The sequence below is a fragment of the Mytilus californianus genome, unplaced genomic scaffold (assembly GCF_021869535.1).
Source record: "Mytilus californianus isolate M0D057914Y unplaced genomic scaffold, xbMytCali1.0.p SCAF_6, whole genome shotgun sequence".
NCBI classification, from domain to species: domain Eukaryota; kingdom Metazoa; phylum Mollusca; class Bivalvia; order Mytilida; family Mytilidae; genus Mytilus; species Mytilus californianus.
Genome location: NW_026262712.1, coordinates 53931495 through 54075673, shown reverse-complemented (window position 1 = coordinate 54075673; position 144179 = coordinate 53931495). Strand labels below are relative to the sequence as shown.

Below are 144179 nucleotides of genomic sequence, written 5' to 3'. Positions count from 1 at the left end.
CCCTGTTTTTGAATCATATTTTTCTCGTTTTTAAAAAAAATGTGTTAAATTTCTCACTAAAAGATGGCCAACTTTAAGTTTAATAGTTTAATAACTGTTTTCTTCAATAATATGTTGTCGTCAGCATTCCAATGACCTTGGATGATATGTGCATCGAAAATATTATTATTAATATATTAAACTTGTTAAATAAGCGTCTTTTTTTGGGTCAGTTGCAGAACTATACATTTAATTCTCTTGACATTGTGAAAACAACATCAGCTCACACAGAAGTCGTTCATTTGTTGAGAGTCTGACAAGAATCAATGAAACAACCAACTTCACAAAAAACCATTCAATTTATAAATCAACATCCCACACTATTTATTACAATAAATAGTGAATCCTTTCTTTCTTTTATAATAAATAATGGGCGTCTCTTAAAGCTAACACCAAACATCTTTCGGAGACGAGTGTTTAATATCAACATACAGACCAAACAGCATACCTGGGGCCAGTTTCACAAAGCTGTCTTAGGACTAAGACATGTCTTATGTTACGACATAGTCCAAAGTGGTCGTAACTTAGGACATCTCTTAAAGTTGGTCATAAAGTTATGACTACACGAGAGTCGTCTTATGATGGTATTAGAATAGTCATAAGTTTTTTATGGCATCCAAAAGAGTTTGAAGCTCTGATTCTGTGAAATTGGGACTCCTTTTCCTGCTCATATCTAAATCATTATAGGTTGACGGATTATCAAAATTATTTATCAACAATGAGCATTCGATGTATTTGTAGCAAGAATGCACGATTATCTTATCCTTTAACCTTATTATAACCGATACAGTGTCAAATTGAATTCAACTCATTTGTACAAAAAAAAATGTCATCAGTTTATTAGTTTTTTTCTCAATTTTGTATTTGAATTTTTATATGTATATTGGTTTATTATTAATAGATTATTTATATAAATTACACTTATTTTTATAATAATTTTTGCAAATAATCTAATTATTGAATAATAATCAATACGTTTAGTAATTTGTGGGAAAAACATACTACATCTGCATGATTTTTCCATAAATCCATGTTAATATTTAAAAATTTAAAGAACTTGCGACAGGTTTAGGATATCTTTGCTAAGATCATCATCAGCTTCGAGGCGAGGTCTGAGATATGTCCTAAGATAGTCATAAGCAGATCATAAGACATGTTCTAAGATATATCTTATGACAAGTCTTAGGATAGCTTCGTGAAACCGGCCCCAGTATATTGCCTATTCGGACAGGAGTATTAACAGTTGAACATAATGTTTGTACCTTTCGAACTATTTCAATTTATATTCGTTTCTAGTTCGTAATGTATTTGTGACACTATTTATAACACACGATTATACAACGATTACAACAATTCAATGGATACCAAACAGACAGAAACCAAGTTGAAATTAAACCCCAAAAAATGGAACTCTTTGTTAGAAAAGGTAAAAAAGGCCAAGTTGGTAGTTTTGAATTGTTTACATCTGTTTCTATGGGCTTTAAAAGTTTAATGATGTGCCTAATTTAAGATTGTATGTATATTATGTATGTGATTTTACTTAAACTATGGTATGGAGCTTCGAGATATTTGTTAACTTTTAAATTATAAACAAATTTTCACAAAACAGTTGATTGTGGTAGGTGCAAATACATGTGGTAGGTACGGAAAGTGATTTTTTTTTAAATCAACTGATCTAAGAAAACTTTACCTCATTTTAAAGGCATTGTGAAGACATTTTCAAAACAGTTTCACTTTTATCAATACACATAATAACAACGAGGAAATAGCAAATTTTCAAAATGGTAATTTTTTATTATTCTAGAAAATCTGTTTCCTCTCTTTAAAAAATAATAAAATAAATTTTTTTAATCATTTGGGTTATAGTTTTGTTTATATTGCTTCTTTTACATCTTGTTAGTCAATTCAATCCTCTATGAGAAGACAGAAAAGAGAAGCATAAAGCATGAAAATGTCAACCACTCTCATGAAATTCTATCGTCCAAAGTCACATAACATGACGATACCTTTATATATTGTACCAAATTCCTTTCTTCAGAACATCAGTTGGTATATTGAAAATGTAAAGTAAAACTTTATAAACATTTGAATGTAAAGAAACAAAATATAAATATGAATATTACTCTTTATATACAAATGTTGATGTTTGTGTATGTGTACCATGAGAGACGAGAAAAGTTTTGAAGTATGTCATCTGGCTTTGTATAGTCATGATAGTTTTAGAATGTTCCTTTTCATTAACATTCTATTTAATGAAATATTCTTATTCTTATATAGCATGTTTATTGAATGCCTATAAATAAAAATAAACAACAACCTTCCAACAACTATACTACAGGTCTAAAATACCTGTTAGCACTGAAAAACAATTCAGGGTTTGGTTTAGACAAGTTTCACTGTATCAAGCACTAGTTGTTAGTATGACTTGCAGCTTCCCAGATATAATATAATTATTATTTCAGGATATATATTAAATTGCATGGTGTTCGCTAGTGTTTTTTTTTTCTCGACATGAAATTACTTCAATACTGATCATTACAGAATGTGGTAAGCTTCAAGGTAAAACTTGATTAGTTCATGTATTCCTATACATGATCATGCTGAAATCATATTAAAAAATTGCACTTCCGGTGCAACTACATGCAAAATGAATCTTGAACAGAACATGGTCTGAGACCTACCATCTCCGGTATTATCTCAAGTTTTTTGGTTCGATAATCCTCTAACAGTCTGTATGTGTAGATAGCTGTAGTGTCCGTTACGTTCCCTTATTTAATTATACCATTGTATTTAGAACATATATGTGGGGAAAATTTCAACAACTCAGTTAATGTGATCACACACACACACAAAAATATGTATACAAAAAATAATATCTTTAGAGTTTACTGTTAAATACAATCTGAAAAATAGGGTCATATTAATATTATTTTGGAAAGTGGCAGTCAGGGAAAAGGGGGAGGGGAATCCTCTTATATCAATATGGGATGGAAGACAGGGGTGAATTGATGACAAGGGAATGAATTGCCATGTTGCTTTTTTTCTAAAACCTTAACTGTGAATAGCAGACGAAGTGAACTGCCGCTACTGCATGGATTCCTATGTATGTTTTTAGTTAAACATGTTGAAAATACATATATTGATTGTTGTTAAACCACATTATTCAGTATCCTTACTATCTCGTGTGCAATGGCAAGTGGTTAAACTATCTTTAAATCGCAATAAACTGGTTGTATAATGCAAAAAAAAAACCACGCTGATTTCCAATCAAAACTAAACCAAAAGTTGTCCATGCAAGGGAAATAACTCTGTATACACAAAAAGGAGGGTTATTTATAAAAAAATAATTTTGATATGAACACAGCTATCTAGATTTATTTATTGGACCTAATAATTTAATTTATATATTAAACTTAATAAAAAAAGTACATTTTATGGCTGTATAATGTTCCCTTGTATTTTTTTGAAACGAATGTAACTTTCAAACCCTTGTTTGTACCTCAAATATTTCATCGTATTCACTAAATATATAATATACAGAATCATGAATATTCATATAATATCTATTAAAAGCAATCAGAACCTTCCGAGACCTAACAAGTTAAAAGAAGGCCGTAATCGGAGGTCACACAAAGATTTTATTTTTACACACATCTGGGAACAATTATTTAGGGTAATTTGGAGTTATCTCCCATTGGTTTGCCATACCTACATGTGGATCTTTTTTGTGCATAAGCATAAATTCTGCCGAAAAAATTCCAAAGAAAGATAAAAGCATTAATTAACATCTCTGCCTCCGGCGACAATTTTTTGGTAAAAAATGCCCCAAATGGGCAATAATTTCATCAAAAAAGGGAAAGTCGAGTACACCCTTTTATGTTTAGGCGTGTTTGAGTTGACTATTATGTTTGAAAACATATAAAAAAAATATTTCATACATCATCTCGCTTCAGATTCTATTATTTTTATATGTTTAGGCTCTATGGGCCTGTTTATCGAAACTGTCCTAGGATTTGTCCTGAGACCTATCTTAGGAATAAATTAGGATAAAGTTAGGACAGACTTATGGCACGTCTCAGCATGCACATCGAAGCTATCTTAGGACTATACTAGCTAGGATGTCCTAACCACTGTCCTAAGTGTTAGCGTAAAGGAAAATATGATATTTAAAATGAAAGATATATAAAAATGCATCGAATTTCGCCAGTAGTAAACATTTTAAGATTAAAAATTAGAATTATCATTAGTATTATTATTAAGATAACAAAAATATTTAGCTAATAATTGTACATTCAAACTTTATAAAACAAAAACAAAAAACACAAAAAATGTAAATACGGTTTAAACTGTATGTGTCTAGGTTAGTCTATGAAAAGGTATATACTATGAAATTTAGAGTGAAGGGCTTGTCCCGAGCTCTTAATTTCATAGTATATACCTTTTCATAGACTATCCAATTTAGCACATATTTACAACTCGAGTAATGTTTTAATTGGTCTATTGAAAGTTTATTTTGGCTGACTACTTGTATCACAGATGTTTGTAAACCGGAGCTCATTAACGAAGTTTTGTAAATCTACTCATTAGTATCATTGTAAAATATTTGATTTCAAAGGGCCCTTGACTCCAGAATGAAAAGATGGTAGCTGCTGGTGTAAGTATGTTTATTGATATAAAACGGTGTTTTACTATACATGTACTTCTTTACATGGTAAGATGACAAAATAAATTGACCAAAAGCAGGCAATAATTAGATTGCAGTGGAAGCTTTACATGTCTTGAAAACATTTTTTAATTTCACAGTAAAACTAAAGCTAAAATAAATTCGGAACATATAGATAGTATGTAGTGACGGATCCAGGAGGGGGGTCCGGGGCCGGGGGTTGGAACCCCCCCCCTTTTTTATCCTTGGTTGAACCCAACCCCCCCCCCTTATCCTGGGTTGTAACCCCCATTTTAAAAATGGTTGGACCCGCCCCTGGTATGTCCGCATAGAGTAGTCTAGCGGATAGTCATTAAAAAGCAACTACCAATAGATCAAAGATACTAAGGTTTATGTTTTTTTTTTTTTTATTTCAAAGTAAAAACTAAAAGATTTATCAGAACATGTATAGATATATAGATATATATATATATATATCCATTTTGTTAGATCTGGTGATCAATTTATTTGGCAATCACCATTGGCAGTCAGCAGGGTTTAAAAACATCAGCGACACTTTTCACAAAAAACCTTACGATTAAAATTGATCGTAAGTTATACTGAAATGTGTATTACTTACGAGTATTTTTACTCTTAAGATTTTTTGTGAAAAGGACCTCTGTTGTTCGACCTGTTAGTCAAATGCGTTTTGTTAAAATAGACTTTTTCACTTTTTTTGGTCTTTTGGAAATTGTTGTTTGTGCTGTATTTAGACCCCTCTACCAAGCAATTTGTTTTACATGCACACGTATAAAAATTGAGGTTTTTATCCAACGCAATCATTGGTTTGAACGTTGTTTTCAATTTAGACTTTTATATATATATATATATACAGTCCGCCAAAAGTTAAGCACCACCTATTTTTATTGCATCGATTTTTTTTTCATTTTAAAACAATCAGTTAATCCTCGAAAAAGAGAACACATTCAAGTAGCAATTTTGCTAACATATACCATAAACAAACCATAACTTAAGTTTGATCACTTATGCAGGTTCTATGCATTTAAATTTTGTGTTCATAGAAATAGTGCAAATTACACAAATCAGAAACGGAATTTAAGTTTCACTGTGATTTTATTTTTTTACAACAATAAATCAGTCAATATCATTAAAATTCTCTACAAATAATCTTTGGTATGTTTGGCAAATTTAATGTCAATATTTGAGTCAATAGGATGTTTAACCACCTCTCTTCCTGTACAGTTCCATAACACGGCGTCTCATACTCTGTACAAGCCTTCTGAACTTTAGTTGAGGAAATCTATTCCATTCATCAACAATTGCCACTCTTAAATCGCCAAGATTTTGCAAAGGTGGATCTCTGCGATTGAGATTTCTGCCAATGGCATCCCAGACATGTTCGATAGGATTCATGTCTGGAGACATGGAAGGCCAAAAGATAGTGTCAACGGCTTCTTGCTCTTTGTACTCGGTTACAATCCTTGCCCTGTGTGTTCCAGCGTTGTCGTCAATGTACAAGGGTCTTGACGCAAGTGGGTGATTATCAAAATGAGGGACTACAATGTTTCTAAGCACCAAATCTGTGTGTCTGTCCGTTCATGTTACCCTGCAGAATATGACTACCCAGCTTACAACGGTATGAGAAGCAACCCCATACTGTAACACCGCCAGCACTGAATGCAGTCGTTGGGCAAATGTTGTTTTGGTCATAGGCAGTTATATTTTCCCGCCAAACTCGTATTCTGCCGTCTACTGGTCGTAACAGAAACCGACTTTCATCTGACCAATGAATTTTTCTTGCTTCTCATGTTACAGCGTCCATGATCATTAGCCCATTGAAACCTGATTATAAGGTGCCTGGCTGTTACGGCGTTCTCTTAGGTTGCCTCTATGAAGTCGACGGACCAATGTTCGAACATTAACACGACCACCTGGAGGCCAGTGGTGTCTTAAGCAGCGGGGCAGGAGTAAATGGGTTGGCTTTAGCACGACGAATAAGCAGACTGTCATCACGACGGGTAGTTATTGGGGGTCTTCCGGACCTTGGTCTATCATTTACAGTTCCTGTGTCAACATGACGTTGTAAAAGTTTGACAATGACGGTGTGATTAACATTGAAATGGTTACCTATGCTCCTAGTGCACCTACCGGCATTTGACATGCCAATTGCTTGCCAACATACGCCTTGCCATATTACACAATGACTTGATGAAGGTCAAATTTCACCTGTACGCGGTACAGTAGGAAGATGATTTAAAGGTATCGAAACAGTGTATTTGTAAAAGTGCAGATGACCTTTAATAAAAAGTTACTTGACGGGTTTATCGGAGTTTAATCTTTTTGGTCGCAATGAATTTTCTTAGTGTATGTTAAAGGCAATTCATAACACCAAACATAAATAATTTTTTCGCAATTGTTCAAAAAATATTGCCAGTTATATTTAGGTGGTGCTTAACTTTTGACGGACTGTATATATAGGTGGCACATTCTTTTCAGACATTATCACGGTTTTTCAATGCATGATATCGTTCTGAACATGCATGAAATATTTGCCACTGGACATTTAGCAACCAATAATCAATCAATCAATCAATTCATGACGAAATAGATCAAGTTGCCTTAATTTCCCTTTACTAGGTTTCATAGTACACAATTTTTTGTGTACAAAGCAATTGCATGGATGATAAATTATCACAATTTTAAGATGGCGTTTTACTCTAATCAAGGTATAAAGAACCATATGTGTTACACTTTATCTAAACGAGAGAAACTTGCAATCGTCAAAAACATTTTTTAGATCCAAAGATTTTAATAGCAGGATATTCAAAAATCAACGTGAAAACTAATTACAAACTATTTGATTTAATTTGGAGCACAGCATTTTATTTCAAAATAGCCAGTGGCAGTTTTCATGTTTTAATATCTTGATTACGATACAATGAAATCTTACCCTTGTGGTCCTTCATGCGTAGTTACTTAGTACACGGAAAAAGTATGTACTATGAAAATTAGAAGGCAAATTCAACCATTTGATTGGATGAGAAGTTGTAAGTATGTGCTTAATAAGAAATGAACAACATATTTTTAAATCGTGAGAACTTAATATATATGTTTGAGTGAGTTTAATTCGAAGTGTCACGGTTTTATACTTTACATACTCCAAAGGCAAATCTCGTGCATCTTTCATGTAAATTCGGAGTTCATAGATTATTTAATTAAGGATCACAGCTCCTTTTTCTGAAACTTAATTTTTTTTAAACTTTTTTAAAAGTAAATATTCTTTCATATTTTAACCTTTTTATTCATTTATGAAATGTGATTTATTTATAAATTATGTGTACTGCTAACTAGATAAACATATATATATAGGCGGTGGTCTTTTTTAGTGTATATTTGCTATAAAAGAATATATCCTAAAGTTAGGACTATCCTAAGACCATCTATTAGCTAGAAGATACATTTGTCTTTTAAAATATAACTAGCATATAAGGATCGTAATGATGCTATGTGGATAAATTTATCGGTTTTCAAGAGCTAAATTGGCAGCGCGTCATCACTACTTTGGCATCCATTTTTACGATTACAAAAATTAGGTCCACTTGGTGTAATGTGGAGATAATTTTGACGAAGTAGAATCCTGACTGCAAAAATCAGTTTAATTCATTATTTTCGATGAAAACGTTTAAATAATTCAATCACTACTAAATCAATTTATTTTTGTATTTTTTTATTTTTCATGATGAAACATGTGAAACTACATATTACATTAATAGACACAACTTATAAAAATCAAGTAACACTTGTAAGATTGATGAAGTCATAATGATGTAATAAGATATATTACAATATGATTGTTAGTTAAATTATTTAGTTAATTAAATGCTGCTTCTAACAGTTGCCACTTCTGATCTTTTTTTTTACTTTTTGTGCAGGGGTTAAGAAACATACAGAGTATTTTTCTATATTTATCCAATACTTTGAATATTCTATCCCATATTTTGTGGGCAATATGTTCTTACATCTATATTTGTATATGTAGTAATTAAATAGCAGCATCATATTATTTATTGTTATACTGTTCACAAAATCCTCAGACACACCTAAAATGATTTCTTTTGCGCTAAAAGGCAAGAAAATGTCATTATTTCTAATCCAGTCTAATATGGAAAGCCAGAAATGTTATACAACAATACATTCCCATGTAAATTTTTTTTTCTCTGATTTCTGAACAAAAAGTACATAGTTCAGTTTCTTTTAATTTACTTTTCAATAAAAATGAATAACATGGTAGAGTCCTATGAACACTCTTAAAATGGAAATTTTGTAAAAACGAATTTCTGGTAATAATAAAAGGCAAGAGTAAATAGTATTCCTATCTTCAATCTGCATATTTAAATCTTTTTCCAATTTATTACCAGAAGATAAAGTTAACACTTTATCATCTTCCAAAAATAATTTATAGAAAACATTACAGGATTTTGGTTCCTTTTTAACTTTATCTATCAATTTATTTTCAATATTGTCCAATTGAGAACTACCTTCCATCATACTTATCCATCTATTTGGAATTGCACTTACCAGGATATCATGCCAAAAGGGATTGAATGTCTTAGCTATTAAAGTAATCCATCTTGACTTAATTGTAAAATTTTGTCTCCCCCAAACTTAGCAGCAAAAAACACTACTAAATCAAATACAAAATAAAAATAACAATTACATTTTCGATTTATCCCTAATTAATTTTAAATGAAACATACTAATGCGAACAAAATGGGTACGAGTTGGCAAAGTTACGAGTTGTCGTATATCCATAACAGCGACCTCTTGCGGAATATAATGGAACTATTTCGTTTATGTTTTTGTAACTTCTTGATTTGTTACTTGCAGTTTTTCTTGAGAAACGGAACTTCTCATTGGCTGTCAGCGGAAACAATTACATTGACACATTTTCCAAACACGTGGCTCAACCAAGAATTTAAATTTCACATATAGAGAGTTTTAATATTTCGATTGAAAAACAAATATTCGTCCTATACAAACCTGGATATTCCATTTTACAAATTAAGATATTTATAATTTCTAAGTTACGATTTAGAATGTAGAAATTTAATTGATCAAAAAAGAAATATCATTTCACAAATTAAAAAATGTAGAATTTCATGTAACGAACGAAAAAAGTCATTTACAAATTAATAATTGCATTTACACATTAAAAAGTTACATTTCAAAAATCAAGAATTTTAGAAATTCATGTGACGGATGGAAATAAATACATATTACAAATTAAGAAATTTAATTTTACAAATTAAGAAATTGTATTTTAGCAAATTAAGAAATGTATAATTATGGAGGATATTCCCTTCCATTTTATCGTGACATCATAAACATCAATAAATTTAGAAAGAATTAAAATAAAAAACAACAATTTAGTAGTGTGATAAAACATATCAAGTCTCAAAAATGGAAAAAAAAATATGGAAAAAGAGAAAAATATTACTTCAAACGGCAAAAATATATATTTTTTCTTTTGCATTGCAATCTTATCAATTCCTTGTCTACTATATTGTCTTGAGGTTTAAATATGGACTGGTTATGTTCTTACATTAATAGTTAAAAGTTATAAACCCATCGTTCAAATGCATATAGTAAACATGACATTTTGCACTATTTCTTAAAATATTCCGTTTAATTTTAATTAAACATATTTTGGGGTCCAATATTTTCTAAAAAAGAGTGATCAGTCTATTCTCAAAGATTTTTTACTTACATTTTAGACATTTGGGGTGTTACAATTATGGCTTAACTTTTATATTCTTCAGAAAGGTAAACCTTTGGTTTTTTTCAATATTTATACCTACTTCAAATATTTTCTCCGGACAGTTTTTAAATATGATGATTGTCAACTGGAATTCTGTTATATTTAGGACATTTACTTAAACAATATTTTGATCGTATTTCTATTTGTACGTTGACAAAAAAAAGTCACTGAACCATAACTTCAATCTACTATATAAGCTCCAGTTTTCGGCATAATAAACTAGGCTTGAATTTACAACTTAAAGGTAAGTCAGCTCTCACAGAAATTGTTCGTTTGTTAAGGGTCATCATGATCAATAGAACAACCAAATTCACAGAAAGGCATTAAATTCATAAATCAACAATTTCTTCTTATTAAAATGTAACAATTATATGGAATAGATAAAATCCTTTTAAATCAACCTAAAAGCTTCAAGTATGGCCTTCATTGGCGTAACGATTGTTTTCATGTTTTTATCTCTTATATCGATGTAACTAGCTATTGCCATGCCAATGCATCCTGTAGGATTTGGCTGGTTGTCTGCCCTCATAAATGTTTTGTCGTCAACTATATAAATGCATGTACCAGAATCGCCGTTTTCGAATGGGAAATTTTCCATCAGCAATTGATTATAAAAACGAACACACTGTCTATCGTGTTTTATCATTTCGTCAAGCTTTGGAACAATTGTAGTTTGGAAATGAACGTCAGTAGCTACATGTAACGGCTTCGGGTTACTTTCTATGACCTTTTTTATTTGTTGTGCTAGATCCTCCCAATATGGGGTCACACCGTGCTCAAGGCCATCTACGAATTTTTGTTTATCCTCATCATAATCTTCATATTTTATAATTCTTTCGAAATATCCACTTTTGGCTCCGACAAGCCTTGCTTTCATTTCTCCTTTTTCAATTTTATGAGATTTATAGTTGTCATTTAAATACGGTGAAGTCATACCTGAAAAAAATATTAAATTAACTATTTTATTTTTATATCAATTATTTTTTCAAATTTTATTTACCAATTTACTTACTACATATTCCATTATTTACTAATTATATTTTGATATATCTACAAGGTAACAATTTTAATCACAAAATGTCACCATTACTTCAGTTTTAGAAAATGTAGGTTATTTCAAATGAAGTTTTTATTTCTATCATACTCCAACATAAAATTCAAAACATCAAGTATACTCCAGTTGTAAAAATAAAAAAAAAAGATGGTTAACTTTTCGCATTACGGTAAGGAGAAAATCTTTTCTTAGACACATCAAGTAAATATTTAACATAAAATATGGTTGATGTGTTAAGGTGGATGGCCATTTGCTTGCATATATACTTTAACTTTGTTGTGTACATTAAAAGTCAAATCACAAAAATACTGAACTCCAAGGAAAGTTCAAAACGGAAAGTCCCTAATCAAATGGAAAAATCAAAAGCTCAATCACATCAAACGAATGGATAACAAGTGTCATATTCCTGACTTGGTACAGGCATTTTCTTATGTAGGAAATGGTGGATTGAACCTGGTTTTATAGCTACCTAAACCTCTCACTTGTATGACAGTCGCATCAAGTTCCATTATATTGACAACGATGCGCATTAAACGTTACTTAAGCATTTTAAGATCGACCATTTTGACTTTTTGATGTTAAGATAATATTCAAATTTATTTTGTTCATTGAGTAAAAAAGCTAACATTTATCAAGTGTGCTTGCTTGCTCCGCTGTTTTCTAATTTTTCTAAAATTTTACTTAATATTAAATGACCAGCGCAAACGCCAGATGTAACAAAATGGAGCTTAATTATTAATTTAATACCAAACAGAAAACAATAAACTTGCGGAAAAGATGGTGTACCGCAAACATGAGGTGCAAAAATAATTACACCATATCCGGATTTCGACAATTAATGCCTCTTCAGTGATGTTAGGAATCGAAACGGTATTTGAAAGGCCATATAATTTACCTCAATGTAGGAAGGAATCTTGAATGAAATAAAGATATATATAGATATAGATATACAGTCTCAATGTTTTTACAATTATATTGATAGAAAAATACGGATAAAATAAAAAGAAATCGTATTTACAGATATTCAATGTTAGTCCCTGTTCAGAATACGATCAGTTGTTTGTGTGTTAATATCGTGTACCAGTAATCTTGTTCTTCATCAAATTAATAAAAAAATTGGCAAGTTGATATTTTTAAAAGCGTATATGGTTATAAGAGACCAATCTCCGTAATTTGAACTATAGTTCTTGCAGTTTTCCTAAAAATCCGGTAAATTCATTCTTTTAGTATTATAAAAACTACAACTACAAATGTATTACTTGGTGTTTTCCATTGACAGGAGCTGATGTAGTATATAATTAGAATTTAAATATTTAGTGCTGAATGTTTTTGTTTATACAATTATCGATAGTACAAGAAAAACTTCACGGAATTCAACCAAAGTTGACAAGACGAAAAAGTCCGCATATAATTTGCCGAATGCAATTAACTTAAGTTGAATGGATGTCTTTTAACTGCGGAAAGATTATAACATAGTAGTTTTTGTCAGATTATAACATAGTTGGGGGGGGGGCGTATTATAGCTGTTTGCTGTAAAATTACTGTTATACTGAAATGGTTTCGAAATATCAACGTTATAGAAAGCTCAAGGGTGTTTTCAAGTTTTTCAAACATTTGATATTTTTGTTCTCAGGAAAAAAAACTTTTTTGTGGAGAAACATGATTTTTTGGCAATAGGGGTTAATAAAATTTACCTCTAAATGGAGTAACAGTGAATCCAGCTCAAATTAAATTTTGAATGATTTGACGGATTCATAGTTGAAAAAAGTTGAAATTGGAAAAAAATATCTTTATTTAATCACAAAATATTTATTTACAAAACAGTGATTACCAGCGAAAAAATTTTAAAAGAGTTAATGTTGCTGAGTCTTCAGCAAGTTACATAAGCAGTTGTACATCTACTCACTTTTATTGGGTAGTAGACTAATGATGAGTTGGGTCATAATTTCATCGACCATTACGTGTATCGTGTAGAGTTAACCTGTGAATTGTACCCTTCACAGGAGTTTGATGAATCCACTATATTTAATAGTATGTTCAATGATTTATCTATTTGTTAACAAAATTGTGAAATTCACAGTTTGCGGATGACGGTTGTTTATGGCAATCAGGTTCGAGCATTAAGTTTTTACCAAAACTATACAATAAGTCTTGATAATAAATACAAATGGTGCTCTTCGTGGGGTTTTAAAATGTATCCAAGTAAAACCGAAGCTATGATATTTACTAGAAAGACAAATGTAAATACAACTTAAAAACATGACAATCATGTATTGGAAATAATTAAAGAAATAAAAGTTATTCAAATCTTACAACCTTAGTCTATGAAAGAAATAATTGTATGAAGTTACTTACGGGAACATGATGAATTGGATAAATACTTGATTAAAAAGTTGTGAAATTTATAATTTAGCTTCTTTTACAATGAAAAGATGTTAAGATAACGTTCAAACTATCATGCATTACGTAAATGTACCGAATGAATGAGATCTTTTTCTTTCCTTATATGAAATGGGTGTCCATAATGACATAGGAAGATCGGCTAAACGTGCGATTTACCATATTTTCATTTTTGGTTTTTACCCAAAAATTGTTAGATCAAAACTTATTTTCAATGTAGATTATAGTCGTAAGTTGAACAGTATTAAAGGATTTTTGTTTTTATCCCCATTAATTATTTTCATAATGTTTCTGTATGTATTTATTTTTTACATTTATCATTAAGGAGTATAATGTATATGGAAATTATATATATATTAGCTTAATCTTCCTAAAAACAATAAATTTACTGCCATATAACCAGCAAGCCCAACTACTGTTTGATAAACGTTAGTAGGGATTTTCAAATGATTGAGAACCGTGAAAAAACCAGCTCAAGCTCTCATGAGCTTGTTTGATAAATATATTGCAGTTTGACTTATTTTTCGTTATCCCGATATACATGTATACATTAAAAACTATCAGAGATATACTAGTTTTGATAGTTGAATTAAGAACGTAAATAAAGACTTTCATCCTAAACTGGAAAAATATAAAAAAAAAATAAGATAATGCGACCGTATTTGTCACTTTTTAAAAGACATCCCCTTCCAGATCCAAAGCTGTTACAAGTAACGGTAACAAAGTAATACCTATGTAAAATCTGATTCAATAACTAAGACAGTGAACTTGCAGAATTGAATCTAAAAGAAGAAAAACATAACAAAAAATATAAGATAGTTGCCCAAATGTTTCGGCAAGTCTATATTAAATAAAAACAACAGTAGTATATCGCTGTTCGAAAGTCATAGATCGATTGAAAGAAAACTAATCCGGGTTACAAACTAAAACCGAGGGAAACACATCAACTATAAGAGGAAAACAACGAAACAACAGAAACACTGAAGTGCAACAAAAACAAACGACAATGCAACACACACAGAAACGAACTATAAGATAACAACTGCCATTTTCCTGATTTGGTACAAGACATTGTAAGAAAAAATGGTGGGTGGAACCTGGTTTTGTGGAGCCAAACCTCGCACTTTTATGGCAATGTTAAATATAACACTAAAATGACAACATGACATGACAGGAATACAGTACAAATAAATTCAAGAACATTCAGGACAGAGAAATACACAAATAAACAATACAATAGTACATTTCGACATGCTAACCACAGAATAAAAACGAACACGTAAAACAACCTTAGACAGAACACAAAAACAGCACAACAGAACCACGAACTGTCTGTCACACGACTGAATAAACGCCACAAAAGTGACGTCACAGGTAAATTTTCAAAAATTTGATACAATTCAAGATTAGGTTTGTATTATGTTATTTGATGTATTTTATAATAATTACCAGAATATTAATATAGAATTGTGTTAGTAAATAAATAATGAATTGTATTATCTAGCTATGTCGGTATTTCTTCTAAATCAAACTGTAAAACAAATAAATCGTGAACATATAGTTGCTTTAGACTAAAATCTTATAAATGAACTGGGTGATTAATTATCTTTACTTTTATTTTAACATACGAATAGAAAATAAAACAATTATAATTACAACGACAAACGATAGGACATTTAACAATATCCTATCAGAATTACAAATACAACATCATAACTAAGTACATGAATGTTGGATAAACAAATACCGTGACACGTCTTATAGCAATGCAAATTCACACTCAGCAAAACAGTCATATTCGGGAATATGTCATGTTCGGTACTTTAAAGACCAGACGACTTGAATGGTAAACCACAATCTAAGACGTGGTAAAAATGTCCTTAGTTAGTTTAGACACAGACACATCGTATGGATCAACCCATTCGTGATGGTGTCCATAAAATTTACGGAGTGTCATTTTTAATCTTTCCTCCTCATCACATTGTTGAAGCAGTTTCTGCGTAAGGAGCACACTCCTGTATATGAAGTCCGTATAGTGTGAACATGCACGAGCATAACGTATCAACTGAGATATGTAAACACCATACGATCGGACAGAGGGTATGTTACTGCTTAGAAATGGGAAATTGATAATTGGGAAGTTGAAATCGTCCCGTTTGTCATAGATTTTAGTGTGAAGTTAATACATAAACTCCGACAGATTGTTGACAAGCCAATGAGAATCGTGAATGAATTCAATATATCTAAAGAAAATCATACTTAAAAGTAACTTTCTTTGGCCTATATAAACCTTTTATCAAAAAAAAATCACTTAAACTAATCTCATTTACGTTCACACTGATAAAAAGTCATTTTATGGTACATAAAAGTAATTTTGTTAGGAAATTATTCTTACCAAGAGTAATATGAAACTGTACATTTTCATGGGGTTGTCTGTGAGTTATGTAAAAGAGGGACGAAAGCTACCAGAGAGACAGTCAAACTCACAGATCGAAAACAAACTGACAACGCCATGGCCAAAAATAAAAAGACAAACAGACAAATAATAGTACAGATGACACAACATAGCAAACTAAAGACTAAGCAACACGAACCCCACCAAAAACTGGGGTGATCTCAGGTGCTCCGGAAGGGTACGCAGATCCTTCTCCACATGTGACACCCGCCGTGTTGCTTATGTTATTACAAATCCGGTAAATAGTCTAATTCGGTAGGTCACATTTGTGAAAAGGGAAGGGTATTGAAGTTACGACGTAAGGAACATATCCGATTTCATCTGTGAAACGGTTACTCCATAACGGTCAACCAACTCGTGATGGCGTCCGTAAAATTTACGAAGGGATGATTTCAACTTCACCATTTGGAACTCTTGGTTTAATAGCTTCCTTGTGAGCAGCAATCCTCTATCAAGGAAATCTTGATAGGAAATACAACCCCGGGAATATCGTATTAACTGGGAGATATATACTCCGTATGCAGGCGCTGCTGGAATGTTGCTACATAGAAATGGGAAGCTGAAATCATCTCTTTTGTCGTAAAGTTTTGTTTTCAACCGACCCTCATTATCAATTTCTAGATGTAAATTAAGATATGAGGCAGACTTAACTGAATCTGTAGTATCCTTTATCTCTAGTTCGATGGGATAGATTCGTTCAACATAGTCACCAAATTTTGTATTATTTAGTGAGAGAACATCATCTATATAGCGGAACGTAAAGTTAAAGGATATTGCTAACTGCTTATCTTTCTTCCTAAGAAGTTCCTGTATGAAGTCGGCCTCATGATGATAAAGAAACAAGTCGGCAAGAAGAGGGGCACAATTGGTTTCCATTGGAATTCCGACAGTCTGTTGAAAAACACGTCCTCCAAACGTAACAAATACGTTGTCAATAAAAAAAATCAAGCATCTTGATAATGTCAGTTTCAGAGGTTTTTGTTTGAATCATGTATGTTTTTGGTTACAGGCATTTAAGGTCAGAATGGTCATCTCATGTTTCTTTAACTTAATTGCCAACACTGATGAAATATTTTGTATAAATCAATCAATCCTTTTTATAATACTTAGTTTGTTCACCTATTGTTAAGCTGTTTAGCCTGTGTTAATCAATAGAACGATTTTCGTTAGATATCGACCACTCATCTTCGTGGAAAAAGCCGTTTTTGTATTACATTAAGTAAAAATTCAAATCATTTTTTTTTTCAATAACATACTGAAACTCCATGTTGCCCCTGGCCCTTCTTTTTAAAAGGGGCACCAGGTGTCAAATTCATGTTCACCGATTTTACTCAAATTCTCATATCTGATTTATTACAATGTAAAAACATGTATCCAAATTATTAAAAGTTTAAAATAAACAATTTATAAGGCATGGGCTCGAGCATATGAAGCTTCGTTTCGTGTGTATTTGAGTCTAGATGCCATCTATTAAACTATCGAGTTGACCTCCGAAGACCTCCGATGGTCATATAAGCGATATAAACAGAAATATGGATATAAATGGAACGTGAACTCGTGCAATTGAATTTTCTAGGTCTGTTTACTTTCATATTATAGATAAAAAATATATGTTAATCATCGTATTTACCTTTGTTTCACTTTAAATGTTGACATTCTTTTCTTTTAAATAACTCAACACGCACGATTCATGCGTTATCCATCTCTAGGTAAGGGATTAAGTTGAATACGGATTCAATGAGGTCTAATTATTCATTTGCAAGTGAATAATTCATCATCAATATTCCTTAGCTTATTTTGACAAAATTGGACCATACTGGTCGCTTACAGCGAATTATCATTTCACTTTCATTAAAGATTGAACCAAAAAAAAATCAGACTTTTTTATTTTTCATATATCTCGTAGCTAGTTCTCTTTAATGGAATCAAACGATTTTTAACACTTCCCTTTTGAAACAAATATAAATGTTTTCATTAAAAAAAAATGAATTTAAAGTTTTCTTTAAAATCATTAAAAAAACATACTGTGAAAGTACTTTTATTCGTGGGTATCAATTTTCGTAGATTGAGCAAAAGTAACATGTTCGTGGGTTCTTAAATTCGTGGATTTTAGTTTTCTGAGAATAAAATTTGGGTGAAAATTTGAACCCATCAGAAACGAAGTTTCTTGAAAATAATCATATGGTGTTCATTTTCACTTACATGTTCGTTTTTAATTTCTGATAACATAATCATCAAATTTTTAATAAAATACCCCGTAATGCTTTCAGAAATAAGCTGATTCATTTCTGAATACAAATTGTCTCATTGAAGAAAACTACAAAGTAAATATTTCGATTGTTGTACACGTGTAATCTGAAGTGGTGACACCAATTAACCCGACATCGAATGATTAAGAGATTAATGATCATCAAAGGTGTTAATTGGGCCATAAACATGTCATTTAAAGAAAAAAAATTGCATAAAAATGCTACAAATGTACTTTGAATAAAATTGAGAATGGAAATAAGGAATGTGTCAAAGAGACAACAACCAGACCAAACAGCAGAAATCAACCGACGGCCACCAATGAGTCTTCAACACAGCACAAAATCCCGCACCCGGAGGCGGGCTTCAGCTGGCCCCTAAACAAAATGAATGAATATAATTGAAATAAAAAAAGCAAGCCCAATATGCAACAATTATTAGTTTTTTCCGGAAGAGAATTATGAGGAGATAAAATTAACACTTCATCATCATACATCTTAACAAGAAGTCTGACATTCATTTTTCAAAGCTAAATTTTCGTGAGATTTGAAAGGGTAAAAGTCGTACAACTTTGGTTATTTAAAGATTAAAATCCTGTCTGAAGTTGTACATGCTACTCTTTTGCTACGCCACTGCATATAGTTCATAGTGCGTTTGCTGATATTCGATGTTTTCTCTAGAAAATATGCCCATATCCATGTAGTCGAACCTACAGGGGATTCCATTCCACGAAAACCACGAAAATTGGTACCCCACGAATAAAAGTACTTTCACAGTATTTGAAAAATTATTAGAAAAATTAATTGGTTTTAGCCTACAGAAAAAATTTTATTAAATTCCATGTTATGTATATGTACAGGTAATTATGACCGATATACAGATAAAAACAATCTAATTTGAAACCAGTGTTCATTACATAAACTAATTGTAAACAGGTTTACAGGACACGACGTTTGGTGTGAACACGACCTTATTGATATAGGTTATAGTTTTATTGTTCATGTCCGATCATTGCGTCTGGTAATTTTGGGAATACACATCAAATTGGTTATTAATAGTTAAAGTATTACTAAAAAATAAAAGCATAAAAATATACCTAGAAACTCAACTGGCTTTCGTGAATGATTCTCGTCTTTTCCAATTATTTGTACAATTTCTTTTTGGTCAACCGAAGATGTTTTTCTATCAAGAACCACAAGAGCTGCATCAATGCTGGTTTTTTCTTTCTGGTCATACTCAAACAAATCATCTACCACATGTCCACAAACAAAGCCATCTGCCATGCCATTAAGATAACAACTAACATGAACTTCTTCCTTATGTTTGTTTCGTTTGCTTCCAGATAAAAGCACCTTTCTATCATATACAACATGAGAACATGTTATAAATGCATCTTGTCCTCGATGTTGGACAAATCCCCCTAATGTTCCCCATGATGTCTTATTTTTTGGTCCAACTGGACACCCAACATACATTTTATGCACAAAAGTCACATTTCCTTGCCTAACTGTGGTATTCTTACTACATACATCGATGGGCAAATGTTCTTCACCTATAGGAATAATACCCTTAGCCTGGCAACAAAGCTGAACGCAGCACGGTTGAACTAATAATATATAAACTAATGTCAACTTTGTGTGCTTCAAAAAAAGCTCTTGTGCCTTTTCACCTGAAATGGTTGGCATTTTTTCAAAAGTTATTTCTTCAGTAAAACTATCACTGTTCTTATTTGTCTTCGCTATTGTAGGATAGAACGCGCTTTGTTTGACTGGAATGCCAAAGTATTCTCTCGGAAGATCTTCTAAATACTCGTCAGCATCAACAACTATTACTAGTTCTGTTGAACAAATAGCTGAACTGCCTTTTTTATTGCATCTACAAAAGAAGCCAGGCCAAATGTCTTTTACTCGACCGAAAAATTGCGAGATATTAGTCTGCTTGATTATTCGTCTTAAAACACACCAACCGAAAGCTTTGGACAATTTGTGCAACTGATATTGCATTGCCTTTTTGAGTAGGTAAAGTACACGAGACAAATGTAAATGTCTAGCTATGATAAAACGATACCATAGTTCATGATGGTCACACATGATTTTATCAGTGGGTGCTGACCTGTTACAATCCTTTTCCTGATACATTTTTTCAAATACTAATTGGCATGACTTCGAACACTTCGGGCTTTCGTCCAATGTAGAATGACCTATATATTTATTAAAAAGAAAAAAGATATTTCTATTGAAAAATTAATCTGTATAACATTAATGAAAGATGATGCATGTATTTGCATGGTATACGTCATTGTAACAAGTAAAAGCAGATATATGTATAGTAACCGTTATCAAAACAAGTTTCAAACGACACAATAACCAAAGAAATGCCGATATAGATTTAACAATATGCACATGTTTAGCTATGCAATATGACAAACCAAAAATCCCCCTGGGAAGAGGTCATTTTGAAACAATAACAGAGACTATCTTTCATAAAGATCTGTCATCGTTATGATTAAAATAGTAAATCAAGATCATGCTTTTTTCAAAAACTGTTTTTCATCCTTTTCCAAGAGTGTTTGTCAGACTTATCTCAGACTTACACTTATTCCAATTGAAATGTGCTGATCGATTATTTAGTCTGGGAGAACACGATGTATTTATAAGTTATAATTGCGTTTAGCTAGCGATCAGTAATTGCGATTTGTCTAAGATCGATACTTTGTGTCCTTTGACGTATTTGTGGGAAAACCCTGACATTGTAAATGTTACCATCGTGAAACACGGACATTTTAAAACACTGAATTGTAAGTTAACTACAAGGAAATGTGCGTCTTTTACGCTAAAAGCCATGAGTTTGACTGTCCCTCTGGTATCTTTTGTTCCTCTTTTATGCTAAAAATAATGTATACTATTCAAAGAATAAGAATACAATTATTATACTCGCGAAATATCAGTAAATCGGTTTGATCTCATGACATATCACTCGAAATTACCTGATATACTTTTAAAAAAACACCGAATCATTCGAAGAAAAGACGATCAAACCCGGACACTATACCTACCGTGGAGCTATTACACTGATGTCCGATGTTAAAGAAGGGAGATAATTATCTCTTTTAATTCTGAGAAAGAATTATAAATTTATATTTTCATTTAAGCTTGGTATGATTCATATTATCATAATTACGATCAATACGAATTTTTACAAACAAGTTCTTTGTCAGGTTTTCTATTTATACTACCGTGCAGGCCATAATCTTGCCGGCGAAATTGCGATTTAAGCCGCCAAAGAACTTTGAATATCGCTGTAAACTTGCTGATAAGTTGCAGTTATCCTGTCATCGTCAATCATAATTCTGAGTGAAGACCGTATATTTATCTTTTAATTAAAGCACAACTTTATCAGTCTTCAATACAGTAAATATTAGTCAGATGAAATAAAATATATGCATGTAGGTCTGTGTAACACTTATCAATTCAAATCTTTTTAAATTTTTCATATTTTTGGTCAAAGTTTTAAATTTTACCAATAATTCAAAAAATTTTAAATTATAAACTTCGTTTTAAAATTTAATAGTTTTAGATATTTATGCAAATTTCAATAAAACTAAGTTCCACGAGGGGCTGCAATAATGATACATTTTTCAGGTGCAGATCCAGGAATTGCCTAGTCAGCCAACGTTTGGACTGATGCTTGTAAAAAGTATATGTATTTATCAAATATGTAGCTCCATTAGGAGTTGGCGGGCCCCCTTTTCCCTAAATCTACCTCCGTTTTAAATAGCAAATAAAAGGAAACATTCAAACTTCCAAAAAACGGAATGATTAAAACTGTGCATTCAGTTTAGTACTATTAAAATTTGCTTAAATATCTAAACTATTAGAAACATTCTAAGAATTGAATCGGCTTAGCTTCTTTAATTATATTCCACATATTTATGACTACAGGCACTATTGTAAAATAGATATATCAACAACAGTGAAATCTGTGTGCTTTTGATCTACGTTTTATGAAATTTGGGATTATGTAAAATCAATCGATACACTATATTCATCCGTTTCAACAAATCAAAGATACATCGCTATCAGTAAGATACCACTAGCAACAATAAATAAGATCTATTTGACTAAATATTACCTTGACATTTTTCGGGATTAATCATTTCTTCGGCTGACTTGGCATCATCTTCAAAAGCATAACGAAAATATAAAACAACTTCAAGTTACAATAGAAAGAATTAAAATAACACCTGATATATTTTAATGATAAAATGAAAGTTAAAGCACAAAAACAAAATTCTTCTATTTCTATGGCGAGGATGGAAATTTGTTTACTTATCGTGTTATTTTTGTGGTTCTCTTGAAAATGGAAGTGTCTGTGTTTTGTACTGAACTTACTGTTTTATACACGAAATTATAGTGGTTTAAATGCAATATTTTTAAAAAAGGTGTTAAAATGCAGTGGTAAAATGTTGAAAAAACAAAATTTAATAAAACGTGTTAATTGACTGGATAATGATGATTGATTGTAAATTAAATCCATTTTCCACAGAGAATATCTAATACTTTTTTCTTTATCCGTTCTTTGTACTAAGCCGAACCGCTTAATTTTACAAATGTGCGATTTAACCAGGCAACAGTCCACAGGAAGACACATTATTCTGGTGATGGACTGACAAATCGGTCCTTTCTCTTCTAAATTTCGCGTGCTGATTGGAGAATCAATTACAAGGCCTTTAATTTGACTCGGCTTGGGATCGAACCCACGATAAATTGACTTGATATCTAAGTATATTTGTTTGATATCAAAAAGTTAGTTGGTCAAGGCTAATAATATCAAAACTTGACACCTGTAAGAAGGATTTAGGCAAGTTTTGTCTTTACTTAATATTTAATATCTATCGTCTGAATAATATTTTAACTGAAAGCAAATTAACATAAACATAAAATTACAAGAAAACCTAACGAATGTTCTCTATCTTAAGATACCTTCAAACTTCCTTTTGGTTCCCCGCCTTTCTTGACTAATGACTAAAATTGAGAAACAGATGGAAGTAAATGATTATAAAATGTATGAATATAACTAAAGTCGGACAAGTTATTTTGATGATTGTCTAACAATTTCGATAGGCAATTGGTTAAAAGAGCAAAAATGAAGCATTCCACACTAATTTTTTATTTGTGTTTTAAAGCTATTTCAAAGTATAACACCATTACTATAAAAATACAAAATTAAGCAGCATCGGTCCAATCCTTGAATACTTTCAAATTAATTTAATTTGAAAGCTGACATGGCCACAACACAACGACAAAAACATCTAGAATGACATGTCCATCAGATATATAATGAATCTTAATGTCTAAATTTGTAAATAGAACGACATAACAAAAAATAATAACTTTGAGTTAGTAAACAGAATTCCTGAAATTTTATTTCCAAATTTGGAACTCGATACCCGTTCCTGATAAAGGTAAACCTAGAAAAGAGCTCCGTACGCATGCAATTTGTATATTTATATAATGTGTAGTTGTTTTCATTTTTCTAGTTACAAATGCAGTCATAAGTAGTCACATTTAATGGATGAATCTTTATAAAATGAATTTGGTTCGTCGGTTTATAATTTTATACCGAAAAGATGCAATTTATGGTAATGGAATTGATCTCGATAAATAATGAGGCACATCTGACATAATTACTAAAACCCTAATTATGTTTGTGACTATTTATGACCTATAAATAAAAGCAATAATAGTATATCGCTGTTCAATAGTCATAAATTGATTTAACTGAAACAAATCCGGGTCACAAACCAAAACCGAGGGAAACTCATTAACTACCAGAGGAAAACAACGGAACAACAGAAACATTGAACTGTTACAAAAGCAGACGCCAACATACATTGAAACGGACTATTTGATAATAACTATATTCCTGGCTTGGTACAGAACTTTTCAAGAGAAAATCGTGGGTTAAACCTGGTTTTATGGCGATCCAATCTCCCGCTTATATGGCAATGTTAAAATTACCGCTAAAATGACATCATTACGTGACTAAGGTACACAGTCTCAAATACAAACAATATTTATAATATTTAAAATCGGCTTTGGGTGGAACCCAAGATAAATTGACTTGGTATCTAAGTATATGTGCATGATAGTAAAAATTAGTTGGTCAAGGCCAATAATATTCAAACTTAACATCTGTAAGAATTATTAAGGTAATTTTTGTCTTTATTTAATCTTGACTACCTCAATACTATTTTCATTAAAAGTAACTCAAGGATAGCTTCTTTATTATATTCCACATATTTATGACTACAGGCACTATTGTAAAATAGATATATCAAAAACAGTGAAATCTGTGTGCTTTTGATCTACGTTTTATGAAATTTGGGATTATGTAAAATCAATCGATACACTATATTCATCCGTTTCAACAAATCAAAGATACATCGCTATCAGTAAGATACTACTAGCAACAATAAATAAGATCTATTTGACTAAATATTACCTTGACATTTTTCGGGATTAATCATTTCTTCGGCTGACTTGGCATCATCTTCAAAATCATAACGAAAATATAAAACAACTTCAAGTTACAATAGACAGAATTAAAATAACACCTGATATATTTTAAATGATAAAATGAGAGTTAAAGCACAAAAACAAAATTCTTCTATTTCTATGGCGAGGATGGAAATTTGTTTACTTATCGTGTTATTTTTGTGGTTCTCTTGAAAATGGAAGTGTCTGTGTTTTTTTACTGAACTTACTGTTTTATACACGAAATTATAGTGGTTTAAATGCAATATTTTGAAAAAAGGTGTTAAAATGCAGTGGTAAAATGTTGAAAAAACAATCTTTAATAAAACGTTTAAATTGACTGGATAATGATGATTGATTGTAAATTAAATCCATTTTCCACAGAGAATATCTAATACTTTTTTCTTTATCCGTTCTTTGTACTTAGCCGAACCGCTTAATTTTACAAATGTGCGATTTAGCCAGGCAACAGTCCACAGGTAGACACATTATTCTGACGCTGGACTGACAAATCGGTCCTTTCTCTTCTAAATTTCGCGTGCTGATCGGAGAATCAATTACAAGGCCTTTAATTTGACTCAGCTTGGGATCGAACCCACGATAAATTGACTTGATATCTAAGTATATTTGTTTGATATCAAAAAGTTAGTTGGTCAAGGCTAATAATATCAAAACTTGACACCTGTAAGAAAGATTTAGGCAAGTTTTGTCTTTACTTAATATTTAATATCTATCGTCTGAATAATATTTTAATTGAAAGCAAATTAACATAAACATAAAATTACAAGAAAACTTAACGAATGTTCTCTATCTTAAGATACCTTCAAACTTCCTTTTGGTTCCCCGCCTGTCTTGACTAATGACTAAAAATGAGAAACAGATGGTAGTAAATAATGTATAAATTGTCTGAAGCAAGTTATCTGTTGGTCTAGAATATCGATAGACAATTGGTCAAAAGAGCAATAATGAAGCATTCTACACTACTTTTTTTTTTATTTTTTGCTATTTCGATGCAAACCATCATCAATATGAGAATGCAAATTAAGCAGCATAGTTCTTTGAATACTTTCAACAGCAAAAAAAGTGATGATCCACATTAATGAGGAAATTGGATTAATTTGAAAGCTATATTAGCCACAACACAGTAATCAGTGTCCATTAGATATATAACGAATCTTAATGTTTAAAATTATAAATAGAAAGACATAACAAAAAATGTAACTAAGAGTAAGTGCGCAGAATCCCTGAAATATGATAACCAAAGGTGGAACTCAATAACTTTTAGTTACAAATGCCATCACAAGAAGTCACATTTAACTGATGTCTAAAGCATTATTATTTTATAAAAAATAAATCTTTATAAAAAGAACTTTATTCGATTGGTCGGATTATAATTTTATACCGAAAAGATGCAATTTATGGTAAAGGAATCGATCTTGGTCAATTATCAGATACATCTTACATAATTACTAAACCCTAAGTATGATTATGACAATTCATGGTCTATGATTGCCTTGTATTGTGTTTAAAAGAGAGGATAAATATTAATGCAGTAACATCGATTCAACAACCACGGTGATAGTCATAAAAAATAAATAAATAAATTTTGGACAGGTTGCATGGTAACTGACAACATTTTTCATAGTGTTCCCCCTTTAAATTTCTAACCTTCAAGTTTTTAAATTGTATTAATGATTTTCCATCAAGACTTATTTTTATATATCTTTTTTTTAGCGGCCGCCATGATTTTCTGACATGAGAAACTATTGGCGTTTCGAAAATTCATATTTTAAGACAACCTTACTAATATCTTATTTAATTTGATTTCTTTACTACAAAATAATTATAATCATTTAGTCATCATGCTCTATTTGTAACAATAGCGGTTGTGTTGTGAAGTCGACGGGCACATCTGAAAAAAGCTTGGCAATGTTTTGGGAAAATAAGCTAATTGGTGTCAGAGGAGAACTTGTTGGCAACAACTGACAATGACTAACGGATTGTTATGCATATTGTCACATATCTGTATGATTGTATCAATCTGGTTCCATGTTTTGACAATATTTCACAAATGTAATCACAAAGCAAGGAGAAGGGTCTTTTAATTATATGTTAAACATCCAAATGTTGAGTCTGTCATCACAATCGTGTACTTGTTTTAATATATTTTCCCAAATAAAAAAGTCTGATTGAAACTTGGTTTTGTTTAGGTGAAAGCTTCGTTATAATTTTTGTCATTAATTGACCTTTGTGTTACAAATATATTTCCAAATATTTTCCTTATTTTTATCTGCCTCCTTCTGCTATAGTTTTCGGCGAATATAGATAAAAACAAAATAAATGTCTTAGGTCAATCAATGTCAAAGAAGACAAATTTGTGAATACAATAAATGTCTTCTAAGATGAATAGTAAAGAATAAATTGCGTAATTGTGTATGATTTTGGAGTTATGTGAAAGTATCATATACAAGGTACTCTGAATACTTCCAAAAATAGTGTGTTTTTACCTATACCGGATTTCTAGAAAAATGAAAAGAACATATTTCCAATTTCATATATCTGAAGAGATTGAATGTCTTGAGAATGCGTTGTTTTTTTTTCTCTGAGTTGCAAATCCCAATACTACATGGATATGAAAAGGTTTATTATAGATATGCTGATTTGTTTTGGAATTTGCCATGGTCGTGTACAATTTTGTTACATGAATATATGCAACACCATCTTCGCTAGCCTAGGGTTACAATCATTCCAATAGTTTCAATTCAAGAAAAATGTATAGCTGCTTACATCGCGAAATTATTTGTATGCGTGCTTTAGGCCTTTACCAAGTCAGGAATATGACAGTTGTTATACATTCGTTTGATGTGTTTTGAGCTTTTGATTTTGCCATTTGCTTAGGGACTTTTCGTTGAGAATTTTCTAGGAGTTCGTTTTTTTTTTTTTTTTTTTTTACTTTTGAGAAAATTGACTCAGAACTAAACTGCACTTAATATTACCTTCATTTCTGGAGTAAATAACTTCTTCAAATGATGTAGAATCGTCTCGATAAACTGAATGAAAATGTTGTTTTATATTAAGAAAAATGTAAAAAGTATAATTTAGATTACAAAATCAAGTCATCAAAAAGAATGCAAACTGGACCCTGTTTGATAACAATATTTGCAAGTATTTTGATAAATGTCGTTTCATTCCAGAACAAAGAAACGAACTTACTTAAACGACATTTTTTATCGAAAAACTATCTGAAAAGCAATTTATGTCATTCCATCTTCTTGTTTGTTAACATTTTGTTGAATAAGATTTTTTCCGGAAATGTCGTTTTTCTTTCTAGATTAAAGAAAACCTTACTTTAACGGCAATTATTTGATATTCATCTAAACAGAAATGTATGTTCTGCCAATTCCTTGTCTTTACATTTTGTTAATTAAAACTTTGTTTCGAAAGAAAGTTCGTTTTTGTTTAAAAAAAAACATAATTCAATACAAATGAATGCATTATTACTTAACACTGGTACGTGTTCCTTAGAAATTAGTTTTATAACTAACATTGGTTTAATATTACCTTTATTTTTTCTGGAGTAAATAACTTCTTCAGATGGTGAAGAATAGTCTAGATAAACTGTATAAAAATACTGTTTTATATTAGAATAACTGAATTATGACCAAAAAGAGTTAAAACTGGATATTGTAAGATAACGATTTGTACAAGTAAAATATTATATAGAGATTATAATGCCGTTGCTGTCCAGATTAATGAATAAACATGCTTCAACGAGTTTTTATCGAAATATTATTTTAAAACAATTCATTTCCTCTATGCTCCCTTTACAACAAATTGTACAGTTAAATTGTAATATAGGTCATTTTCAAAATCCGTCAATTTTCTTGTCCGGTTGACCTGTGAGGAAAATAAGGCTTTATCATTATTGTAATATTGTCCTGATGATGCAACGTAATTTCCACTACTATCAAAAGAAAAATATGGAATAGGTACAAAGATTGTCTTGGAAATTGTGTTCAAAGCATTAGAATTACCCCAAACTACATGTAACCATTTCCCAAAAAAAAAATATCGTACCAAAATAGACATCTTTTTAATTACACATATCTTACAAATTTTCTGTTTTAAGATAGAAAATACAGTGTAGAATGATATTATAAAGGCATAAAATAGAAGCTGGCTATGGTATCAGATTAATTTTAATTCCTAAAGTGTTCTGGATATTTGGCAACTACATAACGAAAACGTTTTTGCTTGCTATAAAATAACTTCTGACACCTCTTTTTTAACTAGAGAGGGCCATACATTGTAGCACTAACTCTACATATCATTATGATAGTGAAAGCGTAAAAAGGTAACTCTGTAAATGGTATCAGCAATTTTTGGAATTTTAGTTAGTAAAGGTAGTCCCTTATATTTTGTCCACTTGGTAATGGGGTTGTTCTTAAATGACAATAGAAATTTTTTCCATATCTATATTATTATAATGAATTGTCTGTGTTTTATTCAAAAGCTCGGTGTATGTGATGTCGAAATATCACTAGTAATAACAAATGCCCCAAAGTGTGGATACGTCTCTTACTACTATACATAATGATCAACTACTTAACAATTGACCTAATTGTGTTATGTAGTGGACATTTTTGTTATGAGGTTGACAATTTTGTTATGTAGATGACAAAAAGGAAAGGTCAAAATCGGTCGTTGAACACTGTAATAACCGAATTATTAAAAAACGTAAATTCAACTTAAAATAAGCAAAAGGTCATCATTTATTGGTACCATCATTAAGATATCAACATCATTGCTACCAGTTTGTATTTGACAAATTCCGTAATTTCTGTAATTTGCTTTCAAAATGATCTTTCCAGTTGCATTAAGATTCCATATTTAAGATTTTGTTCATTTAATTCATAGTTCTTTAGATTGAATTAGATTGATAAAAATATTTTCTCAATTTCTATGTAAAATATTGACATACTTTTTTTAAAACGACCCATATCACGCTTAAAATTGAAATAGAAATACTAGATGAAAAGCAATGTGTGTTGTCAAAGTTCCTTGTTTTAGTATTTTGTTGAGAAAAATTCCATTTTCAGAAAAATTTGCCCAGATTAAACACACAATGAAAGACGTCAAAGAACTGAAAATTTTCAAATTTTACTATTACCTATCATGGACCAATATAAAAAAAACTCTTAATACACGGTAAGATTCAGCATATTATAGACCCGTAAGAAATCATGACTTTAAGTTAAACCTCATTGAAATTGGTCAAGAAATAAGAAGTTTATACAAAATTCTAGAAAAGTATTAAACCCTTTTTGGTAAACGAATATTATCTTGAAACAAGATGTCGTCTGACGATGATGACGACGCAGATAATGTCATAACACTATACGACGGCAAAAAATTGTGGTGGTATAAAAACGCTTTATCTTTGAATGTTGTTTATTTGGTATAAATTTGTTATCTGTTATTGTATGTAATCAGTAAATTAAAACCATAATTAATGTTATTGTGGTACACATATGCAAATTCACGAAACTACAATCTGTCGATACCTGTATTTTGGCATTGCACAAGGTTATATCTTTCTCTAACTGCTAAAGCGGCTGTACACTAAATCCATTGTATGTTGATTGTTTAATGATTGATATTTCAGTCTTAGATACATTATATGTTATTGGCATTGAACTAGCTGTCAGTAACTGATATGTACTTTGTATATTCTTTTGTTGTTATTCTCCTCAGTATCGATCTGATAATTTAAGCCCTTCGGCGGTTATCGTTTTTGGCTGTATATCATATTTCTCGTTTGAAATGTTTAGCATTTGTCATTTCGGGGCCTTAAGCTTGTAAAGCTTACTCTTGGGTTTGGATTTTGTTCATTGTTGAAGGTCGTAAGGTGATCTTAAACTTCTACTTCATTAGGTCTCTAGTGGAGAGTTGTCTCATTAGCAATATTACCGCTATTCGGTTTGTTGACAACGTATTCTTGTCTAATCGAGAGCATCTTCGAAGATCTAACCTTATCACAGAAATATCAGAAAACCATAGTAATATTTGAGTTGTACAAAACCCATCAACAATAACAACTGTTGAAAAACTCAAAGAAGAATGATATGATTATCCCTGTTTGTGTCTATAGCTTTTAACGATAAACGATGGACTTTCACATGGATTACAAATAAAAACCAGTAAAAATCACATTTCAATGACAGGTATATACACAAATGGTGTAATAGTTAAAATAACAAAATGTCATCACCGGTGATTTTGCAGCAAACGTCATCGTAGATTTGCAGTCATCGGTCATCAAACCAGTACATGCTTTTGATATACCAGATCAATTTCGTCTGTACAGATCGTATCAATTCTGGATTTCGTATAAAATGTTTATTGTGAAATTTACAGCAGTGTATGATATCCAATGATTTGACTTTTAGAGACATTTTGTGTAAACTAAAGTTTGTTCTAAGATTTATTTAGATATGTGTGCAAATGTTTTGATATTTGTATCTGTGTTATTATATTCAAGTTAATTTATTGTTAGTATTAGTGTATAAAGTTTGTCGGAATACTTGAAAGAACGTTAATGAAAACACGTTATATGGTACCATGTTTTTTTCATTAGAAACAAAATTGATAGAAAAACAATCATTCTTTTATAAAATAAACCCTTCTACAGTCACTCACTGTAGTATTCAAATTGAGAATGGAAATGGTGAATGTGTCAGTGAGATAACAACCAGACCAAAGCGGAAAACAGCCGATGGTCAACAATGGGTCTTCAACACAGCGTGAAAATTCCGCACCCGGAGGCGTGCCTCTGCTGGCCCCTTAACAAAAATGTGTACTACTGCAGTGAAAATTTGACGTCACTATAAACTCCAAAACATATAAATGAACTAAAATTTTTAAAAAATACAAGCTTAACAGAGGCCAGAGGCTCCTGACTGCAAATGCGACGGAGTTAAACATGTATTGTGATATATAAGTATTTTTTAAGTTTTTTAAAAATGCCGTTAAGTTAGAGAAAAATCAGTGGTAATGAATTCATGAATGTGGTTTCGTTATGTCGATCGGATGTCCACGCAACATATCAATATCAGGATCAAGATCAAGGGACGATTATCTTGGAATTAAGACGTCGACATGTGCAAAAATGTGGTTAGTTTACTCCCCAAGGATCAAAATCCGCCTATACAACAACATATTCCAAATTAAGTACATTCCAACATCAGCAAAAAATAATTGAGACTATCCAAGTACTGCATTCGTGCTAATTTTAATAACTTTGTTATCTATATTGTATTTGATAAAATATTACGGTGTGTATTTGAAGAACAAAGATATACAGATCCAAACGATCACGTAGCACTGCTGCATTTGAACCTCATTGTTCTATCCACATTTGTTCCAGTTAAATTTTGCCAAACCTTATTTTTTATCTAAATTATGTCAAGAATCATTAGCCAAACTATATTTATTCAGTTTGCGAAGCTTAACAAATGATATTAATGTTCAGTGTCTATCTGTTTCACCTTTTGCTTTAAGTATTTTGAGGAGGAATCATACGTTTACCTTTATTTAATGATTCAATTGTCTTTGTTATTACTATATCATCCTTACAATAATATGTATACAACATATATTCTTCAAAATACTTAATCAGTTTGAATCCCGGTTAAACACCAGTAACTTTTTAATATTAGAAACAGTTATCTTCTATATCCAATGTCCATCCCCTTAGACAACATATAAAGAAATAATGCACAAAGGAAATAAACGGATGAATAATACTAAATGCATTTAATTACATACCTTTTTGTCTTACAGATTCTGCTAAGAATTTGTATTTTTTCTGTAGATTTCGGTCAATTATCAAATGCATGTCATACATGTCACAGGATATCTTTAATTTGTAGAACCACTCTGAAATTAAAGTTTCAATTCAGTCAAGACAATTAATTCACAATCTAAAATATAAATGTTTATGTAAAATTTGAAGTCCTTTCGTACATTAGAAGGTTTTGATTCACAATTTGACATAACCGTGTTGTTTAGGGCATCAATATACTATGATTTGATAAGATAGATGAGACAATTACCCTGTTGAAGACCCGATGTTACTTTAGGTGTTTAAGCAATTCCGTCAGTTTTTGTTTGTAACTTTGGTTTGTCTTTTTAATAGTTTTATGAGATTTGAACTTGTGTAACTGTTGCATAATTTTATGTACATTTTTTATTGATACTTTCTGTTTTTAAAGCAAAAGGTTGTGAAATTTTCTGTATAAATATTACTATTAATAGTTTCGTTATCCCACAATTTCTCTTTTAATCAGTTTTGTAAATTTGCTGTACATCTTTTCTCAGTAATCCAAACACTGTTTTGATTAGTGTACATTCATTTATTTAGTGTACATATACTACACCTATTTGCAACTAAGATTTCTCATCTACAAACATGTCTTGCATGTGGTACAGAATGTTATCAATAACGACCTCGAGTCTAGACCTTTTGATTGCATATTTGCAAGGTTTCAATCCATGTGCAATCCTGCTGGCCATGGTATATGTCATTTGTCATCAAAACTTCCAAAAACAAAAAAATGTGCTACACAAGGGTTATACTGTTGCTCTCTATAATGAATCGAATTATTTGGGATAAACTTGATATCTAGACTACATCGTTAGCAAAACGTAATAAACAGCAAGAGTTTATCTAAGTTCTTGGCCTTTACTTTGTAAAATATAAACTAGACTTACAAATTATGTATACCATATAGACATCTTATATATATGTACACATCGACCAGCACTGAATAAATGCATCAGTGAAGAGATCGAACTATTTCGAATACTTTTTTAAATTACGGGGAAATCTCTTCCAATATTTTGCACTGGAAGTAATGGAATAAAATGCATTATGCGTTCAGTACAGATTAAGCAAAGGGAATGCTTAATAATAAACAAAAATCAGTTTAGACTATCAGCGCTCATCCAACAATGTGTATCCGAAGCAACCCTGTCGCAACGTAATTCAGCGATCGGGTTCGAACATCTTTACTGTTATTTCATTCAACAAGGATTCTTATCTTACGTGTATTATTTCTACACGTTCCGTACGTCGTTCTTAACTCTAGAACTTATTTACAATGTAACCTAATAGAATTTTAGAAACATTATCAGGAAACTCACCAAAACTAACTTTTGATTAGTACTTATATCAAGATGGCGTGTATATCGTATTAAACTTGAACATGTATTTATGATATACATTATTTCATGTTAAGCAATCAATCAGGCTGAGTGCTTCTAATTATGATTTTTTTTATCAATCGTTTCTGGTCAAATGGATGCTATTAAACAATAACTTCTTAATGATATAGTTCATACGTTGACCTTTAAAAATTTATAGACGCTATATGATATATGTACATGTAACATATGACCATGCATGGGCTATACAAATTTTAATAGAATCCGGGTTTGCGTTTATATCAATCATTGTTCATGTTGCATGTATGTTAACTTTGTGGTGTTACTATGTACAGTGATTCGATGTCATTTCTGATCTTAATTACCATGCACTTTATTGCGTTTGTCTGCTTTTCGTTTTTAAACGATTGCTGATAAAATACCTATAGAGTATTGGAGCTCGACAAATTTTGAAAAATTAGAATTTAAATCATATTGTTTATTGTGTAATGTATTTTTATCTCTGAAGTACACGGCTTTTGACAGTTAATTTACTAAGTTATCAACATTTGACTATACTTGCCATTTATGATGGCGTCTTATTTTATGAAATTGTCAAACATATATTTGTATATCTTTTTCTTCTGTAATATCTTCTTTGCTTGAAAGAAGGAAAGGAACTGAATTTGATCGACATTTCTTCATAGATTTGGAACTGAAATATTGCATTTTTTTTATTTCTAGGAGGAAAATTTTACAGTTTTGTATTCTACATTTTAATTACTTTTGTTATAAAGATGCAATTATACAAATAAAACATGAATGAATTATAAATGGGTGTTAGGATCTGTAACATTGAAAATCAAAAATTTAAAACAAAAATTATTGTAGAACACGTGTTCTGCATATTCTGCACTATTTTTTGTGCATTGTCACAGCTTAAAAATAATCAAATATATTAGGTTCAATGTATAAGAAGCTATGATACTACATATAAATAGAATTTCACTTTCGATATGAATTGGATAAATAGATTTTTTCCAAATATAAATTTCAGTTAACATACACTAATTTAAATTATCTGCAAACCATAATTTGGCGAACCGCAAATCTAGCAGAAAAACAGACCACAGTTACAAGAATCCTATCAAAATCTACGACAATAGGATGTACATTTATTAATTTCAAAATACAATGTTGTACAGGAAATAATGTGACATCTGCAAATGAATGTTAACAATATCTTTTATTACATGACTATAAAAAATCTCTATCTCATTGGTTAAAAATGTAGGGAATCTTTTTTAATAAACGTTATATTCACCGCGGGAAAAGTCCCGAAAAGTTAATATAAGATTTGGGACAGCTGTAATTAGTTTTTTCCTCTGCAACGTCAATAAGGTAGGCTTATTGCGTAATGGATATTCTCGTTTTTCTTAATGTTTATTTAATGTTATTTTTTTTTAAATCTTATTGAATATTTCAACTTCTAAAGGTTAAGCAACTGCCAAAGCAGATAATGTATCAAGTATGACAGGAGCAGTTAAATATCTTGAGCAAATACTAGCAATACTGAAAATGAATAAAAAAAGTTATATAATAAAACAATTGTTGACTTTTAATATCACTTGATACTATCAGATTATTACATGGCATTTTTCATATCAGATGTATTATCAGCCCATGGTTCCATATCAGCCCAAGAGCCGAACATGATTTATCAACCGCATCAAAAGTCCATTATTGTATGATATCGACATATTTTCTAAACTGTGTCTTACATTTAAATTGGGATTAGATATAATAACATATAGAGGATTAAAACAAAATTTAAATATTACACTTGTTGACAAATTGAATGTAGATCTATTGACTTTAAACTAAGTGATTGCGTCGTACATAATGATTATTATTATATGACTAAAATATTTGTCTTTTCTCATTGATTAAAAGCAGACAAATCTTCTTTAATTTGATAAAACCTTATATTCAACGCGGGAAAAATCATGAGAGGTTGATATAAGATTTGAAAAAGCTAACGTGTACCTGAATATAGATATTCCAAAGCAACGTTAATGAGGAAGGTTTATGACGTCATGCACATCCTCGTTTTTCTCTTTTTCTTCTTGTTTTCGGTGAAATTTTTTTCTCTTGTTTTCGATGTATTTTTTAGTAAACTTTATTGAACATTTCAACTTTAAAAAGTGAGCAATTGCAAAAGTAGATTTGAGATATATTTTGTATAAAAACAAGGAGCAGTTTTAAAAGAATCTTGAGCAAATACTTGAAAATTGGAGAAGGATAAAAAGTCATATAATAAAACAATTGTTGACTTTTGATATCAGTTGATACAATGATTTATCAACCAAGGCATAAATCAGTGTATCAACCTCATCGAAAGTCAATAATTATATAATATTTTGAGTAGTAGAAAAACAATATAGATATAAAAATAAGGAGAAGTAGTATGATTGCCAATGAGACAACTATTCACTAAAGTTCAAATGAAGTGGATGTAAGCAATTATAGGCAACTCTGCGGCCTTCAACAATGAGAAAAACCCATACCATATAGTCGGCTATAAAAGGTCCCCATATGAAAAATATGAAAACATACAGTTGAGAAAACTAACGGCTAATTAATAATATTTAGAGTATGTTTCCTATAAATCAGCACGGATAATTGTATACATTTAATTTAGATGCAATACACTTCAGTGTTTGTGTATCTTTTGCAGTTGCATAACCAATATAAATTTGGGTTCTAGACACTCATATGTTGTTTTATAGATTATTTATTCTCTTTATTGTAGTTAATTAAATTTTCCATGATATCTGACTATTCTATATACTAGGATTGGTGTCTAAGCTATAACAGTTGGTTAAATATCGTCTATACATAGATACCGATTCAAAAATTGATCTCGTCCTGTGTTGGAGGCAGTAACAGAAGTTATCGTTTCAATTGGCATCTCTTCACTGGCTTGTAACTGAAACTGAAAGAAATGTATTTTGACGTCCTTTTCAAAATTCATAACTTCTCATACACTTATAATAAAAAAATACTTTCTCATACTAATAGCAGGCAATGAAAGAGAATTGTATTTTGCAAACTATTTAATGAAAATAAAACAAGAACTCAACATCTCCCACACTTGGCCTTTACCATGTTTACATCCCTCTTTCTACTTGTGAAATTCACTGCTTAAATAATAATCCAAACATACTTTTGGCATAAGTATAGAAATAGTAAAGATCAAATAGCAGTTCAAATTCAATCATTTGTAAAGTATGTACCTTCAATGGAAAAATTTTGTTTTTCATCTACCGTCAAACTATAATTAATGGCACCAGGCATCTAAATACACACTAAATTAACAGTAAAAAGTGTATGTAAATTTATCCAAGTGTACCCTGTTTTTAACTATTCATGTAATAAATAACCATTACCTCTGATATAACAAATCAAAACATTTGTTAATCGAAAGTAATCTGACTACTTTAACAATATAAACATAGAGTTAAGTTTGAAGTTAATTGCGCAAGGCAGTCTTGACTTTGTTTGTGACATTTATATATCTGACAAACAAAGTCTAATACTTCTGGAATGACAAGTCGTGATATTTCTCAATCATAAGGGAACTTCTGTAAAGAAGAGGCGAAAGGCATATTCAAACTGATGGCAGGGATAAAACGAAAAATAACCAACAGACAGACAGCAGCAAAACAAACAAATCAAAGAAAACTAATGGCTACATAAGTTGCAACAATAAACGCATGACAACTATTTCATTTATATGAAGTTACCTATCAATTTAATTATGTAATAGTCACAGCTTGAAATATATAGCACCAATGGATTTTTTCCAGAATCGAAAAATGTTCACTTTCGGTGAGTGCCTCCGTCTCTGAAAGAGAGAAAAATCAAATAAAATGAAATGTTAATGCGTACAATACGCGTTTTTGGTATATTCCTCATCAGAAAGACTGACATAAAAAACATCCTTGGTACTATACTTTCTATCAACCTGCTGCTAGTAATAAATCACTTTTATTAACAATGCTGAGGTCTTTCTACTCCAGTCATATTTGACACATTTGTTTTGAGATTTTGTGTACAATGCTCTTCAACTTCGTAATTAATTTCACCTTCCAATTATTTTAAGTCACGCACCACTATTGCATGTATGTAGACGACTTGATGGGGTTATTAGTCTGATATATTTTATGATTTTCACAACAATTGTTTATATAACACTGATGTTATACGTTTTTTTTTCCAAAGGGCATCACCAGACAAGTAGTCAGTGACGAAATGTTATACGTTTGATATGGTTATGTCTGTAAGTTCAATGTTAATAGACATCAGAATCATTAAAAAAAACTGTATAAAAGTTTTTTCAACGTAAAGCATTAACATTATCCATCTGTACACATTTTTTGAATTGTTGGCTGAATGGCTCTTCAGTTTTTAATTAATGTGACTATTAACTGCTTTGATGCGATTGCTACTGATCAGTCATCTTTAGACGAAACGTATGTCTGGTATATAAACTTTTAAGTGTTATCTTCTTTGAGATAACAGTCGTAGGTTTCATTGTATATCTTATTCATTACTTTTTTTTTTAATCATTTTTAGATAATATGGTACAACTAGAAAAAGCAAGGCGATATATTTGAATGAACTCATCATAGAAATTTCATCGATGAAGGAAAGTAATACGTGGCTTGGTTTTATGACACTAGGAACATCGGTAAACTACTGATGGATCTTATTTACCACTGAGATAGTTCTAAAAGAAAAAACTTTTGCAAATATGTTTTAATTCACTTTTCAACAAATTAGAGATTACAAGTTTTTGCTGTTTTACATTTTTTAAATTAAATGAGAAGTAGAAAATGTTAAAGAAAAAATTCTACAATATTTGACAGTTTAAATTCGTTATTGCTACCAGAAAGTAAATGTCAGTTTAAACTTTTAAAGTTGCTGATTCCGAAGATAGCGATTACTTTCCAATGTTCTAGCGGATGGTGAAGATTGTTTGTACAAGATTTCTTTCTCGTTAAACCTCTTAAGTTTCAAAACGTTTTGGCTTTCAGAGACGATTATTGAAAAAAAATCATCCAACCAAATTCAATAATCATCACTGAAACAAATGCTTTCATTTGATCGGAAAAAGTTTTTATTTGGGGTTGGTAGATATTAAGGATTTTCTAGATACATTTTACATACCAAGATTAGTTCATATTGACTAGTTGGTGTCAGCGAGATGATGCACGAGTAAAATTTCTGATAACAGACGGACGAAAGACACAGATTATTAGCAATGGCTATTATGGACCCTTGAACCAAATGATATAAACTAGGAAAGGTTATCTGGTGTCGTATTGTGTACCCGATATCAGTCATTTGGGGCTTCATGTAGGGGTACCTCTTTTTAAATAATTGATTACGTTCATGCATATGAATAACTGATACATGTATTTTGTACACATGTGATATAAAAGTTGTATGCATTGCCTCAAACACATACAATAACAGATGTTAATGCACCTGACAATGCATATACAAAAATATACAATATTGGACAGACATAGCATACATACATTTTTCCAATCCTATACGTTACTTTTTTTTTATTTTATGTAAAATGTCAATTGCAACCTAAAGGTTTATACGTGTAGGCCCGTAAATTAAGCATGACTGAGACCCATTAGAATAAGATGTTCAAATTTTTTTAAATAGTTATCATCTTAAAAATTCCTTTAAAAATATCCAGTTTTTATCATTTTTTCATAGAAATTTTGAATATCGAACCGGCAGTTAGTGGCCGATTTAATATTGAATATCGAATAACGAATAACGAACAGGCCGCTAACGTAACATAGATCTTTATATAAAATGACTTAGCCCATCCCCTTTTACTGACAAGTTAGCTGATTGACTCAAACGCAGTCAGAAAAATACCTAGACTGATTAATATTATGTTTTGTTTAACTTACTTCATACAGCTTATTACTCTTCATAGATGAAGGTGTATGGATCGTCCTTGTTGTACAAAAACATGAGTAACTTTTCAAAAACCAATGTACATACTATTTTTGTAACTTAACACTTGTATAAGCCACGTGGAATTAGCTTGATAAAATGAACATACATGTGACTAAAGGAAAGCGATTAAAAATCTCCCCATATCATGAAGTCTGCCATGTCGGAACTTTTGAAATATTTTTATATTTTTGAAATCTTAAATATGAAAGAAAAATATATCTTAGACTTTGTTGTGTCGTGTCTATTTTTAGAAACAGCCTCATTAGCATAAATGTCTGAAAATCACTAAAATGCTAGTGAAAATGTGTATAGTTTCAACTCAATAAATTCTGATTTTTAACAGTGTTACTAGCCGTTTAAACTTATATTTGCTAAAAATAACCTGGCTAGACAAAAAAAATCATGTCAGGAAAGATTTGTCTCGAACAATTATTCGGTGGCGTGGTATGAAAAAAGATCTGTAGGCCACAATTAATTTTGAAGGAAGTTTGAGTCCATCAATCTCCTAAAATGGCACTTTTTTCATGAAATAAGCATCGGTGAATTGACCAATGGATATTGTCAAAAATATCAAAAATCCAATTTTGGTAAATTTTTGCAAGATGTTAAAATTTGCATCTAACTTTCCTATATTTTGATAAATTTCTGAATTATTCAAATTCTAATTAAAACCCATTTACCCATAGCTATGAATTAACTTAAGTTATGCCTTAATTACATAAAATTACTGCATGACACATTTTACATACATAGTGTCATTGTTTTTATGTATTATCGCCAAAAAATCTCTGGAATAGAAAAAAAACAAGTCACAGGTGCTCTATGAGTAATCTCCCCTCATTTACACTCTTCGATGTGAAAACATAATGTTACCATAAGTTGTCTGACTTGGAAAGTGAGAACAAGAAATGTGACGTCCATATTTACTGGTATTTCTTGTGGAAAATAACCAAATTATGAAAATGACACTCACAATACCTATTTATTTCACAGTGATAAGAACACACATATTCATTTGATTGAACTGCAGTGTCTGGAAAGAAGTCAAAGTGAACCCATACAAGTCATACCGCACTGGATTTTTAAAAATTGATTCTAGATTGATTCAGTTTAACATATGCCAGCAGCACAGAGACTATTTTTGGAATATATTGGAGAGGAATCTGAAGTGAACTGAAATGTTGCTACCTAGAACATCCAGCTTCAAGCAAGGCAACAGAAGACAGAGGTGCCTCTCCGGGAGTCTGCAAGGCCTACAGGCTAGTTGGAGACAAGAGAGGTCATCAACATAGAAACAGGTAAGAATACACCCTCTCTCCATACACATACACGTAGATAGATTCATGAGGACCATTTGATTTTTTAAGGGAATAGGGGGGATGTGGATTTCCTTGTACGATTTTTGGATAAAATATTAAAATTGTAATGTGTTTCTGGTAATTTTTTCATTTTTGCCATAGGATGATTTAAATTAGATATTTTCATGTAAGGGGAAATTAGCTAAAATCTGAGGGAAAGAAATTCTCTATTTTCTAAACCATCTGCAACAAATAGTTTATTTTTAACAAAATTATGGTAAAAAATTTCTTCAAAACATTTTCCTAAAAGACTTTAAGAAAAAGACTGGTATTTTTCAAGGGTGTGTATTTTTCAGAAAGTGAAATTCATTTACTCTATCAAACGAGCCTTCACACCTAACATTTCGATGTAATTGCATTACAGAATGATTTAGAAAAAGCAATAAAGTCCTGCATAATTGACCAGTAAATGTTTTCACTCTTTTCTATTACGGTTCCTATTTCTTGACAATATTTCTGCATATTAAAGAAATCCCACACCTTTATATTTCTTGACAAGTATTCACTGTTCTGACTAGTTTTTCTAATTAATACAATCATTTTATATGCATATGAAAATGTATTTTGAGAACCCTTTCCCGTAAAATAAAATTGCCACAATTTGGTCACACATTCATTGAGTGTTTAATTTAGTTATTTACAAAAACAAAAACCTCAGAATATCATAGTTTGTAATATAAAAGTATGGGTTCAAAAAAACATCTTTGAAATCAATTGCCCCCTCAGACAACATTTCACCGTTGGCTTATATTCATGTTTCTCCTTTGAGTCAATATATTCTCTTTAAATACGTTTTTATAATTTTAATGGGGGCAAATTGCATTGTTCATATTAGTACTAATATAATCCATATAGAGATATATTTGTATTTTACATTTTTCTATTTTTTTAATTTTCAATATATAGGTTTTAATTTTTCCCCTCATTGTTTCTTTGTGCGAGTTTTATACTACATATATATCGTGTGTACGAAGTATCTAGGACCAGTCTCGCATCACAATGATCTGTAAAAATCTACTTATTTCAAGAGTTCTATGATCATGGTGATTTTGATTTCATTTTCAACACAATATGAGGGTGTGGATCAGGGTTTCCAGAATGAAGAATATTGGGCAAAAAATATAAAGAATAGAGAAAAATGGCCCCAAAAATTAAAGAATAGAGAATAAAGAGGTGCTAACATATAAAGAATAGAGAATAATAGTCAACAAGTATAAATGAATACAAAAAATAAGGACACCCTACCCCCTCCCCCTCCCCAATCCAGACCCTCCAATATTAACTAAGATTTGTTACCCTCTTTCTCCTACTTTGTGCCAACATTTTAGAAACATCAACTGATAAAGGGAGAAAACTTTTATCCGGGTAGGATTTCATACCCATCAATGAAAGTATTCATTGCTTTGGTGGACCAAATTCTTGATGATTTTTGTCTTTGATCATTTTCAGGTCCAGGTCAGTACTGTGACATTGGCTAAATGAAATTTACCAGCATACGTATGTGTTATGGGTTATCAAATATCTGTTTATATTTGTATGAATCATCACATAAAATTGTAACAAACTGTCATTGGAAGCATGGAGATCTTCTCGAAAGCAGTAACATGTCAAACAGTACTTTATTATAGAATCGTCAAACAAAAATAACAATACTTGAGCAGATCCATGATTCATGTTTCCTACATCCTCCTCTGTTTAGGAATGTTTGCCAGTTTTCCAACCCATAAATATAATAGAAGCAAAAACCACACTTAAAAAAAGTAGACAACTTAAAAATACGCACAGGGCATGAACACATATTTCAGAAATTTCTGTGACAGTGGTAGGTAAACAAATACTGATTAATTTTGACATTTTTTCGAAGAAATGACATACCAAAATAAAGCAGAAACTAAAATTGCTGGCTTTACAGACTAAAAGACTGTGGAATCTGACCCTCATAATGTAATTTGACAATCAATAAACATGGTTGATACAAATGAATTGCCTAAGAATTATTAAAATTTAAGTTTTCAATACAAACTCCATAAAACTCTAATGAGAGAAGATACACAGGAACATTGTACTCAGGGTAAGCTTGTTGTGCTCCACTAGTAGTCACCCTTGTATTGTTCTAAAAAGGCAGTGTCAGTAAAATTATAGTCTGTTTGAGATGACAATATGTCTCCGGTCATTTTTGAGAGAGAAAAACGTTGTATGGAGCTAGAACACTATTCTTTTAGTATTTTGTCAATATTTGCCTTCGTTATGCGTAATCAATTCCATGTATTATGATAATATTGTTATGGTTTTTTTTTGTAGGTACAAATACCATTTATCAAGATGAAATCTTTCATACCACGTTCTGCTATTTACTCTTATAAGCAAAGACAGATTAGATGGAGGATATAATGAAACAGCATAAACTAAATATTTTCCAATAGCAAATGTAGTAGCCAACACTGTTGATAATTCAGATGATGAACTATTATTTGCTTATCCTGAGTGAATTTGCATAAAGGTTTCAACAAATACCTCACTTCTTAGAATATCATATATGCATAGACAAGCATGTATATGCCAACAAAGAAAACGTTTATTACAAAGTGAAAAATCTCTGGGCTGAGACATGTGCACAAAGGTTTTGCTACGATCAGTTTTGACAACTAATTTGAATACTGCAGATGGATGGTCTTTTACGGTTTCTTTTAGCCATTGAAACGTTTTAGCAGTAGGGTTAAGGAATTTTTAAATAATATATACATTTAAAACATTGTTGTGACATCATTCTATTGTTGTACCCGTTCTTTATTTCAGTGATTGGACTATAATTTACCTGTAAGAAACCATTATGTTACTTTTAACTGTCCAATATTTTTAAGAATAACCCTCCTCTTTCTTAAAAATATTGGACAGCTGAAGGTAGCATAATTGATTCTAACAGGTAAATGAAAGATCAAAAACTGAAAAAAAATCAATTCCCACATTTTTTTTCTTCATGTGAAAAAAATACAACAGAAAGAACAAATGACAATTACACAAAACATTTTATTAAAGTCACTTTCCAATACAATAACTTTGTCACTCAACAAGACGGTTTCTTGAGAAAAAAAATACTGTCAAATCAATTTTAACACTGCCATTTTTCTCATGTTTTGAGTTGTCTCCTTTAGCACCAATTTGGTTGATAATACTCGTTGTAAGTTTTGTTTTTGTTGCTTTTCGGTATTTCTTTTTGCAAAAGATTTATCATCGTCCGTCTTTGGATATAAAAATCGACCTTTGGTGTTGCTCTCATTCTTCTAAACATCAACTTCAGCTACAATTAAAATGAAAAAAATCGAATAATGCTTCTAATGCTTGATATATCATGTCGCAATACAAGGACCACAAGTAATATAATTGCATTATCATAATCAAGAGAAAATCGTTCATCTGAAGTAAATGTTTTACCAAGTGTTGATGTGCAAGCCACACATTGTTCCTTGGACAAAATAGCTAATCAAGAATTTGATTAACAACCTAAACCTCCCCCTGTGTACAAAGTGCAAATCGAGAACTTGCTTCATGAACAAGGGGACTACAATAGTTTTTTTATGATTTTCAGGTGTCGGCGTTGATTTACATTTTTTTTTTAATGTGATATCATTGCCTGTATAGAAATATATTGAAAAACTTCGCTAATCAACGACGATGAATATGGGAAGCTGAACAAAGGAACACGTTAACGCCGATTAAACAAATCAATCATGTGTCCGATTCGCACGTTGTTCGTAGTGATCGGGTTTTTTTTAAACCGATGTACTCTCTTGAAATTGAATAAACGTAGGTGCTAGATTTAATCATATGTTTTTGTTAAATAAGTTTTAGACAGTTTGTGATTGTGTTAAATAAATTTGAGCATAAAACCCTTTCCTGCATTGAATTGATTGAAAGAGGGGGATTAATAAAAGTAGTTTACTATATATAACATCAAAATACGGGTTACATTTGTTTCTTTCCAATGTACTTTCCAAACAGTTTCAGACACTTCACTTTAGTTTAGATCTCAGAGGAAAAAATTAATTGAAAGCAATAATTATACATTAAGCACAGAAACAAAGATATGTACACCTGCAATGCTTTGTTTTCAAAGAAAACAAAGAAAGCATCATTTGCAAAGGGAAATCGAGAGACAAAATTATGTTCCGGTAACATGAAAAAAACCACAAGGGACACTAAATAAAAGGGAACAAAAAGCGACACGACCTTGCAGAAAAAACAGAAAAAGGGGGATATTCAGGTGGTACCGTTTGGGTTAACATTAACCGTCTCTTGCAAGACAACCACCGAGTCGAGATAAATTTTGGTGAACGAGGAAGGAAAGATGGGGCCTGCGTCATACTGTCATACGGGAAAATTGTGAATATATATTTTTTTCATGTATAGTTAGGGAATAGGTCTGATCGATTTACTGATCTCCGGACATTTCATGGCGATGAATTTAGATATTATAACTATATTAATTCATTTTTACATTAAAAGATATAATATTTGGATCCAAATTCTCTTAAAATTCATTGAAGTAATATAAGATGGGAAAATTCCGATGAACAACAAAAGAATTTAAATTGATTCCAACGTTGTTATCTCTTCATTTGTGCTCATTCATTATATTTTATAGTGTTATATTTGAAATAAAATCGACTGCGGTGCACTTGATATGGTTGAACCCTTTTCATCAACGTGAGCCTGTCTTCACATGTTTTTTTCTTTTTTTTTACGTTCACCTAATAAGAAATAAAACCCCAGTAAAAATAAGGAAGTAATAGGAGATGATTACATTTTAAAATATATATATAAAACTAGCCATTATTAGCTTCTATAACTATATCCTCTTCGTTGTCCGCACTGAACTCCAATATATATGAATACACATTTGATCATAATCAAAAGTTTGAAACAACACAATCACTAATTACGACATCACTTTCTTCGTTGTTTTGCATTAAGAATATACTTCCATCGTCTTTATACATTTCAAAACACCAAACACATGTGAAGGTATTCACGGCGCACGCAAAAAGCATGATACGCATACACTATGTCTTCATGTAGATTTAGCAATACATGTTGTTTACCTTCAACTGTACCTTATTTTTTGTCTATTGTTTAAGTTGAGCTACTGTTTAAAGGGGCCAACATGTAGGATAATTTAAATAAAGTTCATCCACAAAACAATTCATACACTTGAAGAAAAAATCTTAACAAAAGTCTGTATTTGGTTGCTTTTTTCACCTTTTTTGACATGTTAAACAATGTTTTAAGTAAGATATAAGCCTCTAACAGTCCATTCTGTATAATATTAGACAGGTCTCCGGCCTGCGGCATCAGACCTGTCTAGTATTTTACAGATTGGACTGTTATCGGCTTATATCCTTTACAGAATGCAGTGCTACAGAAAAAAGACCATTTATTTTATCAAATCTTTGATAATTTGAAACTATTAAGAAACGATGATGGAACAAGGAAATTTAACTTTGATGACTGGTTACCACATCTCAAGTTTGGAGTGTATTTGCCAAATTTGTCAAATTTGGATCTAAAGATCCAGCCAAGTCGTCATTAGTTAAAATTGAAAATTTGAATGTAGTTGATGATGAAGATATGCAAAACACCTTGGTAGAATGTCAAGTGATGACATACCGGAACATGATGTTTCTTCAAACTGGGTAACATATATTATTATAAGGATAGCATAGACATTTCAACCTACCATTCATTCTTGTTGCAGAAACAGTACAGTGTAACTACAAGCAAATGCCACAGTCATTGTATCATTGCTTTCCAGTATTAATTGCCTGAATACATGTATTTTCAATTAATATAAAATGAAAATGGTTATAACATGTTATTTAATGTACATAAAAATTCTACAGTTAAAGTCAAAATTAAGTTAAACAGTGCTGAGAGGTCATTTTTGAACTTGCATATTGGGATTTGATCAAATACATACAAAAATTTTTTGTCATGAATCTGTACAACATATTTCTCCTTTTTAATTTAGATATAGTGATTAGTGGTTTGATAAATTTTCTTCACATGTCTTATTCCATTGGAAAGATTCAACCGAGTATCCGCAATAGTGAACCAACTATATCCCCTCAGCCTTCTTCTTTTAACAAATTGTTAAACAGGCCGGAAGGGATAGCTTAACCTGTAATTATAGGCTGTCCTGAATCCATTTTATCCTTTTGTAAAGAGACTTATTATACCTATGCTAGTGATAGCTGGGGGAAAGGGGGGTGGGGTTATATGAGATTTGTTTTATCTATTGAGGGTTTATTGGGGAAACTTTTGGACCAAAAGGGAGAAAGAGGGGCGAAAGATACCAGAGGGACAGTCAAAAACAGATCGAAAATAAACTGACAACGCCATGGCAAAAAAATAAAAAGACAAATAGACAAATAATAGTACACAAGACACAACATAGAAAACTAAAGACTAAGCAACACGAACCCCACCAAAAACTAGGGGTGATCTCAGGTGCTCCGGAAGGGTAAGCAGATCCTGCTCCAATCAGTAGTTGAGTAGTGTAACTACCTGCGGTCTGCAACTCCTCTGCAACTACTAAAGGGTTTAATATGAAAGTTGTTTTAGATACTAATTAGATATTTTAGTTGTGCATCATATATTTATTTTCTACAAGGTGGGGCCCCAGAGGGGAATTATTGACGGGTCCAAATAAGAGAAAGATCATTTATATAGGATAACACCTGTTAAACCACAATTCCTTCCAAACTAATAATTTTTCATTGAGTACTATGATCATTTGCCGAAATTGGAATTTTTATATTTTGTTGAAATATGATAAGGGTTTAAGAGAAAAAACAAATGGCTTTCAAATATTTCTGCCACTTTAGAAAATATGGACCTTTAAAAATTAGCAAATTTTTCTTCTGTAGCAGTTTCGTAAAACTTCTGATATTTAGACCAGAATGAGCAAATATAGGAAACAAAATAACATAAGGTATAAACATATTTTAACAGTAAAAATACAGTATTACAACATATTCTTACAAATAAAATACTAACATGTTGAAATTGTTGGTATTTGTCAGCTTAAAACTGCTGAAATTTGCTAATTTTCAGCTTATTGTCACCATAAATGGCTTTTCAGGTCAATATAATAAAATTGCATCTGGAGCCTATTGCATGGTTTTCTGGCAGACTGTCTCTTAACAAGGTGTCTTTTCGTAAAAATAGTAGTTGAGGCATTTTTAGAGATTTCAATCGACAGTAACATCGATCACGGAGAAGGGAGATTCGCTTCCGTGCATAAATTAAATACAATAGACCATTACAAAACATAAACTAGGTTCTTTAATAATATATAGATTTTAGCTGACACATACGGAAGAATTACCAGCCTTGTAATGACATAAAAAAACATCCATGATACGATCAATTCTATAAACTAACTGCTAGTAATTAATCTCTATTATCAACAATGCTGAGGTCTTTCTACCCCTAGTCATATTTGACACAATTGTTTTGAGATTTTGTCTACAATGCTCAACTTCGTCATTTATTTCACCTTCCAACTATTTTAATTCACGCACCACTATCATGACTATTACATGTATGTAGACGACTTGATGGGGATATTAGTCTGATATATTTTATGATTTTCACAACAATTGTTTAGATAAGACTGATGTTGAACGTTGTGTCCCAAAGGGCATCACCAGACCAGTAGTCAGTGACGAAATGATATACGTTTGAAATGGTTGTCTGTAAGTTCAATGTTAATCAGAATCATTAAAAAAAAACTAAGGGTTTTGTCAACGTAAAGTATTAACATTATCCACCTGTACACATTTTTGATTTGTTTACTTAATGGCTCTTCAGTTTTTAATAAATGTGACTATCAACTGCTTTGATGCGAGTGCTACTGAACGTCATCTTTAGACGAAACGTATGTCTGGTATATAAACGTTTAAGTCTGGTATCTTTTTTGAGATAACAGGCGTAGGTTTCATTGTATATCTTATTCATTACTGTTTTTTTAGATAATATGGTACAACTACAAAAGGCAAGGCGATATATTTGAATGAAATCATCATAGAAACTTCATCAATGAAGGAAAGTAATACGTGGCTTTGTTTTATGACACTGGGAACATCGGTAAACTACTGATGGATCTTATTTACCACTGAGATAGTTCTAAAGAAAAAACTTTTGCAAATATTTTTTAATTTACTTTTCAACCAATTAGAGATTGCGGGCCTTGGCTGTTTTACATTTTTAAAATTAAATGAGAAATAGAAAATGTTATAGAAAAAATAATACAATATTGGACAGTTTAAATTCGTTATTGCAACCAGAAAGTAAATGTCATTTTAAACTTATAAAGTTGCTGATTCCGAAGATAGCGAATACTTTTCAATGTCAATATCTAGCAGATGGTGAAGATTGTTTGTAGAAGATTTCTTTCTCGTTAAACCCCATAAGTTTCAAAACGTTTTGGCTTTCAGAGACGATTATTGAAAATCAGCCAATTAAATTCAATGATCATCACTGAAACAAATGTTTTCATTTGATCGGAAACAGTTTTTATTTGGGGGTGGGTAGATATTAAGGATTTTCTAGATACATTCTACATACCAAGATTACTTCATATTGTCTAGGTGGTGTCTGGGAGATGATGCACGAGTAAATTTTCTGATAATAGACGGACGAAAGACACAAGGTATTAGCAATGTCTCATATGGACCCTTGAACCAAATGACATAAACAAAGAAAGGTTATCTGGTGTCCCGATATCAGCCATACATGGCTTCATGTAGGGGTACCTCTTTTTAAATAATTGATCACGTTTCATGCATATGTATAACTGATACATGTATTTTGTACAGATGTGATTTAAAAGTTGTATGCATTGCCTCAAACACATACAGTTACAGATGTTAATGTACCTGACAATGCATATACAAAAACATACAATATTGGACAGACATAGCATACATACATTTTTCCAATCCTGTACGTTTCTTTTTTTATTTTATGTAAAATGTCAATTGCAACCTAAAGGTTTATACGTGTAGGCCTGTAAATGGAGCATGACTGAGATCCTTTAGAATAAGATGTGCAATTTTTTTTTAAATGGATATCATTTTAAGAAATCTTTTAAATATCCAGTTTGTATCATTTTTCATAGAAATTTTGAATATCGAACCGGCTGTTGGTGGCCGATTTAATATTGAATATCGAATAACGAATAACGAACTGGCCGCTAACTTCACATAGATCTTTATATAAAATGGCTTAGCCCATCCCCTTTTACCAAAAAGTTAGCTGATTGACTCAAACGCAGTCAGAAAAAGAGTTATACTGATTATTATTATTTTTTGTTTAACTTACTTCATACAGCTTTTTCTCTCTTAATAGACGAAGGTGTATGGATCGTCCTTGCTGTACAAAAACATGAGTAACTTTTCAAAGTCCAATACATATACTATTTTTGTAACTTAACACTTGAATAAGTCACATGGAATAAGCTTGATAAAATGAACATACATGTGACTAAAGGAAAGCGATTAAAAATCTGCCCACATTATGAAGTCTGCCAGAAAACCATGCAAAATCTGAAATATTGTCCAAATGGCATGTCGGAACTTTTGAAATATTATATATGAAGGAAAAATATATCTTAGACTTTGTTGCATCGTGTCTATTTTTAGAAACAACCTCATTTGCATAAATGTATGAAAATCACTAAAATGCTAGTGAAAATGTGTATAGTTTCAACTCAATAAATTCTGATTTTAACAGTGTTACTGGCCATTTAAACTTATATTTCCTTAAAATGACCTGGAAAGACAAAAATAAACCATGTCAGGAAAGATTTGTCTCGAACAATTATTCGGTGGAGGGGTATGAGGCCACGATGAATTTTGAAGGAAGTTTGAGTCTATCAATCATCTAAAGTGGCACTTACTTTTTCATGAAAAAAGCATCAGTGAATTGACCAATTGATATTGTCAAAAATATCAAAAATCCAATTTTGGCAAATTATTGCAAGATGTTGAAATTTACATCTAACTTTCCTATATTTTAATAAATTTCTAAATTATTCAAATTCTAATTAAAACCCATTTACCCATAGCTATGAAATAACTTAGATCTCAATTACATAAATTTACTGCATGACACATTTTACATACATAATTTCATTATTTTAAGTATTATCGCCAAAAAAATCTTTGGAATAGGAAAAAAACCAGTCACAGGTGCTCTATAAGTTATCTCCCCTTATTTACACTCTTCGATGTGAAAACATAATGTTACCATAAGTTGTCTGTATTGAAAAGTGAGAACAAGATATATGACTTCCCATATTTACTGGTATTTCTTGTGGAAAGAAAAATTATGAGACTCACAGTACCTATTTAATTCACAGTGATAAGAACACACACATACATTTGATTGGACTGCAGTGTCTGGAAAAAAGACAAATTGAACCCATACAAGTCATTCCGCACTCGATTTTTAAAAATTGATGCTAGATTGCTTCAGGATAACATATGCCAGCAACACAGAGACTTTTTTTGGATTTATTGGAGAGGAAGCTTACGTGAACTGAAATGTTGCTACCTAGAACATCCAGCTTCCAGCAAGGCAACTAAGGACAAAGGTGGCTCTACGAGAGTCTGCAAACCTACAGGATAGTTGGAGACAAGAGAGGTCATCAACATAGAAACAGGTTAGAATACACCCTCTCTCCATACAAATACACGTAGATAAATTCCTGAGGACCAATCGATTTTTTAAGGGAATAGGGGGAATGTGGATGTCCTTGGACGATTTTTTGATAAAATATTAATTTTCAATTTTTTTCTGGTAAATTATTAATTTTTGCCATAGGATGATTTAAATTAAATAAATTCATGTAAAGGGAAATAAGCTCAAATTTGAGGGAAAAAAATTATCTATTTTCTAAACCAGCTGCAACAAATAATTTATTTTCAACGAAATTATGGTAAAAAATGTCTTTAAAACATTTTCCATCACCCCCCCCCCCCCCCCCCCCCGGACAATCTATAAGAAAAAGACTGGTATTTTTCAAGGGTGTGTATATTTTAGAAGGTGAAATTCATTTTCTCTATTAAACGAGCCTTAATACCTAACATTTCGATGTAATTGCATTACAGAATGGTTGAGAAAAAGCAATTAAGTACTGCATAATTGACCAGTAAATGTTTTCACTCTTTTCTAGGACGGTTCCTATTTCTTGACAATATTTCTGCATATTAAAGAAATCCCACACCTTTATATTTCTTGACAAGTATTCTCTGTTCTGACTAGTTTTTCTTATTAATACAATCATTGTATACGCATATGAATCTGTATTTTGAGGACCCTTTCCCGTAAAAAAAACTGCCACAATTTGGTCACACATTCATTGAGTGTTTCATTTAGTAAATAACAAAAACAAAAACCTCAGAATATCATTCAGTTTGTAATATAAAAGTATGGGTTCATAAAAACATCTTTGAAATCATTTGCCCCTTCAGACAACAATTCACATTGGCTTATATTCATGTTTATCCTTTAAGCCAATATATTCTCTTTAAATACGTTTTTATAATTATAATTGGGGAAAATTGTATTGTTCATATTAGCACTAAATGAATATAATCCATATAGAGATATTTTTGTATTTTACATTTTTTTTTTAAATTTTCAATTTTCAATTTTTAGGTTTTAATTTTTCCCCTCATTGTTTCTTTGTGCGAGTTTTATACTACATATATCATATGTACGAAGTATCCAGGACCAGTCTCGCATCACAATGATCTGTAAAAATCTATTGATATCAAGAGTTCTATGATCGTGATGATTTTGATTTCATTTTCAGCACAATATGAGGGTGTCGATCAGGGTTTACAGAATGGAGAATATTGGGCAAAAAATATAGAGAACAGAGAAAAATGGCCCAAAAAATAAAGAATAGAGAATAAAGAGGTGCTAAAATATAAAGAATAGAGAATAATAGTAAAAAGTATAAATAGAGAAAAATAAATAGAGAAAAATGGCCTAAAAACATAATGCAGAAAAGAAGGACCCCCCCCCCCCCCCCTTCAAGACCCTCCAATATGAACTAAGATGTGTTACCCTCTTTCTCCTACTTTGTGCCAACTTTTTAGAAAAACATCAACTGATAAAGGGAGAAAACTTGTATCCGGGTAGGATTTCATACCCATCAATGAAAGTAATCATTGCTTTAGTGGATCAAATTCTTGATGATTTTTGTCTTTGATTATTCTCAGGTCCAGGTCAGTACTGTGACATTGGCTAAAAAAAATTTACTAGCACACGTATGTGTTATGGGTTATCATATATCTGTTTATATTTTTATGAATCATCACATAAAATTGTAACAAACTGCTAATGGTAGCATGGGAGATCTTCTCTAAAGCAGTAACATGTCAAACAGTACTTTACTATAGAATCGTCAAACAAAAATAACAAATCTTGAGCAGAGCATGATTCATTTTTCCTACCCCCTTCTCTTTTTAGGAATTTTTGCCAGTTTTTCCAACCCATAAAAATAATAGAAGCAAAAATCACAGTTAAAAAAGTAGACAACTTAAAAATACGCACAAGGCATGACCTCATATTTCATAAATTTCCATGAATGACAGTGGCAGGTACATGTAAACAAATACCAATTAATATTGACAATTTTTCGAAGAAATGACATACCAAAAAAAGCAGAAACTAAAATTGCTGGCTTTACAGACCAAAAGACTGTGGAATCTAACCCTCATAATGTATTTCGACAACCAATAAACATGGTTGATACAAATGAATTGCATAATAGTTATAAAAATTGAAGTTATCAATACAAACTCCATAAAAAACTAAATGAGAGAAGGTACTCAGGAACATTGTACTTAGGAAGGGTAAGCTTGTTGTGCTCCACTAGTAGTAACCCTTGCATTGTTCTGGAAAAAAAGCAGTGTCAGTAAGATTCTAGTCTGTTTGAGACGACAACATTTCTCCGGTCATTTTTGAGAGAAAAAACTTTGAACACTATTCTTTTAGTATTTTGTCAATATTTGCCTACGTTATGCGTAATCAATTCCATGTATTATGATAATTTTGTTATGTTTTTTTTGTAGGTACAAATACCATTTATCAAGAAGAAATCTTTCGGACCAGGTTCTGTTATTTACTCTCATAAGCAAAGACAAATTAGATGGAGGATATAATGAAACAGCAGAAACTGAATATTTTCCAAGAGCAAATGTAATAGCCAACACTGATGATAATTCAGATGATGAACTATTATTTGCTTGTCCTTAGTGAAATTGCATAAAGGTTTCAACAAAAACCTCACTTCTTAGAATATCGTATATACCTAGACAAGCATGTATATGCCAACAAAGAAAACATTTATTGCAAAGTGAAAGATCTCTGGACTGAGACATGTGCACAAAGGTTTTGCTACACTCAGTTGACAACTAATTTGAATATTGCAGATGGATGGTCTTTTACGGTTTCTTTTAGCCATTGAAACGTTTTAGCAGTAGGGTTAAGGAATTTTAACATGATATACACATAGAATGCAGTGCTACAGAAAAAAGACCTTTTTTTTATCAAACCTTTGATAATTTGAAACTATTAAGAAACGATGATGGAATAAAGAAATTTAACTCTGATGAGTGGTTACCACATCTCATGTTTGGAGTGTATTTGCCAAATTTGTCAAACTTGGATCTAAAGATCCAGCCAAGTCTTCATTAGTTAAATTGAAAATTTGAATGTAGTTGATGATGAAAATATGCAAAACACCATGGTAGAATGTCAAGTGATGACATACCGGAACATGCTGTTTCTGCAGACTGGGCAACATATATTATTATACAGATAGCATAGACATTTCAACTTTACATTCATTCTTGTTGCAGAAACAGTACAGTGTAACTACAAGCAAATGCCACCGTCAGTGTATTAGTTTTTACTTTCCAGTATTAATTGCCTGAATATATGTATTTTTAATTAATATAAAATGAAAATGGTTATAACATGTTATTAAATGTACATAAAAATTCTACAGTAAAATTCCAAATAAAGTTAAACAGTGCTGAGGGGTCATTTTTGAACTTGCATATTGGGATTTGATCAAATATATAAAGATTTTGTGTCATGAATCTATACAACATATTCCTCCTTTTTAATTTAGATATAGTAATTAGTGGTTTGATAAATTTTCTCCACATGTCTTATTCCATTGGAAAGATTTAACCGAATATCCACAATAGTAAACCAACCATATCCCCTCAGCATTTTAACAAATTATTAAACAGGCTAGAAGGGATAGCTTAACCTGTAATTATTGGCTGTCCTGAATCCATTTTATCCTTTTGTGAAGAGACTTTTTATACCCATGTTAGTGATAGCTGGGGGGATATATGATCTTCATAATGTCTGTCTGTCTGTCTGTCTGTCTGTTTTTCTGTCCATCTGTTTGTTTGTAATATATCTACAACCCTTAAGTCCTCTCAAAGTACAGAATGGATTTAAACGAACTAATGATATGTATTGTGAGGGTTGTGAAATTGTGCACCATATGTTTGTTTTATCTATTGAGGGTTTATTGGGGAAACTTTTGGATCAAAAAGGAGAAAATCAGTAGTGGAGTAGTGTAACTACCTGTGGTCCGCAACTCCTCTGCAACTACTAAAGGGTTTAATGTGAAAGTTGTATGAGATACTAATTACATAGTTTAGTTGTGCATCATATATTTATTTTCTACAAGGTGGGACCCCAGAGGGGGATTATTGACGGGTCCAAACAAAAAAAATCTATATAGGATAACACTGATAATTTTTCATTAGTACTATGATCATTTGCCGAAATTGGATTGTTTATATTTGTAGATATATGATAAGGGTTTAAAAAAAACAAATGGTTTTCAAATATTTTTGCCCCTTAAGAAAATATGGACTTTTAAAAATTAGCAAATTTCACTATTTTAGCAGTTTCGTAAAACTTCTGATATTTAGACTAGAATGAGCAAATATAGGGGAAACAATTAACATCAGGTATTATCATATTTTGACAGTTAAAATACAGTATTACAACATATTCTTACCAATACAACAGTAACATGTTGAAATCATTGGTATTTGTCAGCTTAAAACTGCTGAGATTGGCTAATTTTCAGCTTATTTTCACCATAAATGGTTAAATATAGATGGCGCTCCGTAAAGAGACTACCAATGAATATTTTTTAAAGATATTTTGCACAGAGAGTAGTTGTCATGAAGGCATCATGTATGCAAAATTTTAGGTCAATATGATAACATTGCATTTGAAGCCTATTGCATGGTTTTCTGGCAGACTGGCTCTGAACAAGGTGTCTTTTTGTAAAAATAGTAGATGAAGCATTTAAAGAGATTTCAATCGACAATAAAATCGATCACGGAGAAGGGAGATTTGCTTCCGTGCATATATTAAATACAATAGACCATTACGAAACAGAAAATAGGTTCTTTAATAATATATAGATTTTAGCTGACACATACGGAAGAATAACCAGCCTTGTAATGACATAGAAAAAACATCCTTGATACGATAATTCCTATCAACCTACTGCTAGTAATAAATCACTATTATTAACAATGCTGAGGTCTTTTTACCCTAGTCATATTTGACACAATGGTTTTGAGATTTTGTCTACAATGCTCTTCAACTATTTTAATTCACGCACCACTATTACATGTATGTAGACGACTTGATGGGGTTATTAGTCTGATATATTTTATGATTTTCACAACCATTGTTTAGATAACCTGGTTTTGAACGTTTTGTCCCAAAGGGTATCACCAGACCAGTAGTCAGTGACGAAATGTTATATGTTTGATATGTTATGTCTGTAAGTTCACTGTTAAAAGACATCAGAATCATTAAAAAAACTAAGGGTTTTTTCAACGTAAAGCATTAACATTATCCATCTGTACACATTTTTTTATTTGTTTGTTTAATGGCTCTTCAGTTTTTAATTGATGTGGCAAATAACTGCTTTGATTTGAGTGCTACTGAACGTTATCTTCAGACGAAACGTATGTCTGGTATATAAACGTTTAAGTCTGGTATCTTTTTTGAGATAACAGTCGTAGGTTTCATTGTATATCTTATTCATTGCTGTTTTTTTCATTTTTAGATAATATGGTACAACTACAAAAGGCAAGGCGAAATAGTTGAATGAAATCATCATAGAAACTTCATCAATGAAGGAAAGTAATACGTGGCTTTGTTTTATGACACTGGGAACATCGGTAAACTACTGATGGATCTTATTTACCACTGAGATAGTTCTTAAAGAAAAAAACTTTTGCAAATATTTTTTTAATTCACTTTTCAACAAATTAGAGATTGCAGGCTTTGGCTGTTTTACATTCTTTAAGTTTAAATAAGAACTAGAAAATGTTAAAGAAAAAATACTACAATATTTGACAGTTTAAATTTGTAATTGCTACCGGGAAGTGAATGTCTGTTTAAACTTTTAAAGTTGCTGCTCCGAAGATAGCAATTACTATTTAATGTCAATATGTAGCGGATGGTGAAGATTGTTTGTAGAAGATTTATTTCTCGTTAAACCCCGTAAGTTTCAAAACGTTTCGGCTTTCAGAGACGATTATTGAAAATCAGCCAACCAAACTCAAAGATCATCACTGAAACAAATGTTTTCATTTGATCGGAAACAGATTTTATTTGGGGTGCGTAGATAATAAGGATTTTCTAGGTACATTCTACGTAGGAAGATTAGTTCATATTGACTAGGTGGTGTCTGGGAGATGATGCACGAGTAAATTTTCTGATAATAGACGGACGAAAGACACAAGGTATTAGCAATGGCTCATATGGACCCTTGAACCAAATGATATAAACAAAGAAAGGTTATCTGGTGTCGTATTGTGTACCCGATATCACCCATACAGGGCTTCATGTAGGGGTACCTCTTTTTAAATAATTGATCACGTTTCATGCATATGTATAATTGATACATGTATTTTGTACACATGTGATTTAAAAGTTGTATGCATTGCCTCAAACACATACAGATACAGATGTTAATGTACCTGACAATGCATATACAAAAATATACAATATTGGACAGACATAGTATTCATAAATTTTTCCAATCCTATACGTTACTTTTTTTAATTTTATGTGTTAGTCCATTGCAACTTAAGGTGTATAGGTATAGGCCCGTAAATGAAGCATTAGAATAAGATGTGCAATTGTTTAAAATGGTAATCATTTTAAGAATTCTTTTAAATATCCAGTTTGTATCATTTTTCATAGAAATTTTGAATATCGAACCGGCTGTTGGTGGCTGATTAAACCTTGAATATCGAATATCGAACAGGCCGCTAACCTCACATACCTCTTTACATAAAATAACGTAGCCCATCCCCTTTCACTGACAAGTTAGCTGATTGACTCAAACGCAGTCAGAAAAAGACCTAGACTGATTAAAATTATGTTTTGTTTTACTTACTTCATACAGTTTTTTTCTTTAATAGATGAAGGTGTATGGATCGTCCATTGCTGTACATAAATATACTTATCCGGGTAACTTTTTAAAGTCCAATACACATACTATTTTGGTAACTTAACACTTGAATAAGTCACGTGGAATAAGCTTGATAAAATGAACATTCGTGTGACTAAAGAGAAGCGATTAAAAATCTCCAAATTTTATTAACAAAGTGTCTTTTTGTAAAAAGAAGTAGTTGAAGCATTTTTATAGATTTCAGTCGACAATAACATCGATCACAGAGAAGGGAAATTTTCTTCCGTGCATATTTTAGATACAATAGATCATTATAAAACAGAAACTAGGTTCTTTAATCATATATAGATTTTAGCTGACACATACAACATTTGTTTGTTCAGACTTAAATCATTTGTTTTGCTTACAATGGAGTATTTTAACAATAATGAATGAAGCATCATTGGTCTTGGATGACAGATGTTCTAATTTCAAAAGAAATTTAGAATTGTGTTAGAAGAATACTAATTTTAGAAAACAACAAATTCGCATAATATTGAAATTTTAATATTTATACCGACATCTTATCGTGTTTACCTATTTAACCGATTTTCAAAGGACACTGATCGTGTCTGATTGATAGCAAGTATTATTTACACGTTCTTCTTTGTATAGTAATACAAGTGAATATAGAATAATGAAATAATATGTTATAATTAGGAAGATAAAATCTCATTTCTATAATGCAACATTTCATATTTACTTGATTTTCACTATGACTTGGAAGAGGTATATTTAATATAATATTTTTTTTAAATTATTTTTCACGCTTCAGTAAAAAGTTATTTTAATCTCATCCGATTTACATACATTGCAAACTCGTTCTTTGGTGGGTATGTCTAAATGTCGACCTTTTTCTATGGCAAGACTGTGAGCACTTAATCTTAGTTTACACAGGGATGACCTTTTTGATTTGTTCCTTAGAATATCAACGTAAGAACTACGCTGATTTGAATTATATAATTTTTGATAAAATTTTAGTTTGAATGAATCGTACATTTTTTAATATTGATCCTGCGTGCACTGATCAATTACTAGTTGTTTAATACTTGGTAGATAGTTTTTAATAGAACATTTCCACCTAAAGGGGCGGAAGGACCTTTTTCGGGACGTCGGGATTAGGCCTTTATTTTTGCGAGGAATTCGGAATTTGGTCTTTATTTTTCGCGGGAATTCGGGATTTACCTCTAATGGGACTCGGGAATTTATGATTAATTTTACGGGATCCTGGATAGAATACTTTATTTTTTCGGAAAATCGAGATGACACCCACTCTAACCGCCCCTCCTAGCTAGGCTTGAAAATCCTAGATTGCTTAAAATAGAATAAAGTTTCTTTGTCCAGGGGTAATTTGTTTTCAGTTGCCAGAAAAATTTTGGATACAACAGACTTCAAAATATAATCAAAAAAATTTATACAAGAAAATGAAATTTTAACCACAATGTTAGCCTGCCAAATTCAGCTCTACATGCAGCATTTAGTGTTCTGCAATGAACTCCTAAAGATTCTTTTATGAACTTTATATGGTTTTTTTTTTTCAAAATTGGAAATGTCTCCTGAATTATTATAAACACCCCAAACCTCACTACAATAAAGCAAGATCGGACTTACTAATGAATCAAATAGCATACTGAATTACAAACAGATTGAAATGAATAATGAATTACCCTGTTGTTTTCGCCAGCGCCCCCACCCCCGCCACCGCATCCTCCCCCCTCCCCCTTTCTCCCCAAAAAAATCAAAAAACCAACGCACTTATACAGCATCAACTTTCAAACACAAATAAGCATCATTAAATGGGAATGAATATTGTTCAGTATTTGTTCGAGGTTTAACTAAGGCAACGAAATATAATCAACACGGTTTAAGATATAATACAATTGGTTTAGATAATATCCCTTCATCGTGTATTGTTCCAATTTAGTACAGTTTAGTGTTTATTTTTGTTTATCTTTGTTTTATGTCTTGTATATGTGTATGTAATCGATTCGGGAGCGCTGAAGGTCAAGACTTAAATTTGATTTGACTTGAATTATATACGCAAAAAGAAAATTGTATTCATACTTGCTATTTAATTTTCTAAGGCACTTTACAGTTTATTGATCACCCAAGAAATGTCAGTTTTTTTATGTTGTAGTAAGCCAAGAGTGCCAAAATTATGCTATTGTATTAGCTTTTATTTAAAATCAGTTTCAATAAACAAAAGTTCTATGACTAACTGTCGTGTTCTTATTTTAGTCATATGGGTTTTTACATATTGAGTTTATTGTTTCTTAGAGAAAGATATTGGGCTATATTCATATGACTATTACTGACTTTTTGTTTCACTATCCCAGTAGTCATCACTTCTGTGTTATTTCTGTTTATAAAATGTTTGATTAATCGAAATGTTTTGATGCCCCCGGGTATAGATGGCCTTAGCCGTATTAATCACGGCTCTTAACTTTTCAGAATTTTTGTTTTTTTAATGATCTTCAACTTTTTATTTGTTTTGGCTTTCCTTTTATTGAGAATCAAGCGCCATTGCTGAATCTTATGAAGACGAAACGCGAAATTAGTGTAACTAGTTATAGCCTGGTACCTTTGGTAAGTTTTTATTCAATCTGGCCTACTTAAAAGCTTTAATTAGTTGTACTGTCGTTGGGAACCACAATCAGGGACAACTGAAATAAGGTCTCATATTCATATACCAGTAAGGCTTTCATTCTTTAATCGTTTGCTTATTGTTGAACAGTAGAGACCATGTCGAAAAGAGCAGTGACTGAGATATTGCCACGTGCACATATTCCCATTATGTTTTTATGTATGAGTAATTTTCCTAGTGTTGAACGAAAAGACCATGTGTATTACATTATTGAAATTAAAGTAAATGAAGCATATCTGAGACCCATTGGAATAAGCTATGCAAAGTATAAATGATACATGAATCATTTTTTCGACATTCAGTTGCAGTTCAGCAAATTCTAGCTGTATGCACAAATTCTTAAAACTCTTAAATACAGCGCCATATGTTTGCCGTAAAGTCTTGAAAGCATTAGGTTAAATATTGTACACCCTTTCGTAGCATCCACTATCTCTCAGCAGTTTTCTCTGCAAGCAAGCCAACTGCAGCAAATGAATAAGCAAATACAATGCAAGAATTTTCCAAATCAAAAATGTTTAAAACGTTTTTGGAGCAGTTTACAAAACCAACAAACAAATCAAAGCTGCAACTGGAGATGAAAATGTATTTGTTGATTAGATAAACATTTCCATTCATTGAATTTACAGGGATTGTGAAATACTATAGCATGATATTTCTTAACATTATCACGCGTTCATTTGGTCTAATTCTGCTCTGTATGTATTTATGTCTGTCCTCTAATTCAACTAGTTCTAAAAGTCCGAGCTATACTTAAAAAGCTGATGTTTCTCCAGCTGAATAGTAAAACTTGCATTCAAATTCAAATCGGAGTTTTTCTATTTCTACCCCTCTTTTCAAATACTAAATATCTCCTTTTTAAGCTGGACCATTTAATTCTCAATCCCAATCAATATTTTTGGATTGTTTTCAATTATTTTCTTATGTTTTTTTTGTATTTTTTTTTGTGAGGGAGGGGGGTTTGGGGGATTAGAAAATCGCAAGACTGATCCGGAAAACTTTCTTCATCATCGTCAAAACCGATCCAAAATGTAAGGTAACACAAGTCGAATATAATGTCTTCCCTTACGACAGAATTTACATGCTTGGATTGATTGATTGTTGCACACTTAACGTCCAGCGGCAAATAATCCATGTATATTCAGGACAATAAATAATTAGAATACAAAATTAAACAATGTGAGGTAAATAAACAGAGATATCTCAGCGCATACATGTTTAAGTAAATAACAAATTTGTTCGTCATTTTTTTTTCCAACGTCTTATTACAAAGTTGTCTTCACTTGCCATTTTGATATGGCTAACATCTATAATAACTTAATATCTGCATCACAGATGCCCACGGATATTTTCCAATTGTCGTAGTCGTAATCCCGTCGTCTTTTCCCCGATTGTGGCATCACCGAAGGAGACTTATCACTGAGTGTGTGTTTATCCCGAGCAACATAACAGGTGCCACATGTTTAGAAGAATCTGCTAACCCTTCCGGAGCATATGAGATCACCCATGTCTTTTGTCTGTGAGATTCGTGTTGCTCAGTCTTTAGTTTTCTATGTAGTATTTTGAAAACTATTGTTTGTCGTTAAGTCGCTTTTCGTTTTTTGCCATATTTCTGTCGGTTTCTCTTCGACTTATGGATTTTAATTGTTCCTAATGTATTATTTGCCTCTTTTTACGACTTTGAATAAATGTAAACTCAATAAAAATATAAATAAATATTATTGCGAAAGGTTGATTAATTTGTAGAGCCCTCAGGCAATCTTTCATTCGTCCCTAGGAGAATGAAATTTATTTTCAAGGCTGATATTTTTGGAAATACCCCTCCTGAATATGGGATGTCTTTTAAATCAAACCAAATACCAATAGATATGATTAAGTCAAACAGTCAAAATTTAGTTCCTTTTTTCTTTCGCTCTCAAGACATTAGCATAACTTTCGTATTTAATCAAGCGCATAAATGATCAAGTGTCTCCATGAAGAATATTTTACGATTTCGAAAAAAAACATGAAAAGAGAGAGGGTAAACAATCATATCCTTGTGCATATGCATGTACCAAGCGGTGCTTCAATATGAACAAAATTCATCTGATAAAAGAGAAAAAATAATAGAAAAAAAAACATGTAGCTATAACCCAACAGCGGAATGATAAAGTGTAACTATGTTAACATTTTCATAGGTTATGTAGATAAAATTGGTATATTGATATTAATGTATGTGAGATGTTAAACATATGTTACAATGTATGCAGTACACGCTGTCCTTTCATTAAAAATAACATAACGAATAAAAATCTTAACTGGCACTAGCCCTTTTATTTCCTCTTTTGGTTCGTTGAATTCGAAAATCAAATAAAAATAAAATTGAGAATGGAAATGATGAATGTGTCAAAGAGACACCAACCCGACCATAGAGCAGACAACAGCCGAAGGACACCAATGGGTCTTCAATGCAGCGAGAAACTCCCGCACCCGGAGGTGTCCTTCAGCTGGCCCCTAAACAAATATGTATACTAGTTCAGTGATAATGGACGTCATACTAAACTCCAAATTATACACAAGAAACTAAAATTAAAAATGATACAAGACTAACAAAGGCCAGAGGCTCTTGACTTGGGACAGGCGCAAAAATGCGGCGGGGTTAAACATGTTTTTTGAGATCTCAACTCTCCCCCTATACCTCTAGCCAATGTAGAAAAAACAAACGTACAACAGTACGCACAGTAAAACTCAGTTTAAGAGAAGTCCGAGTCCGATGTCAGAATAGGAAACAAAAGAAAATAAACAAAATAACAATAATACATAAATAACAACAGACTACAAGCAGTTACTGACATGCCAGCTCCAGACCTCAATTAAACTGATTGAAAGATTATGTCTACATCATATGAACATCAGGGACAATCCCTCCTGTTAGGAGTTTAGTATTATACCATCATAAAATAGGGACGAAAGATACCAGAGGGACAGTCAAACTCATAGATCGAAAACAAACTGACAACGACATGGCCAAAAATAAAAAGACAAACAGACAAATAATAGTACAGATGACACAACATAGAAAACTAAAGACTAAGCAACACGAACCCCACCAAAAACTGGGTGTGATCTCAGGTGCTCCGGAAGGGTAAGCAGATCCTGCTCTACATGTGGCACCCGTCGTGTTGCTTATGTTATTACAAATCCGGTTAATAGTCTAATTCGGTAAGTCACATTCGTGAAAAGGGAAGGGTATTGTAGTTACGACATAAGGAACATATCCGATATCATCTGTGAAACGGTTATTCCATAACGGTCAACCAACTCGTGATGGCGTCCGTAAAATTTACGAAGGGATGATTTCAACTTCACCATTTGGAACTCTTGGCTTAATAGCTTCCTTGTAAGCAGCAATCCTCTATCAAGGAAATCATGATAGGAAACACAAGCCCGGGAATATCGTATCCATTGGGAGATATATACTCCGTATGCAGGTGCTGCTGGAATGTTGCTACATAGAAATGGAAAGTTCACAATTGGGAAGCTGAAATCATCTCTTTTGTCGTAAAGTTTTGTTTTCAACCGACCCTCATTGTCAATTTCTAGATGTAAGTCAAGATATGAGGCAGAGTTAACTGTATCTGTTGTATCCTTTATCTCTAGTTCGATGGGATAGAATATATAAAATATATGAGAAGAACATAACCCGTGTCATGCCAACAACTGGTTTTAGAATAAATATGTTTAATTCCGATGCAAAGACCCTATAAGTGAATCAATATTAAAGCCAAAATATGCAATCTTTAATGACCTGACAACAGTATCGTAAAATTAAGAATGGAAATGGGGAATGTGTCAAAGAGACAACAACCCGACCACAGAACAGACAACAGCAGAAGGCCACCAACAGGTCTTCAATGCTGCGAGAAATTCCCGCACCCGGAGGCGTCCTTCAGCTGGCCCCTAAACAAATATATATACTAGTTCAGTGATAATGAACGCCATACTAAACTCCAAATTGTACACAAGAAACTAAAATTAAAAATAATACAAGACTAACAAAGGCTAGAGGCTCCTGACTTGGGACAGGCGCAAAAATGCGGCGGGGTTAAACTATATCCCTTCTTAATAAGTCTGTTTAAAGGTTTTGTTAGCTTTTGAGGTGAATACTGACATTTTTGTGCTTTGTAAAGAATATTACCATAAAAGATTGGATGTGAAATACCCAAACGTATAAGATGTCTGCATGTTGAGTTATATTTATGAATGATGTCCTTATACCGATGATAAAATTTAGTAAATATTTTGACTAGTTCATGATATCGAAAACCCTGGTGTAATAATTTTTCAGTAATACATAAATTTCTCTCGCTAAAATCTAATACGTTGTTACATTCACGAGCGAATCGTACAAGTTGAGATATATAAACACCATAAGATGGTGACAAGGGAACGTCACCATCTTAAAATGGATAATTAATGATAGGAAATGAAAAATCATCTCTTTTATCATAAATTTTTGTATTAAGCTTCCCGTTAATGATATAGATGTCAAGATCGAGGAAAGGACAGTGGTCATTGTTAGTATTTGCTTTATTTAAAGTAAGTTCAACAGGATAAATTTCTTTAGTATACATACTGAAGTCGTCATTATTGAGAGCCAATATATCATCCAAATATCTAAAAGTATTGTTAAATTTTTGTATCAGATGTTGTTTCGATGGATCTTTGCTGATTTTAGTCATAAATTGTAACTCATAACAATACAGAAACAGGTCCGCAATAAGTGGTGCACAGTTAGTCCCCATTGGAATTCCGATAACTTGACGATATACGGAATCTCCAAAGCGAACAAAAATGTTATCAAGTAAAAATCCAAGGGCCGATATAGTATCAAAGCATGTCCAATTGACATAGCTCTTTTGTTTGTTGCTACTAAAAACCTAAAAGAGTTTGAACATATGTATTTGCATTCCGACTTTAAGAATATGAGGCAAAGTGGTATATAGGGTAGAAAAATCAAAACTTTGAACAGATTCAAAATTTATCAAGTACTTCCAACGAGTTTTTGACACTCCAAAAGTAGTTAATTGCACTATTTTCAAAGGCCTTATTTGAACAATTTATTTTCAGGTTTTTGATTGTACCAAGTGTACTAGTAAGTAGAATAGACAATTTAGTAGTGGAACAATGACTTGAAGACGAAATAAATCTATATTTGTAAGGTGATTTGTGTAGCTTCGGAAGCCAGGACTTTCATTGTATTTGGTTCTGCTTGTAAAGAAGTAGCTAATAGTTTATGTTTGTTACAGATATCGTTTTCTGAAAATGAAGTCAGTTGGAATGTTGGTGAATTCGTGATTTCCTTTTACAGAACCTCAATGTAAAATTTACGTCAAACTATAATGATATTATTAGCAGCTTTATCAGCAGGGACAAAAACAAATTTCTTGGCTAGTTTTTTAAGTTTATGTTTGATACGAGAAATAGGATTTTTATGGTTGTTGATAAGAGTAAAATGTTCTTTAAAATGTTGTATACGTATATCAACTATCTTCATTACTGAATTAAAAAAAGAGTCCAAAGATTTTTTGTCAGCTTTTTCCCGTTTTATCCATTTCAAACAGTAAGCACGAAGTTAGTCGTGGATGATATTACGACACTCATTTCAATTAATAATTGACGGGGGACGATATTTAGGTTCATTACTGAGGAATGATTTTAACTCTCGGTCGCGAACGATGTTAAGGTCTCCTGTTATAACATGGGAAATGGGGCCATAAGTGTATTCGGAATTACTTCAATTACATGACGTAGGTGTATTTTCACTGATATTTACATCTTTACAGACTTGGCTATAATTAAACACAAATTTTCAGGTAGATTTCTTGTAAATATAACAAATAAGAGGGAGTTCAGTATTATCAAAATATCCAGGAATTTGTTCTTTAACAGAATGGTCGTTAAAAATACCGGCAATATTTACAAAATCAAAACCTTTATTGACATACTTTATTTTAATAAAATGTTTTTTATGATCTTCAGGGCGATCAATTTTGGGAGACAGTTTAGAATAACAATATGCCATTATAATTTGAACGATTTCATACTTAGGACTGCAATATGAAATTGTGTTGCAATCCTCTTAAATTTTATTTAATTTATTTATAGGTAAAGAACAGAGCTTGGTTAATAGATAATGTCTGCCGTTGTTTTTTGAAATAGAAATTAGGTCCGAAATATTTGTATGGTTGGTCCGAAATTGTCTTTGATTGCGATTTTTTCTACGCCCATGAGAACGGTTTTTACGAACAGTTTTAGAAACTATATCGAAAATGTTAACAGAATCGGTTCTTGATATATTACCAATTCCCATGATATTATCATTAAGACCGAGAGGGTAGACTGTCTGTAATTTTTTAATCCAATTTAATTCAATTATTTTCCGTGATCGTACAAACTTTGAATGAGATTCACCAGGCTGCTTATTTACTGCTTCTAAAGGTTGAACTGTTAAATATTTAATAGGATGATTGTGCTTTTTAAGATGTTGACAAATGATACTTTTGAATTTATTGGGTCTTTTAAAACGATACAGGTGTTCTTGCGTGCGTTTAGATAAATATCGTCCAGTTTCACCTACGATAGAAGGGTAACCACGATTTTTATTGTTAAAAATGTTAGCGATGGTAGTATTTTTAGATAAGCGATTTTGAAGATTGAGACGTGTAGATACCCTTTGAACGAGTTTAGTATTTAATATTTTTCCATTTCTAAGCAAAGACAAATATAAATCTATGAATATACATTTTCTAAGAAGTTCCCAATACATAAGTCTTTGCAAGGATTTACATAGTAAGATAAATATATATCATTGGTCCTCGAGATAACAGCATTTTATTTTTGGAATTTTCTAACATATTTGCCTTAGACCGTATATTTTCCATAAAAGGAAAATTGAACTGCAAAAATCGTTTTAAGATCTTGTCCTTAATATAGACAATAACTGTTTAGTGTCTTTAAATATCACCTGTATTTGTACAAGGCTAAGAAACAGATGTAATGCGAGCTTCAGCGAGCTATTATTTCTGTTTCGAGCCGAGTACAATTACAGCTGATATTCAAAGACACTAAACAGTTATTGTCTTTATCCTGCAATTAATTTTGTACATTTTTTTCCCATCCCAATCGTTGGATTTGTTTTTTTAAAGAAATCGATATGACTTAAACGCGGACCGCAATGAGGACCCCCAAATTGAACTGTGACGTAAACAGTAATTTGACATAACCGTTCGCTCGCAACAGAAGCAGGATACCAGGAGACTATATACGTCTAGTATACGTATATCGCTTCGTGTTATCTGTACACCTGTATTAGTATAGTAGAACGGTCGATTTCAGGATAAATTTAAATATTTGAAACAGCAATACCCAAACAGATATTTTGCTGCAATATAATATGGCTTATACTAAGATGTAAAATATTTTTTTAGTAACGCTACTTTTCCACAATCCGTCTTGAACGTGTTCCAACATGTTTATGACATCAAAGTGACACCACAATAGAAAGTAAAACTATCGCCAACAAAAGAGAGTCATACTATAATTGATCATGTACAGTATCAAATTCTAAGAGTCTTGAGCGAGGATTAACCTGATGACGTATCTACAAGTCAAACTATAGCTTAATAGTCTCTGCCCAAACATATTAATGTGCTGTTTCTAAGAAACTTTATCATAAAATAATTCAACTCATTCCCTTTTACTTAAATGTTAAATGATTGTCTGAAATGCATACAGGAAGAGATTTATACTGATAGATATTAATGTGTTAGCTTACTTCATACTACCATTTTTATTCATATGACACAGATATTATGGATCGTCCATTGCTGTACAAAAACGTCTTTATCATGGTAACTTTTTAAAATCCAATACATAAAATAATTATCTTTTTGAATTAGCTTTATGAAAAAAAACCATACCCTGTTGATAAAAGTGAGCAATTAAAAATCTCCTCATACGTCTAATGAGGTCAATTTTGTAACAATAGTAAGTGAAGCTTTTCGGATATATACCGATGATGCTTTCATGCACCTATCAAATACAGACACAAATATAAATTCAGTAAGCAATAGCATGGAATACTGTAGATTTCAACTTACACGCAACGTTTCTTTTATGTTGTTTGCTTGTTCAAACTAAATTTATTTCTTTTGCTTACAGTGGACTTCTGCTATAAATGTGTGTACGGTGTTTAATGAGTGGAACGAAATATCATGATTCAAAAATGTAATTTGTCCAGGATAACGAGGTTCTGAAATTCAAAAGAAATTCAAAATTGAATTACAAAATACTAATTTTTGAAAATGACACTATGTTTTGATATCCATAGCTAAAGTGTGTTACACCAGGGTTTTCGATATCACATAAACTTTTATCATCGGTACAAAGACATCATTCGTAAATAGACATCGTATACGTTCGAATATTTCACATCCCATCTTTTATGGAAATATTATATACAAAGCACAAAAATGTCGTCATTCACCTCAAACTTGTAACAGACTTATTCAGAAGGAATATAGTTATGATACTGTTGTCGGTCATTAAAGATGGCATTTTTCGGAATTCATATTGATTCACCCATAGGGTCTTTTGCATAGGAAATAAACACACCTATTATAAAACCAGTTGTTGGCATGAAACGGGTTATATTCTGTTATTCGTATATTTTATGATGGTATGATACTTTACCCCTAACAAAAGTGTTGTGCTTGATTTTCATATAATGAAGATATAATCTTTCAATCAGTTTAATTGAGGTCTGGAACTGGCATGTCAGTAACTGCTAGTAGTCCTACGTTAATTTATGTATCATTGTCATTTTTCTTAGTTTCTTTTGTTACCTATTCTGACATCGGACTCGGACATTTTTTAAACTGAGTTTTACTGTGCGTATTACTGTCATTATTGTCATTTTTGCTTAGTTTCTTCTGTTACAAGTACCTATTCAACCATCGGACTCGGACTTCTTTTAAACTGAGTTTTACTGTGTGTTTGTATATTCTACATTGGCTAGAGGTATAGGGGAGGGTTGAGATCTCACAAAACATGTTCTTTCATAGATACAAAGATTTTATTAGTTAATTTGGCTGTACCTGTAGAAAACTTATTATAAACGGTATTTCACATCCTAAATTTTACGATAATATTGTACTAAAAGCGCGGAAATCACTATGTGATCCGTGTAAACTCATCGAACCTTGAAACAAACTTAATAATATAGGTAATCTTATAAATGTTGTAATAAGATAAGTGAATATTGTTTACTTTGGCACTAACATCGATTTTGTAATCAACAAATTAAAACATAACTAAATTTGTATTCTTTTAACATTCACGTTTATTTTATATTTAGAGATTGCTTTATCTATATATAATATGATACATATTTATCATAAGTTTAAGTCCTAACTATCCTACTACCTGTCGATACTATTATTTTGGCATTGCACAAGTCATGTCTTCTTTGACTGTTCATGGCGTTAAAACACTAAATCCCTGGGATATGTTTAAATTGATGATAGTCTCTGATGCATGATTTATTTATTATTAATTGTTTTTAGCTTTTAACTAAATTTCAGTACTTGCGAGTACTCTCAAATTGTACCTTCGTGTTAATTTGACCTGTTGACACAATTTGTAATGCATTTCTGTAATTCAATGTTTACTTATTTTGTGTTATATCTCGTCTCACTATTTTTGTAATATGTACCACCTTTGATAAGTATTTAGTATGACGATAAATTTTCATTTCTGTACTCGTACTGTGAACAACAAATTTATTTATTTTGTAATAAATCTTTCCGTACTCCTAACAACAACAAATTATTATATTTATATTTACCTGTGTACGTTATTTTATCAAACGCCATTTTGTCCAAGGTTAGAGCTTTCGTTTTTACACTGTTGCTACATCTTTTTTATTAATATTGTATTTATATTGTGTCATAGATAAAAGTTGTTCGTTCAGTGTATGTTTACTTGTTTTTGTTCATATGTCTTTTTCATCGAGTTAAGCCTTTTCAATTGATATTTTATTGTGTGTCTTTTTATGTTGTAATGTTACACTTCTATCTCCGGTTAGGATGAAGGTTGACGCCTGTTAAAGCGTTTAAACCCGCTGCATTTGTATGCACCTGTCCTAAGTCAGGAACCTGTTGTTCAGTGGTAGTCGTTTGTTGATGTGGTTCATAAGTGTTTCTCGTTTCTCGTTTTTATATAGATTAGACCGTTGTTTCCTGTTTGAATTGCTTTACACTAGTCATTTTGGGGCTCTTTATAGTTTGCTGTTCGGTGTGACCCAAGGCTCTGTGTTGAATGTCGTACTTTGACCTATAATTGTTTACTTTTTATACATTGTGACTTGGATGGAGAGTTGATGTACCAAATATGTGTGTAAAGCCATACGCATGGTCTTTGTTTAATCAGTTTTTTGGTGGTTCATATCAGTCTGACTAGTTGATATAGTTTTACAGTGTTATTGTTCAATTGATTATTATTTCAACTTTAGCAACTGCACTTAATCATTTTCTTTTTTCCAACCTTTATCATTATCACAATATGGCTGTACTGAACTGCTACCATACTGATTTTAAATATTTACTTCTTTGTACATGAACTTGTTTTGTTTTCACCTTTGGATCTTATTAACTTATACACAGCTGAGTTTTCAATGTTTGCAAACTTGTGTTATACATGTACACATTTTTATATTTGGATATATATGATTTTGGATGACTATTATAGCCGTATTACATTGTCAATACTTGTTGAATTTATCACATAATAACTGTGTTAGAGAGTATTATGTGAGAGCAGAATCTAACATCATTAGATCCATATGTAATTTGTGACCATACAGAGATTTCTATCAAGTGTTTTTGAACTGGCCTTACCTTCTATGCAACTTTTGTAGGCAAGTATATTTGTATTCAACTTTTATTTCTTATTCACAGATGTATTGTGCTTGGAATTTTCTTTGAGGCGAAAGATATCAAAGGGACATTCAAACTTCAGGTAAACTAGAGACTAGATTATCTAATATTCATTGTTTACATATCTTAACATAAGTATTCAGAAGACAGCCACATGAAATATTAAGTATGGATTCATTTCATCATCTTTATTAGAATAGTTTTAATCTATTTTTATTTTTATGTTTTTCTATTTGTCTCTCCCTTATAAGATTTTTGTTAGTTTTTCTCATAACATACCCCACCTATTGCAGAATAATTAATAGAATAGTTTCATGATCTAAAGATAAATAAGATAACGATAATTTATTCAAATTTAAAGGCCCGGCCATAATGAGCAAAGTAGTTTTGATATTACAATTTATTTATTTATCTATTTATTTATTTATTTTTATTTTTTTTTTTCATGCTTTTGAATTCTGACAATCACATAGAAATTATTGTATTCTATATGTTGAATACTCCTTGCATCATGTGTATAATACAGACATTTGAAATAGGTATTTCTGTTACTGTTACGGATGCTTTGCATCCCAGTATTCATTACTGATTTAGAAAGTTGAAAAATGACACGTGTTGATATTTAGTATATTTAAGGATGTAGACATGTCAAGTTTAGGAATTTTGTCAGATGTTCAGACTCCTTGGGTTTTCCTACGATACAGGGTAAAATGTTGTGCTCATATCACCAACTTTTCATTTCATATAAGACTTCAAAGCTCATAAAAAGTCATTTTCCAGATTTTAGATTTCTTTTCTTACAATTTGAGACCCAAATAGTGCCAATTCTAAATATAAGGTAAAAGTTCAAGACAGCCATTTCCTGTCATCTTGAAAAGGTGTTCCACAACTTATCAATATTTGTAGCTTATTTTGTTCCTTAACTAATGCTCTTCTGGTTCATAGAATCTCACCTGAATGTACATCCTTAATTCAGATTTCAAATGATTCTAAATGGGTTGAACAGTTACTTTGATTATTATGTTAATTGTAAGTACAGCATTTGATATTACCTATTACCGTCACCTTTCTTCATTTCTTTTATTTGCATATCTAAAAAATGAGGAAATGGATGTTCAGGTGTAATACCACCATTGATTTTCCCCTATTAGTCTTTGTTAAATTTGCACTTTTCAAAAAATTGTGCAGAATTTATCTTTGTTTCAAATAAAGAAATACTTGGCATGAGTAAAGTTTTATCCTGTCCAGTACTATAGAAAAAATTTCACATAACATTTCATTGCATATAAGAAAATAACCATCACTGGAAGTTAACCAATCAAATTTTCCCCCTTTTTTAACCTGTGTACAAGCTTTAGTAACCATGTAACCTCAAGTTTCCAAAATATTCTATAGAAACCCCAAATAAAGAAATAATGGTGCTTTGAAATACCCAAGATATATGTTTATGACTCAGAAATGTTTTACTGCAATGAAATGTAGGATCAATTACCTACAACTGTCAAATTCAAGGGAATATTTTTTTTCGACCTATTTTCGTATGCAACCGGATGTGACGTACTATGATTTGGTGGTATTACACCTTCATCAGATTACAATCAAAGACATTAGACACTATCAAGTTCAAGCAGCACTACAGCCTCATCAGTGCCCAACGAGTCCAGATGTATACAATTCCGATTCAAATTGTAAACCTACTCAGGACGTTGCTAGCATACTTGAATCCTTAGAATCTGACAACATACAATTTTTAAATAGACTACTTTGAATTTAAAATATGTCAAAACCAAGGAACCATACAATTTGCCTATTACTTTAATATATTATAGAGATTGTGTTATGTCTTAGACAGATGTTTTTTTTTTACCCCATTTTACAATATCTTATTTAAAGGTAGAGACGGTATGTACGTAGGTTTTATTGCTCTAATAAGCTGTGGAGATTTACTGATGAAACTGAAAGTGTTAAAGATAAATTTATTTAGAATACAGTGATATTTACTATAGAGTATAAAATAAAATTGAGAATGGAAATAGGAAATGTGTCAAAGAGACAATAACCCGACCTAGGAGCAGAAAACAGCCCAAGGCCACCAATGGGTCTTCAACACAGCGAGAAAATCCCGCACACGGAGACGGGCTTTAATTGGCCCCTAAACAAAAAATATGTACTAGTTCAGTGAAAAATGGACGTCACACTAAACTCCAAAACATATAAATGAACTAAAATAAAAAAAAAACATACAAGACTAACAAAGACCAGAGGCTCCTTACTTGGGACAGGCGCAAAAATGCGGCGGGGTTAAACATGTTTTGTGAGATCTCAAACTTCCCCATATACTCTAGCCAATGTAGAATAGAGAAACACACAGCAATACGCTAAGTAAAACTCAGTTTAAAAGAAGTCCGAATCCGATGTCAGAATAGGCAACAGAAGAAACTAAGCAAAATGACAATGATACATAAATTAACAAAGGACTACTAGCAGTTACTGACATGCCAGCTCCAGACCTCAATTAAACTGATTGAAAGAGTATGTCTTCATCATATGAAAATCAAGTACAATGATGCATAAATTAACGAAGGACTACTACATTCCATAACTGGCAAATTGTTGTACAGACAGTTTCTTCCTCACTCTGAATTGCAATATTGAATAAATCTCCTATCTCCAAAATTTATTATTAATCAATCTGGTGTAGCTTTCTCATGTCAGAAACTTTGATACTGAATATAATTTTTATAGCATTCTCATCATTGAACACTCATAATCATGTTTAGAGCATTCTCATCAATGAACACTGATAATCATGTTTAGAGCATTCTCATCATTGAATATTGAATATCATTTTTATAGCATTCTAATGTTTAAAATTTGAATATTGGATATCATTTTCATACTATTCTCATGTTTGAAACTTTGATACTTTGAATATTTTTATAGCATTCACATTTAGAATATTGAATATCATTTTATAACATTCTCGATCATAATTGAATACTATATATCATTTTTATAGCACTTCAAAATTAGAATACTCAATATCATTTTTATATCATCTCATGGTTTGAATACTGAACAAGTATGCACAAAATTTGTTAAAGAAATCTTAATGTTAGCTTGTTATTTTTATATACTAATTACTATCAGTATGTGATCATATATCATTTTTATTATTTTTTTTTAATTTTTTCTCAGGACTTTATTGAAAGTGAATTAATCCAAACTCCTAAATCCTTGGAGGCACTCATCTGTTCCATCTGAGTTTTTGGACCTTAATGGAATCTGAAGGTCAGTGAGGTTAGTCTCCTCCCACTGTATGATTAATGTACCCAATATGTGTGTAAAGCCATATGCATGGTCTTATTTAATGATTGTCTTGGTTCATAGCAATCTGACTAGTTGATATAGTTTTACAGTGCTATTATTCAACTTACCACCCACCATCCCCTTCCTAATACCTTCAATAATGTTTCATGACAAGGGAAACAAATCAGCTTTTACTAGTGATATATATATATTCTTATTTTTTTATTAATTTTATTTCCTTGATGGAATTTTATCACTGGTCACTTCTAAAAATTTATTCATCCCCCAAGTATTTCGGGGACAAATTTTATCAAATTTATTCCAGGGCCATAACAGTACACCATAAGAACAAACTATAAAAATCAGTTGAAAAGGGCTGAACTCATCAGATCGATACCAAACAGAAAAACATCAAACAAAAACACAGACCGGACGTGGCAGGGTATTCATACATCCATCACAACACAAAAGACAAAAAAGACACAGAAAGTACAGACCTGAGAGTACTCGCAGTTACTAACAGGTTGTTCAAAGCCAAAAACAACGAATAAAACAAATCATGTATCTAAGACTAATATATATATATATCAATCAGTACACATCTAACATCCAATGGACTTAGTGTAAAGACGTCATTAACAGTCAGAGAAAATCATGACCTTGTGCAATGCCAAAATATACGTATCGACATGTTGTAGTATCGTGAATGTGCAAATGCGTATAACAATATTATTTAGTATGCTTTTAATTTACTGATGACAAAATCATTATTTATGCCAATAAAAAGAATATTCAAAGATCTAATTACAGTGTTGAGTTGGTAACCTTTTCGAACAAGTTTATTTAAAGGATTTAGAAAAAATTAATTTGAAGGATTGGTAAGTTTACCCGGATCGTATCTACATTTCCGGGCTCGGTAAACAACACCGACGTAAAAATTAGGATGTGATATTCCGTTTGAAATAAGTTGTTCTACAGGTACATCCAAACTTTTTAACCAAATCGTTTTATCTATGGAAGAATTTAGCAAAGGTTTAAAATAATTCATGGTAACGAAACACTGACTAAATGATTTCATAGACTACGTTCATTGAAATCCAAACACGTCACTACAAACACGGGCATAGCGAACGAGTTGGGATATATAAACACCGTACAACCGTGCCAAAGGAACAACACCACCAAAAAAGGAAAATTAAGAATGATTATAAGGGGAAAAGTCGTCCTTTTTCTAAATACTAAGGATTTTCTTATCCCAGACGTATAACCTTAGCCGTATTTGGCACAACTTTTTGGAACTTTTGGTCCTCAATGCTCTTCAACTTTGTACTTGTTTTGGCTTTCGAACTTTTTTTATCTGAGCGTCTCTGGTTAGCCTTGTGTGGACGAAACGCGCGTCTTAAATTTTAAACCTGGTACCTTTTGTTAGCTATTATTGTATGTTTCTCTCATTTTATTTGTATTGTAGTCCTGTCATGTAATGTTGTCATTTTTAATGTTATATTTAACATTGCCATGAAAGCGGGAGGTTTGGCTAGACACAAAACCAGGTTCAACCCACCATTTTTTTTAAATGTCCTGTACCAAGTCAGGAAAATGGCCACTGTTATATTATAGTTCGTTTCTGTGTGTGTTACATTTTAATGTTGTGTTTCTGTTGTGTCGTAGTTCTCCTCTTATATTTGATGTGTTTCCCTCAGTTTTAGTTTGTAACCCGGATTTGTTTTTATCTCAATCGATATATGAATTTTGAATAGCGGTATACTACTGTTGCCTTTATTTGTGTAGAGTTTCTCGTGTAAAACTAAAATATCTTATCTAGGAAAGGACAGTTATTGCTTTTGATATTTTATTTACTTAAAGTAAGTTAATGTTCGTAAATTTCGGCAGTATATTTAGAGAATTCTTGGTTATTTAACTAAAAGATATCACCAAGATAACGGTAAGTGATGTTGAATTTATCGATTAAATGGTATTTAGACGGGTCTTCACTGAGTTTGGCCTTACACTGTGATTCATAACAGTACAGGAACAAGTCTGCTAATAAAGGGGCACAATTGGTGCCGATAAAACTACCTACAACTTGTCGATAAACTTTATTGCCGAGAAGAGTCCAAAAATGTAGTCAAGGAGAAAATTTACAGCTTTAATCATCTTATCACACCTCTAGTAAGTATATATAGCATATTCACCCTTCTCATCAGAGAAAAAAGCCTTTATATGTGTTGGAGCAAATAAATTTGCAATCAGATTTATCAAACGACCATTTAATTAAATAGGAAAACTTTTGTTTGATAAGATTGTGTGTAAGTGTAGTATAAAGAGTGAAAAAGTCATAACTGTCAACAGAACCAAAAGGACCATGAAAAGCACATATTTTTTCTAAAACATCCAAAGAATGTTTTACATCCAAAGAAAGGTTTTACACTCCAAAAATAGTTAACACACTATAATAACTCATGATTATCCTGAATTGAAAACATTTAAAAATGGACACGTCCAATTGAGAATTACCCTGTACCCTCCTCTCCCCCACAACACACACACACTTACACAAGCACCGACTTTCTGCACCAATAAGCATCATAAAATTGGAATGAAAGTTAGTCATACGAGATTAGTACAGTATTTGTTCGAGGTTTTATTAAGGCAACGAAATACAAACAAAACGGTTGAAGATATAATGCAATTGGCTTAGATAACAGCCCCTTACCGGGTATATTAAATTTCGTCGTGTCCTTCTAAACATGTTCCGATTTATTATATAGTTTTGTGTACATCGTAATATGTGATTGGAAAAGGGAGTGTCAAAACTGAAATTTGATATGACTTGAATTATTCAGCAAAATGAAACGTGTATTTAAGACTTGCTATTTAATTCTTTTAAAGCCAATTTATTGATCGCCCAAGAGATGTCATGTTTGTTTTATTTTTAGTAGTAAGTCCAGAGTGCCAGTAGGCTATCTATCATATAAGCCTTTATTTCATATTAATCTCAATAAACAAATGTGTAAAGGCTAGCTGTCAATAAAAAAATTCCATGGTATGACTAAACAAATATAAGAACAAGACAGCTAACCTTTAAACATTATTGAGATCATGGAAGTATTATATCGACTCTTCCGTGGTATTTGTTACTATGGAAAGAAAGTGGGCTATTGTCGTATGAGCTTATAATAACTGTAATTGCTACTGATTTTTATCACCAGTTCAATAGTCAGCACTTCTGTGTTGACATAAATTATCATTGATACGGTAATTTTCTGTAACTTTTCTGTTTTTTATAAAATTTTGATTATTCGAAACACTAAGGTTTTCTCTACCCCCAGGTTTATTTTCTTTGTGTTTTTCAATAATTTAAGACCATTCAGAATACAATGGTGATGGAGATAATGTCTACACTAATGCGGACATATTAAATATTAATTCACTCACAGGATCTTTGCATCGGAAATAAACACATTGATTCAAAAACCAGTTGTAAGCATGATACGGGTTATGTTCTTCTCGTATAATTTATAATTACATAATACTTAACCCATAACGGGAGGGAGTGTGCTTGATTTTCATATGACGAAGACATACTCTTTCGGTCAGTTTAATTGAGGTCTGGAGCTGGCATGTCAGTAACTGCTAATAGTCCTTTGTTAATTAATGTTGATCATGATTTTCTCTCTGCGTTTGAGACCCATTGGCGGCCTTGATCTGTTTTCTGCTCTTTGGTCGGGTTGTTGTCTCTTTGACACATTCCCCGTTTCCATTCTCAATTCTATTTCCTTCATTAATTATCTGAATTTATATAAGTCCGAAAGAATTGTGGTCCATTGCTGACCAGACTAGTAACTACTAGTATAGGTAATTTTACATACGAATACATGCCCTCTGATGATATGATCTGGTCACTAGAGTTAGAAAATGTTATTTTTGATGTCATTTTGATTTATTGACCTATTTGGCATAAATTGTTTTTTGTTTCCTCGACGAAGCCGCGGATACCCGGCGACGGCGGCGTCCTCGGTGTTAACAATATGTTATACAGTCAACCCGACATAACAAGATAGGTGATCTCAGAAATACCAGAGTTCAAAATGCTAAGGTACCGGTATTACTACAACTGTACAGGGAGTGGATGGCTTGACAAGACAAGAGGCGACCTTTATAGCAGGTTTGATCGTACTTTATGATTAGGTCAGTTTTAGGGAAACCACGTATGGTAGCTAAATGATATTCAGTAGGCAGTTAAAATGGGATCGGCATATCTCATTTCATGAAAGATAACTGGTCCCCCTTAGTCTTATCCATGCATCGTCTTGAAAAATTTCTATAGTTTACATGTAATGTTTGTGATTGGTTATTTCAAACAACTATAGTAAGTTAATGATAATGTGGTAGGCAGTTTATTTGCATTGGCACATGTCATTCCCAGGGAATTATTTGGTCTTACCTTCAGTTATGGTCCACTGATTTTGAAACTTTTCCATAGTTTACAAGTTAAAGTTTGTGGTGATGTCAATTCAAAAGGACCCACAAATCGTAAACCAATAATTTGTAGTATACTATTTAGTATATAGTTTGGATTTTAGTCCACAAAAGAGATCTTAAAGGAATGACCAAAACTATCTAAAGTGTACTTTATCCGAGGTAGTTGGAACCTAAGTTTAAAAAAAATATATCTAAATTTATCAACGGATAGATTAAGAAAAGTAACTTTTAAATTATTTCAGCGGTGAATAACTGACTATTTCGCTTATTATATCCTCTTGAACAAACAGATCACCACCAGAGATTTCGACCCAGTGCTAGCAAAATAAAAAAAACTCTTTATAAATTTGATGCGTTCGAAGCGCTATTTATGTTTACCTTCATCAGCAACATCAAAACCAAAAACTTGAAAGCCAATGTTTATATATACTTGATGAGCTAGATGACTTAAGGGATCTTAAAAGAATAGCCAGAACCATCTAAGTTTAATTTGCATGAGGGATTTGGAACCTTTGCTTCTTGGTAGTTTCTAATTTTATCAACAGCCCATCAGCAGAGGTATCTACCTACTGCTAGTAAATAAAAAAACATGCACTTTATCAATTTGGTGCTTCAGAAGCGCTTTTCAATATTTACCCTTACATATATAGCAGGAACAATCAAAACTCAAATTTGTAAAGCCGAAGATGTATAAATGTGCTTGGTGAAGAATAATCTAGTGGTGCATATAAACGAATCAAACTACATGTTAATCATAAACGGCAGTATTTTTGCTTCCCCCCTTTTTTTTTGGCAACGTTCTGATCATGGATTAATTCTCTTTTACACAAAAGATTAACACAATGTTGAAAGGTGAATACTCTTGGAGCAGCAAACTATGGTCTCATACTGTTGGTTTTGTCAACGTCTCTCTCTTTCTCTCTGTCTCATTAATTTATGTTTTATACGGCATATATATATTGTACGGTGTTATATTTGTGGATTATTCCTCTTAGTACACATGAAATTCGAACTATATATTAAATTTACGATAAAAGAGATGATTTCTAAATTTTCTTTTGTTGATTAACCATTTTTAGATGGTGACGTTCCCTTGTCACCATGTCACCATCTTATGGTGTTTATATATCTCAACTAGTTCGATTCGCTCGTGTATGTAACAACGTATTTGATTTTAACGAAAGAAATCTCTATATTACTGAAAAATTATTAAACTAGGGTTTTCGATATCACAAACTAGTCAAAACATTTTCTAAATTTTATCATCGACACAAGGACATCATTCGTAAATATAAATCTACATGCAGACATCTTATATGTTCAGGTATTTCCCATCCAATATTTTATGGTAATACTCTATACAAAGCACACAAATGTCGTCATTCACCTCAAAAGCTAACCAAACCTTTAAACAGACTAATTCAGAGGGGATATAGTTATGATACTGTTGTCAGGTCATTAAAGATTGTATTTTGGGGATCAATTATAATATAAAGCAAGAATATTTTAAATGATCGGTTTATTTTTCTGTATTGAAATTCTGTTGTTTTTTTTTTTTTTTTTGCACAAATATATTATGTTTTGTTGTACTGTTTAGGACGTTGCTGTATAAAATCTATTTAGAATTACAGCCACCGATATTACAGTGTGATTGCATGATTTCACTTCAAAAGGTTAAGTACTTTGAGCTTTCTTTCTACGTTTTCGTAATCTTTTATGCATTGTTCTAGGATTAATTGTTAATACTTGCATTTTGTATTGTATGATCGTTTTTGTCACTTTTGTTTCCTTAAGTCTACTAGTCGAGATAAAAAAAAAGGTAAAGGTTACATGATCTCAAGCTAGGTTCTAATTTACTCCTCTAGTAAACTATGCATATTGATAATTACGTTTTACTGATAAAACAAAACGCTTAACCCCCCCCCCCCCCCCCCACAATCTTTTTTCCACAGAAAACGCAACTTTTTGAGAAAATAACCCAATTTGGAGACGAATATTGATCTGCGTCTTAAACGCTTTCGCGCATGCTCAGTCGACGTACTGCCCACGAAATTTAAAACTCTTTAAAAAATCTTTGTTCAACACTTGAACTGTGAATTCGCGGGCATCTTCTAGTAGATAGTAAACAGTGAACAAAGTCCCAAGTTAGGGGAAGGTTGGCGCCTTAAAACATGTTTATCCCCGCCACATTCTTTCTATGCCCTTTGGCGGATCCAGGGGGTATTTCGGGAATTGGAATATCCCCCTTTTTTATTTTTAAGGTTTAATTATGTGTCAAGTCAGGAATATGACAGTTGTTATCCATTCGTTTGATGTGTTTGAGCTTTTTATTTTGCCATTTGATTATGGACTTTCCGTTTTGAATTTTCCTCGGAGTTCAGTATTTTGGGGATTTTACTTTTTGTGGTGTTTCGGGGGTTGGAAACCCTCTTTTCAAAATGATTGGATCACGGCGCCTGTATGCCTGTCCCAAATTAGAAGCATGTAGTCCGGTCAGTGGTTGTCGCCTGTCATATTTGTTTTTCGTATCTTTGTTTTGTTAGAAATTAGGCTGTTAGTTTTTTAATTGAATTGTTTCATATTTTCCATGAGGGGGCCTTTTATAGCCGACTCAGTATATACGGTATGGGATTTTATCAGTGTTGACAGACGTACGGTTGCTAACAAAAGCTTACATCCACTGCATTTGAACTTTTGTGGATAGTTGTCTCATTGGGAATCATACCACATCTTCTTATTTTTAAAATGATTTTTCTGATATAATGTTTAAGTCTAACAAAGAGAGATGCGATGATGATTGATATTTAAAGAAAAAGATAACGGATTTTGGAAAAGGGCAAAGTGCAAAAAATTTTGTCAAGTCCCCAAGTACATGTGCAAGGCTGCGTAAAACTTGAGAAAAGTCGTTAATAACGGCTCTATCAAAGAGCTATTGATTTTCTCAGCGTAAAAAAAAACGAGGATTTCCCTACAAGAGGCATCAAATATAAACTCTCCTTTTTTTTATTAAACGCTATAAATCTCACACAGACAGAGTTAGCACACTTCCTTTGCTGGGGAATCTTAACCTCCAGAGATAAATGTCGACAAATGTGTTGCCTCAAGTATTTATTTTTTTAATATACTTTTGTAAGAGATGATTTTGTGGTTAAACTACAATTACCAAAATAGGAGTTTTGATCTATAATTATTAATAACTTTATTGTCATATAAGTAAAACATGATACTTGTGATATGCTACAAATAATAACAACAACAAAATATAAACTGATTTGAATATATATAAATATATTTACAAGCAAAAATAACTAAGAGTCTCCTATCCTCAGCTCTAAGGACTATTTTATAAAGGAACCTGTTTTTTCTTCTTTTTTCATATTTGAAAGATTTAGCAGGACTACTAGTTTTTCAGTATCAGACAGATTTGGAAATATAGGATTATCTATTGAGATGTCATTAAAACGTTTTAAACGTAATGTATCATTAATTTTATTTGACAGTAGAGGAGAAAGTGGTTATCATCTTTTTAGGTTATACTAGTAATGGGTTTATGTTTTCAGTATTCAATCTAGCCAAATAAAGGATAATCATTGCCTGCGTTTTTATATTCATTAAAGCAGGTTTAACTATATTAAAGAACTCAATAGATATTCATACTGGACAGTGGTCATTTCATTGCTAATTTCACGCAAAATGGAACAGTGCATAGTAATAAGCAAAAAATAATCATCTACTCTGATAAGACGAAAACAATGTCGAATGCTTAAAGACTGTGATTATGGGATTAATCCGACCAACGGAATTTAAAAATTATGAAATATCCATTATATTGTGTATACTCCTACTCATAAAGTGGGGTGATGTTTGTTGCAATCACATTATCCGTCCGTTCGTTTGTCTAACATATATTTTGTCAGACCTTTCACAGCGTGTGAGTCATACTTATAGTGTTCATGGACAACAGCTATAATAGAACAAAATGGATAGTGGGTATCCAACCATGATACATTATCATCAGTATATGCACAGCAAAAAAAAACCCTTAAAAACAGCGCTTTTATTATTGTTCTTCATCTCAAACTCATAGTGAGGCCTTCAACACAGAACAAAAACTCTCATCTCACTGCAAGTTTAAGATGACTCCTAGCACCGGTAAGTTTTATTCTGTAGATCTTTTAACGTCTTTAGGCATGGATGCAATTAATCTCTATCTAATATTGAATTACTCAAAGTAAAATTGAGAATGGAAATGGGGAATATGTCAAAGAGACAACAACACGACCAAAGAGCAAACAACAGCCGAAGGCCACCAATGGATCTTCAACGCAGCGAGAAAATCCCGCACCCGGAGATGGTCCTCAGGTGGCCCCTAAATAAAATTGTGTACTAGTTCAGTGAAAATGGACGCCACACTAAACTCTAAAAGTGCAGTAAATACAGTTCTTTTTGTTGTACACAAGAACGAAGGAAGACATACTCTCACAATTTATAAATATTTATTTATCTAATCTGTATATACTTGTATAAAGTATATTATTAATTTATCAAATGTCCATGTTTATGTATGTATATTTGCATTTGTTGCAATGTCGATGCTTCAAAGACAAATTATATATGCGCAATTATCATTATACTTAGGGTATACATTGTATACTAATTCAGCCCAATTACAACAAATAAGGAAACAGACATTATCGGCACTGTATTGTGAAACTATGGCCGTTAATACAATGCCTGACAGTGCATTTAAATATTCATTAACGAAGTAAGACTAATTACAATAATGCCTGATAGAATAACTTATGCTGCAGTTTTCGGGTTTTGAAAATTGTGTGTTTTTTTAGGGGCAGAGATATATATATATATATATGGTACAATTTGTCCTGCCATAGTTGCCATACTTGGGTATTGATCTATAGCTCTTTTTTACTTCTTTAAATTTACAAAACTTTGAATTTTTGAAATACTAAGGCTTTTCTATTTCAGGAATAGATTACCTTAGCTGTATTTGGCAAAACTTTTAAGAATTTTTGGTTCTTTGCTCTTCAACTACGTACTTTATTTGGCCTTTTTAACTATTTTTGAATCGAGCGTCACTGATGAGTCTTTTATAGACGAAACGCGCGTCTGGCGCAAATACAAAAGTTCAATCCTGGTATCTATGATGAGTTTGTTTACAACCGCTGGGTCGATGCCACTGCTGGTGAAGTTTTTATTCCCCGAGGGTATCACCAGCCCAGTAGTCAGCACTTCTGTGTTGACATGAATTGTCATTGATAAGGTCATAATTATGAATTAACTGTTTACAAAACTTTGAATTTTTTAAATACTAAGGCTTTTCTATCTCAGGAATAGATTACCTTAGCTGTATTTGGCAAAACTTTTAGGAATTTTTAATCCTATGCTCTCCAACTTCGTACTTTATTTGGCCTTTTAAACTATTTTTGATTCGAGCGTCACTGACGAGTCTTTTGTAGACGAAACGCTTGGAATGGACTTTGTCAGATCTGCATATTATGGTACACGTTTGTATTCGCTTCTCTGATAAATCCATTTTTTTCAGAATCTTTACCATGTAATGCAATTGTGCAACCCCTATTGTTTCACGGTTTTAATTTATTGTGGGCTTTCCCTTTCCAAAGCATATCCTTTGCCTATGTTGTTATAAGTGTGTTCATTTGGTAACTACTTCTACTTAAACCCCTTATAACAATTCATTGAAACTTTCTTGGAGTCTAAACTATTATAGTATAAGGCTTCAGTGCACCATTTGTTTTTGGGTTGATTTTTATTTGTTATGAGTTTCATTGATCGCAATCTACGTTAACCTGGTAAATAATAGTCAAATAACTTTAAACCTTTACCATTTTTTCTAAAAGTTTTGCCTTTATAAATTTATGGGATTTTTAAGTAACCTCATTGTAAGTTATGTTCTTTGAATACATTTTTTTATCATCTCTGACAGTTTTATTTTAAATAGGTTAATGCATGACCATGTATAAACATATTTTCCTTTCAAAATGGTAACTTTAATGGTCCTGATCTTTTTAATTTTGCATTGCACAAGGTCCTGTGTTTTCGGAGATTGTCTTTTCAATTATAAGTTATTCATATACATACGGTGATATGCAGTTGTTTTCATGTTGCTCATCAAACCCGTTCTGAATAAGGTTCAGTTCATCATTACTTAAGCCTAAGACCAAATATGAAATAATTCATTCCACAAACGTAATAAATCAAAGACAAAATCACTTTCAGGGGTATAATACAAATTTAAAGCTTCTTTAAAACAGGAAGTACATGTCTGACAAATAAGAGATATGATTACATAATACAACTCAACATTCAGACAATGATTGTCACATCTCCCGTCTAAATCGAGAACAATGAACGATTATGTACTAACGGATTGCCAGATTTGTGTCGTAGTAAACTACTGGCTTTGCAATTAAGGTATGACATCAATTAGTCTTCCACTTCATGGAAAACTCATATTGTATAATGAAAATCTAAATATAAGGTTTTTTTTCAAAAATCGCAAAGAGATGGACGACACCCAGTGTCGCGCCTGTGATTATTGCTGTAGGTGTAAAAGTAAAAAAGATTGAAAACAACAGAATGCAATAATTGTATTTTTTTATTAAAAATCATTATCTTATTTTACATTGAGAATAATTGAGTCAACATGAGTTAACGGTACAAAAGTTAAAAAAAAAACAAACATGTACTTTCTTGATTTGTTAATTAACGATCTTCTACAGGTTGCAATTTTGTACATATAGACAATGCAATTTTCCATAGGAACTCCCTTTACGGTTTAAACTGTACAACTTTTACTATAAAGTTTCGTATAAAAATATATCCTAGAATAAAAAGCTCATATGCACTACTGTTTTTTTTCAATGGTCAAAATATAGGGCTTTGCGGCATATTTTCAACATTTACATAACCGAAATTCTAAGAGTTTAAACTTATACTAAAATTCTGTACTACCCCTTCCTTCACTTTTGGTCTTCCACAGATTTCAGTTTGACCACTATGCATGTGTATATTTACTGGTAACATCAGATGTAGAACGAGTAGGTAAACAAAACAAAATATCTATGAATATTATATATATCCCTAAAAGAGGCGTGGTTTGTGAAACAGCTGTATTTACAACGTTCAACCTACAAATACATCTACATATAAGTGTTATCATTTATCAGGAAAAAGTTCTGGTTTGACAATTAAACCAGAGAAAGACAAGATAGAACAGCAATTTGTATTTCCATACAAAAACAATGAGACCGTTTAACTGTTTAACTGTTCATTCAAAATAACTCCAACGCAGATTTCCTGCGTAACAGGAGCGAAAATTAAATATGTATTTACACATCATAGAAGCGAAATGAGTAGAATACAAATATCAAAGAGTATAAATATTTTTTACAGAACTAAACGTATACTTAAATATAATGACCAAATAGCATAAAGTCCGTGCAATCTGACTAGTTTAAATAACCACGCGATGACTATGAACACGATAGTGACAAAAAGTGTGCATGATTTAGAGAAATAGCAGCAGCATCTCTACTTTTGAATGAAAATAGACAGACTTATTGTATTATATGTTTTGATACAGTAACTGCACATGGTTGGTATATCAATAGCTATATATAACTAATTGAATATTTAGGGCGCCTTCTAGAGTGATTAAACAGAATTCTTCCTGACGGACCTCCAGGAACTGAATGTTTGAATGGAGAAACGTGCTTTAAATCTGGTAAGATGTAATTATTCAAAGTGTACCCTCATTGAATGTTATGAGCTTGATAGGCCTTTCTGTATCGTCATCAGTCAAAAGTTCGGGAAGTAAAAAATTACATGTGACCCTATTTAATTATATAATGTTATGTTGGCGTGAACTTCTACATGCCTTATATTTTTAGGAAGATTCAGATTTCGTTAATAACACGTGACAAAACGCAAGGTAAAGAACTAAACAGTGCTTGTATTGCTGTTCTTCATCTTAAAACAAAAATGAAGCTTTCTACACAAATCAAAATCTAGAACTCACTAGTTAACGACGGTCCCACCAAAAGTTATATTTATGTCAGATATCGGTATATATGTCCCTGCCGTACGATCTTCAACAAAAAAATTACACATTCTTCAAGTGCATATAACAGCAACAATCACTATTCAAGATCTTCCACCAAAATCATTAACTCTTATTAACACAAAGGGGTTTTGAAATAACTAGAGACAAGAATGAACTATTCTCACCTTTTTTTAGATTGTTAGTCGTGTGTTCAAATAACAATCCTTATACATTCTACAATTGTGAAAGTTAAGAGCCAGGTATACTATGAAACAACGTATGTCCGAGGATAATTCATTTGGCATTTAGTCCTTTCTAGCCCACTTCGAGGCGATTTAGTTTCCCGATTTTTTTAAATTCACTTGATGTTGTAACATTAGGAAAGATCCAAGTTTTATACCCAACGATCTATATTCGAATTATGTATCTTCTTGCAAAAGACGCGAAAATAAGTTGTATATACAGTATATAAAATGAAGAGGTGGAAGATAACAAATGGATATTCCAGCCCCACCAAAAACCGGAGCGCAGGTTATCTGAAAGAATAAGCACCAATCGTTTTGCTCATGAAAATACAAATTCCGTGATGTTACATTCGAGGAAAGGGGGTGAGGTTGTGGCACGGCAGTTGGAACAAATCCGCCTTCGGCTTGACACAATATGTTCAATGCTAATGCTAAATACTGCAAAAAAAAATAAAAACTGTTATGGCAAACATTACTATTAACAGACTACTTTTTAATAGGCTTATGCGTTGTGAACACTTAATTGTGTTTTATATTTTATTTAGGCTGGATCTCTGTTCTTCATGTTTTGCTAGAACAACAGTGTAACTTAAATACCTGTATATGCCAAGTACGAGAACCAGATTATATTTTCATACGACATAACTTTTCTTGTAGGAGATAACAGAACTGCAGAAGTCCCTATGTTAACTGTCAATCATATCATATTCCTACGCGAACATAACAATTTTGTAGAAAGATTGAGATCATTAGGATAAAAAGACGGAGAACAACTGTATCAAGAGGCAAAAAAGATCCTTACAGGAACATATCAACATATCATATATACTGAGTATTTGCCAGTTATACTTGGAGATCAGGGAATAGACATATTTGGACTTCGAAGTACTCAAACTGGGTTTAATACACAGTATAATCCCTCTATTAATCCTGCTACTCTGAATGCATTTGGTGCAGCAGCATATCGATTCGGACACTCTCTTGTGGGATCCTTTGTTCAATCATTCAATGAAGATTATACTCCCTTTGACAAGAACTCAATGGAAGACCATTTCTTCAGTACACGTTCAATAAGGAATTTTGATGAAAAGTTTGGTCCTGACGCAATTTCAAGATGGATAACAACACAGTCTAAGAGTAAGTCAGACCGGTTTTTAACACCATCTGTCAGATATAGACTTTTCCAAACAATGCCGAAGAACGGCTTTGACCTTTCGTCACTGAACATTCAGCGAGAAAGAGACCATGGAATACCGGCATACAATAGGTGGCGAAAGTTCTGTGGGCTGCATCCCGCTCAACATTTTGGAACAAACACTCTCGGATTAACCGATCATGACTCTTTGGCAGCAAAAGCTTTGAAATCCGTTTACAGGTAATAAAACATTTTGAATTTGAAGGATGTCAGTCCTCCCATTTGGACATACATTTGTGAAAATATTAAGATATCCTCAATTTTTTCACATATTGTGAGGAAATAAATTTATACTAAATGAAAGTATTTTGTGTATTTCTAGATATTATTTGGTTTATTCATGTTGGGTCGCTGATTCATTACTCATAATCTACATCTTGTATTCATAGGAATCCAGATGATATTGATTTGTTTGCTGGAGGTCTGACCGAGAAAATAGCACCAGCTGCTGCAGTTGGACCGACATTCAGGTGTTTAATTGGATTCCAGTTCATGTTGTTCAAAACCGGCGATAGATTTTTTTACAACAACAATTTCTTTCCGACAGGATTAACGGCAGGTGGGTAAACATCAAATGGTATATATTTTGTTTAACTTGACACTTTTGTAATAATCAATATTCATTGTAAATATCTGATTATTGTTCAGACTGCTAAGTAATTCACCGTTTCAGAATTTAATGCATTCTGGGAAATATATATAAAAACGGACACCAAAACGTTGTGATTGGTTGAAAACGTTCTAAACAATGGGAATTCAACCAATGATGTAACGCTATTTTTATTTTGGTGTACGAACAATGAGATTACCCATAGTGCTTTAGCTTCTGAAATGTTTATTGTTGTTAGTCTGTATACATTAAAATCAAACTGAATTGTCTGAATAGCTACAGAACAGAACTGAATTGACTGCAGGCAAATTGTCAGAAGAGTACTGAATTTACTGCTAAAGATGCTGATAATCAGCTAAATACTGAATATGACCTAAAACTTTTCTGGTAATGTTAAGATCAAAATGACATGAATAAAATTCATTAACAAGTGATAGCAATAATTTTGCAAAGTGAAAAAGAGGAAAGAGGAATTAGAGATAAAAAAATATACATGTATACATCATGCTTATGCTATACAAAATACGGTCATTGTGGATCTTACGTAATGTCTGCAGGTCCTCTTAAGTTAAAGGCAAGTCAGTCTTTTGTTCATAATTGAATGTTACTCAAAATCGATCTTAATTTTTTGTGCTAGTTTGTCAAATTTACTTTTGAAAATTTGCACCGTATTTTATTTTGTATTTTTAAAACTAAGGTTTCAAAGGTTATTAATTATACGTGCGTAAATATGATTTGACTACAGATACAAAGATTTATGTTTTCAGCCCAACTACAGCAGATAAAGAAGCAGACATTGTCGGCACTGTACTGTAGAACTATGGCCGTTAATACAATGCCTGAGAGTGCATTTGATTCTCCATTAACAGGGTAAGACTGTTTTTAATAATGCCTGATTAGACAACGCATGCTGCAATTTTCTAGGTTTATTAACTTTGTTTTGATTGATTTGTCTTCTTTTTTTTTCTTTTTTTTTTTTGGGAGGGGGTATGTCTTTTTATGAATGGAATGGTAGAGCTTTAGTTAATGTAATCCGCTGCTCATTTTGGTGGTAGGCTTCCGTTATATTAGATACATTTTGTAGGCAGTAGACCATAAAATATGATAGTATAAGTTGTTCAATTAGCAAACATAAAAAAATAATTAAACCTTTGTTAACTTACGTTGTAGACTGATGTTGTCTTTCGGTGACTTTTTCTTCATTTTTTGCCATGTGTATGTCAGTTTGCCATCGATTTAGAAGAGTTTGGATATGATTTGGTATCTTCCACTGCTCTTTTAAAAGTGATATTAATCGTATAATGATCTTTATCTAAACTTCCGATTTCTGTCGTATACCTCGTTAGTATTCTAGCGTACTTACAAAAGTTTTGTAAACAAAAAGTAACATAAGAAGCACACAAAATGTTTATGCATCTATGGTTGTCGTGGTTAAAGACGTGATAAAATTATAATTTCAGTTGTTTAAGGATGGGTCTGTTTTGAATGTATTATAGTTTTATTATAGAGCATCATAAATGTTCTGAGTTATAAATGAAATCAAATAAAAACAATTATATTTTTAATTTAGTTAAATACATTTAACGTATGTTTCACTTCCTTCTTACTTTTTTTCAGGAAAGAACGCAAACCATGTAAAATATTCCCTGGATTGGATGGGCTAACGTATACAATCCTTACAAAGGAAATAAATGACATAAAAACAAATAAAAAACAAAAACTATTAAATGTATTAAACTGAAGGAACGTTGAAAATATTTCGTTTGTTATTTAAATTAAATACTTTAAATTTCAAATTCATTTTGAAAACATTTAATGTAATTTTATTATCAAACTGTTGTTTTGCTTGGCGGAGTTTAGGGGCATTCCTTCCAGATCTACATCCGTCTACTTATCAAGTGCTGTATCTTTGTCTCACAGTTTGCAAGAGAAGGACATAAACTATAAACATGTAGTCTTACATCTACTTCATTTGCACTTTGGTGGATAGTTATCTCATCGGCAATCATATCACATCTCCTTATTTTCATATAAATCAGTCCTACCATCCATGTGTTGATCTGTCTGTCTAGTGTCAGGAATATCACCATCTGATGTTCTAAGTTCAATCTTAATCTTATGTACTTAAGGGATGTTATTGTGTTCAATGCAGGTCTATGGCATTTATTATCGCTTTTGAAGAATTGAAATCAATGTTTAGCTTTGTATAGAGTACAATGAATAGACACATGTCTGCCGTCGTAGATCGTGTTTTGACCTCTAGATTTTTTTTCAGTCATATAGTGGATGCTTCATCGTCGTATACCCCCATCACCTTTTTATGTCTCTTTTATTAATAATTTAATTCTCGATTGGTTGTATTTGTTTCTTCTGTTTCAGAACTTTTCATTCCTTTTACTCTTTTGGTGACTAAATATCAGTACTTGTCTGGTTTTCTCTTTTATGAATTTAGAAGATGCGGGATAATTGCTAATGAAACAATTCTCCACCAGACCAAATGACGTAGAAAGTAAACAACTATTGGTCATCGTCATGCCTTCAACAATGAGCAAATCACATAGTGTTTAAATGTGAGGATACTGAAATGTTTGTTTTTAAGTTGTGTTTAAACATAATTTAATTTGCTAAATTAAAAAAAATGGATGATACACAAATAATTCATACGTGTTTTTGAAGACGACTACGTTAATGTCGTAGTGTCATCATTGCACTGTGTAATTATATCGTGTCAACAATATAAATACAGGAAGATGTGGTATGAGTGTCAATGAGACACATCACCACAATAGACCAACTGAAATTGAAGTTTTCAACTATAGGTAACCATATAACCTTTAACAATGAGCAAAACCCATACCACATCGCAAGGTATTAAAGGCTTTGAAATGACAAAAGAAAATCATTTAAAATGAGAAAACTAACTGCCCGATTTATGTAAATAAAAACAACGAAAAAAAAAACAGCTACAAAAATATCAAACGACAACCACTGAATTACCGGATCCTGACTTGGGACAGACAACTGTTTAGATATCCCTTCTAGTTAGCTATGCATATATTTGTAGAGCCACTTTTTAATCTAATCTTTATTTGACTGGTTAATTATTAAGTTATGGATTTTTTTTACTATAGATTACTTTACTAAATCTTTCATAGATATAAAGGTTTGGCTGGTGAGATAGCATAACCTCATTTTCACTGTGATGTTGTTTATCGAGCCCGTAAAATTAGATACGATCAGTGTAAACTTATCGATCCTTTACACAAACCTATTGTAAAAGGTTACCAATTCAACACTGATACTAGATACTTGAATATTGATTTTAACGGTTCAAAATTATATTTTAGTTATACACATCCACGGTCCTACATACTGTCTTTATCTTTATGTTGACATTTTACACGATCATTATTGCCTGTGACTGTTAATGATATCTTAACATAAAATCCATTTGATGTTGGATGTGTACTAACTGGTAACTGGTAACTGGTATTTTATCTTTAATACATGAATTTTATAAGTTGCTTAGAACTATCTTTTAGTAACTGCGATTACTCTAATATCTGATCACATTCTATATTTTCATGTCCTATGTCAGAAGCCTGCATTTCTGTAGTTGTCGTTTGTTGCTGTATATCAAGTGTTTTCGTCTTTTATTGTTTTGTTTATAATGATATATTTGCTTAACATCTAGTTGTAAATATTGCATGTATTTTCAGGACCACAACAACTTAGCAAAACATACAATAAATAGGTCCAGTAATAAAAACCATCTTGGAAAACAGTCGATGAAATTCAGACTGCAACAAGAAAAATAAGGGTAAAGTGGAAAGGGACAAAAGTTTTGCTTTGCAACAGACAACATACTCCCCCTAATTGAGTTGTTGTTATGGTTTTAAATGTTCAGAGAGCGTGACACTCTCTACACGAGGAATCTGGCGTCCCCATTCTTTTCATACGTGTTTGCGAACTAATACGTCCCGCACTTATACATCCTGCACGCCAAACGGACGTCCAACTTTGGAAACGGTTGTACTTCAGTTCGGAAGAAGACCAACATGACCATATTTCCATTCCTTATCAACTCATGAGGGTATTTAATTTTTGGAAAGCAATGATTTTCTTATTCTTAGTTTTTTAAGAAAAATTGTATTGCCAGGCAAAAGAAAGAAATCAAGTTTTCTGAATATGTTCACTTTTTTAAATTAATTTGATTATTACAAAGGGAACAAATTTACTGAAAATCTTTGCAGAAAATATTAACTTATTCGGGTATGCATGTCAGATAATACATATTTTACGGTTGATTTTTTTGTCGTATAACTAACTCACCGATGGGTGTCAGGATTGATCAAATGAAAGAAATACCGTAACTATAATTCTTTTCTTGTCTGCTAATGATATAATAGCAACAAAAAAAATTAAAAAAACACTTCTTGTCTCAAGTGTATACGTTGAAAGTTACTCACAAAAAATGTATTGTCTGAAATTAAAATATACTTTTTTGCAGGTTTTCTTTATTATTAAGATTCAATGCTTAATTCTCTTCATAACAAACAGTCTACAAGAAGTGAATATACATTTACATACATTGTAATTTGTATTTTGACTTTGTACAAATTGGATTCTGATTGGTTAAAATTCGGTGTACTTTCGAGTTTCTCTTGACTTTAAATCAGGTATAAGCGATGAAACCCAAAGTGAAAAAATTTAGATGAAAAAACTAACAAAATGGCGGAAATTGTTTGGAGTGATGGTCAACACGTTCAGAAGTATTTCAATGATAACGATGAAACAGCGGCGGCCAATTTAAATGATTTGGACGAGAACAGAAGATATAATAGATGGAAATAGAAACATTCTAGCAAAACTGCGAACAGAAGACTTTCAAAGCGGGAACCATGGGGATTCCCCAGACAATGTTCGAAATGGATGACATGAAACAGGATTTGCGATGTTTATCATTGCGCCTTTCAACTGTGAATCAGTATTGATCACTGACATCGATAGATCATCAAACATTATGTTTGTCAAGATTATTTATTGACGAAAGTTATATCAATGAACTTGTTGTTAAAACATATTTGTACATGAAAGTAAAAGTCGAAAGTCGGAAGGAAAATAACGGAAAATAGTTGCATAAAAAAAACCGTTGGTCCGAGAAGAAACTTTTTTCTTTTGGTAATCGCAATGGAACTAGTTCTTAAGAGATTTTTAACAATATTGGTTTAATTCTGAAGTCATGGATACCTTTGTAAAGTTTTTACATTGATGGATTCGCGTTAATAAAACATGAAAAAAAAAAATTTACCTTTGTTTACCTCTATTTGCACCTGTACAGGTAATAAATGACTAGAGACTCACACAAAAATAAAATAAATAAAAAATACAGAATATAAAAATACTTTTGTATATAACTTTTATTGATGAATATTCAATATTTACAAAGATATTGCAATTGTAAGTAAACATGTTTATTTCATCAGTGATTAAAATTTTATCCAGCAATACACAAAAGTACAATAGAAATGAATGCATCAGTCTAAGGGTTAACTATCTGCAAATAGTTTTTATTTGCATACTCAGAAAAATCATTCTAACTGGAAAACAAGAGTCATAGTTATTATATAAATTTCAATTTAAGCCTTGAAAAGAAGTATAGAATCCTCAAATAATTTTCAAATTATTATTTTTTTATTTGTCCTAAGACATTTAAAATCATTTAATTACAATCCTTTTATGATTATTTGTTCAATTTATATTTTATTTATATTCTTTAAAAAAATTTCATTATTAAAAGGAAAGTAATTTAAAACAGGATAAATCAAGGGAAGTAACCCAATAAATACACAATTTTTGTTACACAACGGCAGTTAGTCTGAGGTAAAAATCGTTGATTACCAGTATGTTTGACACCCAAGCTGACAAGTGAAGCCATATAATTATGCATGTTAATTGATTTATAGGTAAAATATAACTTCAGGTAATGTCAGTTACACCAGATGCCTGAGATGATATGTTGGGCAGAAATTTTTCATTCATGAAAAATTTCATACACGGGATTTTTTCCTCTTCAACGGGAGGTCGGGCGGAGACCCCTGAAAACGGGATTATTGTACTCCCGTCGGGAGGTTCACATGTATGAGATTATGTCTTCATCATATGAATATCAGGCACAATCCCTCCTGTTAGGGGTTTAGTATTATACCGTCATAAAATATATGAGAAGAACACAACCCGTGTCATGCCAACAACTGGTTTTAGAATAAATATGTTTAATTCCGATGCAAAGAACCTATAAGTGAATCAATATTAAAGCCAAAATATGCAATCTTTAATGACCTGACAACAGTATCGTAACTATATCCCTTCTTAATAAGTCTGTTTAAAGGTTTTGTTAGATTTTGAGGTGAATACTGGCATTTTTGTGCTTTGTAAAGAATATTACCATAAAAGATTGGATGTGAAATACCCGAACGTATAAGATGTCTGCATGTTGAGTTATATTTACGAATGATGTCCTTATACCGATGATAAAATTTAGTAAATGTTTTGACTAGTTTATGATATCGAAAACCCTGGTGTAATAATTTTTCAGTAATATAAAAATTTCTCTCGCTAAAATCTAATCCATGCATGCATCAACCACATTAACAATCTGCAAATAAGAAAACTCAACAGTTTCCTAAATTATATCATATCGATGTTAACCCATACAAAATGAATACATTGTCACCTCAGAAATCAATTCAATATCATCTGATAATATAATTCATTTTACAATTCAAACTGACAGTTAAAATTTTACTGAGTTAAGCATTATATCCTTGTACGGTCTAATAAATATCCTTGATTTTTTAAAATATGGATCAAATTAATATGTATCTTCATCCATACTGTCTGGTAAAATACCATTTCTAAAACTAATTTTCCGACTCTGATTATCAATCAAAAATGTTTATTCAAATATGTATATCTATATTGTCATCAACATGTACATTCTGCAAGTCCCTAAAATTATTATGCAATGCTTCGATAGATAAAATGATGGTTCATCTTACTCTTCGTAATATAATATTGACTCTTAAAACATAGCAGCAAATTGTTAATAAAACCAAAAAGCCCCATTGCTTCCTATGTTAAAATATGCAATTTCAGGAATTTATAGCTATGTCGTCTTAAGTTCAAATAAAGTGGTATTCATTTCCTAGCAAAACTATACATATCTTCAGTGTCATATAAATGCGCACTTTTTCTTAGAAGTTGGTTAGTATTAAAACAAATCATCTGATCTTAGCAACAGGGGATATATGTCCCATCATAATTTCATATGTTTAGTTTATTTATTATTTTAGAAAATTTTTTATCACTGCGTTTACAGTGATTACAAGACCTTCAGCTTTCATTTGATACGAAAATTACCCAAATATTTTTCCTTTGGCAAAGTAACGTCTATGCGTATGGACTATTTTTTTTAATGTATGTGCTACCTTCTTGTGTGTTCTATTTGACCCATAGCCCAAATTAGTGCCTCTATACCTAAAATAATACTTAGCCTTTAATAATATCAAAAAATTGAAAACAACACGTTTAATAATTTCATGCGTCCGATGCGCTTTTCTGTATTTACCTTCATCAGGAACGCTCAAAGCCAAAGTGAGTATCATGATCAACAAAAAAATACATTTCTTAAGTAATGTAAAAATTCGTAAGGGTTCCGCGGAACCCAGTGTCTCGCCTACTTTTGCTGTTAATCGCAGGCTCAACAAAAATGAGGAAAAAAATTAATTATAATAATCCTCTCTATACTATCTTTTGATATAAGTAGCTTCTGTCCAAGTTTGGTAAAAATCCAGGATAGTTTATGAATCTTATAAATGTTTTAAAACTTTAAAGTGCAGACTGTATGTAATGTTAACTGGAAGAAAAACTAAGTCCATTTATAAGTAAAATACGGAAAAAATGGTTTTTTTTTATTATTTTTTTACAAAATTTACTTCTGGATACTATCTTTTGATCTTAAACAAGCTTCTTTCCAAGTTTGGTAGAAATCTAGGATAGTTTAAGAAAGTTATTAAAATTTCAAAAACTTTAACCACAGAGTGAATGTAATGTTTCTTGGCAGAAAAACCAAGTCCATTTATAAGTAAAATACGGAATAAATGGAATTTTTTTTTCACAAAATTTACTTCTGGATACTATCTTTTGATCATAAACAAGCTTCTTTCCAAGTTTGGTAGAAATCCAGGATAGTTTAAGAAAGTTATCAAAATTTCAAAAACCTTAACCACAGAGTGAATGTAATGTTTCTTGGCAGAAAAACTAAGTCCATTTATAAGTAAAATACGGAAAAAATGGAATTTTTTTTTTACAAAATTTACTTTTGAATATTATCTTATGATCATAAAGAAGCTTCTGTCCAAGTTTAGTAGAAATCCAGGATAGTTTAAGAAAGTTATTAAAATTTCAAAAACTTTTACCACAGAGTGAATATTTGTGGACGCCGCCGACGACGACGACGACGCCGACGGAATGTAGGATCGCTATGTCTCGCTTTTTCGACAAAAGTCGAAGGCTTGACAAAAATCAAAATAACAAAAATACGGAACTCCAAGTTAAATGAAAAGTTCCTTATCAAATGCAAAATCAAAAGCTCAAACACATCAAACGAATGACAAACAGCTGACATGTTTTTAAAAAATGGTGTTTCCCTTGGGATAGCTAGCTTATCCTCTCACTTGAATGACAGTCTCATAGAATTCCATTATATTGACAATAATATAATAGTTTTTGTATAAAACAGATAAGCATGTTACATGTAAATACTCGAATTACATGTATGTATTACATATACTAAAGCCTTTGACACTTCAAATCGTGCTAGTTTTTATAAAACATATATAAGTTGTGAAAAGGAACAATTACTACACAAAGTATGATAATGCAAAATCTACAATAACTAGTGCTATACATACATGTACAATAGAAAGGGTATTCTAATAATAATGACTTTGTGCATGCTGATTAAGTGATAAGACATAAACCAGATCTTTGTAACTCTACTTTTTATTTATGTAAGCATTCATACTTTAACCCTAACTTAGTTTATAGCGAGACACTTGACAAGTAGTTTTGAGCGCATTAACTATGTCAATTGTTAAGTTGTAGTTATACATGATTGGTAATATTAATGGGCGATGACACATGTCAAAGGTTAAATGCTTACCAAATAAACTTTACTGCAATTTTCATGATTGAAATATGTCAATTAAAAAGTTACGTGATAACTATCTCTCATTTTCAGAAAAAAAAACCAGAAGCGGCAGATGTCAGTAGGATGTGCATTTCATATACATCTTAATGCAAATGAATTGCTGACGTGGGATTTACAAAGAATTTTACAGACTTGAGTGTCGTTTATGTATTATTGAATAGTTTCTCTCCTACTACGTTCTTGATGATAGATGTTAAATCTTATTTGAGGTTTATCTGTCTTCAATCCCGAATGGGACTTTAAGTTTCAAAGGAGTTAATTAATAAAATATTATGAAAAGAAGGAGACATTTTAAAAACAATCATGAAGGTGATACAATCTTTCATTTCCCAACAACTAAGAAAAGATCGGTTAATTAATCAGTTGTGATTGTGCTTGTTCCAGGAACAAGTGTTTGATGCATGCTTATTTCATGGAGATAGACCTTTGTAAAAGGCAGAAAATGAATAAATAACCAGAGAAGTAAAAAAGTAGGAGTCAGATCTTTTGAGATTAAAGTGTGAGCACAGGTTTAAGCTCTCCTTGTTCTTGTTATTCACACCAGAAGTAGTCAACGTCGGAACTCAATAGTGCTCTAACAAAAAATATTTTCAGTTAATGCACTCCTCAAAAAATAACGGAAGTCAACTCACCCTTTATTTTACAATGAAGAAATGTGTTCTCATTTTAATTTTAAATTCTCAAATTCTGATTCAACGAGGTGGCGGTTAAAAACAAGTTATTCCTTTTCATAATTGAAAAAAAAACCATTTTGTATATAAACCTAGATAAACGGGATTAGTTTGCTTTGCTGTCAAATAATTTGTATCAAAATAGCAGACAAATCTTGGTTTACGTTTTAAAGAAATGAACCTGAACAAATTAACAGCGGTTGAGTATTACTGTAGCTATGCAATATATTTATTTATGTTTACGATTGATTTTTTTCAAAAATTTTCTTCATCAAAATCTTGTGTATTTGTTTAAAGAATATAAGCGTGTGTTTGTGAATACTTTAACAAACACATAAATCTATGTTACAAATTTCTTGGATTATGAAGAGAAATTATTTTACAAAACGTCATTAAAATATAATATGATAAAATATTATTAGAGATTCTAAACACAGTAATCTAAATAATTTGGCTTCAGTTGTATGTCTTCACCACAACTGAAAACTTACACTATGGCGACAAAGGAATAGCTATCCTTTTATATTCAACTAGCTGCTTTCACAATATGGGATAAGATCTCTTAAATAAAAAATATATGTGTATTATCCATTGTCAATTTTCTTCTTTTACAATAAAACATTAAATATAGTGGGAATATGCAGGTATTCATTGTCAGTTGAAATTTGAACTTTGCAGAAGGACGGTTTCGTTCGTAACTCGTTAACTTAATTCAATCACATGTATTACACTCTTGATAAAAAGATAAAACTTTATCATTGTGTACATTTAGTAAAGATGATATATTCATGAATTAAGAGCACACCGTTTGTGATGTTCCATTCTCTCTCGATATCTATGAGGTGTTGAGGGTAAAAACAAATTGCTATTTGATTATGACTTAAAGCGTTAATATCTAGAAACTGAAATGGTGATGGCTCAACTGATGATCGGTTGACATCATGTTAAAAGGGGCTAATTCTCTAATATAGATCGACGATAATAGCTTGCTTGAAAGCTAGTATACAAATTAAATGACAATTATTAAAATGTACTGAAAAATGATGAAAAGAATTGAAATATGTTTAAATACTTTAAAACATTATAGTCTACTAAACTACATTTTTAGTACTTTGATTTAAAATATGACTGAGTTCTCAGTATATTCAAATTTACAACATTCGGAAAGATGACAGAATAGCTTTAATTGGTGTAACGATGCATCCTCCAGCTGGATGAGAAGCAATTGCCATGCCTATACAACCAGTTATTCCATTTGGACCTACAGCATAAATGCACGTTCCAGAGTCACCTAGCTGAAAAGCAATTTTCCTAAATGATAACTGATTGTAGACAGTAAACACTCTTGGACTTTTCAGCTCACCATCTGCCACAGTTTTAACTTGTTCTTTAAAATGAATAAATTCAGAAATATCATCTGGTTTAGGATTGCGGATTACCATTTCACTGACAGAATCAATAAATGTTTGAAGTTCTTGTCTTCTTTCTTTTTCTATTACTATTTTATCCTGACATAGTTGCAGTCCTGAAACTGACCCACTGGATCGCATTTGCAATTCTAATATAGTTCCTACTTCTTTGTAATCTAAACAACATGCATTTAGGTATGGCGATGACATTCCTAAAATATATAATGGTAATTATGACATTATAAAACTAGTATAAGATTGCTGTAATTTTTCTATACATTTTATTCTTATCAGGTGAGTAAACATGAAGTAAAGTGTATAAATTGAATGTATTTATTCAGATGTCCAGACCAAGACTAAAATCATGATATACTTTGAATAAAATCATGAAACTGGCTGTTTCTGTATTAGCTCTGGTATATATTCTCAATTACCTGTATTGGTCCTCGATTTTTTGAGTCTCGACATCGGGACCAGTACAGCTAACCTCGAATCTATAAAAGGGCCAATACAGAAACAGATAGTTACTTACCCTTCCGGAGCACCTGAGTTCACCCCCAGTTTTTTGGGGGGTTCATGTTGCTCAGTCTTCAGTTTTCTATGTTGTGTTTTATGTACTGTTATTTGTTGGTCTTTTTCTTTTCTAGCAATGGCGTTGTCAGTTTTATTTTCTACTTATGAGTTTGAATGTTCCTTTGGTATCTTTCGCCTCTCTTTTAATTACACCATAAAACTGCACTAACCACACAATCAGTTATCAATTCAAACTACCAAGAGGTCATTTAAACACCATCAGCTCTTGAATAAAAATTCAGTGGGAACATCACAATTTTTAAGTTTTTAAGAGAATGATAATTTATTATTTGTTGTTATTGGGAGAATGTAAAGGAGTAGTAGATGACAAAAACATCAATGTTAAATCATACTTAACATTCAGTTTCACAATTATAATATTGCATTAAAGAAATATTTTTCTAAAACCAAAAACATATATTGAAAATGAAAAATAAAATCCATGAATAAAACAAAATACACAAAGCTTACCATCTGATGTGACTTTGATTACATTATGGTAGATTACAACTAAAATGATCATTTGTGGTATGGGAAGTGGTACACATTAATATTGTGAAGAAGCTAAATCAAATTAAGTAAAAGAGAGCGCGCGGCGGAAGATAGAAAAGGAATATCCAAACCCATACGTGGAAAACGAACTGACAATTATATGACAAAAATATAGAAAGAATACCAATAGACAAACAACAGTCTACAATACACACCATAGAAGACTAAAGACTGAGTAACACGAACCCCACCAAAAAACCGGATGTGATTCCAGGATAAGAAGATTAATATACCAATCAAGATAAAAGTAAACTTGTAAAGATAGAAATTACTATCAAAAGTGTTCTTATACCTCAGTAGAAGAAGATAGAAAGTTGCCATATAGATACATTTTTAATTATTTTTGTCCTGGAATTGCTGTCTAATTGACGTTTAGTCCAAATTTCCTTTTATTCATACTAGTAAAACTAACAGCGTGTGTAAAATTGATCTTGGAACTATAACAAGAAGCACACATGCGCCTGTATCGCTCACCTGGTGAAAAATCCCCAGTTTACTAGTTCTGACTTTCATATGCCGATAGTATAGTTACTCTTTATGTTGTTGATCATTTTTGCAATTTGCCTGTTTATCTAGCTCATACAGCAAAAACTGCAAAAACTTTTTCCCCCGAGCTAAGGCGGGATGAAATTTTCATAGGCGGCCGCGGGTCTCCAAGGGTCTCCGATGGTCTGTGTAGCAGATGACAACAGACGAACTGACAACGAACTCAGAGTGATGACAAAAGCTCACATGGCTGTTTGGGTCAAGTGAGCTAAACATGAGGTCTAGGACAGATTGACCTTGTTGAGTAGTCATAAGGTCAAGGTTTGATGAACTATGACAAATAGACGTATACCTAAAATGACCGTCGTCAATTTTTGTAATATCAAACAGTTAATAATAACACAATATTCCTTCTAAGGGAAATGTATTTAGGTGCTATGAGTAAAAGTACAGTATTTTACTAGTTGTGTCACTTTTTGTATTTAGGGATACTTCACACATAGCCGTAAGCTTGAACTAGCGAAGAGGAATTGATTAAAACAGATTTTGACAGATTATTATTAAATACATAGCTTAAATTCCTACATCTGATGAAAACTTAAAATATCCAAAAAGGTACTCTCTTCGTTTGTGAAATAATTGAGATACCGTATCATCGCAAAAGTACAAATGCACGACCAAAACTGATTGCTTGAACATAAAAAACACACAAATAATGTCACAGACAAATTTAATTAGTTAGAAATAAAATATAAGATATCTTACCCATATCCGTAATTGACCTGGGTATACTATTTTGATCAAATACCACATTTTGATGATTGATTTTGACACAAGTTTTGTCAAGCTGAATAATGGCTGCATCAACAGTTGTATCTTCGCTTTCATCTGGTGGAAATGCAAAGTTTATCAGTTCGCCACAAGGAAGGGCACTGGTACCAGGAGGAGATCCTTGATTAATATAATAAACATTTATGGTATTTACATGAATTTTCTGTCTATTTTCTTTTGTAACTAGATATTCCTTGTCGATAATCACATGGGCACAGGTGAGGAACGCATCTTTACCAAGATATCGTACAAATCCTCCAAGTGTTCCACTTTTCCCACCTAGCCTTCCCACTTCACTCCCTATTCTTATGTCTTCCACTAACAATTCTGCATGTCCTTGTAAAATGTCTGTTGGAATGCCATCTATTTCGGATGGGAAGTGCTCTTCTCCGACTGGTATGTAGCCTTTTAATCGACAGTATAACTGTATGCACGGTTCTTTCATAAACATTTGTTTTATTTGGTAACCCTTGGATTTTATGGGCGAGGTTGAAACACTGGACACTTTTAATTTGCAAAACACTCATTTGCAAATCCGCCGCCGCCTCTCCTTAGACCTACAGTGTCGTGTAAATAACCAAAATGTGCGGAATTACATGGGATTCAATAATTTCATTGCTTTTCTGCTGTTATTATTATATATATTTTGTAATTTGATTTAGAAAAACATGGGATTTTCAATATCCCATGGGATAAGGCAAATCCCATGGGATTGACCATTATCCCATGGGATTTTGGTTAAATCCCATAGGATTTTTTTGGGTCCCATGGGATAATTGTAGTCCCATGGGATATTTGTTGTCCCATGGGACTATAATTATCCCATGGGATTTTTAATATCCCATGGGACAAAATAAAATCCTATGGAATTCAAATTATAAATATACAGTAATGCATATGTTAAAATGAATTCTGTTTGGTAGTAAAAAGTTAATAATATATATGAGTGTATTTTGGTTTTTTTTCATTTTGTCACAAACATGTTTTTAATTTGTTTATATGACAATAAAGATTATTATTATTTTGGAAATATAATAATATTTAAAGTCAAAAAATAAAATCCTTTAACTGAAATAAAATGATGACGTCTTAATAAAAGAAAAAAATATTGATTTGAAATCTTTGTCTTCTTTGTTTTATTATGAAAAATAGAACTGAAAAAAATATTTCATATTCTGACTGAATAAATTGACAAAGCACAGTTAATAGTTTACTCTTTTCATGAGGTAAAGTTTTCTTTGTTATAGTTCCATTGCAATACATGAATATGCAAACGATTTGAATCTTATTCCTTTGTGGTGTTCATAATATTACATTTATATTTGTAAATTTATAAAATAAACACTTTTCCTGTTAAGTTTTAGTTTTCTTGTTTCAGCTTGCTATGAACAATTATCCAGTCCACTATATAAGAGTCAAGTAAATAAATTATTTCATCCACTAGAATATTCCTACAATTCTTAGATAAAACATTTTTGCAATCTGTTCTTCAAAAATCTTCCTCCGTACATCTTTATTGGATGGAGCGATTTAAATGAGTGGACAAAGCAAGTTCATTTGGACAACAAAATACTAATATATTTTTTCATTCCTCCCTTCTTTCAATTGATAATTACGTTGTTGCATTTACATGATTAAGTTCTTGAGCATCTATGATCATGATGATATGACTCCTTTTTGTTTATAGTCATTATGTTGAAATTTCCTTTTTCTTATGTAGGAAAAAAACACATTCCATTTCAAATTAATAAAAAAGTCACACTATGTAGAAAAATATCAACTTTAAGTTTGCTGTTCAGTATTGACCTGTTGAATGATGATCATGAAAACCAAGATGTCTGACCTACAAATACACAAAACTCAAAAATTATAAATGAAGAGAAATACAGCAATAAAATGGCTATTTTATCATGTTTATGTTCATTTTGATAAAAATTTCATTTGAATATTTAAAATTGTAAGAACTCTTATTTCAGTGCTTTGTGTCTATGGTTTTCATATTAGTTGTTTTTTGTGCCTTGTTGCAGTCTTTTGAGTTAAGCCAATTGCAACAAATGTTTACAGTTTGTTCAAATGTTGTGCTGTTATTAAAACCACTGTCCAAGGTTAGGGGTGGGTTGGGTGCTCACTAAATGTTTATTTTATTAGTTGATATTTGCTTTGAATTAGCGGTCAGTAACTGTGAGTACTAATAGATCTGTATGTTGAGTCTTTTTTGTTAAAGGGAAAGAATAAATTTCCAGCCACATCCGGTCTGTGTTTTTGGTAGCTGTTTTTCTGCTTTGTTGCATTCTAATGAGTTAATAAAATTGAGAATGAAAACGAGAATGTATCAAAATAACCTGACCCAAGAGCAGAAAAAAAACCTTTTCAACTGATTTTATAGTTTTTATATTGAACTGACACTTACACCACTGTCCTTAATTAGAGGAGGATTTGGCGCCAGCAAACATGTTAAACCATGCCACATTTTGTAAGTGTCTGTCCCAAGTCAGGGGTCTATTATTCAGTGGTTGCCAATTGTTGCTATATATCATATTTGTTTTTTGTTTATTGTTTTGTGCAAAAATAAGGCACTTAGCTTTCACCTCTGTGGTGTTTCACCCAAGCATGTTTAGCATGGATAGACACCATGCCCTTTTTAAATGACGCCATGCCCTTATTGAATTGTTTTACATTTGTTATTTCATGGCCTTTTATGGATTACTATGCAGTATAGGGTTTGCTCATTGTCGAAGGATGTACAGTGAACTAATTTTGTTAAATTTAATGTCATTTGATCTCTATTGGAGAAAAGTCTCATTGGCAATCGTACCGCTTCTTATTTTTATATCAACCCTGCCATATTTTTCCTGTCATTATTTACAGGTCATCATTAGCCTCTTATAAGTAATTGCATTACTTACATCCACTTAATTGAACTCTGGTGGATAGTTTTCTCATTTATCATACCACATCTTATTTTCATAATAATCATTATTCAAGGGCAATAACTTTTATAGAAGTGGACTTACCATTTAGGCTTTGTTGACGTCTGTAAATCTATCTTTGTTGATAATTTCTTTTGTTTATAGTTTCCCTTTATCTTTAATGTTCTTGCCCTACACATAAAAGGGTAAACATTATCATTTAATGACAATAACTACTATTACATAATGAGTAGGCAACTGACAATTTTGGATCATTTGTATCTTGTCTTGCTCATAATTTTTGCTTGATATTATCAATATTCTATGAAAATGAGGTCACAGTAATATTAAACTTGGCAGACAGACATCTTCTTATTTTTATATGACACCTTGCAGTCATTCCATACACCAACAAGTAGACATATGCTTATAATATCTGATAAAATGAATAAAATGCTCCGCTGGGCGCAGCTTGATACGACTGCAGAGGTCTAACCCTGAACAGTTGGGGCAAGTATGGACACAACATTCAAGCTTGATACAGCACTGAATTTGGATTGTGATTAAATATTTGACACAGCATAGGTTTCTGACACAGAATGAATGTGGTCTAAGAACTTAAAAAATTTTAATTTACCTATTCAAACCATATCATTATTATTTGCTTTTATATATAAATCAGAAATAACCAATTTAAAATTGAAAATTTTAAAGAAAAAAAAAAGGAAAAAAAGGGGAAAAAAAATCCCCCCCCAAATTTTTTGAACCCCCTTATGATTCATCACCCCAAACTCAATCCCAGCCTTCCCTTTGTGGTATGGTACCTTGCAGTACAATTTCATAGAGATCCATACACTTATACACAAGTTATTGTCTGGAAACTAGAAAAATGCTTGTTTTTTTTTCCCCTTTTTGGCCCCAAATTCCTAAACGTTTAGGGCAATTACCCCCAAACTCAAACCCAGCTTTCCCTTTGTGATATGGAACCTTGTAGTACAATTTCATAAAGATCCATACACTTACACACAAGTTTTTGTCCTGAAACTAGAAAAATGCTTGTTTTTTGCCCCTTTTTGGTCCCTTATTCCTAAAATTTTGAGGCAATTATCCCCAAAATCAATCCCAGCCTTCCCTTTGTGGTATGGTACCTTACAGTACAATTTCAGAGAGATCCATACACTTGAACACAAGTTATTGTCTGGAAACTAGAAAAATGCTTATTTTTGGCCCCTTTTTACTAAACATTTTGGGCAATTACCCCCAAACTCAATTCCAGATTTCCCTTTGTGATATGGAACCTTGTAGTACAATTTCAGAAAGATCCATACACTTACACACAAGTTATTGTCATGAAACTAGAAAAATGCTTATTTTTGGCCCCTTTTTTCTAAACATTTTGGGCAATTACCCCCAAACTCAATTCCAGATTTCCCTTTGTGATATGGTACCTTGCAGTACAATTTCAGAGAGATCCTTACACTTGAACACAAGTTATTGTCTGGAAACTAGAAAAATGCTTATTTTTGGTCCCTTTTTGGCCCCTTATTCCTAAACGTTTTGGGCAATTACCCCCAAACTCAATACCAGCTTTCCCTTTGTGATATGGAACCTTGTAGTACAATTTCAGAAAGATCCATACACTTACACACAAGTTATTGTCATGAAACTAGAAAAATGCTTGTTTTTTGCCCCTTTTTTGGCCCCTAATTCCTAAAATTTTGAGGCAATTACCCCCCAAAATCAAACCAGCCTTCCCTTTGTGATATGGAACCTTGTGGTACAATGTCAGAGAGATCCATACACTAACACACAAGTTATGTCTGGAAGTTACAAAAATGCTTATTTTTGGCCCCTTTTTGGCCCTTAATTCCTTAACTGTTGGTACCATAACCCCCAAAATCAATCCTTATGGTAAAATTTCATAGAGATCCATTCACTTAAACTAAAGTTAGAGTGCGAAAACCAATGTGTCTTCGGATGACGACAACGCCAACGTCATACCAATATATGAACGCAAAAATTTTTTGCGGTCGTATAAAAAAACAAGAAAACTTAGCATTGACCAAAAAACCATAAAATGAGATCATGGTTATATGAATCTGCCAGACAGACATGCACACCTTACAATCGTTACATCCGCCAAATATAATTTACCTGTTGCTAAAAGCATATGATAAACTGACAAAACAATGCAAACTTTTCATTGACCAATGAACCATGAAAATGAGGTCAAGGTCATATAAAACATGCCAGACAGACATGTGCATCTCACAATCATTCCATTCACCAAATATAGGGGCCTTATTCATGTTATTGCTTACAGTATCCGAAAAAAACCACAAAAACTAAACATTGTCCAATGTACTATGAAAATAAAGTCAAGGTAAGATGAAACTTCTCAGTCAGACATATGCACCTTACAATCATTCCATACACCAAATATAGTTGACCTATTGCTAATTTGAAAATAAGAAAATAGAAAAACTGACCAAAAAACAAAAAAATAACACTGAGCAATGAACCATAAAAATGAGGTCAAGGTCGAATAAAACATGCCAGACTAACATGTACATCCTTAAAAATTTTCATACACCAAATATACTTGACATGTTGCATACAGTCTTAGAAAAACTGGACATTTTTACCTAGGAATAGTGATGTCATGGACTAGGAAAATTAGTCTGGGGACATAAATTACTGACATCGGACTAAATATACTAGTAAATTCTGTATCCATGGACTTTTTATACTAGTTATATTTGTCTGACCAGACAATTTATCTCTTACACTAGTCCTCAGAGAGACATGTCACCTTACCTTGACACATTATTCTGACTCTGAACAAACCAGTATTTGCTCTTACTCCTTAATAATACTGCGTGCTTAGGGGAGAAGCAGCAAATACCAACTTTAAAGTCTTTGGTTTTATCCGGTTGGGTTCAAAATAAACAACCTTCTGCACGTGAGGTGAACACGCTACCACGAGACCAGGCAGTATAATATAAGGAGTTTACCCAAGATTTAAAGTTTCCATTATTTGCAAAAACTGGATCAAAATCATCATTGAAAAGCAATAACTTTTTAATAAGATTTAAGTTTCTCTTTAATTATTACAGTTTTCGAGATAAAAAGGCAAATTCAAGAAATATGAAGAAAAAAAAAATGGTTAAAATCTGTATTTAAGGCAACAACTCCTATGAGTCAGCTGCCAGTTTTGATGCAAATGGACAGTAGATTTTTTTTTCAACATTCTGAACATTTCTACCCTTGTCAGATATTGCCTATCTATTTTAGCCTTTTGTAGCTTATAACGCAGTTTTGCTTTTTAGCCCATTGTTGAAATCTGTACAGTGACCTATATAGTTGTTAACTTCTACGTTTTTAGTTTCTGTTGAAGAGCCGTCACATTGGCAATGATACCATATTTGTATATGTTTTTGTCATGTAGGTGTAAGGAGACAACCTTTTGATTTTCTGGTGGGATAAAAAGGGGAGACAGATTTTTTATCACCTGGCCTGGTAAGTTTTTCAGGGTTTTGTAAGGATAGAAAAGCCGGCAAATTGTAACAAACCCCTGTGGTACGACCATATTTGCCAAAAGATTAGTCCAAATAATTATGACGTCTTGCAAAGCTATTTTAACTTTTTTCTGGGCACGTAATAGTCAAAGTTGTGACTGAGTGCGGAAATATGAAGATAGATAGATAGAAAAATATAAAGGGACATAACTGAAGAACGGTAAAAGTGACGCTACCCAAATTTGAACTTGATCTGAGTTTTGTGGTAATAAGCATTGTGTGTAAGTCTCATAACATTTGGTTGAGGCTAACTTAAGTAGAGAACAGAAACTAAAAATTCAGCAATTTTTCTATTTGTAAACACGCATAACTCTAGAACGGTTGTGTATAGTTTTATAACAATTGGTTGAGACAAACTAAAGTTAGAGAACGGAAACGAAAAATTCAGCAATTTTTATGTTTATAAAGGGACATTACTCAAGAATGATAAAAGTTTCGCCACCAAATTTCGTACTTAATCTGTATTATGTAGTAATAAGCATTGTGTATAAGTTTCATAACATTTGGTTGAGGCAAACTAAAGTTAGAAAACGGAAACAAAAAATTTGTACTTGATCTTAGTTTTGTGGTAATGAATATTGGGTATAGGTTTCATAATGTTTGGTTGGGGCAAACTTAAGTTACAGAATGGAAACTAAAAATTTGCAATCTTTCAATTTATAAAGGGGCATAACTCAATAATGGTTAAAGTGACACTACCCAAATTCAACTTGATCTGTGTTTTATCAGTGGAAGTCAAAATTAAACATTACATTGTATAAAGCATTGATTGTAGTTGATTCAACTATAATAATGGACAAAGGAAGATAATTTCAATTTTAAAAATTACTCGATATTTAGAAGAAAATAAAAATTTTGCAATTTTTCCATTTATAAAGGGACATAACTCTAGAACAGTTAAAGTGACGCCACCAAAATTCAAACTTGATCTGTGTTTTGTGGTAATAAGCATTGTGTATAAGTTTTATAACATTTGGTTGAGGCAAACTTAAGTTAGAGAACGGAAACTAAAAATTTTGAAATTTTTCCATTTATAAAGGGGCATAACTCTAGAACGGTTAAAGTGACACCACCAAAATTCAAACTTGATCTGTTTTTTTGTGGTAATAAGCATTGTGTATAAGTTTACTTTAACATTTGGTTGAGGCAAACTCAAGTTAGAGAACGGAAACCAATTTTGAGACGTACGGACGTATGTACGTACAGACGGACAAGGGTAAAACTTAATGCCCCCACCGCTACGGCGTGGGCATAAAAAAAAAAAGCCTTGCTAGACGTCATAATTATTTGGACTACCAGAGACATATATACACATATGTGTATATATGTCTCTGGGACTACCAAAAGATGTAACCTTGGGGAAGAGGGGATTTACCGAACCACTATTCAATCTAAATCAGTGAACTGAATTATTGTCTTTTGCAGTAGTCCGAGTCGACATCTGTAACTAATCATGCAAATTGATAGTCAACAGTATACATTTTTCAGAATGCAGTTCACAAAGAATCACTGGTGATAGGGGAGTGTAACCGATAAATTGATCCTGAATCAGATAAGATTTTCCAAGGACGTATAACTAACACAATACGTCCTTGGATTTTGCCAGTAACGGAGAATCCCTTTCTTTGAGTGAATATAAATAGTGACGGGGGTCTCACAAATAAATTTAAATCTGAATTACAGGAACATCGATTAGCAAAGTAAACTTACATATTAATCTCGAAGTTATTTACGGTAAAGACAGACTGTGCTCCTGAATTAAGGTATTACTGATACATTTGTGTATTTTACTCGTGGGAGGGGGGCGGGGGGGGGGGGGGCACTTCCTATATACTAGGTGATAGGACGTGCCGCTGGAATAGGTCACTTTTTCCAGCTTGAAAATATGGGAATAGGTGGGGAAAACTATCAGAAATATATGATAAGGTCGATAAAGTTCCAATTACTTGTATACGAAAAGCCCTGTCATTTTTTCACAGCCGAAAGCCTCGCCGTAAGTAAACATTACATACAGAATCTTAGCCTTGAATATTCCACTTTTCCAACACACCCCACGAAAACCAACCAATATGGGAAAAGGTTACAATTTTACCCACGCAATATATGAAAAGGTATACATTTTTAAGATCTAAATTATATGAATAGGGTGGGGTAACAGAACCCCAGCGACACCCCCTATCAATTAAGTATTGAAGTGCCCCCCCCCCCCCCCCCCCCCCCCCCCCCCCACCGGAGGTATTTTACTGCTACAAGATATTTGATTTGCTAATCACGCACCCGTTGATGAGCAGAGAACCATACTTTCAAGCCAGGGGCAGTCTATACTAACAGTTAGTATAGAAAGTCCCTGTAAAAAGGCAGGCAAATCCTAACAGTACTGTAACTTAATGATACATGTATATCAAGTTACAGCACCTCACCCAGCACAGTTAGCACACTGGTGTGTGTCAGTCTTATAATATAAAACTGCGTAGGTTCATATCGTTTGATTCAACGTTTTTTCGGATATTTTTTAGAGCCGTTGTCAACTTGACATTGTCAAATCCGACCTGCCACTTTGCAACCTGACCTGCAAAAACATAATTCGACTAAAAACAATGTCAGTCAAAATTGCTTTTTGAGACTGGGCGACTGAAAAAGTTTTAAAATGTGACCTTGTGACCCTACTTGGAATTCTTCCTTCATCGGCGTGTGTCGGTTTGGCTAAAAAGGGGGCATTGTTTTTTTTTTCTTGGGACAAAAAATTGTTTCTATCTTTATTAAAAAAAAAAAATTAAGACCAATCATAAACTTTTTTTTCAAAACTCAGTGTCGTATTTTATTGTTTTCCCAACAATTTTTAATAAAAGCTTTAAATGTTTGTTTCACTTCCCTCTGACTTCCCTCCTGATTTTTTTTCTCAAGAAATTATAGAATCAGTAAATGGATATATACATATGTCTGTGGTCACCGTCATGCAGTTAGATAAGAAATTCCAGCATGCATCATCAAATAATTCATGTGTATTTGTGACATCAACATAACTGAAACATTATATTATTTCCCAGTAATTATGTAAATCATTTTGATTTACAATTATATATGTCTGGGACTTATGCATGTATATATCTCACAGGCACTTGTCTCAGAAAAAAAAATCCTATATACTTTAATAAAAGTATATAGGAAAAAATTCTGAGACAAGTGCCTGTGATATATCTGTCAGTCCCAGAATAATAAATATAATTGTATCTTATAATCTTTGGAAAAATCCGATTATTAAATTGTTAAATTCTTTTACGTCATAATTATATCAAAGTATACTTTTTAAAGTTTTAAATTTTAAAGTTAAAATGAATATTCCGTTTTGATCTGAGGAAAAACTTTTTAAACTGTAATGACATGGTCAGTCAACTGATTTGTTGAATGGCTGATTACAGGTAATTAAAGCATGCAGTAATTTTCCATTACGACAGTGCGTGTACCCTGGGGTGTGTATAACCTATTAGAAATATCATAGTTTTCTAGAGAACATCCTGTCTATGTGTAATACAGATTGATGACATTACACAAATTTTTTTTCGTTAAATGTAGTTAAGTATCTGTGTCTATTCCCTATTGCAACACTACAATTCTTTCGAAGAAAAAAATGTTAAAATTAAAAAAAAAAATCATTTAATAAAATAAAGAAGAAAAAAGTAGCAAATAAACTTATGTAACTACGCATTGAGTAAACATAATTTCACTTTACATGTACAAACCCTTGAGAAAACGTATATATAGATGTGTTTAAAAAGGCCAATTCCCAGTGGATTTATTTCACACTAGGACCACAGGCACTTGTCTCAGAATTTTGTTTCCTATATACCTTAATACAGGGACTTTCTATACAAACTTAGTATAGAAAGTCCCTGCTTAATATAACATTAAAAGTATATAGGAAATTTTTTTTCTGGGACAAGTGCCTGTGACTAGGAACTAAGATAACTAGAACTAAGTTCATTGGAAAGGCTTTTTGTCTGATACATGTATACGTATAGATAATGTACATAATTAAGAACAGCTTCAAATATATGCCTATAAATTAACGGTACGTCTTAAAACCGCTCAGGACCTCCTGAGTGCAGACAGGACATAAAAAGTCACTCAGGACATGTATATATGTTATAGTGAGCGTTGAGGGTAATTTAATATTTGATCCTATAATTTTGGTTTTGATAAAATCAAACCAACATTAAAGAAGTTATTTGGGATACGTCATGCATGACCGATGATCATATTCAATACCAATCATCATTTTGATTACGACGTTTGATCTTTAATAATTAGGACTGATTGGTGATGGTTATAAACACATACAAGTAAACTTTGCAAACAAACAAAAAAAAAAACGCTTCCTTGGAAAAATTATAAAAATACATGAATATTGTTTTTACAAAAAAAGTTAAATAAATTTTTCGTTTTGTACGTAATAATTGAAGCCATTTAGAAATATAAGAAATCTTCACATAGTCGGGAAATTTTCAATTCAAGTTATTTCATGTGAAAACGTTAACAAATATAGATCTTATTCGATGTAAAATGTGGCGTCCTTGGAGATCAAAACCCCGTTTAAATAGGGTTTGTCTACTTTCGTCTATTGCCGAACATTCTATAATCAAGGATTTTTATAAATCCTTGCTATAATATAATGAATCGCGTCGCCAATATCACCACAATTACATAAAGTACAAATACAATCTTATCCTAAATATTTGGCATCTAACAATTACAATAGGAAATTTTGAGTCGAAACTGAAGTACCAAATCTACAAAAAGAATCACTATTTTTTGTAGTAGTAGGCGTTAAAAACTAAACTGTTTATAATATTTTTTTCTCCTAAATGAATTGAAACTCCTGAAATAATTTAACATTATCTATAGACAGCTTACATTTGCAAATCTTTTTAGAAGTATGTGAGTGTATAGTAATAATTTGTTCATTAACCCCCCTTTTTCCTTCTATAAAATTACATTGTAATCGATTTTATTTCCAAATTTGTGTTTGCTAGGATTGACACTTAGAACGTACAACAAAAAGTAACAAGTAAAAAGTCACGATTCAGTTTTGGGATATTTTTTTCTTTGAATAAACTTAATTTTAAAAACGTTTCAGTATTTTCTGAAACATTTTTAAAAGTAAACGGACTTGTAAACAAAATTTATTTTTGAATATTAATATGAACAATGATTGTTAAGAAAACAATCTGCCAAAGTGGTTTGGTAATTAACTGAAGTCATGCTGTCAAAAATATCTCCGTTTATAAGTTATTGATAAAAAAAACTATTTGAAGGCGAATTAACCATTTCCTCAACTAAATACATTTATCTATAAATAAAATCAATTCGTCAAGAACTTTCTCTCATATATTTAAACAATTGTAAAATAATTAATTTAAACCTTTGTCCTGCGACTTTCTGTCCGTTTACCAATACTTATTCCTTGTTAAGTTTTTTCATATCCATTTACGAATACTTATAACGTGATAATTAATTTTCCCGGATGCTTTTTATCCTATTTTCATATCAAACAACCATGTTACCCGTAGAACGGAGTAAAGTACAAATTTAGGAATTTAGTACTTAAAATTTCAACAATAAAATTTTACACTTTCATTTACCTGGATTTTTTTCTACGCTTCGAAGCCGCCACCCTGTATCAAACTTATCCAACACCTCGCATGGCGTATTCACGATGTGGAGGGATTGACAATATACAATCAAAGTTAGCAATATACAGCAAGTAAGTAATTGGGTGTTGAATGCCAGTAGATCTGAATTTGTAAATTTTTAAATTGAATTTAACCTGTTTAGAACGTGTATTGTTGAATTGTTCAATAAAATTACACACATAATCTGGGCTGATATGCATAAAATCACTTTAAGTTCAAGGTATCAATAAAACTGGGTCTGCATGAAAAAATGACTTATCACATAATACCAGAACCTATGTTTAGCCTACTGTTACACGATAAGAAAATATAGCTGTAGGCCTAGTTGAAAATCTTTACAAATTATTTATTCTTTTAATTTCTGTTTGGCTGTCTGGGTGCTTCTTATGTGTTTTAAATGCTATAGTCAAGTTTTATAGACTGTTGTACGTCATTTGGTCGTTTTTAAGTTTTTGCCATGGCGTTTGTCAGTATGTCTTCGACTTATAAGTTTTATCAAGGATTTGTATAGTGAGATTGGTTTTATATAATCTGCATCTCTTGTGCTGTATTTTAAAATGTATTACAATTGCTTCATCTTAACACATTCATCAATACACCAAAAAATATGAATAAAGCTTTCGTATATATACAAATAAGGAGATGTGGTGCGATTGGTAATGAAACAACTATCCGCCAGTTCAATTCAAAAACCTGATATAAGCAAATGTGACTTACTTACTTGCTTTAGTCAGAGAGATCTTGAATCTGAATGCAAGGATACGAAGTGGGAAGGGTTTAGAGGTGGATTAAGGTGAGGGCATGGGGGCCTGCCCCTATTTTGGAAAAAAATTGGTTGATTATTTAGAGAATCACTGAAGCGGGCCCCCTCTTTATGCATGACAGTTAGTGCCTCCTTATGACATTTGTTGGGTCCGCAACTGGTGAGGACTTCATAAAAAAATATTTAGCAAGTTTTTGTTTTGTGATAAATAATGTATTTAGACAGAAATAGGATAAAATAAACTACCGAAAGCTTAAGTCTACATAACAGGGTATGGATGAGGGTTAACAGAATAGAGAATAACGGGCAAACAATAAAGATTAAAGAATAATGAAATGCTAAAATATGAGGAAAGAGAGTAATGAGCAAAAAATGAAAGTTTGTAGAAATATAGCAAAAAAAAAAAAAATAAAGAACACAGAAAAAGAAGGATACTGCATGACTGCATAGTAAACTATCAATGTACTAGTTAATGTTCTCGAGGGATGACCCTATTAAAGAGACATATATACACATATGTGTAAATATGTCTCTGCCCTATTACGTGTCAGTAACCTCCGCACAAGGATAATAGTTACGCTGAACGGTGCCCACTGGTCACCCTATAAATAGTGCTCTTGTGTGTAGTAATATTGTAGTTCTAACACATGTCTAAAAATAGAAAGCTTAAAATAGACAATTCATCTTTCTATTTAGCAATACACCATAGAGCCTGTCACCGTCTGTATTATCTGTAAGTAAAATTAACATACCGAGCAATTGAATACAATGAATAACACAAACTTAAGCATATTAAGTTTAATTAAGTCATTCAAAGCAAAATAATTGTTTCATCCATTTTGCATGATTTGTCATTTGTGATGACACGTTTTTTTTAAATGTTCGAATCACAGACTAGAAGGATATATTCACCCTAAGACTCTAAGTAGAAGTAGATATAAAAAAAATTCACAAAATAAATAATTCACTAAGGCCGTGTTCACACCAAACGTCGTGTACAGTAAACATGTTTACATTTGGTTTAATGTAATGTACGCTAGTTTCACATTAAATTTGTTCAGATCTATACACCTTGTTTAGTTACATGTACATAAGATTTGTTCACACTCGTAAACTATATGTCATTTAAATGTTCATTACGTAGAACCGAATTCAAATTTTCGAACAACTTTTCTACAGTTAATAAACGACCACTTGACTTTAAAAAAAGGGGGGGGGGGGGCGGGTGGATTTTTCCACAATTAGATTTAAAAAAAAAATTGAGACATTCAGACAATTATAGAATGAACAAATATTCTGAATCAAACGTTTTCCCATACATTATAGTGTTAAACATGTTAAATATTATACAAATTGGTACCATCGAAAAAAAACTAATTATAAACTTTCGCGCGAGAACTCAGAACCCCTCTCCCTTTTTTTTGAAGTAAAGTGGTTGCTCCTTTAAGAAAGTCATTTTGGATGATTTGCAGTAGTTTAAAGATGTCTCGATTACGCATTAAAAACGTAGGATTGCCATTAGCGTGCTTACAGACGAAGAAAAAGAATTGCTATGTTAAGGATCACTACATTTCTATCTCTTCTGTTTGTTTCAAGTGCTATTTTTTTTTTATCCAAGGAGTATTTGTCAAAGGGAGGGGAGAATGTTTTTTTTATTATTTCTAATAGTATTTTAACGAGTCTCAGATACTACACAAACAAACAATTAACCTCCCCCTTTTTCAGTAATGCATTTATAAGTGAATCGCTGTTTGAGTATAAAGACCAGTGGCAAATATTTCTGTCAGTGTGTACGTCTGATCGATTCAGGAAGACCTTTTCAAATGAACTATGTGTTCGGCAAAGATGATAGATGAGTCTTGATTAAATCTTCATGTAAACATTAAGTTTTATCAATGGGAACGTGTGAGTTACACTAACACAACACCGAGTTTAAGTCAATGTGAACACGGCCTAATCTTATACATGTTGTTGATGATATTGATAATGTTAAGATAGCTTAAGCAATGGATGAACTGTATTTTAATATTTTTTAAGGATAATGTTAGCTGTCATAAAAGAAAGAAGTAAAGGTTAGTTTTTAAATCAATTCTATATTTATCTTCAAGAAGAAAGGAAATGCTATTGATCTAGTGCCACCTTACAAACGGAAGACAAAAGTTACACAATACAAAGTTAGGGATTTACCTACTTTAGAGGTTTGATCAAGAGTACCAGAAGGTTCCATATTATGACATTTACTTTTAATAATATTTTTCAATGATTTATCTCTTGAGCTTGAGAAGGTTTCTTCTGATGTTATGCTGATCTTACAGTTTTATTTGTCAACTCAACCAGTAACATATTTATATGTATTTATGAATGTAGACATTTGTAATGTTGTTAGCTATATATAGTTGGTGTAATTATATTAAAATGCCATTGAACAGTATTAAGAGTAAGGTCACATTCTAATCGACTTAATCCTTTTAATTCAGGATTTAATATTTATATAATAGTTGGACCGCTCACAGGACAGTGGTATTGACTAAGGTAGCGATAATGACGCGAAGGCGAGGTCATTATCGCTGTCATAGTCAATATTACTGTCCTACGGGCAGTCCATGTATCACGATAATGACCAGTTTTTTTTGAAGAACTATTATGTTTATTTCATTGAGGAACTATGTTTTGAAAATTTTCATTAATTCAAAATGCCTAAAGCGAACTCGAGTAGTTGACGTACGATTTGTATGGCAGAGAGTGAAGACCAGTTGTAGGAATACTCCCATTCATTTTAGTGCAATTTTTCAGTATATAAATACTTAATCAAGTTCTCTTTAATTTTATTATTAACAAAAACAAATAATAAACAATTCAACAAATTAAATATAATATTAAAGAAAGGAACATGTTTTAAAAATGGATAAATCTCTCTAAACAGAGAAACCACGCCCCATTGGTCATTAACAGAGAAACCACGCCCCAACGGTCATTTACAGAGAAACCACGCCTCAACGGTCATTATCAGACGGAAACCACGCCCACCTGTCATTCTCATGTAAAAGTTCGTTAACGACCAGTTTTCTGGTCCGTTTTGTTCTGTTAATGAAGGATGGAATTTATTACTGAAAAATAATGAATGTCATATTACCCCTTTTTATCCAATAAGAGAATCTTATTCTGAACCGATATGAAATAAATAAAATTACAATTAAATTTCAAAGTAGACGTAAACCATAACATAAAACTGCTAGGAATCCAAAAAAATAAAGAGGGAGGGCCAATTTGCCGGAGATTTGTTTCATTCGATAAGATAGGTAAATAATGTTTTAAATAGCCCGATAGATGCTAATTATAGTACAAGAAAATACGTCACATTATTTATTTTCATACCTTGAACAGGTATTCCTACAAAAACAAGGCCAAGACTATTGTTTTTTTAATATTGATTTTATTTTATTATTAACATCCTTTATGCGAGGTGCCATACCATGTAAATTGTCAAGGAGCCAAATAATATCGAACTAATTCAAATCGTGATTTTCTCATTCTGAATATGTATATCTGTATTTGTCCTGGTCTTTTAAGGTTTTATCGTCTATAAGATAAGACAAGAAAATACATGTACATGTATATAAAATTAAAACCGGAGAACATCTTACATCAGTTGGTCATAGATCACCCTGTGTTACTACTTCATGTTTTATTGCCTTTTCTGTAATTTTAACAAATCGGCCCTTCGTTGTGATAAAGATGCAACAGCTTCTTGATGTTTTACCTACAATCGCGATTTGTAGTGTAATTGATTTGTTCTGTTATGTTGTTTTATTTTTCTGATGAGTTAGGTACCCGTGTATAGAAGGTGGTAAAAATTTCAGTACTAGTATCTTTACAGTTTGTGATTTGGCGACAAAATTGTTGTTGACTGCATTTGTTACATATAATACCATGTTCAAAAAAGGTTTCGACGAATTGTTTTTTGTTGTTATGAAACTTGTATACAATGGCCTTATTTTAAGTTATGTGTATATTACACCCGCAACATGTAGGCTTAATTTCTATAGAATTAATTCTCGTGTTATTGGTTATGTACAGGCACCTACATCAATTTGACGGCAGTTGTCCCTTGGATATACGTAATAATGTAAACACATGAATAGAAAGTAATTCAAGAGTATGGACAGTCATAGGATTGCACACAATAAGCGATACATTATTTTTCTTTGATACACGTAAAATTATATACTAGTAAACTAACTGAATAGTCAAAATGAACCAGAATGACTCTATGAGTCAAGCAAACATCCGAAAAAATATGATAGAAACTTTAAAATTTAATATAACAACACAAAAAAATGCAAAAGTTCTGAGCGAGGTTCGAACCCTTTCTTCAAATTCATCATTTATTAGTAGTTCTGTGCTCTAATGGTGGAGCTACGGCGATTCTGATCATTATGACTCTTATTTAGAAGGTATATCGGTACAATTTATCGATGTTACAATTTTTTCTTTAAAAAGTTGTTTTTTATGTAATAAGGACACACTAAACCAATTTCATTTTTGAAGTAAAAAGTAGTATGAATAACAACAGTCATAAAAAGCATAACTTTTTTTTGGTTTGAAATGTCCTTCTTGGGGGATTCCCTGTTTTTTCCACATAAAAACACCCGAAAATCCGGATATTGGATTTTCATCATTTTTTAGGGTTAAATTAACTATTGATCACACATATCATACTATATGTAAATCGAGATATTGATCAAAAAGCATTTTTATTTTTTGTTTTTATAGTAAATTTTATTCTGTCGGCACTTTTTGAAATTGGCCCTTCTGTGAAAAAAAATCCTCGGCATATTGGCCCTACCTCTTTCTTTCGTTGGAAAATTAAAATTACCAAACTCTGTGCAGTAATTGTGTGCATACTAAAATCATATCTTCCAGATTAAACAATGGTTACCTTTGGTCACCCTTCATATATATTGAAACTGGTTACTTCCTAACGCCATACACGTGACATATATTGTCTTTCGTTTGCTGTCGGCAGTTTACATAGATATAGATTTTGATTAAAGATTACATCTGGTCGCCATAGAGATTTATTGACTGGTGCCCTCTGGTCACCTTTCACATATATTAACTTTGGTTACCTCTGGTCACCTAACACAGATATTAACTTCGGTTATCTCTGGTCACCCTACTCATATTGACTTAGGTTGCCTCTGGTCACCCTTCACATAAAATGACTTTATAACCTCTTTTCCTACTAAGTTATTGACCTGAGTTACCCCCGCACAATTATCAAACTTGTTAACTTGTAGGCAGTTCACACATATACAGATTTGGGTTACATTTGTCCCCTACAGATTTATGGACTGGTGCCCTCTGGTCACCCCTTCCCATTTATTGACTTTCTCTACATTTGGTCACCTTACATAGTAATTGACTTTTGTAACCTGTGGTCATCTTACACATATATTGATTTTAGTTAACTTTAGTCAGGTGACAAAGTTATGAACTTTGGCTAGCTCTGCGACATTTAAACAGATATATATTCTTTGATTAAATCTGGTCACCCTACGCATATTGTCTTAGTTAACATTCGCTTACCTTACAAATATATTGACTGGTTACATCTTGTCGCCCTTCACTGATAGTGACTTTGGTTGACCTCTGGTCACCCTACATAGTTTCTGACTTACTCTGCTAACCCTACACATATGTTGATATTAATTACCTCATGTCATTCTGTAACTTGTAAACCTTTATTACCTCTTTGCAATTTAAACGGTTATAGACTTAAATAATATGGCACCTATTGTTTATATAATATTGACTGCGGCTACTTCTGGTCACCCTACCCAAATATTGTGATCTTCTGTGCTAAACAAGATTGCACTTCTGTTTTCGTAGAATTCCAAAATTTAAAAGAAACTTAATTGATGTCATTTGTTTCAGGTATTATTATTTGTATTACTTTGATTGTTAAAAATGATTATTTATTTAAAGCATTTTTGGAAACTATATGGGATTCATGGAAAGGAAATGCTGACGAAAAGTTTGGTACGGTGTATGGGAATGTTCTTTACGTATCGGATTTAATGAGCTTAAAAATTGAGGAGGAGTTGAATGATCAGGTAACAGTACTAATGGTTTAATTTATGTAATAAAGGTTAAACGTTTTCAAAGATCTTGAACTCTCCTCTGAAACTACTGAACCAATTCCAACCAAACGTAAGCTTAATCATCCTTAGGGTATCTAAAATAAAATTAAATCTGACATTGGTGAAAAGGTTCATTAGGTAAAGCATTTTCAGACAAATAAAACTACCCATTGTCATGGTACTTTATGTTATGTGTTATCTTGATCAAACTTGTATGTCTTCACCTTTGTGATATTTAGTTTTGTTGATGGTTTCCTTTGTATCATACTGATTGAAAAGATCTGACCTTATCATTTTCTTTTTTTTTCAGATAATTAATCTTTATTGTAGTGTACCAGAGGTCACCCTATTCAATATCTGTGTATGGCGACCCGAGGTTACCACATTCAAAAAAGGCAATTGCTATATATATATATGTGTGTGTTGACAATGGCAACATAATTCAATGTATGTGTACAGCGACCAGAAGTTGCTATATTAATTATAAAAGTAGCGCAAAAGTGTGAACCGGGATAACAGATGCTAACCAAATACATTATTTATGAATTGTAACCATAGGTAACATCAGCCAATTTATTGTAGGTTGACCAGAGGTTACCATTTTCAATATCTGTGTAGAGTAACAAGAGCTAACCATACTCAATATTTTGTAGGGTGACCAGAAGTAACCACAATCAATATCTTTTTAGATGACAAAAAAAACCATATCCAATATCTTTGTTAGGTGAGCAGAGGTAACCATATTCAAAGTTTTGGTAAGGTGACCAGAGGTTACCATGTTCAAAATATGTGTAGGGTGACCAGAGGTAACCATAGTCAATATATGTGTAGGGAGACCAGAGGTTACCACATATAATATCTTTTTAGGTGACCAAAGATAACCATATGCAATATCTTTGTAAAGTGACCAGAGGTAACCTTATTCAATATTTGTGTAGGGTGACCAGAGGTAACCATATTTAAAGTTTTGGTTGGGTGACCAGAAGTAACATTATTCAATATATGTGTAGGGTGACCAGAGGTAACCATATTCAAAGTTTTGGTTGGGTGACCAGAGGTAACCTTATTCAATATCTGTGTAGGGTGACCAGAGGTAACCATATTCAAAGTTTTGGTTGGGTGACCAGAGGTAACCTTATTCAATATCTGTGTAGGGTGACCAGAGGTAACCATATTCAAAGTTTTGGTTGGGTGACCAGAGGTCACCCTATTCAATATCTTTGTAGGGTGACCAGAGGTAACCATATTCAATATCTTTGGAGGGTGACCAGAGGTAACCATATTTAAAGTTTTGGTTGGGTGACCAGAAGTAACCTTATTCAATATATGTGTAGGGTGACCAGAGGTAACCATATTCAAAGTTTTGGTTGGGTGACCAGAGGTAACCTTATTCAATATCTGTGTAGGGTGACCAGAGGTAACCATATTCAAAGTTTTGGTTGGGTGACCAGAGGTCACCCTATTCAATATCTTTGTAGGGTGACCAGAGGTAACCATATTCAATATCTTTGGAGGGTGACCAGAGGTAACCACATTCATCATCTTGGCAGTGTGACCAGAGATTACCAAAATAAACAGCTTACTAGTAGGTTTAATAAAGGTATCTACATTCAATATTTAAGTATGGTGTCTAAAGATAAATAACTTTATATCTGTGTATGGCGACCCGAGGTTACCACATTCAAAAAAGGCAATTGCTATATATATATGTGTGTGTTGACAATGGCAATATAATTCAATGTATGTGTACAGCGACCAGAAGTTGCTATATTAATCATAAAAGTAGCGCAAAAGTGTGAACCGGGATAACCGATGCTTACCAAATTCATTATTTATGAATTGTAACCATAGGTAATATAAGCCAATTTATTGTAGGTTGACCAGAGGTAACCATTTTCAATATCTGTAATTGTTTACCAGAGGTTACCTTTTTCAATATTTGTGTACGTTGATCAGAGGTTACCACGTTCAATTTATGACCGAAGTTTACAAAATTAAATATTTAAGTAGGCTAACTATAGGTAACCAAATTAAATATTTATGCACGGTGACTAGAGGTAATCAAATTTTCTATCTGTGTAAGATAAGAGGTAACCACATTCAAAATATGTGAAGGGTGACCAGAGGTAACCCAATTCAGTATTTGTGTAGGGTAACTTGAGGTATTTAAAGTTCATATATGTATAGGGTGACCAGAGGTCACCAAATTCAATATTTTAGTAATTTATGTATGATTAATCATATTAAAACTCTTGCACAGTCATCAGTACATTTTCATTATTACCGGACTTAAGAAAGAACTCACACGATGGGAGCGTTCAAGACATGATTAAGAAGATTCCTGTTGTTCCTTACTTTTTTAATGTTGTTGTAAATTTCTTTTGGTATATCTGTTTACTCCTTGGTTTTGATTGTATTTGTCTTAGTAGGGTGACCAGAGATTACCAAAATCAAGACATATTTAGGGTAACAAGAGGTAGTTAAAGCCAGTATATAGGTTTTGAAACCGAACATAACTCAATTAAAAGTATTTGAAAGATGTCCAGATATAACCGTGATCATTATCTGTGTAGGATGGCAAGTTTATAACTAATTCAAACATCTGTGTTGGGTGACCAGAGGTTTCCATATTCAGTATATGTGAAGGGTGACCAGAGGTAACCATATGCAATATCTTTGTAAGATGACTAGAGGTAACCTTATTCAATATATGTGTAGGGTGACCAGAAAGAACCTTAATTCAAAATTTTGGTAGGGTGACCAGAGGTCACCATATTCAATATCTTTGTAGGGTGCCCAGAGGTAACCATATTCAACATCATTGTAGAGTGATTAGGGTTAACCATATACAACATCTTGGTAGGGTGTCCATATATTACCAAATTAAACATCTAAGTAGGGTTATTAAAGTTAAATAAATTCAATAGTTATGCACAGTGTCTAAAGATAAAAAATAGAATATATGTGTAGGGTGACCAGAGGTCACCACAATTAATTTTGTAAAAGGTGACAAGGTGCAACAAAATTCAATATCTGTGAAGGCTTGCCGGGTTGACAAGAGGTAACCAAATTCAATATCTTATAATGTTTATTGCAATTCAATACATGTGTTGGGTGACCAGAGGTCACCACAATTAATTATGTAAAAGGTGACAAGATGTATAGAAATTCAATATCTGTTTAAGGGCCATTCAATATCTGTATTTGTGTCAATTAATTAGAAGAACCACTGTAAATTTATCTGCAAAGGAAGTAAGGTTAATAAAGTTACTATGCATTTTGTATCAAATGACCAGTGTAACTGTATGCACTATTATTTTCTGTATAGGGTGACCAGAGGTAACCAATGGCAGTTTAAAGGTACCCGAGTTCGAGGCATACCATCTTTTTAGTTATATTTCATGAGAGTGCAATATAGGCCATTAGGTTATTTTTTTTTCTGAAAAATAAGCCATATCACTCGTTAATAGAGTTACAGATGAATCTTCTATGCATTTTCAATTGTTTGTTTTGAGTGAATCATTATGATTATTGATTATTTGTGTATTATTTTTTACTTTTTGTACCTCTCTCAACAGTATCCTTTGAAATATGGTGATTCCAGAACTTTGCATTAAGCTCATATCCGTATTGTATAACAGCAATTATAAACTGAGTATGCTGCACTGAGTATCCCCTTAGTAACGTACTTTCACTTTAAACCGGAAATCATGTACTATTTTTTGTCGCGTATAGACTCAATTTTAACCGTTTCTGTTCAGGTGACCAGTGGGCACCGTTCAGCGTAACTATTATCCTTGTGCGTAACCTCCTCGACACGGTTCATTTTTACGGCGGCTCAGTTTTGTCTTAAGAATAAACATAATTGATAAGTTTCTTTCCCCTGCATTTCTCGATCGCACTTGTAAATAGCACATTGGTCTCAAGACATTGGTTACAACACTTGCCGTCAGTACTCAAAATTGGAAAAATATTAAATAAGAAGGTATAGAAAATTAAATTAATGCACACACACTATTATCAACCACAGACATGATGTTTTTCTCAATTTGCCTAAATCGTTATTCCGCAATACAACGAGGGTGAAAACCCACCACTTTGAACACAGTCACAGGCACCGGCATGCTGTGTTCTTGTTGATTATATAGGGATCACTGAAGCATGACTGGAGCCGGCCCTCCCTTATGAAAAGTTCTGGATCTGCTACCTGTATATTCATAAAATAAACCAACAAATTATCCAAAAGATGAATAATACTTAATACTTACGACTAAGATTGATTATAAGTATTCTTGAGTCGGTTTTACAAAAAAAAAACTTACAATTTATCGTAAGTATACTGTATTGTACATGACTTAATTACTATCAATATTATTTGTAAGTTTTTTTGTGAAACTGACTGCTGAATTGTTTTTCCATGCTTATGGTACATCTAAGTCGTATGCTTTTTTTAAAACCACCTCCATGGTATAATGTCTGCTCGCCCATAGAATCTGTTTGTAGATATAGGAAGATGTGGTATGAGTGCCAATGAGACAACTCTCCATCCAAGTCACACAATTTATAAAAGTAAACCATTATAGGTCAAGGTATGGTCTTCAACACAGAGCCTAGTTTTTATCAAAAATGAAATATATTGATATTAATAGTATACAGGTTAAATAATTTATTCATACATTTTTAATTGACTGACTAGAATTATCATGATTATTGAGGAATTTAAACCATTCCTATTTTTAAAAAGGGACAAAAATAAAATTTATATATAATAACAGGGTGATACAAATGAGAAAAACTCAAGAAATTGTTTTCAATTAAGATAAATACATGGTTTTCAGTTGTTTTTTAAAGCAGAGGCAGATTTAGTTTAAAGTTGGAAAAAATTGTTTGTACCAACAAAAATAAATACACAAAGCTAATCTAGAATTATGTGTTTATCATTTTTTTTTATGTTTAGGTTGCCAGCAAGATGAAAAGAACAATGCAGTTCAAAAGTCAAAATGTGGATAAGCTGCGGTACAAGGTCCTACTTTTGCAGATTTTCATATTTTGCATGAATGAATTTGAAGTTTATATCATGGAGGGCAGAGAAAGAAAAGAAACACTTCAGTTTTCCTGCTTCTGAAGGATAAATGTAAAACATCTTGTTTGGTAAGTTTTATGCTCTGTTATGATAGTGTTTGTGCATCCATCTGTCTTTCTCTAAATTGTATTCACTTAAAGTTTTTAGCTCACCTGGCCCAAAGGGCCAAGTGAGCTTTTCTCATCACTTGGCGTCCGTCGTCGTCGTCCGTCTTCGTTTACTTTTACAAAAATCTTCTCCTCTGAAACTACTGGGCCAAATTTGACCAAACTTGGCCACAATCATTATTAGGGTATCTAGTTTAAAAAATGTGTCCGGTGACCCGGCCAACTAACCAAGATGGCCGCCATGGCTAAAAATAGAACATAGGGGTAAAATATAGATTTTGGCTTATATCTCTGAAACCAAAGCATTTAGAGTAAATCTGACATGGGGTTAAATTGTTTATCAGGTCAAGATCTATCTGCCCTGAAATTTTCAGATGAATCAGACAACCCGTCGTTGGGTTGCTGCCCCTGAATTGGTAATTTTAAGGAAATTTTGCCGTTTTTGGTTATTATCTTGAATATTATAATAGATAGAGATAAACTGTAAAACTGTAAACAGCAATAATGTTCAGCAAAGTAAGATCTACAAATAAGTCAACTTGACCAAAATGGTCAGTTGACCCCTTAAGGAGTTATTGCTCTTTATAGTCAATTTTTAACCATTTTTCGTAAATTTTTGTAATCTTTTACAAAAATCTTCTCCTCTGAAACTTCTAAGACAAATTTAACCAAACTTGTCCACAATCATCATTAGGGTATTTAGTTTAAAAAATGTGTCCGATGACCCCGCCCGCGAACCAAGATGGCTGACATGGCTAAAAAAATAGTACATAGGCCGGCCTAGGGTAAAATCCATTTTTTGGCTCATATCTCTGAAACCAAAGCATTTAGAGCAAATCTGATGAGGATAAAATTGTTCATTAGGTCAAGATCTATCTGACCTGAAATTTTCAGACCAATCAGGCAACACGTTGTTGGGTTGCTGCCCCTGAATTGGTAATTTTAAGAAAATTTTGCAGCTTTTGGTTATTATCTTGAATATTATTATAGATAGTCTGATAATCTGTAAACAGCAATAATGTACAGCAAAGTTAGATCTACAAATAAGTCAACATGACCAAAATTGTCAATTGACCCCTTAAGGAGTTATTGCCCTTTATAGTCAATTTTTTACAATTTTCATAAAAGTTCATTAAAGATAGAGAAAATAGTAAGGAGCAAGAATGGTCAGTAAAGTAAGATCTACAAACACATCATCACCAAAACACAATTTTGTCATGAATCCATCTGTGTCCTTTGTTTAATATGCACATAAACCAAGGTGAGCGACACAGGCTCTTTAGAGCCTCCAGTTGGTTACAGTTCACCTTGAACTTCAGTTAGTAACTTGTGGTTTTACATGTATATACTCAAAATTTAGTACTTTAAAATGTTCATGTATTTTTGTCGAGCCTGCAACTTTTGTCGCAGAAAGCTCGACATAGGGATAGTGATCCGGTGGCGGCTACAGCAGGTGGGGTTAGCACGGTTGGGGGGGGGGGGCTCTTCCTATATTAAGGTATATATATATGTGCCGCTGGAAGGGTCCCTTTTTTGATGCATCAAATATATCAATGGGGTGCAATTTTACCGAGGAAATATATCAATGGGTCATAATTTTTCAGTTCGTTGTGCAACGATCTTCACTTAATGGGTTATGATTTCGCTGTGAAATATATGTATAGGTAGGGATTTCACAATTATTCAATATATGAATGGGGGGTGTTTTTTAAATTCCAGCTGCACAACTGTACCCAAAATCCCATGTTGAGACCCCCCCGTGGGCGTTAGCTAACTTCCAAAAAGCTTTATATTTTAGAAGGTGGAAGACCTGGATGCTTCATACTTTGTATATAGATGCCTCATGATACGAATTCTGTCTGAAACATGTCCATTGTCCTTGACCTCATTTTCATGGTTCAGTGACTACTTGAAAAAAAAGTTCAGATTTTGTGTAATGTTAATTTCTCTCATATTATGAGTAATAGGATAACTATATTTGGTATGTGCGTACCTTGCAAGGTCCTCATGCTCGTCAGAGAGTTTTCACTTGACCTAGACCTCATTTCATAGATCAGTGAACAAGAACTTAGTCTTAGATGCATGATTTTTTTTATTAGTTGTTAGTGGCTTTGTACTAGCTGTCAGTAACTGCGAGTACTCTCAGATCTGTACTTAGTGTCTTTTTGTTGTTCGGATGTACAAGTACCCGGCCACGTCCACTTGTATTTGTAGTATTTGTATTTTTATCCATCTGATGAGTTAAGCCTCTTTCAACTGATTTTTATACGACCACAATAAAAATTTTGCGGTCGTATATTGGTATGACGTTTGGCATCGTCGTCGTCCGAAGACACATTGGTTTTCGCACTCTAACTTTAGTTTAAGTGAATGGATCCCTATGAAATTTTACCATAAGGTTCAATACCGCAAAAGAAAGGTTGGGATTGATTTTGGGGGTTATGGTACCAACAGTTAAGGAATTAGGGGCCAAAAATAAGGATTTTTGTAACTTCCAGACATAACTTGTGTGTTAGTGTATGGATCTCTCTGACATTGTACCAAAAGGTTCCATATCACGAAGGGAATGCTGGGATTGATTTTGGGGGGTAATTGCCTCAAAATTTTAGGAATTAGGGGCCAAAAAAGGGGCAAAAAACAAGCATTTTTCTAGTTTCATGACAATAACTTAAGTGTAAGTGTATGGATCTTTCTGAAATTGTACTACAAGGTTCCATATCACAAAGAGAAAGCTGGAATTGAGGTTTCAATACGTTTAGGAAAAAGGGGCCAAAAATAAGCATTTTTCTAGTTTCCAGACAATAACTTGTGTTCAAGTGTATGGATCTCTCTGAAATTGTACTGTAAGGTACCATAAAACTTAGGGAAGGCTGGGATTGATTTTGGGGGTAATTGCCTCAAAATTTTAGGAATTAGGGGCAAAAAAGGGGCAAAAAACAAGCATTTTTCTAGTTTCAGGACAATCATTTGTGTGTAAGTGTATGGATTTTTATGAAATTGGACGACAAGGTTCCATATCACGAAGGGAAAGCTGGGTTTGAGTTTGGGGGTAATTGCCCTAAACGTTTAGGAATTTGGGGCCAAAAAGGGACCAAAAAAACAAGCATTTTTCTAGTTTCCAGACAATAACTTGTGTTCAAGTGTATGAATCTCTCTGAAATTGTACTGCAAGGTACCATACCACAAAGGGAAGGCTGTTATTGAGTTTTGGGGTGATGAATCATAAGGGGGTTCAAAAAATTTGGGAGGGGGGGATTTTTTTTCCTTTTTTTTTTCTTTAAAATTTTCCATTTTAAATTGGTTATTTCTGATTTATATATAAAAGCAAATAATAATGATATGGTTTGAATAGGTAAATTAAAATTTTTTAAGTTCTTAGACCACATTCATTCTGTGTCAAATATTTAATCACAATCCAAATTCAGAGCTGTATCAAGCTTGAATGTTGTGTCCATACTTGCCCCAACTGTTCAGGGTTCGACCTCTGCAGTCGTATCAAGCTGCGCCCAAGCGGAGCATTTTATTATTGTTCGTTCTTATGTTGTACTGTTACACCACTGTCCCAGGTTAGGGGGAGGGTTTGGATCCCGCTAACATGTTTAACCCTGCCACATTCTGTATGTATGTGCCTGTCCCAAGTCAGGAGCCTGTAAATCAGTGGTTGTCGTTTGTTTTTTGTACATAAATAAGCCATTAGTTTTTTCGTTTGAATTGTTTTACATTGTCATTTCGGGGCCTTTTATAGCTGACTGTGCAGTATGGGCTTTGCTCATTGTTGAAGGCCATACGGTGACCTATAGTTGTTAATTTCTGTGTCATTTGGTCTCTTGTGGAGTCCGAGAGTTGTTGTCTCATTGGCAATCATACCACATCTTCTTTTTTATATTTAAGGTTAAGTTTTGGTGGTCAAGTCCATATCTCAGATACCATAAGCAATAGGTCTAGTATATTCGGTGTATGGAAGGACTGTAAGGTGTACATGACCAACTGGCAGGTGTCATCTGACCTTGACCTCATTTTCATGGTTTATTGGTTATAGTTAAGTTTTTGTGTTTTGGTCTGTTTTTTCTTATACTGTATGCAATAGGTCTACTATATTTGGTGTATGGAATGATTGTAAGGTGTACATGTCTAGCTGGCAGGTGTCATCTGACCATGACCTCATTTTCATGGTTCAGTAGTCAAAGTTAAATTTTTGAGTTTTGGTCTTTTTTTCTAATACTAAAAATGCAATAGGTCAACTATATTTGGTGTATGGAAACATTTTATGATGTAAATGCCAGTCCTGCAGGTTTAATTTGACCTTGACCTTATTTTCACGGTTCATTGCTCAGTGTTAAGTTTTGTGTTTTGGTCTGTTTTTCTTAATCTATAAGCAATAGGTCAACTATATGTGTTGTATGGAAGGATTGTAAGCTGTACATGTCTGCCTGGCATGGTTCATCTGATCTTCACCTCATTTCCATGGTTCATTGGTCAATGTTTAGTTTTCTTGGTTAAGTCTGCTTCTTAGAAACTATAAGCAATACCGGTAGTTCAACTGTATTTAGTAATTTGAATGATTGTAAGGTGTACATATATTTCTTGTCAGGTTTATATGACCTTGAATTCATTTTCTTGGATCATGTTGAGTTTATGTGATAGTTGTAGTAAAGCTTTATATTTAGGACTATCAACATGATATCAATGATTAGTAAAGAAGGCGCAACATTTCAGCATGTGCACTCTTGTGTATACATTAAACACCACATTTACTGTTTTTACCCTGATTTTATGAATCACTGAACATAGAAATGTCATAATGTGAAATTATAGTACATTCTTAGGTTAAAGTTTTAGGTTAAGGTACATAGCTTACCATGAAGTTGAATTTCATACACATGTTCATTATGTGGTGAATTTTTAAATTCAGTGCCAAACTAAGATTTTTAGCCTGATTACATGATTGACTAGACATTGACACATGCTAGTGTTTGCCAGGCATTGTGTCCTGTACTAGGAATTTGTCCTGTACTAAGAACTTTAATAGTACTCGCTGAGTATGGAGTTTTTGTGAAAGTTTAATATTAGTGAGATTTTTGCATGACATCCTGTCAAAACAAGGAATTATTTGAATCTGGAATAATTATGACTTATGGAAAATTGATTAGAAATGTATGATGAAAACTAACCCAACTAAATAGGGTTAGCCATGCGCACATGGCTAAGGTTAATTTTAATTTCACTATCATTTCAGTATGAACTAACTAACCCCCTTAGCCATGTGTGCATGGCTAACCCTATTTAGTTGGGTTAGTTTTCGTCATAAATTACTCATCAATTTTCCAGAATTCAAAATTATTCCAGATCCAAATAATTCCTTGTTTCAACTGCTTGTTGATCATGTTTATACATGTCTTAAAATTAATATCTGACACATTGGTGTTTTGTGAACTTGGAAATAAGTTATTTGATAGAATAATAATGTTTTGAGATTATCAAAATAAAAAATATCCCATTTTTACTACATTGTGTATTAATGATTAAGTATATAAAAAAGAACATTTAGGATATATGTATAACCATATATAAAAATGAGACAGCAACCGAACAACACAAAAATAAGAAAAAAAAACCAATATAATTTTTTGTATCAATGTTATAATTTCCAACATGTCCAAAGAGTTCAATGTATTTTCTAATTGAAATAAAACACAAGTGGAACTCTTTCAGAACTTCAGAAGCTTAAAGAAGTGCTGTTTCTATTGTTGGCTTTCTGTATAATTTATTGCAAATTCTTGTGAAAAATGGAATTTTATTGTAATTGCCTAAAGTTTTAACATTGATCTATATATATATAACTGGGGAAAATACCCAAATGTTATAAAGAAGAATACATAAATTGATTGTTATATAATAATAATTTAATTTTGGATGTAACACGTCTTCTAATTGGCTGACGTTGTTTTGTTTATCAGCTCATAGACATAATTTTGTCATGTGACCGTGACGTCATCAACGTTTTTTCATGGTTTACTCGGTCGGTTTGAAATGGAATTTAGAATTAAATTATAAGAAATGACTGTAATATTTTTTCTGTCTATTCGAAAAAACATAAAAAATGCTACGAGGGTTATTCAGTGTGCACCAAATTTTATGTTATTTCTTTATAGACAGAAAAAATATTACAGTCATTCCTTAATTAGAATAGGAAGATGTGGTATATTGCTAATTTGACAACTTTCCATCAGAGACCAAAGGATGTAGGAGGTTAGCAACTGATGACACTGGACAACCTTCAACAATCAGTAAAATCCATACCGCATAGCTATTTTTATTGAAAATCATATGTTCTTGCTACATGTATGCAAACAATTTTTTATTATCCATAACTTCGGATTTTATTGATTCTTTTTCAGAAGGATTGAAATTCATCACTGAGAATAAAAGAAAACACAGAAACAAGACCAAAATAAATTCAAAGACAAAAGTCAGATCAGTTATTATTTTCATCACTCAGCCAATGAATTGAAGTTCTATTAAATATCTAAAGATATTAAAACCACAATAATGACAATGTTCTGTGCTGAATGGCAAAAAAGTGGACTATACATTACAATCACACAATGCTGGATGATAAGAAACTATTAATTTTTTGGGTGGAGGGATATCCTGAAAAAAAATTAGATTTATGTAAAAAGCTACTAGTATGTTAAGCCTATTAATAGTTTTCATTGATTTCAATGGGAAAAAATTGTGTTTCAAAAAAGTATTCTAGAATTCATAAATAAACATATATTGATACTTACATTATCTGCTTTGTTGTTTAAAAGTTTAGTTTTGAACAGTTATAGAACAATATAATTGCATTAACATTTCCAAGGAAAAAAAAGATATTCAACTAAAAAGATTCATCTTAACAATTTACTACCAAACAGAATTCATTGTAACATACACATTTATTTACTGTATATTTATAATTTGAATCATAGGATTTTATTTTGTCCCATGGGATATTAAAAATCCCATGGGATAATTATAGTCCCATGGGATTTTTTTTGTCCCATGGGACAACAAATATCCCATGGGACTACAATTATCCCATGGGACCCAAAAAAATCCTATGGGATTTAACCAAAATCCCATGGGATAATGGTCAATCCCATGGGATTTGCCCTATCCCATGGGATATTGAAAATCCCATGTTTTTTTAAATCAAATTACAAAATAGATATAATAATAACAGCAGAAAAGCAATGAATTTATTGAATCCCATGTAATTCCGCACATTTTGGTTATATACACGACACTGTAGCTCTAAGGAGAGGCGGCGGCGGATTTGCAAATGAGTGTTTTGCAAATTAAAAGTGTCCAGTGTTTTGAGATAACGCTGAGCTTCCTATGTTGTGCAAAATAGTATTTTGCCCTAGAACCATCTATACCAGTTTCTTTAGATACCCATTCAGGATCTTCGTTTTGCGAACTTGTAATTTTCTCCGTTATCAGTTTCCCTTCTCGTGAGTTACCAATTTGCTTTTCATATCTAATTGGTATACCATGGAAAGAGTTTGCTTGCATGTATTGATTTTCATTTTCACTTACTTCAACAATAATTACAACATCAGGAGAACAAAAGTTAAAAGAGTCTTCATCATGTCGAGCATTCCCATTCTTGCATGTACATCTGAACCCAGGCCAAATATCACAACAATCAGTCATTGGCACTTCTTTCAAAAACAATCTCGTTATTTTCCAGGCAACAGCTTTTGCACAACACGCACACTGCTTTGTGATTGAAACATCTAGTATTCGTTTCAAAACATGTATGTCGTTATTAAAGAAATTCCAATATGCAAGGATATGTCGAAAGAGCAACGAATCGTTATGCTGTATTGCATCAGTTAACTCTTCTGTTATTTTGGTGGAGTTGTAGTATTTGTTGTCAATCCTTCTCTGCAATAACAGATGGCGATGATACACACTTTCCCACTCTACTAATCTATTTGAACACTCTGAAATTCGAAAAATAAGATACGTAACAGCAAAAATGTACGTCCACAATATACAATTAATCAATATGAAGAAACAAAGGAAATTCTCTGATCTCAAATATTTCGTAGGCAGGACGTTTTAATTACATATCTTTGACAGTTATTGTACGTGTATTAGTTTTATCTTGCAACCAATGCTGCTAACTATATACGAGTTACAATAACTCGATCTTTCAAAATGCATTTTTCATACTGTCAGTAAAGGTGCCTCAATAAAACAATCGAGGACCATCTGAACGAGACATGTTTTTTTAGTAACAAAAAATCTTTCTTTCCGAATCTTATAGTTGTCTTGATTTGAATTTAAATGCGAAAGTTGTCATTCATATGTGAGGATATTGTCATCCCGACCATTTTTTTTCTACTTTTCTTATCCAATTAGTTTTATTTACAATGTACGTATGGATTTTTGAGACTTTCAAAGACATAAAAAACATATTCCTCCAAACATATATTTTCGAATCCTTGACAAAAAACCTTAACCATTACTTGTAACCACCATAACGTGCAAGTGAAGATGACTTATTTAAGTGGCTGTATCAAGGCAATGAAATGCATGTGTGAAATGAAGGTCGAGAGAGGTCGATCGATCGATCGATCGATCGATCGATCGAGAGAGAGAGAGAGAGAGAGAGAGAGAGAGAGAGAGAGAGAGAGAGAGAGAGAGGATAACGATAACAAGGGTACATTAGTAATATAAAAACATACAACATCATAGCTAAAAAGAAAATGTTACGAAAACACAAGTACAACAATAACACAGCCTTACACATTAAACTGAAGATTTAGCAAATGAACATCATTAAATACCAAGGATAAACTCATACCGGTCAGTTGTTTATACTCCACTCATGACAAGCGTCGTGATACTCTTGTGTAAGTGCATTGGTGAGTCATATCCAGCGATAAATCATCGTACAATAGATTATAGACGAATAAATATACCAGTTTTACGAAATTGTCTGAAAAAGACTATTAACTGGTAAATAGTTTCAAAAACTATTTACCGGTTGAAAGTCTTTTTACGAGAAATGTTCCCGTACTTTCTGTATCGTGTGAATTGACTCGTCTCCCAAAACTTCCGAATGATTTTTATTGCAGCTGTGCTATTTGCGCAGTCAAATTATTATGACGTTAATACAGTTCATAGTTTTGCGGAATTTTAGGTTGTGCAATTCAAATTAAATAAACTGTTATCACAGAGATATGTCTCGCCTTTTTGTAATTTTGATAATGCAAATGTTGAAATTAAAATAGCAATAATTTAACATGTAAGTTATGCAAATACTCAAAGTCGATGAACCATGACTGAAGGTACATGGCTAAACAATCTCCATGGAATGAGATGTGCCAATGCTAATACAACTGCATACCAAATACCATTGAATTATTATAAGTCGTTCCCTTTAAACAAACCTAAACACAAACATTAACTTGTAAACTATGTAAAAGTTTCAAAGTCAATGAACCATGATCAGGGGTGGGGCTATATAATCTCCATTGAAACGATACTTGCAAATGCCAATAATTTGTATACCAAATATCATTGACTTAACATTAGCAGTTCATCTTAAACTGATCTAATCACAAACTAATACATGTAAACTAAGCAAAAGTTTCAAAGTAAATAGACCATGACTGAGGGGGCGGCCAAATATTCTCCATGGAAATGAGATGTGCTAATGCTTTTACAATTGAACACCAATTAACATTGGCCTACCACAAATGGTTCCCCTTGAACTGACCTAATCACAAACTAATACATGTTAACTTAGCAAAATTTTCAAAGTCTATAGACCATGCATGACTAAGGGGGCGGAGCCAAATAATCTCCATGGAAATGAGATATGCCAATGCTTATACAACTGCATACCAAATATCATTGACCTACCACTAGTGGTTCCCCATAAATTGACCTACTAGTAATCACAAACTAATACATGTAAACTATGAAAAGTTTCAAAGTCAATAGACCTTGACTGAGGGGGCGGGGTCAAATAATCTCCATGGTAATGAGATGTGCAAATGCTAATACAACTGCATACCAAATATCATTGACCTACCACTAGTGGTTCACCATGAACTAGACCTAATCAAAAACTAATACATTGTTGACGCCGCCGCCGCCGTCGCCGTCGCCGCCGGAAACAGCATACCTATGTCTCGCTTTTTGACTCCGTCAAGGCGAGACAAAAATGACGGGTTACCCAAAATATTTCATTTGGAACAGATGTAAGAGTAACAGTACAATGTACAATGTACATTATGCTTTATTTAAAAACACTCCGTCACATTACCGTACAAAGATAATAACTAACTATACATTGTCTCCAAATATATACTAGTTTTTTTTTCTGTATAATAAAACACTTAATTACTGAATATTCGGACAATAGCAAGTTTATTGTCCCCCTTGACAGCAACTATTTCCCTCCGCTTCGTGTTGTGAAATAGTTGGTGCCTCGGGGGACAATAAATTTGCTATTATCCCCAGAGCCAGTAAATAAGTATATAATATTGTCAATAAAGAACCCGAATAAGGAGTCGACTTACGATTTCTGCCATTTAACTTATTTGTAGAACTTGTCTTGCTGATCATTTTTTGCTTTTAAAATTTCTCTCTATTTGTTATAGATTTCAAGATAATGAGCTAAATTGGTGAATATAATCACTTAAGGGCATTTACAACTATAAGAAGTCGCAAATTTCTGTCCCGTTAGATTTTCTTCATTTATAACAGTTTTCACGACAATAGACAAATCATTTATTTTACTACATTGTTCTATTTTTAGCCATGTCGGTCATGTTGGTTGGCAACCGGTTTCATCAGACACATTTTTGAAATAGATACCCCAATTATGATTGTTGTCAAATTCTGTTTGGTCTAACAGTTTAAAACGAGAAGACCTTTGTAGTTGTTTACCGACGACGGATGCCAAGTGATGAGAAAAACTCACTTGGACCTTTGGGAACGGTGAACTAATAAGGGAAAATATTGTTTTACGACAAGTGGAACATAACCAATGTCATCGCAGATACAAATATTTCATAACGATCAACCAGGCGCGTAGCTCCGTTTACGTCAAAACGCCCGGGCGTACACAAGAATTTTTGAAAACATTCTTTTTAATGTAAATAAATTTAAAGAACCGGTTAAAAGCACATGAGCCTTTAAATTGAAGATAAAAGTGACAAAATTTACTTGTTAATCAAATGGTATCATATTATATAGTTGTTCCTTTTCTGTCAAAAAGAATATAGAATGGAAACGGGGAATGTGTTTAAAAGAGACAACAACCCGATCAAAGAGCAGAAAACAGCCCAAGGCCACCAATCGGTCTTCAACGCAGCGAGAAAATTCCGCACCCGGAGGTGGGCTACAGCTGGCCCCTAAACCACAATGTATACTAGTTCAGCGAAATGGACGCAACGCTAAACTCTGAAACATACAATTAAACCAAAATTAAACAAACACACAGCAATATAAGCACAGTAAAGTCTGCATCTACTGTGAATTTTACCCAGTTTCCTATTTTTTAAAGCAATTCATCATCTGCTGAGATACGATATGTGGTTTGCATTTTTTATATTACGCCTGACCATCTATGAAAACTATTTCATGTGACCGTTAACAAAAATTACGAATAAAAAGGAGAGAAAAATCGATGAAGTCAAAATAATTAAAAGAATGACAATATTGAAATGGAGACTTCCTTTAAAAAAAGAATATCTCTGAAGTTTTGATTTTTTTGTCGATAAATTGTTTTACCCCACATCCCATTTTAAACACATTTTGTAGTAACATTTTGCTCGGAAATTTTTTTCTAAAACCAATGAGCATTAGATTCCAAATGAACACAGCATATTCCTCCGTGGGAATGGGATCCAGATTTTAAAACAGATTTTACTTACCCCACCCTTTGCTGTCTCGTGTAATTACTCCTCCTTTGCCGAGGTTCAGGCGTACACTTAAAAATTGCCTAGCTACACCAATGTCAACCAAATTATGGAAACAAATTTAACATTAAGAACCAATGATACAATTACTTCCGCGACAAACAATGCACGAAGCAGTACTCCTCTTTCAAGGAAATTATGATAGGATAGGCAATAAACTGCTTCGCTGAGCGCAGCTAGATACGCCCGCAGAGGTCGAACCCTGAACAGTTGGAGCAAAAATGGACACAATATTCAAGCTTGATTCAGGTCTGAATTTGGATTGTAATTAAATTTTGACATATAATAGGTTTCTGAATAAATGTAGTCAAAGAACTTGAAATTGGTTATATGAATTGAATTTGTATTCAATTAAAGATTTCTTGCTGTTGTGCAATACTTAGTAAATCTGTTGTCAGACTATAAACAAATAAAGTTCAATTAATTCTCAATGTCATATTAGAAATTTATGAAAATAAAAAGGGAGCTTACATCAATAGATATAAACAATTCACCAAAGTTTCATGAGAATTGGTGACAGCATTTTTGAGTCCGAAAACTGGAAAATCACACCTTTGTTCAATGAATAAAACCCCATAACTCAGAAATGTAAAATGTAAAATTTATAAAATTCTAAAGGGAGCTTACATCAATACATACAAACAATTCACCAAAGTTTCATAAGAATTACTGAAAGCATTTTTGAGTTTTTGTCCGAAAACTGGAAAATCCCCCCTTTTTTATGAATAAAACCGTGTAACTCGGGAACGTAAAATCTAAAATTTATAAAAATCGAAAGGGAGCTCATGTCAATAGATATAAACAATTCACCACAATTTCTTGCAAGTTGGTGAAAGTATTCTTGACTTATTGTCCGAAAACTGGAAAATCCCCATTTTTTAATGAATAAAACCCCATAATTCGGAAACGTAAAATCTAAATTTTATAAAAAACGAAAGGGAGCTCACGTCAATAAGTATAAACAATTCACCAAAGTTTCATGCAAATTGGTGAAAGCATTTTTGACATGTTGACGACGGACAGACGGACAGACGGACAGACGGACAAACGTATACTATTATACGTCCCGTAAACGGGCGTATATAAACTAGGAATATTGTATTAACTGCAAGATTTATACCGTAAATGCAGGAGATGCAGGAATACTACACAAAAATGGAAAGTTCTCAATAAGAAAATTTCAAATCTTAACTTTTGTCGTAAAGTGTTGTTCTCAACAGACAAACTCGTCAATTTGTAGATATCTTCCATAGACTAACTTGTCAATTTGTAGATGTAAGTCAAGATATGAAGCAGATATGATAGTAACTGTGATATTCCTAATCCTTAATTCATTTGGGAAGATGCAGTCACCAAACTTAATAAATTAAGGATATCATCTTTATAGAATAACGTAAACTTAAAGGACAATGTCAGCTTCTTCATGAATATGCCTAATAATAATTAAGAAACAAGTCGGTAAGTTTCGGAGCACAGTAGTTTCCTATAGGAGCGCCGATTTCAATTGTTAAACACGTCCTCTAAGCGTAACAAATATGTAAAAGATATAGAAATCCAGAAACTTGATAATGTCCCTTACAGTGAACATATTGCTTGAAATCTAAAATAAGATGTATGTAGCTGAAAAGTATTTTAAACAGTTGCCATGTCACTTTAAATAATAGAAATTTTTAAGAATCTTTCTAGATTGATGTGCTTAAAACTTTACAGTTAGTCAAATAGAATAATATTGTGTGAAGCATTTACTCAGAGAAATAATCTCCTCTGTTAAAATTTGGAATTCAAAAGACGTTTCAACTGCCTCAGGCAAAGTTGACCTTAAATGGATTTGGCTACTTTTTTATGTCCTTTTTGATAATACAGCTCTTCAACTGTTTCGGATCTTATATACATCATTGGCTTTCAAATATTCGGCTTTAAGCGTTCCTGATGAAGGTAAATCCAGAAAAGCACTTCGGAAGCATGCAATTTAAAAAATATAACGTTTTGTTTTCATTTTTTAATGATATGGTCAATGCTAAATAATAAATTGTCCATGAACTTTTAAATTTGCACGACTTGCGATGTGTTATCTGAGGGTTGTCCTTCCGTCGAGTATCAAATTATTGATTTGGTTGAAGGTAATTTACCGAGGAATTGTGGTGATATCGACTTCGAACTTACTAAACATATTCATTATATGTTTTATGATATATTTGACAAACAAGGGATGGTTTTACTGTGACTGAATGGTTCACTGATCCAGTTTCAGTTTTGGTTAAAGTCAAGTTATCTTTTTTATCACGTATTTTACCATTATGGTCGCCTCAATTTGAAGCTAACTATACATGTTCATAATTTTGTAAAGTTTAAATTTGAGTGCTGCACTGAACATTGAAATATGAAACCGCGAGCTATAGTCTGTTCAAATTTTGTATGGTTTTCTACATTTGGAACAAGAGTGAGTTCAATTTGACAACATACCAACGACAAGGTGATGTTTGAATCGAAATTTTCATGAAATATAGGATGTTTTCAATAAGACGGCGGATAAGTCATTGAACATTAGAATTAAAATAAGTTAAATTACCATCTTTTTCTGCTTTCACTCTCAGGTTTATCAATTTGCCAACAATGCAATCAACAAAGAAACCATCGCTCGAAAATGTATGTCTAAATAATACATTAATACCTGCAAAGAAATTCGAATGACTACACTACTGCTATGCTGCGTTATATGCATGAATAACATTCAAAATTTACTGCATTTCTCAACATAAATTATCATGTATTTTATTTTATTTTTTTTTGTGTTGTTTTTGATGTTTGACGATATTATTTCGTTGTAGATTTAATACATTCAAATTTTGAGCCTATTTCGCGATGTTGCTTAAAATAGTCAATAAAATACATGTACATAAACGTCATTCAAAAGCAATAGAAAAGAAAAAAAGGTATAGATGGTTAGAGAATAATGTAAAGTCTAGCATCGGGCATAAAGCTCAAGGAAAATGAAGACAGGTACTATTCAATCATCAATAAGTTATACTAAAAGAGATATTCAACTCAATATGTGAAGATAACACAGAAAGTAGAACAAATAGTTTAGGTCCAATGTCCACAATTGGATGAAACCAGAATGAACAAAATGTGTTATCTGCAGTGGCGGATCCAGAAATTTTCATAAGTGG

The 144179-nt window shown here is 32.2% G+C and overlaps 2 protein-coding genes, 4 long non-coding RNA genes and 1 pseudogene across 9 annotated transcripts; 3 read left to right on the top strand and 4 right to left on the bottom strand.

Annotated features, from left to right (window-relative positions):
* Positions 1 to 9792: 9792 nt before the first annotated feature.
* Positions 9793 to 33180, bottom strand: LOC127705672 (uncharacterized). Of its 4 annotated transcripts, XM_052210014.1 has the most exons (9): positions 33040 to 33180; positions 28209 to 28262; positions 26034 to 26075; positions 25181 to 25228; positions 23659 to 23700; positions 22808 to 22855; positions 19773 to 20876; positions 14706 to 14756; positions 11343 to 11456 (listed from the first exon to the last, which is right to left on the bottom strand). In XM_052210014.1, the coding sequence occupies exons 1-8, from the start codon at positions 33116 to 33118 to the stop codon at positions 14722 to 14724; spliced, it is 1452 nt and encodes a 483-aa protein (XP_052065974.1). In that variant the 5' UTR covers positions 33119 to 33180; the 3' UTR covers positions 11343 to 11456; positions 14706 to 14721. The 4 variants fall into 4 exon arrangements, with proteins under 4 accessions (XP_052065971.1, XP_052065973.1, XP_052065972.1 ...); XM_052210011.1 differs by lacking the exon at positions 14706 to 14756 and having other exon boundaries at positions 9793 to 11456; XM_052210013.1 differs by lacking the exons at positions 14706 to 14756; positions 22808 to 22855; positions 23659 to 23700 and having other exon boundaries at positions 9793 to 11456.
* Positions 33181 to 35048: 1868 nt separating this feature from the next.
* Positions 35049 to 38332, bottom strand: LOC127705745 (uncharacterized). Its single transcript, XR_007983976.1, has 3 exons — positions 38223 to 38332; positions 37323 to 37411; positions 35049 to 35131 (listed from the first exon to the last, which is right to left on the bottom strand). It is a non-coding gene; the product is annotated as an uncharacterized LOC127705745 (long non-coding RNA).
* A 46624-nt stretch (positions 38333 to 84956) lies between these two features.
* Positions 84957 to 92648, top strand: LOC127706550 (peroxidase-like protein; annotated as a pseudogene).
* A 3572-nt stretch (positions 92649 to 96220) lies between these two features.
* LOC127705697 (uncharacterized) lies at positions 96221 to 105236 on the bottom strand. Its single transcript, XM_052210066.1, has 2 exons — positions 104684 to 105236; positions 96221 to 102519 (listed from the first exon to the last, which is right to left on the bottom strand). Exons 1-2 carry the CDS (start codon positions 105198 to 105200, stop codon positions 102050 to 102052), a joined length of 987 nt encoding a protein of 328 aa, XP_052066026.1. The 5' UTR covers positions 105201 to 105236; the 3' UTR covers positions 96221 to 102049.
* Positions 105237 to 105867: 631 nt separating this feature from the next.
* On the bottom strand, positions 105868 to 107967 carry LOC127705741 (uncharacterized). Its single transcript, XR_007983972.1, has 2 exons — positions 107764 to 107967; positions 105868 to 106592 (listed from the first exon to the last, which is right to left on the bottom strand). It is a non-coding gene; the product is annotated as an uncharacterized LOC127705741 (long non-coding RNA).
* A 10288-nt stretch (positions 107968 to 118255) lies between these two features.
* Positions 118256 to 123906, top strand: LOC127705734 (uncharacterized). Its single transcript, XR_007983965.1, has 3 exons — positions 118256 to 118422; positions 119727 to 119761; positions 123678 to 123906. It is a non-coding gene; the product is annotated as an uncharacterized LOC127705734 (long non-coding RNA).
* A 3736-nt stretch (positions 123907 to 127642) lies between these two features.
* Positions 127643 to 135451, top strand: LOC127705738 (uncharacterized). Its single transcript, XR_007983970.1, has 3 exons — positions 127643 to 127817; positions 128790 to 128983; positions 135421 to 135451. It is a non-coding gene; the product is annotated as an uncharacterized LOC127705738 (long non-coding RNA).
* The last annotated feature ends 8728 nt before the right edge of the window (positions 135452 to 144179 follow it).

What these genes read in the sequence shown, in the direction of transcription:
- LOC127705672 (XM_052210011.1), bottom strand. Translation starts at nt 33,118, where the DNA reads ATGTATGACATGCATTTGATAATTGACCGAAATCTACAGAAAAAATAC. An exon ending in TAATCCCGAAAAATGTCAAG is followed by an intron (nt 23,701 to 25,180) that starts GTAATATTTAGT and finishes TCTCAATTTTAG; the next exon opens with TCATTAGTCAAGAAAGGCGG. An exon ending in TAATCCCGAAAAATGTCAAG is followed by an intron (nt 20,877 to 22,807) that starts GTAATATTTAGT and finishes ATAAATATATAG; the next exon opens with GTCATTCTACATTGGACGAA.
- LOC127705697 (XM_052210066.1), bottom strand. Translation starts at nt 105,200, where the DNA reads ATGTTTATGAAAGAACCGTGCATACAGTTATACTGTCGATTAAAAGGC. An exon ending in CAGGTCAATTACGGATATGG is followed by an intron (nt 102,520 to 104,683) that starts GTAAGATATCTT and finishes TATATATTTTAG; the next exon opens with GAATGTCATCGCCATACCTA.